At 45.2% G+C, this 143,832-nt stretch overlaps 3 protein-coding genes across 5 annotated transcripts; 2 read left to right on the top strand and 1 right to left on the bottom strand.

Annotated features, from left to right (window-relative positions):
• The first annotated feature begins 33,522 nt into the window (after positions 1-33,522).
• LOC138663426 (zinc finger protein 271-like) lies at positions 33,523-104,292 on the top strand. Of its 3 annotated transcripts, XR_011318186.1 has the most exons (8): positions 33,535-33,605; positions 36,803-36,997; positions 37,126-37,305; positions 37,389-37,512; positions 37,595-37,692; positions 66,678-66,768; positions 96,325-98,096; positions 104,252-104,292. XR_011318186.1 is itself a non-coding variant. In XM_069749632.1 (7 exons), the coding sequence occupies exons 2-7, from the start codon at positions 36,926-36,928 to the stop codon at positions 97,848-97,850; spliced, it is 2,088 nt and encodes a 695-aa protein (XP_069605733.1). In that variant the 5' UTR covers positions 33,523-33,605; positions 36,803-36,925; the 3' UTR covers positions 97,851-98,131. The 3 variants fall into 3 exon arrangements, 2 of the variants coding, with proteins under 2 accessions (XP_069605733.1, XP_069605732.1); XM_069749632.1 differs by lacking the exon at positions 104,252-104,292 and having other exon boundaries at positions 33,523-33,605; positions 96,328-98,131; XM_069749631.1 differs by lacking the exon at positions 104,252-104,292 and having other exon boundaries at positions 96,325-98,131.
• Positions 104,293-104,499: 207 nt separating this feature from the next.
• LOC138663431 (gastrula zinc finger protein XlCGF66.1-like) lies at positions 104,500-110,771 on the bottom strand. The gene is made up of 6 exons (XM_069749638.1): positions 110,703-110,771; positions 109,557-110,414; positions 109,248-109,427; positions 109,042-109,164; positions 108,862-108,959; positions 104,500-108,742 (listed from the first exon to the last, which is right to left on the bottom strand). Exons 2-6 carry the CDS (start codon positions 109,626-109,628, stop codon positions 108,733-108,735), a joined length of 483 nt encoding a protein of 160 aa, XP_069605739.1. The 5' UTR covers positions 109,629-110,414; positions 110,703-110,771; the 3' UTR covers positions 104,500-108,732.
• On the top strand, positions 104,941-119,031 carry LOC138663430 (uncharacterized). The gene is made up of 2 exons (XM_069749637.1): positions 104,941-105,095; positions 117,844-119,031. Exons 1-2 carry the CDS (start codon positions 105,089-105,091, stop codon positions 118,992-118,994), a joined length of 1,158 nt encoding a protein of 385 aa, XP_069605738.1. The 5' UTR covers positions 104,941-105,088; the 3' UTR covers positions 118,995-119,031.
• The last annotated feature ends 24,801 nt before the right edge of the window (positions 119,032-143,832 follow it).

Raw genomic sequence — 143,832 nt, 5'->3', positions numbered from 1 at the left:
TAGCCATTCAAACCCATTTATGTCAACCTATGTGCATGTTATCAGACCAAAATCACCAGGGTATGTGAACTTTTGATCAGGGTCATTTGGATGTTTTGGGTTGTCATTATGATTTAAAAAGAGAAAACACAGTAGTTTGACAATAAATGACTTCACCCTACCACTAACCATGAGTGGAGAAAAAGTATTGGTGTTATCATTCTTATTCTCTGAAAAAAGGCCAAGAAAATTCTGCCGGGGTATGTAAACTTTTGAGCACAACTGTATAAAAATGTATTTTTATGGTGCCTGTATACTGAGGTGAAGAAAAATATTTTTTTGTTTCTAGAAAAGTATTAAAAATAATAAGCAATTACAAAAAATGCTTTTTTTTCCCCTTTAGGCTCCCAGATCTTGAACCCATGGCCTCACCATAACTGACAGGTACTTTCAGCTGCTGAGCCACAAGCTCTGGTGAAGGCACTGGCAGAATTCTGTGTACTTGATCTATGTTCCAGGCTCTGACTACAGGCAGATTATACTGATAGAAATGCACGGCTGTGTACAATGGATGTCTGTGTGTCCAAGAGGAGAATAACAGATTTTTTCATCCTATAAAATTATTAAAAAATAGTACTGAAAACCACTTGATAATGAAAAAATAATGCCATTTATAATGCTTTTTTTTAATAATAAGCATCACAAACCAGTAAATAAAACTGACATATGTGTGTCAATATAATCATAACGACCCGCACAACACAGTGATCAGATTATTTACAGGAATCGGTAAATTATGGGGAAAAAAGGCGTAATTGATATTTTTCTCTATTAAACCGATAAAACACTGTAATAAAACTAATGCTGAGGCCGTGTTCACACATAGCGTAAATGTCGAGTTCTTTCTTCTGCTTTTTTTCCTGCATGTGTCCGCAACAGATTTTTTCCCCCCATATTTGATGCGTTTTTGGGGCAGACATTTAGCCGCGTTTAACACTTTTTAAACAGTACAGAAAAGCTTTGATTCTACGCTTAAAAATGTAACGGCGTTTTTCTTGTCTTACGTTTTTTTCAGAAGAAGCTTATAGAGAAAAAAATTCATCAAACCCCAGAGTTCAGCAGCGTCTTCAGCAGGGCCGGCAAGTGCCGGGGCCCTGAGCAGGCAGGGGGCCCACTGATCATCAGGGACACTGGCACGCTATAGTGCCGGCCCCCGCGAGTGGACCCCCCGCCTGCTCTGGGCCCCGGCACTTGCGATACTTACCTCTCCCGGTTCCAGCGCTGCAGCGTCTTCCATCCTCTGACTGTGACATTCAGGTTAGAGGGCGCGATGATGTCACCAGTGCGCGCCCTCTGCCTGAGCAGTCGCAGCACAGAGAGCAGGAAGATGCTGACGGTGAGGAGTCCAGAGCAGAGCAGCGGCAAGCAATGAAAGGTGAGTATTTTTTTATTTAATATTTGGAGCAATATATGGGGACCGTCAGAAGGGGCCCATGGAGCATTATATAGGGCTAATTCTATATGAAGTATCTTATGTGGCCAATAATATAGGGAGCATCTTATGAAGCCAATTCTATAGGGAGCATTATATGGGGCCAATTTAATATGGAGCATCTTATGGGGCCAATTCAATATGGACCAGTATATGGGGCCAATAATATATGAAGAATCTTATGGGACTAATTATATATGGAGCATTTTATATGGCCAATTATATATTGACCATTATATGGGGCTCATTATTCTATTTGGAGCAATATATGGGGCTCATTATTCTGTATAGAGGACTATACTGTCTGGTTTCTGTGCTAATGTAGAATGCACAATAGATATCACTCATGTAATGTAAGAAGTAAGTGAAATCTTTGGCATTGTACTATACCTATATTTATCTGCCGTATCCATGCATTATGAATTGTGGTATGTGTTAAAGGGGCCCACCGGGACTCTTTCGCCCAGGGCCCATGAAAACCTGGAGCTGGCCCTAGTCTTCAGGCCACAGGGAGCAGAGATTTCATGGAATCACGTCCACTCTGCTGTGAAATTTAGATCATGTTCACATGTAGAGTAAATGCTGCAGATTTTCTGCTGCGTTTTTTTCATAAAAATTCTGCTGTTTAACTGTCCAAGCAAAGTGGATGAGATTCCATGAGATCTGCGCGGCTATTAGGATCCAGCACTCAGTATCTCACATTATGTAACAGTCAGTATTTCTCTATATGTCGTCCCTCCGTCTGTTTCAGATGTTCTTCCTTCCCCTTTTCTTTCCTTGCCTTTCCCGTTCCTTTTCTTCTCCTCCGGCCTCTTAAATGTTTTATATATAAGGTCTTATACCTGTACTGTAACCCCTTTCCCTGCCCATCCTGTACAGACCAATCTTTTTTTTTTCTTTCTATCCCTTTCATTTTTCCCTTTTCCCCATTTTCCTTAATAAACCATATTTCCCTCCCCCTTCTCATCCTTAACCCTTTCCACCCTGCATTTTGCCTACATCTTTCATCCCTTTATATTTTACTTTTTTGCAGTTATTTGGTTCCTGTTTGTATCTGTATTACTGTGTATTTAAAATCCGTCTCCTCCTTTTTCTTTACCCAATTTATGTAAAAAATCCTTAAAAACTCCTTTCACATAGAAGGCGCCCACTGTGCCCCAAGGACGCAGCTGATCTGTGCGGTTTGGGGGCTTTTTTCTCTCGTCTATGTGGAGCCTAATAAAAACGCAGGTAAAAAACTGCAGAAACTTTATTAAGGGCAGAATCAAAGCTTTTCTGTACTATAAAAAGTGTATTAAAAAAGCGGCATCACATCTGCACCAAAAACGCATCAAATAAGGGGGAGAAGATTGTTATTCTGGAGTTTGATCCTGCAGAAAACAAAAAACACAGTATTTCTGCACCGTGTGAACACGGCCGTACAGACACAACAAAGCCGGATGTCGTATAGTGACGCTACGTAAAGATGAGAACGTTCTGGAGGCTCCGACTGTGAATGAAGGAACAAACAATAATCCCCAGGTCCCACACACGCTGCACCAGAGACCCCTGAATCCACCTCCTGCTCCTCTCTAGTCCCAACTGTCCCGGATCCAGCGGACAGTCCCAGATTTGGGTCTACACCCTGCAGTCTCAGGCGTTTCACTACCAGCGCCCCTCTGACAACTCCTCCTGCCGGGGAAAAAGAAATGGTAAATGGGTGTGGATTGGGGTATGGTAAAAATTTGCTGCTATGCGCGCAGCATGATATTGCCCAATTGATCCGTGTGTGTAGAAATTCAGAGATATTTGAGAGTTTTGCTGATAAGTTTGATTTAACTAATGAGGCGAAAAATCAGTTGTTTAACCCCTTTCTGGCATTGCATGTCCTATTCCGTCCATGTTAAGTAAATAAGGCAGCACACTGCAGCGCTAAAACATGTAAACTTGAAATATGAAATTTGAACTGCATTACTGCACTAGAAATATGAAAAATGAGAACTTTTAGCGCATAAAAATGGCCAATTTTATGTGTACCTGGTAGCCCCTTTACGGCATCTCTCTTATACCAGGTCCTAAACTTGCCTTACCTCGCTGAGAATAAACGTCTCCATCTGAATGGATACATGTGAAAACCTCTTCCTAGACTAAAATTCTCTCTCTCTGTGGAGGGGTACTGGACCTGCTGTAATTAAAACACCTGTGGGCTAGGAGGCAGAGTGCACGATCAGAAGGCTCAAGAATACATTTCAAAAACCTGACCGGCACATCCAAACATAGACTAAGTGTGAACAGGTGCTGAACCTAGAGTCGCCAACTCGTATATAGTTAAGTAAATAAGGCAGCACACTGCAGCGCTAAAACATGTAAACTTGAAATATGAACTGCATTACTGCACTAGAAATATGAAAAATGAGAGCTTTTAGTGCATAAAAATTGCCAATTTTATGTGTACCTGGTAGCCCCTTTACGGCATCTCTCTTATACCAGGTCCTAAACTTGCCTTACCTCGCTGAGAATAAACGTCTCCATCTGAATGGATACATGTGAAAACCTCTTCCTAGACTAAAATTCTCTCTCTCTGTGGAGGGGTACTGGACCTGCTGTAATTAAAACACCTGTGGGCTAGGAGGCGGAGTGCACGATCAGATGGAGACGTTTATTCTCAACGAGGTAAGGCAAGTTTAGGACCTGGTATAAGAGAGATGCCGTAAAGGGGCTACCAGTTACACATAAAATTGGCAATTTTTATGCGCTAAAAGCTCTCATTTTTTATATTTCTAGTGCAGTAATGCAGTTCAAATTTCATATTTCAAGTTTACATGTTTTAGCGCTGCAGTGTGCTGCCTTATTTACTTAACTATATACGAGTTGGCGACTCTAGGTTCAGCACCTGTTCACACTTAGTCTATGTTTGGATGTGCCGGTCAGGTTTTTGAAATGTATTCTTGAGCCTTCTGATCGTGCACTCCGCCTCCTAGCCCACAGGTGTTTTAATTACAGCAGGTCCAGTACCCCTCCACAGAGAGAGAGAATTTTAGTCTAGGAAGATGTTTTCACATGTATCCATTCAGATGGAGACGTTTATTCTCAGCGAGGTAAGGCAAGTTTAGGACCTGGTATAAGAGAGATCCCGTAAAGGGGCTACCAGGTACACATAAAATTGGCCATTTTTATGCGCTAAAAGCTCTCATTTTTCATATTTCTAGTGCAGTAATGCAGTTCAAATTTCATATTTCAAGTTTACATGTTTTAGCGCTGCAGTGTGCTGCCTTACTTACTTAACTATATACAAGTTGGCGACTCTAGGTTCAGCACCTGTTCACACTTAGTCTATGTTTGGATGTGCCAGTCAGGTTTTTGAAATCTATTCCGTCCATGTGACCTGGGACTTAATTCCCATGGACGGGATAGTACGTCATACGAGATCAGCCGCGCTCTCGGGGGGATCGCGGACGTGTGTCAGCTGATTATCACAGCTGACACCCGGGACTAAGTTCCAGGAGCAGTCACGGACCGCTCCCAAAACTTTAACCCCTGGAACACTGTGATCAAACAAGATTGCAGCGTTCCAGTGGCATAGAGAAGCTTCACGCAGGGAGGGGGCTTCCTGCGGTCTTCCCTGAGACACTCAGAACAACGAGATGTCATCTGAGGTTCTCCCTGCCTGCAGACCCCTGGATCCCAGATGGCTCTAGGGTCCTTGTGGGTCCTGCAGGGAGGTGGCTTGTCAGTGTCTGCTGAGAGCAGGACCTGAGAAGCCGACTTCACTGCCTGTCAGATCGCTGATCTGACACAGTGCTGTGCAAACTGTCAGATCAGCGATCTGACATTATACAGTGTAAAAAAGTTAAAAAATATTATAGTTTGTAAAAATATTTTAATAACATTCCTAAATAAAGAAAATAAATAAATATTGTTCTAATAAATACATTTCTTTATGTAAATAAAAAAACAATAAAAGTACACATATTTAGTATCGCCGCGTCCGTAATGAGCAGATCTATAAAACTGTCCCACTAGTTAACCCCTTCAGTGAACACCGTAAAAAAAAAAAAGAGTTAAAATACAATACCGCCGAACAAAAAGTGGAATAACACGCGATCAAAAAGATGGATATAAATAAACATGGCACTGCTGAAAACATCATCTTGTCTCGCAAAAAAAAGAGCCACCATACAGCATCATCAGCAAAAAAATAAAAAAAGTTATAGCCCTCACAATAAAGAGATGCAAAAATAATTATTTTTTATATAAAATAGTTTTTATTGTATAAAAGCACCAAAACATGAAAAAAATTAGGTATCATTGTAATCGTACTAATCTGAACAATAAAATTGCTTTATCAATTTTACCACACGCGGAACGGTATAAACACCCCACTCAAAAAAAATTCATGAATTGCTGGTTTTTGTTCATTCTGCTTCCCAAAAATTGTAATAAAAAGCGATCAAAAAATATCGTGTGCCCGAAAATGGTAACAATAAAAACTTCTACTCGTCCTGCAAAAAACAAGACCTCACGTGAGCCAAAATATGGAAAAATTATAGCTCTCAAAATGTGGTGATGCAAAAACTATTTTTTGCAATAAAAAGCATCTTTTAGTGTGTGACAGCAGCCAAACATAAAAACCCACTATAATTAGTAAATAAACCCCCCTTTATCACCCCCTTAGTTAGGGAATTTTTTTTTAAAAATATGTATTTATTTCCATTTTCCCATTAGGGTTAGGGCTAAAGTTAGGGTTGGGGCTAAAGTTAAGGTTGGAGTTAGGGTTTGGATTACGGGGTGTGTCAGGGTTAGGGGTGTAGTTAGGGTTATGGTTAGGGTGGGGATTAGGTTTAGGAGTGTGTTGGGGTTAGGGGTGTGGTTAGGGTTGAGATTAGGGTTAGGGTTGTGTTTGGGTTAGGGTTGGAGTTAGAATTGGGGGTTTTCCACTGTTTAGGCACATCAGGGGCTCTCCAAACGTGACATGGCGTTCAGTCTCAATTCCAGCCAATTCTGCATTGAAAAAGTAAAACTGTGCTCCTTCCCTTCCAAGCTCTGCCTTGCGCCCAAACAGTGGTTTATCCCCAGATATGGGGTATCAACATACTCAGGACAAATTGGACAACTTTTGCAGTCCAATTTCTTCTGTTACCCTTAGGAAAATAAAAATTTGAGGGCTATAAAATTTGTGGGAAAAAATGATTTTTTTATTTTCACTGCTCTGCGTTATAAACTTTAGTGAAACACTTGGGGGTTCAAAGTTCTCACAACACATCTAGATAAGTTCCTTGGGGGGGTCTACTTTCCAAAATGGGATCACATGTGGGGGGTTTCTACTGTTTAGGTACATCAGGGGCTCTGCAAACGCAACATGACACCAGCAGACCATTTTATCAAAGTCTGCATCCAAAACGGCACTCCTTCCCTTCTGAGCTCTGCCATGCATCCAAACAGTGGATTACCCGCACATATGGGATATCAGCGTACTCAGGACAAATTGCACAACAACTTTTGGGGTCCAATTTCTCCTGTTACCCTTGGGAAAATAAAAAATTGGGGAAGAAAAGATTTTTGTGAAAAAATTATTTTTATTTTTACGCCTCTACATTATAAACTTCTGCGAAGCACTTGGGGGTTCAAAGTGCTCATCACACATCTAGATAAGTTAGGGGGTTTACTTTCCAAAATGGTGTCACTTGTGGGGGCTTTCCACTATTTAGGAACATCAGGGGCTCTCCAATCACAACATGGTGTTCGATCTCAATTCCAGCCAATTTTGCACTGAAAAGTCAAACGGCACTCCTTCCCTTCCGAGCTCTGCCAAATAGTGGTTTACCCCCACATATGGGGTATCAGCGTACTCAGGACAAGTTATAAAACAACTTTTGGGGTCCAATTTCTCTTGTTACCCTTGGTAAAATAAAACAAATAGGATCTGAAGTAAATTTTTGGTGAAAAACAGTTAATTTTTTTTAAACATTCCAAAAATTGCTGTGAAGGACCTGAAGGGCTAATAAACTTCTTGAATGTGGTTTTGAGCACCTTGAGGGGTGCAGTTTTTAGAATGGTGTAACTTTTGGGTATTTTCTATCATATAGACCCCTCAAAGTTACTTCAAATGTGATGTGGTCCTTAAAAAAAGTGTTGTAAAAATGAGAAATCGCTGGTCACCTTTTAACCTTTATAACTTCCTAACAAAAAAACCTTTTGGTTCCAAAATTGTGCTGATGTAAAGTAGACATGTGGGAAATGTTACATATTAAGTAGTTTGTGTGACATATCTCTGTGATTTAAGGGCATGAAAATTCAAAGTTGGAAAATTGCTAAATTGTCTAAATTTTAGACATATCAAAGAAATTTTTACCACTAACATGAAGTAAAATATGTCATGAGAAGGTGGATAAGAGGGGAAAGGTTTTGGGGGCCTTAATCTGGAGGAAGTATTGGCTACACGTTTACGATTGGGGATAATGGCTAATATGCATCTTTGGAGGATATGTTAATGTAAGAGGGTGAGCTGTCTAAATGGGATGGGGAGTGGGGGGATAAGTTGGTGATGTTGGGGTTTGTTACGGTTAAAATCTAAAATGAAAGTATTATTGTACTATGAATACTGTGATATTATTCTTAATAAAAATCTATGAGTTAAAAAAAATTATTATTTCTTGATTTCGTTAATTGTGGATAAGTGTAATCACACATCAAAATGGTTTATCAAGAAAATCTACGTTTAGAGTCATTTTTTCCAAATGATAATTTTATGGTATGCAATGTTATTTTTAATTATTAGATAGAGATATACACATCTTCAGACAAATATATTATATATAGCTAATCTAGAATTTATACATATTATTTATGAAATAATTAATAATAATAATAACAATAATATTAATTATTAATTATTTTTCATCTAGGTTTTGATAAATTAATTATTTCATAAAATAATATTTTTTTGGTATTAAGGGGGAAATGTGTTTTTGATCCTGATTACATCACATTTCATCAATACCTCTTCTTCACACATTTTAATAAATAAAAATATAAATAAGGAACAATGGTATAACTATTGAGGATAATAAAATTAAGTGTTATAAAGTGTCATTTCTTTACACTAAGAAGGTTATTTATTACACGCAATGTTGCGTAATTTGAATATTTTGGTAATACAAGGTTATGACAAATATAAATTCATCCAGATAATGGAAACAATAAGGGTCTGTGTTACTGAAAACATAACTACTCTGCATTTGTCATCAACATATAAAGGCCTTATTTTTATTTTTAATTCTTGATTTTTATTTTTATCTCAATCAAGAAAAAAAACATAAATTTAATAAAGTAATTTCTAGTACAAGAATATTGCTTCATTAAATACAGTATATTGATAATATGGTTCCACTAAAAGGGAAAAAATGTTTCAATTCTGAGTAAATACAACAATTCTTTCATTCATTCAATCACTCATTCATATATTCATTTATTTTGGTTCCTGGCTATACATTTTTACGTTTTATTGGTCTAATACATATATTCAATTAATAAAGTTTGAATAATAAAGATGGAAACACTTGCTACATAAAAACACACTGACATCTATGGGTTGAAATGGTAATTACACCCATGACATAAAAATGTTCTATCACATGAAGAATATGGTTAACAATTTATTATCATTTATTATTGTTTTGTTATTTGAAACATGAACTCCATATTAATATTCTGATAATTACTGTATATGGATATTACTGATTGCTATGGTACACTGTGATATTATAGGTCAGGAAAATTACCAGATTTGGGATAAATTAGGAAATAAAGACGTCAACCAAATCCCTTGATATATGTTAATAAAGACTTTCATATTTCTAAATTCAAGAGATTGTCAAAATTGTAAGAAGAAAAAGCCGCTATCCAGAAGTTCCAGAAGGTAATAATGGACTGTGTCAATTACAATTAATTCCACCACTGACAACCACGACTGCAGTATCCATCACTGACAACCACGACTGCAGTATCTAAGCTAACAACCAAAACTGCAGAGGACGATGATCCTATGATGCTAAGATGAACTGTTTTATCACATTTTTATTACATTGGAGTGGTTTCCTGTCACCTATAAAGCTTAAATGAAAGATGGTGAACTATCAGGTAATTGTCAGGAAGCTTCAACCCTGACTTGTGTCCCGTGGATTAGGACTAAGGACTGGTTATGGTGCTATGTTTAACAAGGAAGAGTCATTTTAACCCTTGCTTTGCTGACGAAAGACATCACACCTGTTCTAAGACCAGTGCAGATGACATGAAGGATTCCAGAAATATCCAAGGCGATCCCAGTAAATCCTGGTCTGTCCTGGTCTGTCCAGGTGACACTGCACAGATATTACAGCTAAATTTCATCAATGACTTTATTTTCTTATCAACATTTGAATTTATGGACTTTGATTGACACATGGCCCCTACAATATCTACACGCTATCATTTATTTCAAAGGAATTATCATCTGTGTTTTAAAAGAACCAAGAAGACATCAAGATGAAGATGAAATCACATCAGATGATGATGATCGAACGTGTGTTGCTTCCATTTAGATTTAGGGAAGTATAATATATATTTTATATGATAATTGGTCATGGCTTAACATAACGTGAATTCACATCATTGTGTTATTGAGTACATATAACAACAATCTGATATTATTATTATTTTTATTATGGACATTAAATTATTTTGCCAAAGAGGAAGAAAAGAAAGAAGATCTGATTATCCTTAAGATGAACTTATCTACTCTGAGGGTCCCAATTAATGTCTGTCACTCTCAAAAGGGGGATTTGTTAATATTAATTATTGGTTATTGATCTATTTTTATTACACTCATTTCTGTACTGAGCCTCTTGGAAGGTTTCGCTGACATTACATCTGCTATTCCTGTAATATTTAGCTCAGGGTAAATGATGACACCATATAGAGAGAACACGTGCTCTGTGGGACACAAATAACACATGGCCCACAGGAAGGGAGGTCTCTTGGCTCTCCTCGGACACTTCGCTCACACTTCACACAGACATCAGATGGACAGCTGATATGTGAGTTAAACATGTGTTTCTTCAACCATGCTCCATTCAGGATCCTAGGAAAGATGGGGAACAAATTTTGATATGGACAAAGAGTAAGAGCATCTGGTAAAGAGTCCTGAATAAATAAATACACAAAATAAGTATTTTTAACATGACCGAAGGTAAACTTTATACCTCCGATCACAGTTGAGTGTTCACACTGTCTTTTGACAGTGTGGAAACCACGGCTCTATGACCAGCGGGGATAATTTCACCACTGATCAGAAGCAGTGTTTGCCACGCTGTCGTGTGCATGAAACCCGGTGTTTGTGAAGTCCGTGTTCGGTGTCCGTGCCCAAACAGTAGGTGTTCTGCATCGACACCAAATTTTACAGTTGGGGTTCGCCCATCTCTACTGATGATGGTTCTGGTGATGAATACAGCACCAGAACCATAATGATTACATGAATACCTCACCAGAACCATCAATAGTACAAGACTACAGCACCAGAACAACTATCACTACATGAAGAGGTCACCACAATCGCCGTCAGTACAGGAATATGAGACTAGAACCACTATCCATAGAGGAATATGGCACCAAATGGCCCCCATTACAGTTAAGTAATATTGGTTCCCATGACGGTCCTTGGGTTTGACACTTATTATGCAGGATGTCAGGGATAATTATTCCTATTTTTCCCTGTAAATGGTCAGCAAGCAATGAATGATATCATATCTATATAAACATACTCCCTATTGAGCCTCCCCCTCTAAAATACACCTCTTTTTTACTTTTGGGGCTATTTTTTGTGAAAAAGGTAACAATTCTAGCAGAAGTGGTCGCCAGAGCTTGTTACCTCACCCATTGGAGGGGGAAGGGAAGTGTTAGGGGTCCTGTTAATTTAGTCTCAGACCTATTTCTTTACATGAGGATGAGGGTTCATGTGGGTGGGGGCATCGGCTTCAACTGCTTAAGGCACCAAAATACCTTGTCCCAGCCTCATGTACAGTAGGATCATCATACGGTGCATGCGGAGAGTACTCTGTAGGGATTTACTGTTGGGGGTATCTTACTGTGTTTGGGGTAATTTAGTTGGCATCAAACTTTATAGGAGCAATTAAAGGGGAATCTAGGGCTTCAATAGGAGGAAAATTACTCTGTAAGTGCTGTAAAGTGAGATCTGCTCTTCTGTGCCCTATGATTTCTGTGTGCGCCCCTGATTATCATGTTTTCATATCTCTTTATTACTCACATGCTTTGTTACCTGCTGTGACCTTCTTTCCTTGTGATTGGTCATGTTTGATCATGTTTGTGACCAATTCACAATTGTATGTGCAATGAATAAAGACAGCAGTCGGAAACGTGTTTGCGTGTAACAGACGGTTACCGGACTTGTGACCTTCTAAATATTTTTTTTCAATAGTGTTTTATTCAAATTTGGATGCTGGAATTTCTATACCTACCTTTTTCCTCTGGCACCACACGTTTCCTCTTCATGGATCTTCCATATGTGGCTGAGCTGACCATTTTCTCCTTCTTTGTCGCTAGATTGGAGTTACTTCTGCGAGGATCTTCCGGAATCAACTCCAATCTAGACAGATGAGTACTGAGGTGACTAGAGTGTTGTTGGAAGCAGTGCCGCACCGCCAATGGTACAAACCTTGCAGCTGCTATGGGGTCTGTGAGGCAGAGGGACCCACCCAACATCATAGGTTCAATTGTATCTGCATCCTGGATGCCAATACAGTTGAAAGCAATGATGAAATAGGGAAACCGTCAGCTCCCTCCTCCATCAGTCTCCCTTTGTCGGTGCGTCATTTAATTGTGCCGAGAAGTGAAGAGTTCAGAGCGCAGACTATGGAGACTGGAGCAGCAGGAAAACCAGGAGAGTTGAGTATTATACTTTTTTAAATCAGTGAGTACATTGTGTGGCCCATTATATTGTATGAAGGAGTATGTGTGGACTATTATACTATATGGAAGGCAATGTGGGGGCCATTATACTATATGGTGGACTATGTGGGGCCATTATACTGTTTAAAGGGTTATGTGGGGGCCATTGTACTGTTTGCAAGGCCATTATACTTTTTTAAGCACTTTATGGGGGCCTTTATACTGTGTTCAGGGCTATGTAGAGCCCATTTACTGTTTGAAAGGCTATTATAATGAATGTGAGTAATTAAATTGTGAAGTTTTGTCTGGGGTCCATCATACTGTGTGGAGGGCTGGGTAGGAGCCTGTATGCTGTTTGGAAGGCTGTGTAGAGTGGATTATATTGTTTCAAGGGCTAACGGGGGCCATTACACAGTGTGGATGGTTGTGTTGGGGCCATTATACTGTCTGGGTGCCATTATAATGTATGTAGGGCTATGTGGGGGTCATATTTGGACAGTTGGGGTATCATACAGTGTTGGGGTCGCCACACTTTTCCAGGGGAGTTGAGGTGGGGGGTACAGGAGGGTCATCATACTACATATGTGGTGGAATTCAATGTGAGGGTATCATACCATGTTTGGGTGGCAAGGAATTTGTTAGCACTTAAAAGGGGCAATGGATTTCTATTCCAGATTACATATATATATATATATATATATATATATATATGTGTTCAAAGCTATTTAGTGAACCCCAGTGCAAACAAATAAGTGGAAACCACTCGCATGAACAGTAGAAACCAACCACCAGAGCTATAGACCTAATTTCAAGAAATTAGTGGCACGGATATACGTATTATAAAAATATTACTTTATTTGCAGTGGTAACAACATATTGTATGTGCACATGTTTGAAAGACATAAAAAACATATAATAAGTGACATAAATAAAATCACCAATATATATAAAAACCTAAATAGGTATAGGGTACACCATAAAAGGAAGGGTTAATCTCAGGACTCCTACTAACAGTCTTTAAAATTTAGTGTGTGCCACAGGTGCTAAAAAAAGGGGATGTAAAAATATAATGTGGACGGGTAAAACCAGAAAATATGGGGTTAAAATATATATAACCCGCGATGTAAGCAGTTATAATGGCTATACACCGTGCAAAAAAGTGCAATGTGCAAATCATGAAGCAAAGAAACAAAGTGCTAAGTGTAAAAATATTTTTATAAAAAGGGAAGGGAGTAGTGAGGGGATAATATTTGGGAGTTCCTGTACCTTAAAGGCGTCACCAGATCCAAACAATGCGCACCCCGACGCGCGTTTCGGATATAGAATCCTTCATCGATTCTATATCCGAAACGCGCTTCAGGAAATTGGGTCTATAGCTCTGGTGGTTGGTTTCTACATGTTTGGGCGGGCAGTTTTTGTTGGCATCATTCTTTATAGGTGCAATCAAAAGACAATCAATGTGCGTCAATAGGAGGAAAATTAATTTGTAAGCGCTGCAAAGTTGTGAGATATGCTCTTCTGTGACCGCACCAAATATTTTTTGGGGGATTCCAATTAGACACAAAATGAGAGGCACCTGTGCTAAAAGCCTTCTTAGAAGGACAGACTATGGGAGAAAACAAAAACTGCAAAAATGTATGTTGCACACCCAGTCAAACGTCTGCAAATTTACATAAGATACACTCAAAAAACCATAAATAAGTATATACCTTTTGTGCTATTATGTCCGTCCCAGGAACAGGTAGGATTCACAGCAAGTGTGCTAAATTGTAAAAAAACTTTATGTATACATCAACAGCACAATAGGTATATATGTAAATGAAAACCAATAAAAACTAAAGATATGTGTACTGTACACCGAATATCAAACTTTGTGGCAGTGGCAAACCAGGCTGCAAATAGGTGATTTATAAAAATTAAAGTATGGAGATCAGCCTAATCTGCCCACCCTGCCATCGTAGCGTATGTGCCAATATGCATTCAGCTACACACAGGGCCGCATTTGCCACTAGGCACTCGAGGGCACGTGCCTAGGGTGGCGACTATGCGGGAAGGGGGGGGCGGCACCAGAGCAAAGGTTGTTTTTTTTTTTTTTTTAAGGTCCGGTGAGGTCACCCTGTCCCTAATAATACCCCCCCACCCCCCCGTGGTCGCCCGGGGTCGCCCGCCCTTGCCCCAACATCATACAGTGTGGACTGGTCTGGTGAGTCATCATCATACATAGATACTCACCTAGCTAGCTCCAGTGATGCCTGGTCTGGTCTCAGCGTCGGCCGGCGGCAGTTCGTCCTGCGTGAGGTACGGTCAGGTGGTACCGCTGCTCATTAAGTTCATGAATAGGTGCATATTCATGAACTTAATGAGCGGTACCACCTGACCGCTCATGCAGGAGGACGAGGGTGCTGCGCCGCCGCCGGCGGCGGGACAGAGGTGGATTCCGCGCGGTGTGGAAAGGAGTCGGACGGACCGACGGTGACTCGGTGAGTATGAATGATGTCATGATGTGACAGCCAGGGTGGGAGGACGGCAGGGGGAGGACCGTGGACGGGGAGCGGAACAGCGAGCCGAGCCATGGTAGGCTGGGACTGGAGCGTGAAGCGGCGGGGTCGGGGAGCCTCAGCCGATGAACATGAGCCGCCCATGAATGATGGTGACGCTGATGCGGCACCCATGCATGGAGGATGGAGCCTGGGGGCGGCTGGCCAGGGGGGAGAGGAGGGCGGCGATGAGCCACGCGTACAGGAGGGAGGGGGGGATGGGAGATGAGCCAGAGCCACCCCTGCATACAGGGAGGCCTGGAAGGGGGACAAAACATGAGCCACGCATGGGGGGGATGGGAGATGAGCCAGAGCCACCCCTGCATACAGGGAGGTCTGGGAGGGGGACAAAACATGAGCCACGCATGGGGGGATGGGAGATGAGCCAGAGCCACCCTTGCATACAGGGAGGCCTGGGAGGGGGACAAAACATGAGCCACGCATGGGGGGGATGGGAGATGAGCCAGAGCCACCCCTGCATACAGGGAGGCCTGGGAGGGGGACAAAACATGAGCCACGCATGGGGGGGATGGGAGATGAGCCAGAGCCACCCCTGCATACAGGGAGGCCTGGGAGGGGGACAAAACATGAGCCACGCATGGGGGGATGGGAGATGAGCCAGAGCCACCCCTGCATACAGGGAGGCCTGGGAGGGGGATAAAACATGAGCCACGCATGGGGGGGATGGGAGATGAGCCAGAGCCACCCCTGCATACAGGGAGGCCTGGGAGGGGGACAAAACATGAGCCACGCATGGGGGGGATGGGAGATGAGCCAGAGCCACCCCTGCATACAGGGAGGCCTGGGAGGGGGACAAAACATGAGCCACGCATGGGGGGGATGGGAGATGAGCCAGAGCCACCCCTGCATACAGGGAGGCCTGGGAGGGGGACAAAACATGAGCCACGCATGGGGGGGATGGGAGATGAGCCAGAGCCACCCCTGCATACAGGGAGGCCTGGGAGGGGGACAAAACATGAGCCACGCATGGGGGGGATGGGAGATGAGCCAGAGAGCCACCCCTGCATACAGGGAGGCCTGGGAGGGGGACAACACATGAGCCACGCATGGGGGGGATGGGAGATGAGCCAGAGAGCCACCCCTGCATACAGGGAGGCCTGGGAGGGGGACAACACATGAGTCACGCATAGGGGGGATGGGAGATGAGCCAGAGCCACCCCTGCAAAAAGGGAGGGGGGGAGATGAGCCATGCATACAGGAGGGGGGGAAAGATGAGCCATGCATGATGGGAGCGGGAAGCCAATGAGCAATGCATGGAGGGGAGATGAGCCATGCATACAGGATGGGAGGGGGTGGGCCATTAAACATTATGCGTGGAGCATCATATGTGGCCATTATACAGTATGGAGCATCATGTAGAGCCATTATACAATATGGAGCATCATGTGTGGCCATTATACAGTATGGAGCATCATGTAGGGCCATTATACAGTATGGAGCACTGCATAGCCATTATACAGTATGGAGCATCATGTGTGGCCATTATACAGTATTGAGCATCATGTGTGGCCATTATACAGTATGGACTATGGAGCACTGTGTGGCCATATTTTTTGGGGGGTTATAATTATTGTATATGAAACAGTGTGATCAGCAGTGCTAAATGGGTGTGGTTGGGACTTGGATATAGGTGTGACTAGTTGTGAAATGGGTGTGGTCAGAGGCGTGACCTAAAATTTGCCGCAGCGCACATAGTGCACCGCAACCTTTAGGCCTCTTTCCCTTCTTCAAAAGTTGGGAGGTATGATACCGCATTTGCCAGATCACAGCAAGTGCCGCAAATCCCATAGGGAATGAATGAAGCCAAATACAGTGTTGCTGTAAGTGATCCGTTACGCGGCAGATGCGGAAAAACTGCCCGATCTGCTGCAAAAGGCGACTTTCACATCAGCGATTCTTGCCAAAGTCACTGCCGATAGTGTCATACTCACCAAAGGGGGAGGCAGCACTAAAAGTGCCTAGGGCAGCAGAAACTCTAAATACGGCCCTGGCTACACATTAAAAACCTCAACAAGCAGAGAAAATACTATACAGTAATGAAGTATGTTATTACCCCATTCCCTGCTGTGCAGTCCAGCAAAGTTCTTAGTTACACCCACTTGAAAGAAGAGCCACACTCGGCTATGTACGGAGGTCCAAAATAAAGAAGCAAGTAGAGCTGCAGTGTAGCAAACAGGCCGGCCTGGACGGAGGTGTGTCTGAACACAAAAACCATCTCAAAAACCAAAGCAATGCGGGCACAGGTACAGCAGCGTGCATCGTCACACGGTCCACAGAGTACAAAAGCCAGTGCGATACACCAGTCCTAGTCCTTACACGTTTCTGAAAACTTGATTTCCTTCTTTAGAGGGTTTAACGCCGGTGGGTTTGTACCTTGTTTCTCCAGCAATACTTTGCATGTCTCTGCTTTAACCCTTTGCTCCTCTCCCCCTAACTTGCAGGGATACTGTTGTATGTTACCTGTATGGATGCTGCTCAGTTCCCTGCTCCGCTGCATAGCTGTACATGTGTTGTGATGTCTTTTCTCTGCTGCATGACATCCACATATGCGGTCCCTAGCTGCTGCTGTGGAAGCTACCCGCGGGTTGCAAGGTCCTCTGCAGCTGGTGCATGACTTTCCACACATGTCCAGGCTTGCAGCCGCTGCCAGGTGCCCTAAGCCTCAGTTCCTGTGCCGACTGTGCTGTAATGGTTTCTGCTTGTGCTTAGGCCACACCTTCCCTGCTTTTATTAGGGTTAGTGTGTGCACCTGAGTTGCCTTCCCCAGCCTATTGCTGAGGGGCAGCTCCTATATAAACTCCCTCTTTCCTGTTGGGCGTTGCCAGAGCATCACATTAAGTTTCTGAGTCTTGCCATATGTGTTGGGTGTTCGGCTCCTGTTCTGCCTGCATTAAGTTCTTGGAAAGCTGATACCTGTTCTTCCGCTTGCTCTGGGGGCTGAGTAACCAGATCTGTTTCTGTTTGTGTCTTGTTTTTCCGCCTGCTCTGGAATCTGACTACCCAGATCCACTTTTCCTGGAGGTTGCAAATACAGGCACATTTCGGTTGTGTTTTGTTTCCCGCCTCCCTGAGGGCTGCAATCTCAGGTCCGAACCCTTGGTACTGTTTCCGTTCCTGTACCTGACCCTGTCTGAACTGTGTCCTCTGTGTTATGTTCCCGAAGTCCCTCTGTGTCTGGAACCCTGTAACCAGTGACTGTGAACTTGCCTGGGTTTGTCTTTTAAAGATGGAGTCCGGTGTTTTTGCTGAGCGTTTACTATGCTGTGCTCAGCCTGCTATGCGGTGCTAACTGTGTCCGGCCACGGAACAACCCTGCGGTGCTGGCCCCATCCCGCTTGAGTTCCTTCCTAGGTTCGATGCCCGGAGCCTGACGGCCATAGTTAGGAACCTGATGACTGCTTCCTGGTGCCTGGAGATGGTGTCTGATGTCCGGAGACTGGTGACCGCTGTATGGTTCCCAGAGCCTGACCACCGCTGTCTGGTTCTGTGCCATCCATGTCCCAGCCGATGGTCTAGGCCGCCACATCCATTTCCCAATGTCATGCCTGTGTTCCGATATCCTGCCTGTGTCCGATTTCCTGATGTCCAGCCTGTGTCCTGAAGTTCAGATGTCCAGCCTGTGTTCAGATGTCCTGATGTCCAGCCCGTGTCCAGATGTCCAGCCTGTGTCCAGATGTCCAGCTTGTGTCCAGATGTCCAGCCTGTGTCCTGATGTTCAGATGTCCAGCCTGTGTCCAGATGTCCTGATGTTCTGCCTGTGTCCCGATGTCACACAGGTACCCAGGGTCCACCCTGTGATGATGTCCTGGGTCAGTGTCTGATATTCTCCTGCTGAGCCTGTGCTATGCCTGAGGCCTGAGAGAGAGGCCGTCCTAGTATGCCAGTGCCAGATGACCCTGGACTACATCAACCTGTGATAACCCAAGCCATTATCTGAAGTCTGTTCGACGTCGGTTTCTGATGTTCTCCCGCTGAGCCTGTGCTACGCCTGAGACCTGCGAGAGAGGCTGTCCTAGTATGCCCGTGCTAGATAACCTTGGACTGCATCAACCCGTGATGTCCTCCTTCCTTCGTCTGTTTCCCTGAAATGTGTACCCTTTCTTGATGTGCAAAATCGGGAGCCTGGCATAGTTATGGTCTGTTTATGTGCTGTGATTTTGTTTGAGTAAACTTTATCTTTCTTCTTACCTGAAGTTGTGCGGTGTTATCTAGTTCTGCATGTCACCATCTTGTCCACAAGATCAGCTGTCACAGACCCTGCTCACTGCCCTTCCCTAGTCTGGGTAAGTCCAGGTTCCCTTCTGTGGTCCAGTGTGTCCACTTTCCATTACCACCTGGGACGCTCGCCCCACGTCGTCATGGCCTGGCAATGTGGAGGCGTCGGCTGGGCCGCGTCTGCAGTCGCAGCTGTAACAGAGGGGACTGGTAACAAGCTATACTGAGCAGCTTTTGAGTCCCTTTAATGCAGCAGATTAGTGAGATTATGGTTAAATAACAAGTATATAATGACAAAATAAAATGTACATAAACATACAGTATACAAACAATTTATTTACAAATGAAACTCTAGATTAAAAGCAAAAAAGATATATATTTAAAAATGCAAGTAAAATATACAAATTCTGGATATGCAAATACTGCCTGCACTTCAATAGATGAATATATAGATGTATACACACATCATAAGATATTAAATGCAAAATATTTGGGTGTCTACAAAGGACACACACGGCCATCTGCACATTCTGCCCGCAAGAGGGAAAAAGACGTATTTAAAAATGTATATACAGTATACACATCTCAAGTCAAAACTATCGATTCCACAGCCCAGCTCTATGGGGCTAAGGTCAGGCGAGTTTGCTGGAAAATCAAGCACAGTGATACTGTTGTTTGTAAACCAGGTATTGGTACTTTTGGCAGTGTGGAAAGGTGCCAAGTCCAGCTGGAGAATGAAATTTTAATCTCCAATAAGCTTGTTGATAGAGGGAAGCATGAAATGCTCTAAAATTTCCTGGTAGACGGCTGTGCTGACTTTGGTCTTGGTAAAGCACAGTGGATCTACACCAGCAGATGACATGACTCCTCAACAGTGTGTAAGTGACTGCCTTCTGGACATCTGTCAAGTCAGCAGTCTTCCCCATAATTGTGGAGCCACTGAAACAGACTAAGGGACCATTTTAAATGCTTAGGAAGCCTTTGCAGGTGTTTTTGTTAGTTATTAGTGATGAGCGAATATACTCGTTACTCGAGATTTCCCGAGCACGCTCGGGTGTCCTCCGAGTATTTTTTTAGTGCTCGGAGATAGTTTTAATCACCGCAGCTGAATGATTTACATCTGTTAGCCAGCTTGATTACATGTGGGGATTCCCTAGCAACCAGGCAGCCCCCACATGTACTTATGCTGGCTAACAGATGTAAATCATTCAGCTGCGGTGATGAAAACTAAATCTCCGAGCACTAAAATATACTCGGAGGTCACCTGAGCATGCTCGGGAAATCTCGAGGAACGAGTATATTCGCTCAAAACAATTAAAAACAAAGGCTAGAGCAACTAACTACCAATAACAATGTGCAGTTAGAACCGTAACTGGTTATACTTGTCCAATCTATCCATAATACCATAATGTCCTTTATTCTGAGGACCTATGAAATAATCTATGTCAGAACTTTTCCGGCTTATCAGAAACGAAAGGACAGAGAAATATAAGTGTAGCTCTCAACTCCCTACTGAATTACTTTCTAACAACAAAATACCATTTCCAAAAGAATGAGCACAGTGTGGGAATCAAAGCAGAACACCGAAAACCGGGTCGCATTTGCGTTTTACAAAAATACCGACATGTCGATGCGGTCATTCAGACCAGCAGGGCCAGTGGCTCTAGTTCGTATAATCCACTTCATTTCTTGTCTCAAAAGAATTTTTTGCAGATCACCACCCTGTGCTGGTAAATTAACTCTTTCAAGACCCACAAACGATAATACTTCTGGATTATCATGATGTTCCTCTCTTATATGCTCAATCAATCTAGGGACACCTTTCCCCGTCTCAATAGATTTAAAATGTTCCCGGAACCGTACATATAGTCTACGGATTGTCTTGCCATTGTAAAACCTCCTACAGGGGCAGAAGACCGCATACACTACGTATTGAGTCTTACATGAAATAAAGTGCCGAACTTGATGTATGATGGAACCAATGTTCACAACTGGGCCCTGAGTATGAAACTGACAATAGCGGCAGTGGCCACAGCGGTGGTTGCCCCAAAGTGCGGCACGTTCAAGCCATGTGGATCTTTCTTTCGTGATCCGATTACGTACCAAAGAATCTCTTATACGTGCACTTCGTCTGTTAGAGACTAGAGGACCTCCCGCAGTTCTCCCTGCCAAATCCCTGTCCCTCTCCAACACATGCCAATGTCTACGAATCGACGCTCTTATTTTTCTATCTAACGGGCCGTATTGAAAGCAAAAGGTAAACTGTTGTCCGGAGGCATTGGAGCGCCCACCCTTCCTATCAACTGATGTTGTCCCAACTCGTTCAACAGCGGACCTCAGAAGCTCCTCTGGGTAACCTCTCTCACAGAACCTCCCACAAAGCTCTTTAGACTGGCGTTCATATCCCTCTTGTGTGTTATTAACACACCGTGTTCTCAGAAGCTGGCTATATGGTAGAGATCTCCTAGTATGATGTGGATGGAAACTTTTAAAATGCAAGATAGAATTTATTGCGGTGGGTTTACGGAATATGGAGGTATGAACACTACCATCCACCACTTCTACCATCACATCTAAGAAATCAAGACGTGAACCCCCAAATCTATGAGTGAAAGACATCCCCATAGTATTGCTGCTATTCAGATAGCTAACAAAAGAATCAAACTCCGCTTCAGTGCCGTCCCATACCAAGAACAAATCATCGACATATCTTAAGAAAAGTTTGATATGTTTCAAAAATTGGTTATTAATAGAGTAAATGAAATCTTCTTTGAATACAGCCATGTACAGATTGGCAAAAGTACATGCAGCCGGGGTCCCCATGGCAGTCCCGGTGGTCTGTCTGTACCAGGTGTCCAGGAAAGTGAAAGCGTTGTGGGTTAGGATAAAATCCAAACCACCGTAAACAAATAATAATAATAATAATAATAATCTTTATTTATATAGCGCCAACATATTCTGCAGCGCTTTACAGTTTAACAGTTTCAAACACAAAAGTCATAAGTAACAACGTTAACAATACAATAATTAAAGCAAAATAAGACGACCCTGCTCGTGAGAGCTTACAATCTACAATGAGGTGGGGGAGATGCAAAGTACAGGTGTGTATTTACAATGATGTATTTACAATCATGGTCCAGCCATCTTCAGGGGTTGGGGAATAGATGGGGATAGTGAATGGGCTACACACACACACACAAACATAACATAACTTTGATTAGTGAACGTGATAGGCCGCTCTGAACAAATGTGTTTTGAGCGAGCGCCTAAAACTATGCAAATTATGGATGGTCCTAATATCTTGGGGTAGAGCATTCCAGAGGATTGGCGCAGCACGGGAGAAGTCTTGGAGTCGGGAGTGGGAGGTACGGATTACTGCAGAGGTTAATCGAAAGTCATTTGCTGAGCGCAGTGGTCTGTTAGGCTGATAGACAGAAATGAGGGAGGAGATGTAAGGGGGTGCCGCACTGTGGAGAGCTTTGTGGGTGAGAACAAGTACTTTGAATTGTATCCTGTAATGAATGGGTAGCCAGTGTAACGACTGGCGAAGAGCGGACGCGTCCGAGTAACGATTAGCCAGATGGACGACCCTGGCTGCTGCATTAAGGATGGCCTGGAGAGGGGAAAGTCGAGTGAGGGGGAGGCCAATTAATAGAGCGTTACAGTAGTCCAGGCGGGAGTGGATCAGGGCGACAGTGAGGGTTTTAGCTGTCTCCATGGTGAGAAAAGGGCGGATTCTAGAGATGTTCTTTAGGTGTAGGCGGCACGAGCGGGCAAGAGATTGTATATGGGAGGTGAAGGAGAGATCGGAGTCAAACATAACACCCAGACAGCGCGCCTGCTGCCGGGGTGTTATTATGGTGCCACCCACGGAGAGGGAAATGTCAGATTTAGGGAGGTTAGTAGATGGTGGGAGCAGAAGAAGTTCAGTTTTGGAGAGGTTGAGTTTCAGATAGAGAGCGGACATGATGTTGGAGACTGCGGACAGACAGTCAGTGGCGTTCTGTAGTACAGCGGGGGTAAGGTCAGGGGATGACGTATATAGTTGTGTGTCGTCGGCATAAAGATGGTACTGAAAGCCAAATCTGCTGATGGTCTGTCCAATTGGGGCCGTGTAGAGAGAGAACAGAAGGGGGCCAAGGACTGAGCCCTGAGGTACCCCAACAGTGAGAGGAAGAGGAGATGAAGTGGAGCCAGAGAACAGAACACTGAAGGAGCGATCGGTGTTGTGAGTTCTGTTTTTGGGCTCCCTCTGGTGGTTACTGATGGTACTGGGTGACTTGTCTTTCCTGGGTCTCTGGGTTCCACCTGTTCCATCAGGATATGGGAGTTTCCTATTTAACCTGGCTTTGCTGGCATTTCCTCGCCGGTTATCAATGTATCCAGTGTGTCTTGTTACCTCTGCTCCCTGCTCCTAGAACCTTCTGGTCAAGCTAAGTTTGGATTTTCCTGTTTTGGTGTTTTGCTTTATTTGGTTTTTAGTCCAGCCTGCTGATATGTGATTCTTGCTGCTGGTTGCTCTAGTGGGCTGAAATTGCTCCTCATGTACCATGAGTTGGCACATGAGTTCAAGTAATTTCAGGATGGTTTTTTGAAGGGTTTTTCGCTGACCGCGCAGTTCATTTTTGTATCCTCTGCTATCTAGCTTTAGCGGGCCTCATTTTGCTGAAACTGTTTTCATACTGCGTATGTGCTTTCCTCTCATTTCACCGTCATTATATGTGGGGGGCTGCTATTTCTGTGGGGGATTTCTCTGGAGGCAAGAGAGGTCTGTGTTTCTTCTAATAGGGGAAGTTAGATCTTCGGCTGGAGCGAGACGTCTAGGATCATCGTAGGCACGTTCCCCGGCTACTTTTATTTGTGTGTTAGGTTCAGGGTCGCGGTCAGCTCAGGTTCCATCGCCCTAGAGCTTGTTTGTATCTGTGCTTGTCCTTTAGTGATCCCCTGCCATTGGGATCATGACAGTATAACCGGCCCACAAAGTGTTAATTGTATTGGCTGAAGTAGGAGGATAAGTAGTCTGAGGAAGTTTTTTTTTTTTTTTTTTTTTTTCTTTCTCTTTCCCTCAGAGTTTGCTGCTTAGCCTTATTGCAGCCTGGCTACTTCCTCCTCCTCTTAATCTTTGAATGGCTCTGATCCCAGCTGTTTATCATGGATGTCCAGAGTTTGGCTTCCAGCCTGAATAATCTTGCCACTAAGGTTCAAAATATACAGGATTTTGTTGTACATGCTCCTATGTCTGAACCTAGAATTCCTGTCCCAGAGTTTTTTTCTGGAGATAGATCTCGTTTTCTGAATTTTAGGAACAATTGCAAGTTGTTTCTTTCTTTGAAATCTCGCTCCTCTGGAGACCCTGCTCAGCAAGTCAAGATAATTATATCTTTCCTGCGGGGTGACCCTCAGGATTGGGCATTTGCATTGGCACCAGGGGACCCTGCGTTGCTTAATGCGGATGCGTTTTTTCTGGCATTGGGTTTGCTCTATGAGGAACCTAACCAAGAGATTCAGGCTGAAAAAGCTTTGTTGGCCCTCTCTCAGGGGCAAGATGAAGCAGAAATTTATTGTCAAAAATTTCGGAAGTGGTCGGTGCTTACTCAGTGGAATGAGTGCGCTCTGGCTGCAAAGTTCAGAGATGGCCTTTCTGAGGCCATTAAAGATGTTATGGTGGGGTTCCCTGCGCCTGCTGGTCTGAATGAGTCTATGACTATGGCTGTTCAGATTGATCGGCGTTTACGGGAGCGTAAACCTGTGCATCATTTGGCGGTGTCGTCTGAACCGTCACCTGAGATAATGCAATGTGATAGAATTCAGTCCAGAAGTGAACGGCAAGAGTATAGGCGGAAAAAAGGGTTGTGCTTTTATTGTGGTGATTCAGCTCATGTTATATCAGCATGCTCTAAACGCACAAAAAAGGTTGATAAGTCTGTTGCCATTAGTACTTTACAGTCTAAGTTCATTCTGTCTGTGACTCTGATTTGTTCATTATCATCCATTTCCGTCGATGCCTATGTGGATTCAGGCGCTGCCCTGAGTCTTATGGATTGGTCATTTGCCAATCGCTGTGGGTTTAGTCTGGAGCCTCTGGAAGTCCCTATTCCTTTGAAGGGAATTGACTCTACACCTTTGGCTATGAATAAACCTCAGTACTGGACACAAGTGACCATGCGTATGACTCCCGTTCATCAGGAGGTGATTCGCTTCCTGGTACTGTATAATTTGCATGATGTTCTAGTACTTGGTCTGCCATGGTTACAAACTCATAATCCAGTCCTTGACTGGAAATCAATGTCTGTGTTAAGCTGGGGTTGTCAGGGGGTTCATGATGATGCACCTCCAATTTCTATCGCTTCATCTACTCCTTCTGAGATTCCTGTGTTTTTGTCTGACTATCGGGATGTTTTTGAGGAGCCTAAGCTCAGTTCGCTTCCTCCTCACAGGGATTGCGATTGTGCTATAAATTTAATTCCAGGCAGTAAATTTCCTAAAGGTCGTTTGTTCAATCTGTCAGTGCCAGAGCATACTGCTATGCGGGATTATGTTAAGGAGTCCTTGGAAAAGGGACATATCCGTCCATCTTTGTCCCCTTTGGGAGCAGGTTTTTTTTTCGTGGCCAAAAAAGATGGTTCCTTGAGGCCTTGTATAGATTATCGTCTTTTGAATAAGATTACCGTAAAATATCAGTATCCTTTGCCATTGTTGACTGATTTGTTTGCTCGCATTAAGGGGGCTAAATGGTTCACTAAGATTGATCTTCGGGGTGCGTATAATCTTATACGAATAAAGCAAGGTGATGAGTGGAAAACCGCATTTAATACGCCTGAGGGCCATTTTGAGTATTTGGTAATGCCTTTCGGACTTTCTAATGCTCCTTCAGTCTTCCAGTCCTTTATGCACGATATTTTCCGTGAATATCTGGATAAATTTATGATTGTGTATTTGGATGATATTTTGGTTTTTTCTGATGACTGGGAGTCTCATGTTCAGCAGGTCAGGAAGGTGTTTCAGGTCCTGCGGGCCAATTCCTTGTTTGTAAAAGGCTCAAAGTGTCTCTTTGGAGTCCAGAAGATTTCTTTCTTGGGGTATATTTTTTCCCCTTCTACTATTGAGATGGATCCCGTCAAGGTTCAGGCTATTTGTGACTGGACGCAGCCTACATCTCTTAAGAGCCTACAGAAGTTCTTGGGCTTTGCTAATTTCTATCGTCGTTTTATAACTAATTTTTCTAGTGTTGTTAAGCCTTTGACGGATTTGACTAAGAAGGGTGCTGATGTTGCTAATTGGTCTCCTGCGGCTGTGGAGGCCTTTCAGGAACTTAAGCGCCGGTTTTCTTCTGCTCCTGTGTTGCGTCAGCCAGATGTTTCGCTCCCTTTTCAGGTTGAGGTTGATGCTTCCGAGATTGGAGCGGGGGCGGTTTTGTCACAGAGAAGCTCCGATGGCTCAGTGATGAAGCCATGCGCGTTTTTTTCTAGAAAGTTTTCGCCGGCTGAGCGGAATTATGATGTTGGTAATAGGGAACTTTTGGCCATGAAGTGGGCATTTGAGGAGTGGCGTCATTGGCTAGAGGGTGCTAGACATCGTGTGGTGGTCTTGACTGATCACAAAAATTTGATTTACCTTGAGTCTGCCAGGCGTCTGAATCCTAGACAGGCTCGTTGGTCACTGTTTTTCTCTCGTTTCAATTTTGTGGTTTCATACCTGCCAGGTTCAAAGAATGTGAAGGCGGATGCTCTTTCTAGGAGTTTTGTGCCTGACTCCCTTGGAAATTCTGAGCCCTCTGGTATCCTTAGGGATGGGGTGATTTTGTCTGCTGTCTCCCCAGACTTGCGACGTGCTTTGCAGGAGTTTCAGGCGGGTAAACCTGATCGTTGTCCGCCTGAGAGACTGTTTGTTCCGGATAATTGGACCAGTAGAGTCATCTCCGAGGTCCATTCTTCTGCGTTGGCAGGTCATCCTGGAATATTTGGTACTAGAGACTTGGTGGCCAGGTCTTTTTGGTGGCCTTCCTTGTCGAGGGATGTGCGTTCTTTTGTGCAGTCTTGTGAGGTTTGTGCTCGGGCTAAGCCTTGCTGTTCTCGGGCCAGTGGATTGTTGTCACCTTTGCCTATCCCGAAGAGGCCTTGGACGCACATTTCCATGGACTTTATTTCGGATCTCCCTGTCTCTCAAAAAATGTCCGTCATCTGGGTTGTGTGTGATCGCTTTTCTAAAATGGTTCATCTGGTACCCTTGCCTAAGTTGCCTTCCTCCTCTGAGTTGGTCCCTCTGTTTTTTCAGAATGTGGTTCGTTTGCATGGGATTCCTGAGAACATCGTTTCTGACAGGGGATCCCAGTTTGTGTCTAGATTTTGGCGGACGTTCTGTGCTAAGATGGGCATTGATTTGTCCTTTTCGTCTGCATTCCATCCTCAGACGAATGGCCAGACTGAACGAACTAATCAGACCTTGGAAACTTATTTAAGGTGTTTTGTTTCTGCTGATCAGGATGACTGGGTTACCTTTTTGCCGCTGGCCGAGTTTGCCCTTAATAATCGGGCTAGTTCTGCTACCTTGGTTTCTCCTTTCTTTTGTAATTCGGGGTTTCATCCTCGTTTTTCCTCTGGTCAGGTGGAACCTTCTGATTGTCCTGGAGTGGACATGGTGGTGGATAGGTTGCATCGGATTTGGAGTCATGTGGTGGACAATTTGAAGTTGTCCCAGGAGAAGGCTCAGCAGTTTGCTAATCGCCGTCGCCGCGTGGGTCCTCGACTTCTTGTTGGTGACTTGGTGTGGTTGTCTTCTCGTTTTGTTCCTATGAAGGTCTCTTCTCCTAAGTTCAAGCCTCGGTTCATCGGTCCCTATAGGATCTTGGAAATTCTTAACCCTGTGTCGTTTCGTTTGGATCTCCCGGCATCGTTTGCTATTCATAATGTGTTCCATCGGTCGTTGTTGCGGAAGTATGAGGTACCTGTTGTTCCTTCGCTTGAGCCTCCTGCTCCAGTGCTGGTGGAGGGAGAATTGGAGTATGTTGTGGAGAAGATCTTGGATTCTCGTGTTTCCAGACGGAAACTCCAGTATTTGGTCAAGTGGAAGGGTTATGGTCAGGAGGATAATTCTTGGGTGGTTGCCTCGGATGTTCATGCTGATGATTTGGTTCGCGCTTTTCATAGGGCTCATCCTGGTCGCCCTGGTGGTTCTCGTGAGGGTTCGGTGACCCCTCCTCAAGGGGGGGGTACTGTTGTGAGTTCTGTTTTTGGGCTCCCTCTGGTGGTTACTGATGGTACTGGGTGACTTGTCTTTCCTGGGTCTCTGGGTTCCACCTGTTCCATCAGGATATGGGAGTTTCCTATTTAACCTGGCTTTGCTGGCATTTCCTCGCCGGTTATCAATGTATCCAGTGTGTCTTGTTACCTCTGCTCCCTGCTCCTAGAACCTTCTGGTCAAGCTAAGTTTGGATTTTCCTGTTTTGGTGTTTTGCTTTATTTGGTTTTTAGTCCAGCCTGCTGATATGTGATTCTTGCTGCTGGTTGCTCTAGTGGGCTGAAATTGCTCCTCATGTACCATGAGTTGGCACATGAGTTCAAGTAATTTCAGGATGGTTTTTTGAAGGGTTTTTCGCTGACCGCGCAGTTCATTTTTGTATCCTCTGCTATCTAGCTTTAGCGGGCCTCATTTTGCTGAAACTGTTTTCATACTGCGTATGTGCTTTCCTCTCATTTCACCGTCATTATATGTGGGGGGCTGCTATTTCTGTGGGGGATTTCTCTGGAGGCAAGAGAGGTCTGTGTTTCTTCTAATAGGGGAAGTTAGATCTTCGGCTGGAGCGAGACGTCTAGGATCATCGTAGGCACGTTCTCCGGCTACTTTTATTTGTGTGTTAGGTTCAGGGTCGCGGTCAGCTCAGGTTCCATCGCCCTAGAGCTTGTTTGTATCTGTGCTTGTCCTTTAGTGATCCCCTGCCATTGGGATCATGACAGGTCAGAAAGGTAGGAGGAGAACCAGGAGAGAGCAGTGTCCTTAATGCCTAGTGACTGGAGCCTAGAGAGAATGAGAGGGTGGTCAACAGTGTCAAAAGCTGCAGAAAGGTCGAGAAGAATGAGCAGAGTGGTCACCATTACGTTTTGCTGTCAGAAGGTCATTGGTCACTTTGATGAGTGCAGTTTCTGTCAAATGTAGGGGGCGGAAACCGGACTGTGAAGGGTCTAGGAGGGAGTGAGTGGAGAGGTAACGGGTAAGGCGGGAGTATATCAGGTGCTCCAAGAGTTTAGAGATGAAGGGTAGATTGGAGACCGGTCTGTAGTTGTTTGTGCAGGATGGGTCAAGGGTGGGTTTCTTTAGTAATGGAGTAATGATAGAGTGTTTGAAGGAGGAGGGGAAAATGCCAGAGGAGAGGGAGAGATTAAAGATTGTAGTTAGGTGACTTGTGACAACTGGAGAGAGAGAGACTGGAGGAGATGTGAGGGAATGGGGTCGGTAGTGCATGTAGTCGGACGAGAAGAGGAGAGGAGCTTGTAGACTTCTTCTTCTGTGATGGGATCGAATGTGGAGAGTGAGCCAGGGGCAATGAGGGGAGGGATGGGAGTCACTGAACTTAGTTGTTGGGAGCGGATTTCCTGACGGATATTGTCTATTTTCTCTATAAAGTGGGAGGCCAGGTCACCAGCACAAATATCTGTGATAGGGGCTTGTGCTTTTGGCCTGATGAGGGAGTGAAAGGTGTCAAAAAGTTTCTTGGGGTTGTTGGATAGTGAGGAGATCAGAGTGGTAAAGTAGGTCTGTTTAGCGAAGTGAAGGGCAAAGTTATAGGTCCTTAACATAAATTTGAAGTGTATGAAGTCTTCTGGTGTGCGTGTTTTCCTCCATAAGCGTTCAGCACACCTAGAGCATCGCTGGAGAAATCGGGTTTGCGATGTGAGCCAGGGCTGTTTTATTCTGTGTTTGGAGGTTCTGAGGGTGAGGGGAGCTACTTGGTCAAGGGTGCTTCTAAGAGTGTCATTGAAGTGATGTACAGCCAGATCAGGACAGGAAAAGGAAGAGATTGGGGACAATGATGAGCGTAGGGAGTCTGAAAGTGTAAGAGGGTTAATGGCTTGTAGATTTCTGACTGAATGGTGTGTAGGAGGGTGCTGGGGTGAGCGAGGATATGTGAGTGTGAAGGAGAGAATGTTGTGGTCAGAGAGGGGAAGCGGTGAGTTATCTAGGTAGGAGATTGAGCAGAGCCGGGCAAAAACCAGGTCCAGGATGTTACCGTCTTTGTGTGTTTCAGAGGTTGAGAGCTGTGAGAGGCCGAGAGAAGTGGTTAGTGACAGAAGCTGGGATGCAGATGTGGAAGTGGGGCTGTTAATAGGGATGTTGAAGTCTCCCAGGATAAGGGTTGGTAGTTCTGAGGACATGAAGTGCGGCAGCCAGGCAGAGAAATGGTCCAGGAAGCGGGTGGGTGAGCCTGGGGGCCGGTATATGACCGCTACTCTGAGGGAGAGGGGACGAAAGAGCCTGATTGTGTGGACCTCAAAAGAAGGGAATGAGAGTGATGGAACTGAGGGGATGAGCTGGAAAGTGCATTGTGGGGACAGGAGTATGCCAACTCCACCACCAGGTCTGTTTGTTGGTATCGGGGAATGGGAGAATTGTAAGCCACTATGGGTAATGGCAGCAGGAGAGACAGTGTCAGAATCCTTAATCCAGATTTCTGTGAGGGCCAGCAGATTCAGAGAGTTTTTCAGAAAGTAATTGTGTAGGAAAGGAAGCTTGTTACATACAGACCGTGGATTCCAAAGGGCACAATTAAAAGAAGGAGGAGATGAAGGAGTGCAATTAATATTAACAAAATTAATATACGCCTGACTTTTATCTGTTGTTTTCAGAATATGCTCAATGGTATCTACACCCATTTTCTGGGGAATCCGAGTGTACAGACTGACCACGTCGATCGACGCCAGGGAGAACCCCGGCTGCCATTCAAAACTTTGCACATGCCTAAGAAACGAATTCGTATCTTTGATATAGGACGGCACTTTCATAAGGAGAGGGCGTAACAACCAGTCAATATATTGGGATAGGGGCTCGGTGAGTGACCCCACCCCCGACACAATAGGTCTTCCAGGAGGAGCAGTGGAGGATTTGTGTACCTTCGGAAGGTAATACCAATGAGGTTTCAATGGAAAACTAGGAAGCAATTTTTCAGCTTTTCTCTGGGATATGACACCACTCTCCACTGCTCCCCTGAGAAATGTGCACAGGTCCCCCTTAAATTTCTGAGTGGGATCACCGCTTAATTGAACATAGGTGGTAATATCGGACAATTGTCGGTAAGCCTCTGCTAGATATGATTCCCTAGGCAACAGGACCGTCTTGCCCCCCTTATCAGCGGGGCGTATAATCACGTCGGTCCAACTAGCCATCTCCTTCAGAGCTTCAATCTCTCTCTGAGTGAGGTTGGTGATGGCCTTCTTATATGTTAACGCTTCCATGTCCTTTAAGACTAATGTTTGAAAAAGATCGATCATGTTGCCAGGGGAAACCGGAGGCATGAACGAAGAAGGAGTACCACCTATGAATGGAGCACTGTTACTGAGCTCAGAAAAAACTACATCTTGTTCTACATTGGCAAGACTTAACAATCGCATGGCGTCATCATGTACGTCCGCTAAAGTGTCTTCTTGAGCATTAGCCATAAAACCCAATGGTCCTACAATACAGGGACGTTCACCTTCTAACACTCTTGGTTCCATGGAATTAGACAGGAAATATTTATACAGATGTATTTTTCTTGTGGCCTTAAACAAATCAATTTGGAAAGACACAAAATCAAAATCCTCAGGTATACAGTAGTTAAGTCCTTTGGACAGGACAGAAAGTTGAGCAGAATCCAGGTTACGACCTGTCAAATTAATCACAGAATCTTCCAAGGAGGTCACTAATGTTGCTCCTGTCTCCACGAGACAAACGTCCTTTTGCGCCGCCACTCGGGGCCTGCGTTTACATTTGCCCCTCCGTGTTTTCCTCCTAAAGGGGCCGGAGCCGCTACGGGAATTGCTAAGGGCAAATCTTCCGAAGATCCCCCTAGGGGAGTAGGACCCTCACTCGGACTAGAGTCTGATTCAGTTGTTATATAGTCTCTATTATTTTGTTGGTAACGTCGCCTTCTCCTGGAATTATGTTTCCTCTGTCTAGATCTTCCACCTTGCGCATGAGAGGATAAGTTGTCTTTTAAGACTTTATTCCAGGTGAAGATATTGCCAGAATCATAATCGTTCTTGTCTCGCAGGAATTTGTCTCTCTTTCTTTGTTTTGTCTCCGCTTGTACAAAAACTAACCTGGAATCCAATTTCTTATTAAACGCCGTCCATTGGCTCTCTGTCAATCTATTTTGTAGCTCGGATTGTGTTTTCAACAATTCTGCATTCAAGGATTCAAGGACTCAACACTTGGTGTTTTGATGTTTTTTAAGCACTGTGCACTTTTGGTTGTCTCAGAGGGAGGTGGCGTGGGAGGAGCTGGTGGTTTCTTACCTGCTTATCTTGGCGTCATTTCCTCCTGGACACAGACCCGTGGAAGCGCTTGCTGTTAGCGCGAAATGGCCGTCGTCTCACCTGTCGCACTCCCATTCTCACTCCCTCCCTTGAGCCGTGAAGATTATCGCTGTATGTTCTAAATAGAGGACGTTTGAACTGCCGCAGATCGGTGAGTGCTACTGCGTTTTTTCTACCTCTTTTTTTGGTTTACATGGACTCTTGGCTTCATGCCAGCACCTCCGTTCACCTTATCGGACCGTCCATTGTGCTAAAACTTGCCACATTCAGCAGAGAATCTCTGGAATATTGAGCTGTGCCGCTTTCTTTTTTTCTTGTTGGTTCGGATGTTTATGGCATTACTGTGTATGGCGGGCAATCCCCGAGTGTTTATTGGCTGTCTAATAGGCGGTAAACATGTGAGTATAACACCCAAATACCCGGATACTCGATCAAGTACTGAGCACGCTCTCCCATCACCACACATCAACCTTCTTGATGCGTATCAAATTATAAGTCCCTCTAAGGTCAAGGATAGAAAACCAATTCCATATAGCCTCCAAAGGCTGATTATAATCACGGCTCCTCTCCGTACACCTCGTACACATGTGGTTCTGCTCCATACACACTCGGCTCCTCTCCGTACACCTCGTAAACACACAGTTACGCTCTGTACACCTAATACACACACGGCTCCGCTCCATACACCTCATACACACACGGCTCTGCTACATCCACACTGTAAACCCCTCCTGACCCCACACATAAACTTCCCCTCATCCAGCACCATGACAACCAGCAGCACAGCAGTCCTGCATACACTGAGGCCCCTGATCATGTGACCCCCTGACTCCTCCCCTCCTGTGACCTCATCACAGGTCCTGTGCGCACAGATCAGCCAGATCCGTGGAGTGCAGCTCTGCGAGTGGAGGGTCCACACCAGAACTGTAGCAGGTAAAGACCCCAATATCCACAGGTGTCCCTTCTAATTGGGGGAAACATCACCTCTAATAATCCTCAGACTGTTCTAACAAACATGGAAAAGTGCCCCTTTATGGAGGTGACAGAAAGTCTGTTTAGTCTCTTTAGCTTCATAGTTTCAGCTCTAATCCAATGGTGAGACAGCGATTTACCCTGAAGAGTCACAGATTGTGGGGTGTTATAAAATGTTATTGGAGCGCCCCTCAAGGGCGGTGGGGTACTCGGAGCCGGGCCCTTTGGTTCTCAAGGGGGATGTCACGGTGGCTGACCCGGTCCGTGGCCCTAGGGGCGTCCATTGTAAATTGGGGGAAAGATCTTTAAAGGGGAAATGTTTGTGACGCCACCTGTGGTGTTCGGTCAGGGTGACTGACGCTGCTTAGGGGTCCGCTGGGGTGATGTTATGGCAGCTAGATGGTATACCTTCCCACAGGTGAAGTATGTCCCCAGGGCTTCCCAGTGTGTAGATAGTGGATGGTGTGGGGCGCAGTGAAGAACGAGGACACAAGGTGCAGTCTCTACCATTACTGAAGGCTTCAGCGACCACAGCCCAGAGCACAGATCACAGGGCAGGCAGAGTCCGGCCAGTCTGAAGGCAAATCCAGAGTCCCCATATCCAGGTGGAAATCAGTAGCCTTCCTCTAGTGCCTGGGTGTTGCAGTCCCTTCCTGCTGAGCTTCTCGGTAAGGTCCTCACAACTATTGTAGATGTTATTTCTCTTTCTGTCCACCAGATGGATAGGAACAACCCGTATGACTGGTGGCTTGAGGCTTTTTACAGGGACTCTAGCACGCCCCGGCCTCCCATCGTTAATATGGAATTAGCTGTCCTGCCGGTCTCTGGAGCCAGGCCTGGAGACGTTGACTCCCTCGGTGTTTCGGCTACTAGATCCTGCGCCTCAGAAAGGAAGCAGCCTTTTACAGGGCAGAACTCCTTCTGGTTTCCTCTCCTTTTCCTATGACTTTGTTTCTCACTCTCTGCAACACAATTCTCCTTCAATGTCTCTTTCTTAGGATGCTGCCGCACGTCGGGCCGATGCAGCTCCGTGGCCTTCTGTCTAGGCTTCTGACAGGATCCCACCCCTGTCAGGGACCCAGTACTGGGTGAAGTCCAGCTTGCTTCTGACTAACTTCCTATCCATACCACCAGTTTTACCTAATTGTGAAGAGTGCCCTAGTAAATAGGAGCATAGCTCCCTCTGGTGGACTGGAGTGTGAAGTGTGTTTTGTGGTTTGTGATACCTGGTAAAAAGATCTCCTTTATTGCCTTCAGACGTAACATCACTCCCCCCTGATGGAAGAATGACATTACTGCAACGACCAGGACCCTGGGGCGCTGCACTATATTTAGGGGGTTTTGTGTTGTCTCCTTATAAGAATTACAATGGTTTTGTTCCTTTTACGCTGATAGATACAAACGACCCAACTATGAAAGACGGGAACCAAAGAAACATGTATTACTCTCATAGTACAGGGCCTCGACACAGTATTGTCGGGAAACCTTATAATAATAATAATAATAATAATAATTTTTATTTATATAGCGCCAACATATTCCGCAGCGCTTTACAAATTATATAGGGGACTTGTACATACAATAGACATTACAGCATAACAGAAATACAGTTCAAAACAGATACCAAGAGGAGTGAGGGCCCTGCTCGTAAGCTTACAAACTATGAGGAAAAGGGGAGACACGAGAGGTGGATGGTAACAATTGCTATAGTTATTCGGACCAGCCATAGTGTAAGGCTTGGGTGTTCATGTAAAGCTGCATGAACCAGTTAATTAATTTTTTTTTTTTTTTTAATATAGGCCACACAGGGATCGTTAGGTTAATGCATTGAGGCGGTAGGCCAGTCTGAACAAATGAGTTTTTCATATAGACCTTCATATAGACGGCCGGTGGTGATGGAGTCAGTGACGGACTCTGGACAAATCTGTTTCTAGAGCCGTAGTAGAAGATGAAGATGTCGTCCTCATCATGAAGTAGTTATTTCTCCTGTCACGTGTAATGAATATCTCCTGCAGTATTGCTAATGCCGATTCGAGTGTTGGTAAATGAGACGAGAATTAGCGTTATGGAAGATGAGTCTATGAGAAACGTATTCAGCTGCCAACTCCGAGGAAGAAACTGCTTGTTGTCTGTGGCCTAAATATATAGGTTTTATTACTGGATATAGGTTTTATTACTGGATGTAAAGAAGAAAACTGAATACTGTAAAATAACAAAAATACCATTGCTGCTTAGGTTCCCGCCAGTCTCTGTATTTTCTGCTCAGACCTAACGAACTTATGATTCTAAAGGTACCGTCACACTAAGCGATGCTGCAGCGATACCGACAATGATCCGGATCGCTGCAGCGTCGCTGTTTGGTCGCTGGAGAGCTGTCACACAGACAGCTCTCCAGCGACCAACGATGCCGGTAACCAGGGTAAACATCGGGTTACTAAGCGCAGGGCCGCGCTTAGTAACCCGATGTTTACCCTGGTTACCATCGTTAAAGTAAAAAAAACAACCACTACATACTTACCTTCCGTGTCTGTCCCCGGCGCTCTGCTTCTCTGCTCTGGCTGTGAGCACAGCGGCCGGAAAGCACAGCGGTGATGTCACCGCTGTGCTTTCCGGCTGCCCGGCGCTCACAGCCAGAGCAGAGAAGCAGAGCGCCGGGGACAGACAGCGGTAGGTAAGTATGTAGTGGTTGTTTTTTTTACTTTAACGATGGTAACCAGGGTAAACATCGGGTTACTAAGCGCGGCCCTGCGCTTAGTAACCCGATGTTTACCCTGGTTACCAGCGAAGACATCGCTGAATCGGCGTCACACACGCCGATTCAGCGATGTCAGCGGGACGTCCAGCGACGAAACAAAGTTCTGGACTTTCTGCCCCGACCAGCGATATCACAGCAGGGGCCTGATCGCTGCTGCCTGTCACACTGGACGATATCGCTAGCCAGGACGCTGCAACGTCACGGATCGCTAGCGATATCGTCTAGTGTGACGGTACCTTTACAGCCAATCAGTCGCCAAAGCTGTGAATAACATCGCCAGTGATTGGGAGCATGAAGGAGATGTCTTGTCAGCAATTCAGCTTATGTTCCAGTCCATACAAGACTAGAGAATACAACATCTACAAGTTCTATCTTCTTATATGTTTCCCCTTATTATCTACAGGAATTTTATGATCTTACATCGGCTCATCTTCTTCTCATTCAAGTCTCTAAAATATCCGACTCGATCCTCTGTGAAGGTCTTCTATAGAAGATAATTTTCCTGATTTACCCATCAAAGATAGATATGGACAGAGACAAGATGGCGGAGAGAATATTACACCTCACCCTAGAGATCCTCTTCCGGCTTACTGGAGAGGTGAGAGATTCTAATGAAGTCACATTACATCATTCTTATGTATGGGAATAACAGATGGCCAGAAATGGAGAGGTGAGGACTCTGGAAATGTCTGTAGTGAGATTTATTGATGTTCTCTCCATTACCAGGATTACACAGTAGTGAAAAAGACCTCTAGTGAGTACTGTCAAGACCCTGTGTCTAAGGGATGGGGAAGACCCCTGAGCCCAAACACGGGGCCTCCACCTCACCCCCTGGTACAAGAGGACATCAATGACCAGAAGATCCTAGAACTCACCTACAAGATGATTGAGCTGCTGACTGGAGAGGTGACACTGCTGGGAATGTTGGGACATTATACAGTAATGCTATGAAGGGATCGGGGGGATGACTGTATCATTGTATGTGTCAGGTTCCTATAAGGTGTCAGGATGTCACAGTCTATTTCTCCATGGAGGAGTGGGAGTTTTTAGAAGTACACAAAGATCTGTACAAGGACTTCATGATGAAGGTTCCCCAGCCCCTCAAATCACCAGGTATAGACACGACTAAATACAAATCGTCTATAATTATCTGTATGTAAAGAATGAATTCAGTCCCTGTATGTGTTTCCTCCAGATCTATCCAGTAAGGGAACAACACCAGAGACCTGTCCCCGTCCTCTTCTTCCACAGTACTGCAAACAAGAAGATCCCAATGTTCCTCAGGATCATCAGGTAGATGGAGAGATGGTGTCATGAGATCTCCCCTATGATGTGTAGACAACTGTGAAGGTTTTGTGCTCAGTCTTGTTTTATCCATTTGTATTATATATCTTTTTTATTATCGCTGACAGTACCCACTGAGAGAGGGGATCTGCCCCCAGGAACAGGAAACCTACAGATAAAAAGGGGCTATCCCCCTTGCCTCCTCAGTTGGTTTCCTCTTTTTGCAGGAACCTGCAGAGGAAACGTTACCTGGGCCTGTGCATGCCGCCAGTGCGGTATCTGGGGAACGGCAGGGGTTGTGGCACCAGAAGCAGCATCGGGAGAGCCCTGCCTGTCAGACTTCCACCTCGACTGATGGTGGATGATGTGAGGCCAGGATCCTGGAGAGGCCTTCCTGGTTCACGCTGAACGTGGTGCGGTAGGGACAGACCGGCACTCATCTTGTGGATCGGGATGCGTGCATCGGCTGCCCTGCTCTTCCATCGGGCAGTGCTTCCAGGTTTCAGCCCACGCATGTGCACTGCCCATTTAGCATTCTTGAACTGAAATTGCTTGGGTTCACTTCCGGGGGTCCGGGGAGGCTTGTTCTGGAGATGGACGGGCTGTAAGTATAAGATCCGGCGGCCTCCTGCTGCCAATGTGTCCCAAAGATGTCCTCTCCAGGAGAATCTGAGGTGCACCACAGGAGGTGGAAGTGCACCTGCACTGCAATCCCAAGAGCAGCAGTGGGCACTCCAGAGATGGTGACTCCACTGACAAGAGGGTACGGAGTTAGGGAGCTGAACCGTCTAGAACTCATGCTGTGTCTCCGATTCCAGAACCGGTACCACATCACAGTTTCACTGGGTGAGTGTCACATGACTCTGCCTACTAAGCTGATTCACCTTCTTTCTGTGTACCTTCCTTTCAGCCTAAGATAACTAAAAAAGCCAAGCACAAAGAATGTACTCACAACCCCTTCCTGACATCTATCTTAAAAGACTGTGTCAGAGTTGTATCAGCCAGACTTTAGAGGAGGAGTCCTCGGTTAGATCCGCTGATATACGATTAATGATAAGAGAGGAACTTCAGTCCTTAGGAAACATAAGTCCAAAGCAAGGAGTGTTACCCCTGTCTCCAGTTCTGCTTACAGTAGTGACCAGACTGGATCCTCTGGTGCTTCTGATTCATCGTCATCCGGTGAAGAAGGGCTATCTTGTTTTCCCATAGAGAGTATGGATAACCTGGTGAAATCAGTTAGAAAAACCATGGGGCTTTCAGTGGCGAAAGAGACTAGATCTACGCAGGAAATTCTGTTTGCAGGTCTCTCGCAGAAAAAGAGACATGCTTTTCCAGTTATTGGTGCGGTGAAGGATTTGGTCAGGAAGGAATGGAGCAAGCAGGGGCAGCACGAGGGTTCCTCTCTTCATCTTCCAGGAGGATGTTTCCCTTTGTCCCTTTGAAGTTGATGACCTGACAACTTGGTCCAAGGTTCCCAAGGTGGACTCTGCAGTGGCCTCGACTTCTAGGCATTCTGTCCTGCTTGTAGAAGATTCTGGGGTCTTATCTGATCCTCTAGACCGCAAAGCAGAGACATTACTTAAAAGATCATGGGAGTCTTGCACCAGAGCCTTTAGACCGGCTATATCCAGCACATGTACAGCAAGGTCAGTGCTTGTTTGGGTGGACCAGCTGGAGGAACAGATCAAGAAAGGATTGTCTAGAGAGAGGCTTTTGTCCTCTATTCCATTGATCAGGGGAACTACGGAATATCTAGGCGATGCTTCTGATGCTTCTATGGACCCCCTACGCCTGGTGGCAAGGTCAGCTGGTCTTGTTAATTCTGCTTGTCGTGCCCTATGGCTGAAGGGCTGGAAGGGGGATGCACAATCAAAGTCTAAATTGTGCGCAATTCCATGCCAGGGTGAGTTCCTGTTTGGCAGCATGCTCGATGATATTCTCACCAAGGCGGAAGAGAGAAATTATTATAATTATTATTATTATTATTTTATTATTATTTATTTATACAGCACCATTAATTCCATGGTGCTGTATATGAGAAGGGGTTACATCAAAATACAAATATCACTTACAGTAAACAAAACTAGCAATAAATGACTGGCACAGAGGGAAGAGGACCCTGCCCTTGCGGGCTTACATTCTACAGGATTATGGGGAAGGAGACAGTAGGTCGAGGGTTGCAGTATCTCCAATGGTCTTGAGGTGGCCGTGTGGTCTTTACAGGCTGTAAGCTTCCTTGAAGAGGTGGGTTTTCAGGTTTCTTTTGAAGGATCCAAAAGTAGTGGATAACCGGATGTGTTGGGGCACTGAATTCCAGAGGATGGGTGATATTCGGGAGAAGTCTTGGAGGCGATTGAGTGAGGAGCAAATAAACGTGGAGGAGAGGAGGAGGTCTTGGGAGGACCGGAGATTACGTGAGGGAAGATATTGAGAGATTAGTGTGGAAATATACGGAGGAGAAAGGTTATGGATGGCTTTGTAGGTCAGTGTTAGTAATTTAAACTGGATACGCTTGGAAATTGGGAGCCAGTGAAGGGATTTGCAAAGAGGTGAAGCAGAAGTGTAGCGAGGAGAGAGATGAATTAATCGGGCAGCAGAGTTAAGGACGGACTGGAGGGGTGCGAGAGTGTTAGAAGGTAGGCCACAGAGGAATATGTTGCAGTAGTCGAGGCGGGAGATGATTAGGGCATGCACGAGCATTTTGGTAGAGTGTGGGTGGAGGAAAGTACGGATTCTGGAAATATTTTTGAGATGGAGGCGACAGGAGGTGGCGAGAGCTTGGATGTGCGGTTTGAAGGACAGGGCAGAGTCAAGGGTTACTCCGAGGCAGCGGATTTTGGGCACAGGGGAAAGTGTGATTTCATTTATTTTGATAGATAGATCAGGTGGGGAAGATATGTGTGATGGAGGAAAGATAAGGAGTTCAGATTTGTCCACATTGAGCTTGAGGAAGCGAGAGAAGAAGAAGGAGGATATGGCTGATAGACACTCTGGGATTCTGGAGAGCGGTACCACATCACAGCTTCAATGGGTGAGTGTCACATGACTCTGCCTGCTAAGCTGATTCACCTTCTTTCTGTGTACCTCCCTTTCAGCCTAAGAAAACTAAAAAAGCCAAGCACAAAGAATGTGTCTTGTGCTCACAACCCCTTCCTGACATCTATCTTAAAAGACTGTGTCAGAGTTGTATCAGCCAGACTTTAGAGGAGGAGTCCTCAGTTAGATCCGCTGACATACGATTAATGATAAGGCTACGTTCACATTAACGTTGCGCACCGGTGCGTCGGCGACGCAACGCACGACGCACCAAAAAACGCACGCAAACGCACGCAAAAACGCTGCGTTTTGCGACGCGTGCGTCGTTTTTTGACGAAAATCGGACGCACAAAAAATGCAACTTGTTGCATTTTCTTGCGTCCGACGCTAGCGTCGAAAACGACGCACGTGTCGGAAAACGCAACAAAAAAAACGCACGCGTCCCCCATGTTAAACATAGGGGCGCGTCGCCGCTGCATCGCCGCTGCGTCGCCGACGCAACAGCGACGCACATTAGCGGAACGCTAATGTGAACGTAGCCTAAGAGAGGAACTTCAGTCCTTAGGAAACATAAGTCCAAAGCAAGGAGTGTTACCCTTATCTCCAGTTCTGCTTACGGTAGTGACCAGACTGGATCCTCTGGTGCTTCTGATTCATCGTCATCTGGTGAAGAAGGGCTATCTTGTTTTCCCATAGAGAGTATGGATAACCTGGTGAAATCAGTTAGAAATACCATGGGGCTTTCAGTGGCGAAAAAGGCTAGATCTACGCAGGAAATTATGTTTGCAGGTCTCTCACAAAAAAAGAGACGTGCGTTTCCAGTTATTGGTGCGGTGAAGGATTTGGTCAGGAAGAAATGGAGCAAGCAGGGGCAGCACGAGGGTTCCTCTCTTCATCTTCCAGGAGGATGTATCCCTTTGTCCCTTTGAAGTTGATGACCTGACAGCTTGTTCCAAGGTTCCCAAGGTGGACTCTGCAGTGGCCTCGACTTCTAGGCATTCTGTCCTGCTTGTAGAAGATTCTGGGGTCTTATCTGACCCTCTAGACCGCAAAGCAGAGACATTACTTAAAAGATCATGGGAGTCCTGCACCAGAGCCTTTAGACCGGCTATATCCAGCACATGTACAGCAAGGTCAGTGCTTGTTTGGGTGGACCAGCTGGAGGAACAGATCAAGAAAGGATTGTCTAGAGAGAGGCTTTTGTCCTCTATTCCATTGATCAGGGGAACTACAGCATATCTAGCCGATGCGTCTGATGCTTCTATGGACTCCCTACGCCTGGCGGCAAGGTCAGCTGGTCTTGTTAATTCTGCTTGTCGTGCCCTATGGCTGAAGGGCTGGAAGGGGGATGCGCAATCAAAGTCTAAATTGTGCGCAATTCCATGCCAGGGTAAGTTCCTGTTTGGCAGCATGCTCGATGATATTCTCACCAAGGCGGGAGAGAGAAATTATTATTATTATTGTTTTATTATTATTATTTATTTATATAGCACCATTAATTCCATGGTGCTGTACATGAGAAGGGGTTACATCAAAATACACATGTCACTTACAGTAAACAAAACTAACAATAACTGACTGGTACAGAGGGAAGAGGACCTTGCCCTTGCGGGTTTACATTCTACAGGATTATGGGGAAGGAGACAGTAGGTCAAGGGTTGCAGTAGCTCCAATGGTCTTGAGGTGGCCGTGTGGTCTTTACAGGCTGTAAGCTTCCTTGAAGAGGTGGGTTTTCAGGTTTCTTTTGAAGGATCCAAAAGTAGTGGATAACCGGATGTGTTGGGGCACTGAATTCCAGAGGAAGGGAATATTTTTATATTTGGGAGAAGTCTTGGAGGCGATTGGGTGAGGAGCGAATAAGCGTGGAGGAGGGGAGGAGATCTTGGGAGGACCGAAGATTACGTGAGGGAAGATATTGAGAGAATAGTGTGGAAATATACGGAGGAGAAAGGTTATGGATGGCTTTGTAGGTCAGTGTTAGTAATTTAAACTGGATACGCTTGGAAATTGGGAGCCAGTGAAGGGATTTGCAAAGAGGTGAAGCAGGAGTGTAGCAAGGAGAGAGATGAATTAGTCGGGCAGCAGAGTTAAGGACGGACTGGAGGGGTGCGAGAGTGTTAGAAGGTAGGCCACAGAGGAGTATGTTGCAGTAGTCGAGGCGGGAGATGATTAGGGCATGCACGAGCATTTTGGTAAAGTGTGGGTTGAGGAAAGTACAGATTCAGGAAATATTTTTGAGCTGGAGGCGACAGGAGGTGGACTTGTGGGGGCTTCCGGAAATAGACTTGTGTGCTACCAGGCACAACAGGGTTTGCCTCCCTGGACAGGGCAGATCAACCAGAGATGGTCGACTCCCTCCAGTTCCCTTGGCGGTTCAGTCTGGCCTATGTGTTTCCCCCAATGATGGTGCTTCCACTAGTCATCAGGAAGATCAGGGACAAGAGAGCAAGGGTAATTCTCATCGGTCCTTTCTGGCACAGAGACCATGGTTTTTATAGCTCAGAGCCATGTCCATATCCAACCCCTGGATCCTCCCATAAGATCCGGGCCTGCGCTCTCGGGGTCCATTCCGTCATCCTTGGGTGAGGAGTCTCCACTTGATGGAACTTGAGAGGCAGTTGTTGAAACTAAAAGGTTTTTCTGAAAACCTGATACTGCCAGTCTGAACAGTAGGAAAGAATCCACTACGAAGATATACAGTAGTGTGGAGGAAGTTCCTTAATTTTCATACTGGGCCCTTCTGTAGTGAGGTTCCAATTTCTGCAATTCTCGAGTTTTAGCAGAAGGGTCGGGAGCTGGGTCTTTCAGTTAACACATTAAAGGTTCAGATATCAGCTTTGGGAGCCCTATTTAGTCGTAATATTGAGGGAGATAGATGGTTTGTACTGTATTTCAGCATGTGAGCGTAGTTACCCTGTACACATTGCTCGCTTGCCTCCCTAGGACCTGAACCTGGTCCTTGATGCCCCGACAGGTCCTCCTTTTGAACCTTTTAGAGTCTGTCGCATTAAAGTACATATCATTAAAGACTGCTCTGTTAGTTGCTTTAACATCAGCTAGAAGAGTTAGTGACATACAGGCTCTATCTATAGACCGTCCTTTCCTGTTAGTATTTCCTGATAGGATACTGCTGAAACCAGATCCTTCCTACCTCCCTAAGGTTACCGCCAGGTTTCATAGAAGTCAGGGGATTTTCCTTTCCTCCTTTTTTTAATAACCCTTCTACTGCTGAGGAAGAGAGATTCCACACCTTTTTTAAATCAGATACATTTTTATTTAACCAAATTCAAGGTACAAAGCAATAAACCAAAAATCGCAATGAGAACAATATTAGCAATGGTCATTAGTTTCAGAAATTTCCTCCCTCCCCCCATTACATACAAGAGCAGCGAATAATGCATGGTATAACCTAAGTTCAGGGTCATCTTCTCTCCACCTTTAGGTGTTCATAGTGTCTCAAATGTTCTTATGCCTTTTATCTTAACATAAATGTTTTTTTCCATATTCACAATAGAGTCAGACTGAGAAATTCCCTCAACATCGGCGGATCTTCATTTATCCAGTATCTGGAGCTTAGTTGCCGCGCAATATATAATAATCTAGCTATTGCCACCTTATATTTATTATGTACCTGGACCTCCTCCACATATCCCAGAATACACACTACAGGATCCCTCTCAGTCCTACAACCATACGCTCCTCCTATGGCATTAAGCACCGCTGTCCAATATGGGTTCATATTTGGACACTGCCATAACATAAGGAGAATTCCAGCCCCCTATATTCGGCAGCGAGGACACTCAGAAGTCTGTCTCAGACCCGCTCTATAGAGCCGTTCAGGAGTCCTATATACTCTATGGAGTACATATATCTGCGAGAGTCTGCCCGGTTCACTCAGCGATAACTGGGGTATATATTCCATAATCACTTCCCATTTATCTTCCTCTTTCCTACCCAATTCCTCCTCCCATTTCCCCTGTGCTCTAATAGGATAATTATTCAAAAAAGCATGCATTAGATCCTTATACATGCCAGACACCACCCCTTTTGTTCCCCCCTCTGCGCAGACATAATCAATCAATATATCCTTGTGAATCTCCATATTCATCGTCTTGCTCTGCGTAACATAAGCATGCCGAAACTGCCCATATTGAAATCTGCAGACCTTCGGTAGCCCATAATTCTCCTGCAACTTTCCAAAGGGCACCAGAAACCACCGGAGACTAGACGGAGGTGGACATGACTTGGGGATGGGTGGACTGAGAACTCCTGCAGCCTTTGTTTGTATGGCAGTGTAGATTTTAAACAAGAGTGATGTTGCTTTAAGAGGAAGGAGTTTAGATGTTTGTGCCTGGTGTATTACTGTGAGGAGGGTGGGGCTTATATAGGGGAGGCAACTCTGGCTCTCCCTCTTTCTCTCACACGATGGACAGGAGGAAACATGTCTGCAGTCTCAGGGAGTATAATACTGTGGTTATCGCCTCACATTATAGCTGATAGGAGTACATTCACCTCACACATCATGTATTAGTGTAGTATCAGCTCTTACATCATATAGGGGATCAATTTTACCTCAGAAATTCATGTAGCCGCCATGTTCCCTCATGTGTACCTCCCTGCAGACATGGCTGATATACTACTCCACATTCATCATGTATTAGTGTAGTCTCAGCTCTTACATCTTATTTGGGAGCAATATTACCTCAGAGATTCATGTAGCTGCCATGTTCCTTCATGGGTCTGTTACAAGTTGCCTCACACACAGCAGAGACAGCTCCTGTGTGACCTGCTTACAGACATGGCTGTTGTGTCTTATTTCTGCTGTATTATGCAGAGTCTTCATGAGTTTTGGGTATCTGTGTGATGGGTCAGAGCATTGGCACATACAGTGTCTGCTATTGGTAGCGTGGAGCTGGGCAGTTGCAGGGACTAGTCACTGGTGAGAGGGAGCAGTAAAGGGATGGTATATATATATATATATATATATATATATATATATATATATACACCTTATATACATGAGGGTAAGATGCTGCACTTCTTGTCTGTGCATTGTATGCTGCTGTCTGCTGATTCCCCTCTTCCCATTTATGGAGTCTGGTGACCTGTATGTGACCTCATCTCTGCTACAGTGCAGTCTGATGATGCTGGGTGATAACCAGGTTACTCTCGCTATATATATGTGATATATGAGAAAAGGCTCCATCTCTGCGCAGCATGCTTATCATGTATACAGACTTTGAGTACATGTTAGATCACGGGTCTCCAGGTTATTTTCCTTGCTGCACATATAATCTGTGCATGACTTCCAAATCCGTGCTTTATTTCTGGAGATAAGGCAGCCTTTAGTCTCATTATGTTGCATGCTGTCCTGCCTGATATATCCACCCCTTTTTCTGTATATACTTATGGCTGCAGGCAGCTTATCACAAGCCTGAGTGGATTACCTGGAGCCTTACTATATATATTTTATCAGGTGTCAATAATTATTCGGGGAGTAATTCAGCACATGGTGGGGTGGTGAGTGGGCACTAATAACTCAGCACATGGCGGGCAGTGAGTGGGCACTAATAACTCAGCACATGGTGGGCAGTGAGTGGGCACTCCTAGTGTGATGCTGCACCTTGCTCTGGAGAACACATCATGGGCCCAGTTTTCAGCCCTGTCTCTCGTCTATTGTATGTAGGTAGTGTGACTGACTGGGGACACAGACCTTGCCATTTTCTGCACATACACTTATGGCTGCAGGCAGCTTATACTAGATCTACATATTATATTTTCTTATGATGTATGTGCAGCTGGTGATTAGAGAGCCTGTCTGTAACTGCTGTAGAGGAGCTGGCGGCTTCTTTATTGTTACAGCATATAACACAGCATTGCCCATCATCGAATGTATCTGACCTTATGATGGGACATTTTCCAGGATCAACCTGTAATATGCCTTGGTTGTAAACTTACATGGTGTTTTCATCTTAACTTATCCCACATCTTGTGCAGTTGGGGGGGAGGGGTCCTTGAAGTTGGTTATAAATTGGTCTGGGGGATCCATTGGGATATGGATTCCTCTTTTTGGAATTTAATTTGGTTCTTGATCTGGTGAATGGTAGAGGGGATTTTCAGCAAGGGTTTGTTGAATCCTCAGGAAGTTCAAGTGAACATTGGAACCCTGTGGTTGTGGTGCTCCCGAGCTAGTGGGGTAACGGCTGGGAGTAATTGTTGGTACATTTTATGTTCACTTTTTGTTTGGTAATCACCAGATCTTATGAGCTTCAAGGACTCCTCCCAGCATGTTAATGTTCTTTATGCTTTGATGTTTTATTGTATGCTGTTTTTAATTCTTATATTGTCCCCTTCATATATTTGCAGGAATGGTGTATATCCACTTAGTGCTAAATTTTATATTACCTAAGATGGTGGATAGTAGAGTTGAGCGACCTTGACCTTTTTAGAGTCGAGCCGGGTTTTGCGAAACCCGACTATGTCCAAAGTCGGGTCGAGTGAAATCGGCCGATTATGACGTAAAGTCGGGATCGACCGAAACACGAAACCCAATGCAAGTCAATGGGGCAGCATAGTCGGCAGTGAGTGGGGGCCAGGAAAACACCTAGAGTGGCCATTTTAATGTCAAAACCATCCATTCTTCTTAATGAAGCTTGTCAAGCGTAATTTACCTTATAATAATTGGAAGGCATTTGAAATTGGGGGTCATTTGGCTAAAGTTGTGGGGGGTAGGGCTGGTTCAAGTAATTAGTGGGCCCAGGAAATCTGGACCACGTCACGGCAGTGGAGCAGGGAGAGGTAAGTATTTCAACTTTGCAAGTGCTGTGAACCTGAGCAAGCAGGGGGGGCCCACTCGTTGGCATTGGCACTGGCACAGGGCCCCTCAAAGTACAGCGGTGTGTTTGCACGGCGGGGGCGCCTCCCACCGGCAGCAACACTTTTGCGTACTATGAGAGGCCCTGTGCCAGTGACGTCGCCAACTAGTATTCCTCCCCCCACCTGATGAAGGAACCTGCACTTTCATCTGCACCTTCCTCTTTGTCCCCGTGTAAGGTGGTATGGTATGCGGGAAGAGCAACCTGACTTTCAGCAGGGTCACAATGTTGTTGTGTAGCGTGCACGGGGAATGTTGCGTTATGGGTCAATGTACCAGCAGACTCATCTATCACTGGCTGGGCAATGGGCACGATGAAGTGGAAACACAGATATAGGCCCAAAGAAGAAAGTGGGCTAAATGCAGTTCAAAATTGGTAACACAGGAATAACCAGGGGGCATTGCAGTGGAGGACAACTGGAATGAGAGGCTGACACAGAGAGTAGGGCCAAATCAGTAAGTAGTCGAAATGCAGTTCAAAATTGGCAACCGTAGTAAACAGGCGGCACAGCTTTGTTCAGTGGAGGAGAACAGCAAGGAGTGGCAGACACCGATAGTAGGCCCCAAACCAACTAGTACGCCAAATGCAGTTGTTCCATTTAACCACAATTTAATGAGAGCCTGAAGATAGAAGCTCAGGAAAGGCAACCTGGGGAACACCTTGGAGTGTAACACACCATCTCTCTCCACCCCATACCCATTTTGTATGGCCTAATGCAGTGTACTTTTCTACAACTACTAAACGAGAGTCGGAAGACCGAAGCAATGGCAAGGAAACCTGGGGAACACCTTAGAGTGTAACACACCCTCTCTCTACACCCCATACCCAATTTGAAGGTCTAATGCAGTGTAGTTTCCAAGAACTACTAAACGAGAGCCGGAAGATCGAAGCTCAGGAAAGGCAACCTGGGGAACACCTTGGAGTGTAACACACCCTCTCGCTACACCCCATACCCAATTTGAAGGCCTAATGCAGCGTAGTTTCCAACAACTACTAAACGAGAGCCGGAAGATCGAAGCTCAGGAAAGGCAACCTGGGGAACACCTTGGAGTGTAACAAACCCTCTCTCTACACCCCATACCCAATTTGTAGGCCTAATGCAGCGTAGTTTCCGACAACTACTAAACGAGAGCATGAAGATCGAAGCTCAGGAAAGGCAACCTGGGGAACACCTTGGAGTGTAACACACCCTCTCTCTACACCCCATACCCAATTTGTAGGCCTAATGCAGCGTAGTTTCCGACAACTACTAAACGAGAGCCGGAATATCGAAGCTCAGGAAAGGCAACCTGGGGAACACCTTGGAGTGTAACACACCCTCTCTCTACACCCCATACCCAATTTGAAGGCCTAATGCAGTGTAGTTTCCAAGAACTACTAAACGAGAGCCGGAAGATCGAAGCTCAGGAAAGGCAACCTGGGGAACACCTTGGAGTGTAACACACCCTCTCGCTACACCCCATACCCAATTTGAAGGCCTAATGCAGCGTAGTTTCCAACAACTACTAAACGAGAGCCGGAAGATCGAAGCTCAGGAAAGGCAACCTGGGGAACACCTTGGAGTGTAACAAACCCTCTCTCTACACCCCATACCCAATTTGTAGGCCTAATGCAGCGTAGTTTCCGACAACTACTAAACGAGAGCATGAAGATCGAAGCTCAGGAAAGGCAACCTGGGGAACACCTTGGAGTGTAACACACCCTCTCTCTACACCCCATACCCAATTTGTAGGCCTAATGCAGCGTAGTTTCCGACAACTACTAAACGAGAGCCGGAATATCGAAGCTCAGGAAAGGCAACCTGGGGAACACCTTGGAGTGTAACACACCCTCTCTCTACGCCCCATACCCAATTTGTAGGCCTAATGCAGCGTAGTTTCCGACAACTACTAAACGAGAGCCGGAATATCGAAGCTCAGGAAAGGCAACCTGGGGAACACCTTGGAGTGTAACACACCCTCTCTCTACACCCCATACCCAATTTGAAGGCCTAATGCAGTGTAGTTTCCAAGAACTACTAAACGAGAGCCGGAAGATCGAAGCTCAGGAAAGGCAACCTGGGGAACACCTTGGAGTGTAACACACCCTCTCGCTACACCCCATACCCAATTTGAAGGCCTAATGCAGCGTAGTTTCCAACAACTACTAAACGAGAGCCGGAAGATCGAAGCTCAGGAAAGGCAACCTGGGGAACACCTTGGAGTGGAACACACCATCTCTCTACACCCCATACCCAATTTGAAGGCCTAATGCAGAGTAGTTTCCAAGAACTACTAAACGAGAGCCGGAAGATCGAAGCTCAGGAAAGGCAACCTGGGGAACACCTTGGAGTGTAACACAACGTCTCTCTACACGACGGAAGGGCTGATTCTTAGGAAGGAAGGCTGTTGGAAATAAGCATTGCGCGTCCGAGGGTGATTATATTCTTATTAGGTATATACTCACCCTCGGACGCGCCCTGCTTCTTTATTTGGAATGAATGTTTATTTGCAATGTGGTGTTGACTTTCTCTATTATTTTGGTAATTAATGATTTTATTATTTTCATTATTTTGCATCTTCTCGGCAATAATATAAAGAAGACGCGACAGGACAACACTCGGTGGATGCCATATGTGTGTTTTCAATTTAAAAAAACTTTCAGTTAACTACTTGCAGGAGAAAGTAATTGTAGCTGGTGGCCATTTTTAGTACTGTACCAGATTTTAGTTGTGTGTTTGTTTTTAATGTTAAAATGTCTGCATTTGATATCTCACCAGTATTTTCTTTTTTATAAGCAAAATACTTATTTTTATATTTTCTGATGTTGGTTCCAGGGGTACACGGCCAGCAGTGCCCTGGTCAGTGTAGTAGTAGTTGAAAGAATGGACCGCAGACAGGCATCGAAGGCCTAAAATAATAACACATGGCTGTAGGCAATTTTAAATTGGTTCCAGGGGTACACGGACAGCAGTGGTGTGGTCAGTGGAGGCCTAGTGGAAGGAGTGACCGCAGACAGGCATCGAAGGCCTAAAATAATAACACATGGCTGTAGGCAATTTTAAATTGGTTCCAGGGGTACACGGGCAGCAGTGACCTGGTCAGTGTAGTAGTAGTTGAAAGAATGGACCGCAGACAGGCATCGAAGGCCTAAAATAAAAAAATTGGGCTGGCTGTAGGCAATTTTAAATTGGTTCCAGGGGTACACGGGCAGCAGTGGTGTGGTCAGTGGAGGCCTAGTGGAAGGAGTGACCGCAGACAGGCATCGAAGGCCTAAAATAATAACACATGGCTGTAGGCAATTTTAAATTGGTTCCAGGGGTACACGGGCAGCAGTGACCTGGTCAGTGTAGTAGTAGTTGAAAAAATGGACCGCAGACAGGCATCGAATGCCTAAAATAATAACACATGGCTGTAGGCAATTTTAAATTGGTTCCAGGGGTACACGGGCAGCAGTGACCTGGTCAGTGTAGTAGTAGTTGAAAGAATGGACCGCAGACAGGCATCGAAGGCCTAAAATAAAAAAATTGGGCTGGCTGTAGGCAATTTTAAATTGGTTCCAGGGGTACACGGACAGCAGTGGTGTGGTCAGTGGAGGCCTAGTGGAAGGAGTGACCGCAGACAGGCATCGAAGGCCTAAAATAATAACACATGGCTGTAGGCAATTTTAAATTGGTTCCAGGGGTACACGGGCAGCAGTGACCTGGTCAGTGTAGTAGTAGTTGAAAGAATGGACCGCAGACAGGCATCGAAGGCCTAAAATAATAACACATGGCTGTAGGCAATTTTAAATTGGTTCCAGGGGTACACGGACAGCAGTGGTGTGGTCAGTGGAGGCCTAGTGGAAGGAGTGACCGCAGACAGGCATCGAAGGCCTAAAATAATAACACATGGCTGTAGGCAATTTTAAATTGGTTCCAGGGGTACACGGACAGCAGTGGTGTGGTCAGTGGAGGCCTAGTGGAAGGAGTGACCGCAGACAGGCATCGAAGGCCTAAAATAATAACACATGGCTGTAGGCAATTTTAAATTGGTTCCCGGGGTACACGGGCAGCAGTGACCTGGTCAGTGTAGTAGTAGTTGAAAAAATGGACCGCAGACAGGCATCGAATGCCTAAAATAATAACACATGGCTGTAGGCAATTTTAAATTGGTTCCAGGGGTACACGGGCAGCAGTGACCTGGTCAGTGTAGTAGTAGTTGAAAAAATGGACCGCAGACAGGCATCGAATGCCTAAAATAATAACACATGGCTGTAGGCAATTTTAAATTGGTTCCAGGGGTACACGGGCAGCAGTGACCTGGTCAGTGTAGTAGTAGTTGAAAGAATGGACCGCAGACAGGCATCGAAGGCCTAAAATAAAAAAATTGGGCTGGCTGTAGGCAATTTTAAATTGGTTCCAGGGGTACACGGACAGCAGTGGTGTGGTCAGTGGAGGCCTAGTGGAAGGAGTGACCGCAGACAGGCATCGAAGGCCTAAAATAATAACACATGGCTGTAGGCAATTTTAAATTGGTTCCAGGGGTACACGGGCAGCAGTGACCTGGTCAGTGTAGTAGTAGTTGAAAGAATGGACCGCAGACAGGCATCGAAGGCCTAAAATAATAACACATGGCTGTAGGCAATTTTAAATTGGTTCCAGGGGTACACGGACAGCAGTGGTGTGGTCAGTGGAGGCCTAGTGGAAGGAGTGACCGCAGACAGGCATCGAAGGCCTAAAATAATAACACATGGCTGTAGGCAATTTTAAATTGGTTCCAGGGGTACACGGACAGCAGTGGTGTGGTCAGTGGAGGCCTAGTGGAAGGAGTGACCGCAGACAGGCATCGAAGGCCTAAAATAATAACACATGGCTGTAGGCAATTTTAAATTGGTTCCCGGGGTACACGGGCAGCAGTGACCTGGTCAGTGTAGTAGTAGTTGAAAAAATGGACCGCAGACAGGCATCGAATGCCTAAAATAATAACACATGGCTGTAGGCAATTTTAAATTGGTTCCAGGGGTACACGGGCAGCAGTGACCTGGTCAGTGTAGTAGTAGTTGAAAGAATGGACCGCAGACAGGCATCGAAGGCCTAAAATAAAAAAATTGGGCTGGCTGTAGGCAATTTTAAATTGGTTCCAGGGGTACACGGACAGCAGTGGTGTGGTCAGTGGAGGCCTAGTGGAAGGAGTGACCGCAGACAGGCATCGAAGGCCTAAAATAATAACACATGGCTGTAGGCAATTTTAAATTGGTTCCAGGGGTACACGGACAGCAGTGACCTGGTCAGTGTAGTAGTAGTTGAAAGAATGGACCGCAGACAGGCATCGAAGGCCTAAAATAAAAAAATTGGGCTGGCTGTAGGCAATTTTAAATTGGTTCCAGGGGTACACGGGCAGCAGTGACCTGGTCAGTGTAGTAGTAGTTGAAAGAATGGACCGCAGACAGGCTTAGAAGGCCTAACATAACAAACTTGGGCTGGCTGTAGGCACTTTTAAATTGGTTCCAGGGGTACACGGGCAGCAGTGGTCTGGTCAGTGGAAGTCTAGTGGAAGGAGTGACCGCAGACAGGCTTCCAAGGCCTAACATAACAAACTTGGGCTGGCTGTAGGCACTTTTAAATTGGTTCCAGGGGTACACGGGCAGCAGTGGTCTGGTCAGTGGAAGTCTAGTGGAAGGAGTGACCGCAGACAGGCTTCCAAGGCCTAACATAACAAACTTGGGCTGGCTGTAGGCACTTTTAAATTGGTTCCAGGGGTACACGGGCAGCAGTGGTCTGGTCAGTGGAAGTCTAGTGGAAGGAGTGACCGCAGACAGGCTTCGAAGGCCTAACATAACAAAATTGGGCTGGCTGTAGGCACTTTAAATTGGTTCCAGGGGTACATGGGCAGCAGTGTATGGTCAGTGGAAGTCTAGTGGAAGGAGTGACGGCAGACAGTCTTCGAAGGCCTAACATAACAAAATTGGGCTGACTGTAGGCACTTTTAAATTGGTTCCAGGGTAACACGGCCAGCAGTGGCCTGGTCAGTGTAGTAGTTGTAGAAAGAAGGGACCGCAGACAGGCTTCGAAGGCCTAACATAACAAAAATGTCAAAACAATGGTATTGTCAGTGCCAGGCATTGAAGGATGTCAGCGGCTAGACTACACATTGGTGAAGCTGTGAGAGATAATTTTGCTAGTGGTAGAGCACTGTTTGAGCTGGGGGGGGGAACTGTCTTGTGGCCGGCGGTACAGGCACAGGGCCCCTCATATTACAACGGTGTGTCTGACGTTGGGTGCGCACCACCACCGCCAGAGACACTTTATTGTACTATGAGGGACCCAGTGGCAGTGCCGTCGACCAAAAGCGGCCACACCCACCTCTTCAGACAAACAGCACTCTCAAGGGTCCAAGAGCAAAGTGGCGATAGCACGGCCCCGTGTGGGGAGTTTGGCCATTTCGTGAGGTGGAAACATGTCGTATGCTGGACAATCAGGTGAAGAAAATTACGAGATTGGAAAAGTCATTCAGAATAGTCCACAGGCAAGACCTTTTCATAGGAAAGCTAGGTGTCAGCCGGGCAGGGTGGGGCAAAAGATTTTGAAATCCAGTTGTGGTTCATTTTAATGAAGGTTAGATCATCTACATTTTGGGTAGCCAGACGAGTCCTTTTTTCTGTTAGTATTGAACCTGCAGCACTGAATACTCTTTCTGATAGGACACTAGCTGCCGGGCAAGCAAGCTCCTGCAATGCATATTCTGCCAATTCTGGCCAGGTGTCTAATTTGGATGCCCAGTAATCAAATGGGAATGACGGTTGAGGGAGAACGTCGATAAGGGATGAAAAATAGTTTGTAACCATACTGGACAAATGTTGTCTCCTGTCACTTTGAATTGATGCTGCAGTACCTGTCCTGTCTGCGGTCATAGAAAAATCACTCCACAACCTGGTCAGAAAACCCCTCTGTCCAACGCCACTTCTGATTTCTGCCCCTCTAACACCTCTGGTCTGCTGGCCCCTGGAGCTCGTGTGAGAACGATCACGGGCGCTGTGTGCAGGGAATGCCAGAAGCAAACGGTCAACAAGAGTTGATTGTTTTGTTGCTAATATTAGTTCCAAGTTCTCATGTGGCATAATATTTTGCAATTTGCCTTTATAGCGAGGATCAAGGAGGCAGGCCAACCAGTAATCGTCATCGTTCATCATTTTTGTAATGCGTGTGTCCCTTTTGAGGATACGCAAGGCATAATCCGCCATGTGGGCCAAAGTTCCCGTTGTCAAATCTGCGGTTGTGCTTGGTTGAGGGGCAGTTGCAGGCAAATCTACGTCACTTGTGTCCCTCAAAAAACCAGAACCCGGCCTTGCCACGCCACCAATTTCCCGTGCCCCCAGGAAAGCTTCCTCATTAAAAATATACTCATCCCCATCATCCTCCTCATCCTCCACCTCCTCTTCGCCCGGTACCTCGTCATGTACACTGCCCTGACCAGACAATCGCTGACTGTCATCAAGGCTTTCCTCTTCCTCTGGTGCAGACGCCTGATCCTTTATGTGCGTCAAACTTTGCATCAGCAGACGCATTAGGGGGATGCTCATGCTTATTATGGCGTTGTCTGCACTAACCAGCCGTGTGCATTCCTCAAAACACTGAAGGACTTGACACATGTCTTGAATCTTCGACCACTGCACACCTGACAACTCCATGTCTGCCATCCTACTGCCTGCCCGTGTATGTGTATCCTCCCACAAAAACATAACAGCCCGCCTCTGTTCGCACAGTCTCTGAAGCATGTGCAGTGTTGAGTTCCACCTTGTTGCAACGTCTATGATTAGGCGATGCTGGGGAAGGTTCAAAGAACGCTGATAGGTCTGCATACGGCTGGAGTGTACAGGCGAACGGCGGATATGTGCGCAAAGTCCACGCACTTTGAGGAGCAGGTCGGATAACCCCGGATAACTTTTCAGGAAGCACTGCACCACCAGGTTTAAGGTGTGAGCCAGGCAAGGAATGTGTTTCAGTTGGGAAAGGGAGATGGCAGCCATGAAATTCCTTCCGTTATCACTCACTACCTTGCCTGCCTCAAGATCTACAGTGCCCAGCCACGACTGCGTTTCTTGCTGCAAGAACTCGGACAGAACTTCCGCGGTGTGTCTATTGTCGCCCAAACACTTCATAGCCAATACAGCCTGCTGACGTATGCCAGTAGCTGCCCCATAATGGGAGACCTGGTGTGCAACAGTGGCAGGTGCGGATGGAGTGTTTGTGCGACTGCGGTCTGTGGACGAGCTCTTGCTTCTGCAGGAGGACGAGGAGGAGGAGGAGGAGGGGGTGCGAACGGCTACAGACAACTGTTTACTAGACCGTGGGCTAGGCAGAACTGTCCCAAACTTGCTGTCCCCTGTGGACCCTGAATCCACCACATTTACCCAGTGTGCCGTGATGGACACGTAACGTCCCTGGCCATGCCTACTGGTCCATGCATCTGTTGTCAGGTGCACCTTTGTGCTCACAGATTGCCTGAGTGCATGGACGATGCGCTCTTTAACATGCTGGTGGAGGGCTGGGATGGCTTTTCTGGAAAAAAAGTGTCGACTGGGTAGCTCGTAGCGTGGTACAGCGTAGTCCATCAGGTCTTTGAAAGCTTCGCTTTCAACTAACCGGTAGGGCATCATCTCTAACGAGATTAGTCTAGCTATGTGGGCGTTCAAACCCTGTGTACGCGGATGCGAGGCTAAGTATTTCCTTTTTCTAACCATAGTCTCATGTAGGGTGAGCTGGACTGGAGAGCTGGAGATCGTGGAACTAGCGGGGGTGCCGGTGGACATGGCAGACTGAGAGACGGTGGGAGATGGTATTGTTGCCGCCGGTGCCCTAGATGCAGTGTTTCCTACTACGAAACTGGTGATTCCCTGACCCTGACTGCTTTGGCCTGGCAAAGATACCTGCACAGATACAGCAGGTGGTGCGCTAAATGGTGGTCCTACACTGCCGGAAGGGATGTTGCGTTGATGACTAGCTTCATTGGCCGAGGGTGCAACAACCTTAAGGGACGTTTGGTAGTTAGTCCAAGCTTTCAAATGCATGGTGGTTAAATGTCTATGCATGCAACTAGTATTGAGACTTTTCAGATTCTGACCTCTGCTTAAGGAAGTAGAACATTTTTGACAGATGACTTTGCGCTGATCAATTGGATGTTGTTTAAAAAAATGCCAGACTGCACTCTTTCTAGCATCGGATACCTTTTCAGGCATTGCAGACTGAGCTTTAACCGGATGGCCACGCTGTCCTCCACCAGGTTTTGGCTTTGCCACGCGTTTTGGGCAAGATACGGGCCCGGCAGATGGAACCTGTGGCGATGTTGATGCCTGCTGCGGCCCCTCCTCCTCCTCTGCTTCAGAACTGCTGCCGCCTGCACCCTGTTCCCCCAATGGCTGCCAATCGGGGTCAAGAACTGGGTCATCTAATAACTCTTCTTGTACCTCCTGCGCAACTTCGTCTGTGTCACCGTGTCGTTCGGTGGTATAGCGTTCGTGATGGGGCAACATAGTCTCATCAGGGTCTGATTCTTGATCAGCACCCTGCGAGGGCAATGTTGTGGTCTGAGTCAAAGGACCAGCATAGTAGTCTGGCTGTGGCTGTGCGTCAGTGCACTCCATGTCAGATTCAATTTGTAATGGGCATGGACTGTTAACTGCTTCACTTTCTAAGCCAGGGACGGTATGTGTAAAGAGCTCCATGGAGTAACCCGTTGTGTCGCCTGCTGCATTCTTCTCTGTTGTTGTTTTTGCTGAAGAGGACAAGGAAGTGACTTGTCCCTGACCGTGAACATCCACTAACGACGCGCTGCTTTTACTTTTACCAGTTTCACGAGATGAGGCAAAAGAGCTAGAGGCTGAGTCAGCAAGATAAGCCAAAACTTGCTCTTGCTGCTCCGGCTTTAAAAGCGGTTTTCCTAATCCCAGAAAAGGGAGCGTTCGAGGCCTTGTGTAGCCGGACGACGAACCTGGCTCCACAGCTCCAGACTTAGGTGCAATATTTTTTCCCCCACGACCACCTGATGCTCCACCACTACCACTACCCTCATTACCAGCTGACAATGAACGCCCCCGGCCACGACCTCTTCCACTAGACTTCCTCATTGTTTTAAAAACGTAACCAAACTAACGTTATTTGTTGCAGTCACACAACTTACACGGTGAGCTATAACTTCAGTATGATTTAGCTACCCCTTTACAGGTTGGTGAGACCACAGCGAAAATCAGGCCCAATGTTACACACTCTTTTTTTGGTGGCTGCAAATTAGAGAGATGCCCCACACGCAGGACTGTCACTGAAGCACAAATGTTAATATTAATGTCACACTATTATTTTTTTTTTATTTTTATTTTTTTCAGGAACACTTTAGAAACCCCCCAAAAAAAAAAAAATAGATTTTTGCAGGGAGAATTTAGAAAACAAATGTAACAAACTATATGCTTTCTATGGGCCACTGAGTGAGAGATGACGCACACAGGAATCAGGAGTGGCACACAAGCCCAGAGGCCAATATTTTTCTACCAATGATTGATGGAGTTATTTTCTCTGGTAGATTTTGGAACCCAAATCAAGGAAAAAAAATGTAGGCTTTCTATGGACCACAATTGGAGAGAGAGAGAGAGAGAGATGGCACACCCAGGAGTCAAGACTGGCACACAAGCAGAAAGGCCAATATTAATCTCCCACTGTTTTTTTTTTTTTTTTTTTTTTTTCAGGGAGACTTTAGAAAAAAAAATAATAAAAAAAATATGATTTTATCAGGAAGAATTTAGAAACCAAATAAAATAAAATGATTTTTTCAGGGAGAATTTATAAAACAAATAAAAACAAAAATAGGCGTTCTATGGCCCACTGACTGAGAGATGACGCACACAGGAGTCAGGAGTGGCACACAAACCCAGAGGCCAATATTTTTCTACCAATGATTGATGTAGTTATTTTCTCTGGTAGATTTTAGAACCCAAATCAAGGAAAAAAAATATAGGCTTTCTATGGACCACAATTGGAGAGAGAGAGAGAGAGAGAGAGAGAGATGGCACACCCAGGAGTCAAGACTGGCACACAAGCAGAAAGGCCAATATTAATCTCCCACTGTTTTTTTTGGTTGTTTTTTTTTTTTTTTTTTTCAGGGAGACTTTAGAAAAAAAAATAATAAAAAAAATATGATTTTATCAGGAAGAATTTAGAAACCAAATAAAATAAAATGATTTTTTCAGGGAGAATTTATAAAACAAATAAAACCAAAAATAGGCGTTCTATGGCCCACTGACTGAGAGATGACGCACCCAGGAGTCAAGACTGGCACACAAGCAGAAAGGCCAATATTAATCTCCCACTGTTTTTTTTTTTTTTTTTCAGGGAGACTTTAGAAAAAAAAATAATAAAAAAAATATGATTTTATCAGGAAGAATTTAGAAACCAAATAAAATAAAATGATTTTTTCAGGGAGAATTTAGAAAACAAATAAAACCAAAAATAGGCGTTCTATGGCCCACTGACTGAGAGATGACGCACACAGGAGTCAGGAGTGGCACACAAACCCAGAGGCCAATATTTTTCTACCAATGATTGATGTAGTTATTTTCTCTGGTAGATTTTAGAACCCAAATCAAGGAAAAAAAATATAGGCTTTCTATGGACCACAATTGGAGAGAGAGAGAGAGAGAGAGAGAGAGAGAGAGAGATGGCACACCCAGGAGTCAAGACTGGCACACAAGCAGAAAGGCCAATATTAATCTCCCACTGTTTTTTTGGTTGTTTTTTTTTTTTTTTTTTCAGGGAGACTTTAGAAATAAAAATAATAAAAAAAATATGATTTTATCAGGAAGAATTTAGAAACCAAATAAAATAAAATGATTTTTTCAGGGAGAATTTAGAAAACAAATAAAACCAAAAATAGGCGTTCTATGGCCCACTGACTGAGAGAGAGAGAGAGATGGAACGCTTAGTACTGGCACACAAGCCCAAAGGGCAATATTAATCTCCCTTTTTTTTTCCAGGGAGAATTTCTAAAACCCCAAAAAAAAATAAAATAGGCTTTCTATGGCCCACTATTTGTGAGAGAGATGGGACGCTCAGGACTGGCACAGATGGCACGCTCAGGACTGGCACAGAAGCCCAGAGGCCAATATTAATCTCCCTTTTTTTCTGGGAGAATTTATAAAACCAAAAAAATATTTAAATAGGCTTTCTATGGCCCACTATTTGTGAGAGAGATGGCACGCTCAGGACTGGCACAGATGGCACGCTCACAACTGGCACACAAGCCCAGAGGCCAATATTAATCTCCCTTTTTTCAGGGAAAATTTATAAAACAAAAAAAAAAATTAAATAGGCTTTCTATGGCCCACTATTTGTGAGAGAGATGGCACGCTCAGGGCTGGCACAGATGGCACGCTCAGGACTGGCACACAAGCCCAGAGGCCAATATTAATCTCCCTTTTTTTCAGGGAGAATTTATAAAACCCCCAAAAAAAATAAAATAGGCTTTCTATGGCCCACTATTTGTGAGAGAGATGGGACGCTCAGGACTGGCACAGATGGCACGCTCAGGACTGGCACAGAAGCCCAGAGGCCAATATTAATCTCCCTTTTTTTCTGGGAGAATTTATAAAACCAAAAAAATATTTAAATAGGCTTTCTATGGCCCACTATTTGTGAGAGAGATGGCACGCTCAGGACTGGCACAGATGGCACGCTCACAACTGGCACACAAGCCCAGAGGCCAATATTAATCTCCCTTTTTTCAGGGAGAATTTCTAAAACCCAAAAAAAAAATAAAATAGGCTTTCTATGGCCCACTATTTGTGAGAGAGATGGGACGCTCAGGACTGGCACAGATGGCACGCTCAGGACTGGCACAGAAGCCCAGAGGCCAATATTAATCTCCCTTTTTTTCTGGGAGAATTTATAAAACCAAAAAAATATTTAAATAGGCTTTCTATGGCCCACTATTTGTGAGAGAGATGGCACGCTCAGGACTGGCACAGATGGCACGCTCACAACTGGCACACAAGCCCAGAGGCCAATATTAATCTCCCTTTTTTCAGGGAGAATTTCTAAAACCCAAAAAAAAAATAAAATAGGCTTTCTATGGCCCACTATTTGTGAGAGAGATGGGACGCTCAGGACTGGCACAGATGGCACGCTCAGGACTGGCACAGAAGCCCAGAGGCCAATATTAATCTCCCTTTTTTTCTGGGAGAATTTATAAAACCAAAAAAATATTTAAATAGGCTTTCTATGGCCCACTATTTGTGAGAGAGATGGCACGCTCAGGACTGGCACAGATGGCACGCTCACAACTGGCACACAAGCCCAGAGGCCAATATTAATCTCCCTTTTTTCAGGGAAAATTTATAAAACAAAAAAAAAAATTAAATAGGCTTTCTATGGCCCACTATTTGTGAGAGAGATGGCACGCTCAGGGCTGGCACAGATGGCACGCTCAGGACTGGCACACAAGCCCAGAGGCCAATATTAATCTCCCTTTTTTTCAGGGAGAATTTATAAAACCCCCCAAAAAAATAAAATAGGCTTTCTATGGCCCACTATTTGTGAGAGAGATGGGACGCTCAGGACTGGCACAGATGGCACGCTCAGGACTGGCACAGAAGCCCAGAGGCCAATATTAATCTCCCTTTTTTTCTGGGAGAATTTATAAAACCAAAAAAATATTTAAATAGGCTTTCTATGGCCCACTATTTGTGAGAGAGATGGCACGCTCAGGACTGGCACAGATGGCACGCTCACAACTGGCACACAAGCCCAGAGGCCAATATTAATCTCCCTTTTTTCAGGGAGAATTTCTAAAACCCAAAAAAAAAATAAAATAGGCTTTCTATGGCCCACTATTTGTGAGAGAGATGGGACGCTCAGGACTGGCACAGATGGCACGCTCAGGACTGGCACAGAAGCCCAGAGGCCAATATTAATCTCCCTTTTTTTCTGGGAGAATTTATAAAACCAAAAAAATATTTAAATAGGCTTTCTATGGCCCACTATTTGTGAGAGAGATGGCACGCTCAGGACTGGCACAGATGGCACGCTCACAACTGGCACACAAGCCCAGAGGCCAATATTAATCTCCCTTTTTTCAGGGAAAATTTATAAAACAAAAAAAAAAATTAAATAGGCTTTCTATGGCCCACTATTTGTGAGAGAGATGGCACGCTCAGGGCTGGCACAGATGGCACGCTCAGGACTGGCACACAAGCCCAGAGGCCAATATTAATCTCCCTTTTTTTCAGGGAGAATTTATAAAACCAAAAAAAAAAATAAATAGGCTTTCTATGGCCCACTATTTGTGAGAGAGATGGCACGCCTAGGGCTGGCACAGATGGCACGCTCAGGACTGGCACACAAGCCCAGAGGCCAATATTAATCTCCCTTTTTTTCAGGGAGAATTTATAAAACCCCAAAAAAAATAAAATAGGCTTTCTATGGCCCACTATTTGTGAGAGAGATGGCACACTCAGGACTGGCACACAAGCCCAAAGGCCAATATTAATCTCCCACTGTATTTTTATCAGGGAGAATTTATACACCCCACAAAAAAAAATACAGAAAAATGAAAAGGCTTTCTATGGCCCACTATGTGAGAGAGATGGCACACACAGGGATGGCACTCTAGCAGAAATGCCAAATTGCCAATCTTAATCTCCCACCAAAAAAAAAAAAAAAAAAAAAAACAGGGAATGTCCTACAATTACTATCTCCCTGCCTGCAGTAATCTCAGCCAGGTATGGCAGGCAGCTACTATCTCCCTGCCTGCAGTAATCTCAGCCAGGTATGGCAGGCAGCAATAAGGAGTGGACTGATGCACAAATGAAATAAAAAGTGTGGACAAACAAAAAAGATAGCTGTGCAGAAAGGAAGGAACAAGAGGATTTGTGCTTTGAAAAAAGCAGTTGGTTTGCACAGCGGCGTACACACAGCAATGCAGCTATCAGGGAGCCTTCTAGGGCAGCCCAATGAGCTACAGCGCTGAGGGGAAAAAAAAAAAAAAAAAAACTTCCACTGTCCCTGCACACCGAGGGTGGTGTTGGACAGTGCAAATCGCTGCAGCACAAGCGGTTTTGTGGTTAATGGACCCTGCCTAACGCTATCCCTGCTTCTGACAAAGCGGCAGCAACCTCTCCCTAAGCTCAGATCAGCAGCAGTAAGATGGCGGTCGGCGGGAACGCCTCTTTATAGCCCCTGTGACGTCGCAGACAGCAAGCCAATCACTGCAATGCCCTTCTCTAAGATGGTGGGGACCAGGACCTATGTCATCACGCTGCCCACACTCTGCGTTTACCTTCATTGGCTGAGAAATGGCGCTTTTCGCGTCATTGAAACGCGACTTTGGCGCGAAAGTCGCGTACCGCATGGCCGACCCCGCACAGGGGTCGGATCGGGTTTCATGAAACCCCGACTTAGCCAAAAGTCGGCGACTTTTGAAAATGTTCGACCCGTTTCGCTCAACCCTAGTGGATAGCACAGACTGAGTGGATTACCTGGAGCCGGGCAGTTGGGGGGTTCCTTGAAGTTGGTTACAAATTGGTCTGGGGGATCCATTGGGATATGGATTCTTCCTTTTGGTATTAAATATGGTTCTGATCTGGTGAAATGTGGAGGGGAGTTTCGGCAAAGGTTTGTCGGATCCTCAGGAAGTTCAAGTGAACATTGGAACCCTGTGGTTATGGTGCTCCCGAGCTAGTGGGGTAACGGCTGGGAGTAATTGTTGGTACATTTTATGTTCACTTTATGCTTGGTAATCTCCAGATCTTATGAGCTTCAAGGACTCCTCCCAGCTAGCTAAGGTTATTTATGCTTTGTTGGGTTATTGTATGTTTGTATTAATAAAGGTGTGTATTTAGAAAAAAAAAAAAAAAAGGGCTTATTTGTTTCTTTTTTTTAGTGGGTCCTTGAAGCTAATTATAATTTGGTCAGTAGGGGTAACCATCTCAGGTATGGACCCTCTGTTTAGGGGGGGTGTTCATCATAGTATCACCCCTTGTGTGGAGGAGTAAACATCTCGGGTGTGGCCCCTGGATGGAGGGGTGTACATCATAGTATGACCCCCTGGAATGGAGATGTAACCATCTTTGGTATGGCCCCCTGGTGTGGAGGAGTGACCATCACGGTATGGCCCCCTGGTCTCCAGAAGCATTTATATCTTACAAGACCCTGTTAGGGTAAAGTCCCTGTGGTCCTGGCAATCATATTCTACATGCATACAAATTGGGTTTTGGACGAGGTCCTGAATAGTACCTGGACAGGTCATATGCCTGGGGTGTTGGACGAGGTCCTGAATAGTACCTGGACAGGTCATATGCCTGGGGTGTTGGACGGGGTCCTGAATAACACCTGGACAGGTCATATGCCTGGGGTGTTGGACTATGTTCTGAATAGCACCTGGACAGGTTATATGCCTGGGGTATTGGACTGATGTCCTGAATAGCACCTGGACAGGTCATATGCCTGGGATGTTAGACTGATGTCCTGAATAGCACCTGGACAGGTTATATGCCTGGGGTGTTGGACTGACGTCCTGAATAGCACCTGGACAGGTCATATGCCTGGGGTGTTGGACGAGGTCCTGAATAGTACCTGTGACTTGAGAATGCTGAGGCACAGATTTTGACTGTTTATATTGACCAACTCCTATTTCTTTCAAGGTTGTTGTCTGGACGATGCAGTAATCTGGGGCATTAAACTGAAGCGCAATGTACCTAATATGGGTGCCCTGGAGTCAGTGGGAGTGACTAAGAGAAAAGTAATAAAGTGCATCCCGATGCCCTTGAGCCAGTGGGAGCGGCTCGGGGTGAAGACATCAAGTGCATTAACATGAAGGGCAATGTGCCTATTCCCAATGCCTTTGTCCCAGTTGGAGAAGGTTAATGGTATATGTTATTAAGTGCCTGTAAAGCAATTAACAATGGCGTGGCAAGGTTATTAATAATGTCTTTGTAGACTTTTCTGCTATAGGCTTATTTCATTTACCATGTCCAAATATTGCAGAAATTATTTAAATTAGTTAATGATCGGTTATAATGTCGATATTATATTGTGTATGGCTTTTAATTACTCTTTGTTTATAGTATCTTTCTCTTTACATACACTCATCACTTTTTGGGTAGTAATAGTAAGTGGGTTTAAGAATTGGTTACTGCACAGCCCAGCTACTGTATGTAATGGTGGTTTCTTGAACTGAAATCGGTGAATTAGTGAGTTATTAGAGCTGGCTACAATACATGCAGTATAATAGTTTTTGAGGCATCACAGATGTCATTATACAGATAGTCAGACTGTGGCTACCCCTTTGTTATGGTTTAGTTTCTGCATTCCCTATGATAGGATCCACATTGCAGGATGTTTAGCGGCTGGTATTTTGCTGTAGTTACCATATTATCGATCATAATTTGGTAGTGTTGCATTGTTAAAATTAATCTGTTGCAGTCCTGAAATTTTGTTCCTTATATGCACAGTCTTTCCATAGCATGCAGATCTGGTTGATGACTTTATTAGGCATGGGTGATGGGGGTCGAGTCCATTCAAGGTGTCAAATGGCCTCGCTGGTGGCGGTTTAGGAGTCAGGTGGAAGTTGCAGACAAGTTAAGGTGGACTCATTTTAACTAATAGAGGATGTAAAACCTCATGGTGGTGAGCAGGCTCGGCTTTGGTGGCCAGCCTCAAGGACGTTGTAATGGTAACATCAATCAGGGGCGGGCACAGTGGTTAAGCACAGGAGTGAGGATAATAGGGTCATTGGTGCCCTGAAAGTTTACTGGCTCTGCTTGAATGGCAAGCCAGTGCGTGCCGCCCCTTTATGGCTGTCTGTCCTGGTGCTGTATGTCAGACAGCTGGGGATATCGCAGTACTTGTGAATCCCAATGTACTAGCTCTCCACCTGACTCCTACCGTGATTATTTAATCCTGTGATTTGAATAAAAGCTGTGGCCATTTTGACAACCAAAATAATGTGTTTTGTGTATTTATTTTAGTACCTAGGTTTACAGTAGTTATGGTGGTTTTAAGAAGGAGTGGGGTCCATCCCATATCCAAAAGTCAAGTCCCTGCGCATCCTGCACCTGAACAATGTACTCTATCCCCAGTCTCATCCAATTTTTAAATTCTCCCATTTTAACAAATTCCGGTAGAGTCTCGTTTTGCCATATCGGGGAAAAATTTGTCCAGTGCTTCAAACCCCTAATCTTTTTAATTGCCTCCCAGACTTTATGTATCAGTGCTAAAGTAGGATACACCAAACCCATCTTCCTGAAACTTCCTGCCTCCAACCCCTGAACCAAGGGATCCCTCCCCATCACCTCGACCAAGAGATTCCACACCTTAAATGTGAGGAGAGCAGTCCTACATTATATAGACAGAACTCATCCCTGGAGGCAGAGTAGGGCCCTGTTTGTGTCTTTTCAGGGCCACAGGAAGCGTTTTAGACTCACAAGGATCACTTTATCACATTGGATCAGAGATGCAATCTGTCTGGCCTACTCAGCAAAGGGTGAAGGTCCTCCGGATAGAATAAGGGCAAATTCGACACAGGCTATGGCATCCTCCTGGGCTGAGAAGGCGGACGTCTTGATTCATCTGATATGTAATGCTGCAACATGGTCTTCACCATCTACCTTTCACAACCACTAGAGACTCGATTTGTCATCATCTTCGGACTTAGTTTTCAGGAGATCTGTCCTCAATACGGTGGTCTCTCCCATATGATGATTCTCTGAAAGTCTCTCAGTGGGTGCTGTCGTGGCGAGATTAAAAAAAACGGATTACTTACCGGTAATTGTATTTTATGGAGTCCATGACAGGACCCACTCACTTCCCTCTGTTAGTAGCACATACTAGAGATGTGTATGTAATTCACTCCGGGTGATGGTAGTATAAATTGAGGTATATGTTTGTACATATTGAGTGGTTTTTATGAAGATGTTCTAATGTTTTCTTGGCGGTTCCTCTTGTACTCCATAAAATACAATCACCGGTAAGTAAGTAATCCGGTTTATACTTGTGTAATGAGAACGGTGGAGATGGTAGGATTAGAGCTGATCATAGATGTGACTTTCTCCATCTGTCTGTGACTTTTACAATATTTGTTTCAGGGTGAAGATCTGACCCATATTAATACTACAGAGTCATATGTGAAGAATGATGAGCGGTGTAAAGAGAAGACTCCTACATATGACTACCCAGGTGAGTAGTAACCACTAAATGCAGAGAAGTCACAGATTCTTCTCAGTCACCTTTTGTGGCTGCTTTATCGGTGGTTTAGTCTGGCTGTATCACAATCATGTGATCACCATTTTTCCTCTAGACCACAACATTCTCCTCCATCCAAAACTCTTCAAATGACTTTGGGCATTAAAGGCCCTTTGCTATAGAACATAGAGTTTGGAGGACCCACCTATACCCTGAAATTAGGAGACGCTGATCGTGACCTGCCCAGATCTGTAAACTATAAAGCCAAATGACAGCATATGTAGAATGTGCTGACAAGTTAGAAAAACTTGAAGAAAAATATTTTGATGGGCCTGTAAGAGAAAGCGGAGGGTAATGATGCTGTTAACTTCCTATAGCCCTGATATCTTATTGGATCTACCTTCTCTTCCTTCTGTGCTGCTGAATGTGCTCATATGGTCCCTACAAGACCAGGTCCAGTCTTTCTGGTCAAACTTCACTTTTATTATCGCTAAGATTAAATGTGCAGTGAGGGCCAAGTGTGAATTTCTGTACTGTAACAACAGAATTTCCCTTTATACTGAATTTTCAATTTCTTTTAAAACCGAATAACTTCAAGGAGGATTGTGATAAACTTCTTAAAACACATTACACCTGTGCCATGATATATCTCTAAGCTGTGCATGGCTGATGACTGTAATATACAGTACAGACCAAAAGTTTGGACACACCTTCACATTTAACCCCTTTACCCCCAAGGGTGGTTTGCACGTCAATGACCAGGCCAATTTTTACAATTCTGACCACTGTCCCTTTAAATTTTGCAGTTTTCCAACTTTGAATTTTTATGCAATTAAATCACAGAGATATGTCACGCAAAATACTTAATAAGTAACATTTCCCACATGTCTCCTTTACATCAGCACAATTTTGGAACCAAAATTTTTTTTTGTTAGGGAGTTATAAGGGTTAAAAGTTGACCAGCAATTTCTCATTTTTACAACACCATTTTTTTTTAGGGACCACATCTCATTTGAAGTCATTTTGAGGGGTCTATATGATAGAAAATACTCAAGTGTGACACCATTCTAAAAACTGCACCCCTCAAGGTGCTCAAAACCACATTCAAGAAGTTTATTAACCCTTTAGGTATTTCACAGGAATTTTTGGAATGTTTAAATAAAAATGAACATTTAACTTTTTTCACACAAAATTTATTTCAGCTCCAATTTGTTTTATTTTACCAAGGGTAACAGGAGAAAATAGACCCCAAAAGTTGTTGTACAATTTGTCCTGAGTACGCCGATACCCCATATGTGGCGGTAAACCATTGTTTGGGTGCATGGGAGAGCTTGGAAGGGAAGGAGCGCCATTTGACTTTTCAATGCAAAATTGACAGGAATTGAGATGGGACGCCATGTTGCGTTTGGAGAGCCACTGATGTGCCTAAACATTGAAACCCCCCACAAGTGACACCATTTTGGAAAGTAGACCCCCTAAGGAACTTATCTAGAGGTGTGGTGAGCACTTTGACCCACCAAGTGCTTCACAGAAGTTTATAATGCAGAACCGTAAAAATAAAAAATCATATTTTTTCACAAAAATTATCTTTTCGCCCCCAATTTTTTATTTTCCTAAGGGTAAGAGAAGAAATTGTACCCCAAAAGTTGTTGTACAATTTGTCCTGAGTACGCTGATACCCCATATGTGGCGGTAAACCACTGTTTGGGCACATAGTAGAGCTCGGAAGGGAAGGAGCGCCGTTTGACTTATCAATGCAAAATTGACAGGAATTGAGATGGGACGCCATGTTGCATTTGGAGAGCCACTGATATGCCTAAACATTGAAACCCCCCACAAGTGACACCATTTTGGAAAGTAGACCCCCTAAGGAACTTATCTGGATGTGTGGTGAGCACTTTGACCCACCAAGGGCTTCACAGAAGTGTATAATGCAGAGCCATAAAAATAAAACAAAATTTTTTCCCACAGAAATTATTTTCTAGCCCCCAGTTTTGTATTTTCCCGAGGGTCACAGGAGAAATTGGACCCCAAAAGTTGTTGTCCAATTTGTCCTGAGTACGCTGATACCCCATATGTGGGGGGGAACCACCGTTTGGGCGCATAGGAGGGCTCGGAAGGGAAGGAGCGCCATTTGGAATGCAGACTTAGATGGAATGGTCTGCAGGCGTCACATTGCGTTTGCAGAGCCCCTAATGTACCTAAACAGTAGAAACCCCCCACAAGTGACACCATTTTGGAAAGTAGACCCCCTAACGAACTCATCTAGATGTGTTGTGAGAGCTTTGAACCCCCAAGTGTTTCACTACAGTTTATAACGCAGAGCCGTGAAAATAAAAAATCCTTTTTTTTCCTACAAAAATTATTTTTTAGCCCCTAGTTTTGTATTTTCCCAAGGGTAACAGGAGAAATTGGACCCCAAAATTTGTTGTCCAATTTGTCCTGAGTACGCTGATACCCGATATGTTGGGGTAAACCCCTGTTTGGGCACACGGGAGAGCTTGGAACGGATGGAGCACTGTTTTACTTTTTCAACGCAGGAAATTGAGATCGGACACCATGTCGCGTTTGGAGAGCCCCTGATGTGCCTAAACAGTGGAAACCCCCCAATTATAATTGAAACCCTAATGCAAACACACCCCTAACCCTAATCCCAACGGTAACCCTAACCACACCTCTAACCCAGACACACTCCTAACCCTAATCCCAACCCTATTCCCAACCGTAAATGTAATCCTAACCCTAACTTTAGCCCCAACCCTAACTTTAGCCCCAACCCTAACTGTAGCCTTAACCCTAGCCCTAACCCTAGCCCTAACCCTTTCCCTAGCCCTAACCCTAGCCCTAACCCTTTCCCTAGCCCTAACCCTAGCCCTAACCCTAGCCCTAACCCTAGCCCTAACCCTAATGGGAAAATGGAAATAAATACATTTTTTTAATTTTTCCCTAACTAAGGGGGTGATGAAGGGGGGTTTGATTTACTTTTTATAGTTGTTTTTTAGCGGATTTGTATGATTGGCAGCCGTCACACACTGAAAGACGCTTTTTATTGCAAAAAATATTTTTTGTGTTACCACATTTTGAGAGCTATAATTTTTCCATATTTGAGTCCACAGAGTCATGTGAGGTCTTGTTATTTGTGGGACGAGTTGACGTTTTTATTGGTAACATTTTCGGGCACGTGACATTTTTTGATTGCTTTTTATTCTGATTTTTGTGAGGCAGAATGACCGAAAACCAGCTATTCATGAATTTCTTTTGGGGGAGGCGTTTATACCGTTCCGCGTTTGGTAAAATTGATAAAGCAGTTTTATTCTGCGGGTCAGTACGATTACAGCGATACCTCATTTATATTTTTTTTTATGTTTTGGCGCTTTTATACGATAAAAACTATTTTATAGAAAAAATAATTATTTTGGCATCGCTTTATTCTGAGGACTATAACTTTTTTATTTTTTCGCTGATCATGCTGTATGGCAGCTCGTTTTTTGCGGGACAAGATGACGTTTTCAGCGGTACCATGGTTATTTATATCTGTCTTTTTGATCGCGTGTTACTCCATTTTTTGTTCGGCGGTATGATAATAAAGCATTGTTTTTTGCCTCGTTTTTTTTTTTTTTCTTATGTTGTTTACTGAAGGGGTTAACTAGTGGGACAGTTTTATAGGTCGGGTCGTTACGGACGCGGCGATAGTGAATATGTGTACTTTTATTGTTTTTTTTTTTTTATTTAGATAAAGAAATGTATTTATGGGAATAATATATATATATTTTTTTCATTATTTAGGAATATTTTTTTTTTTTACACATTTGGAAAATTTTTTTTAACTTTTTTACTTTGCCCCAGGGGGGGACATCACAGATCGATGATCTGACAGTTTGCACAGCACTCTATCAGATCACCGAGCTGACTTGCAGTGCTGCAGGCTTCACAGTGCCTGCTCTGAGCAGGCTCTGTGAAGCCACCTCCCTCCCTGCAGGACCCGGATGCCGCGGCCATCTTGGATCCGGGCCTGGAGCAAGGAGGGAGGTGAGGAGACCCTCGCAGCAACGCGATCACATCACGTTGCTGCGAGGGGCTCAGGGAAGCCCGCAGGGAGCCCCCTCCCTGCGCGACGCTTCCCTATACCGCCGGCACATCGCGATCATGTTTGATCGCGGTGTGCCGGGGGTTAATGTGCCGGGGGCGGTCCGTGACCGCTCCTGGCACATAGTGCCGGATGTCAGCTGCGATAGGCAGCTGACACCCGGCCGCGATCGGCCGCGCTCCCCCCTGGAGCGCAGCCGATCGCTATGACGTACTATCCCGTCGAGGGTCAGATAGGCCCAGGGCACCTCGACGGGATAGTACGTCTAAGGTCAGAGAGGGGTTAAAGATTTTTCTGTATTTTCATGATTATGAAAATTGTGCATTCACACTGAAGGCATCAAAACTATGAATGAACACATGTGGAATTATATACTTAACAAAAAAGTGTGAAACAACTGAAAAATAAGTTCTTCAAAGTAGCCACCTTTTGCTTTGATGACTGCTTTGCACAGTCTTGGCATTCTCTTGATGAGCTTGAAGAGGTAGTCACCGGAAATGGTCTTCCAACAATCTTGAACGAGTTCCCAGAGAATGCTTAGCACTTGTTGGCCCTTTTGCCTTCACTCTGCCTTCTAGCTCACCCCAAACCATCACGATTGGGTTCAGGTCTGGTGACTGTGGAGGCCAGGTCATCTGGCGTAGCACTCCATCACTCTCCTTCTTGGTCAAATTGCCCTTACAGAGCCTGGAGGTGTGTTTGGGGTCATTGTCCTGTTGAAAAATACATGATGGTCCAACTAAAGGCAAACCGGATGGAATAGCATGCCGCTGCAAGATGCTGTGGTAGCCATGCTGGTTCAGTATGCCTTCAATTTTTACGAAATCCCCAACAGTGTCACCAGCAAAGCACCCCCACACCATCACACCTCCTCCTCCATGCTTTATGGTGGGAACCAGGCATGTAGAGTCCATCCGTTCACCTTTTCTGCATCGCACAAAGACATGGTGGTTGGAACCAAAGATCTCAAATTTGGACTCATCAGACCAAATCACAGATTTCCACTGGTCTAATGTCCATTCCTTGTGTTCTTTAGCCCAAACAAGTCTCTTCTGCTTGTTGCCTGTCCTTAGCAGTGGTTTCCTAGCAGCTATTTTACCATGAAGGCCTGCTGCACAAAGTCTCCTCTTAACAGTTGTTGTAGAGATTTGTCTGCTGCTAGAACTCTGTGTGGCATTGACCTGATCTCTAATCTGAGCTGATGTTAACCTGTGATTTCTGAGGCTGGTGACTCGAATAAACTTATCCTCAGAAGCAGAGGTGACTCTTGGTCTTCCTTTCCTGGGGCGGTCCCCATGTGAGCCAGTTTCTTTGTAGTGCTTGATTGTTTTTGCAACTGCACTTGGGGACACTTTCAAAGTTTTCCCAATTTTTCAGAATGACTGACCTTCATTTCTTAAAGTAATGATGGCCACTCGTTTTTCTTTACTTAGCTGCTTTTTTCTTGCCATAATACAAATTCTAGCAGTCTATTCAGTAGGACTATCAGCTGTGTATCCACCAGACTTCTGCACAACACAACTGATGGTCCCAACCCCATTTATAAGGCAAGAAATCCCACTTATTAAACCTAACAGGGCACACCTGTGAAGTGAAAACCATTTCCGGTGACTACCTCTTGAAGCTCATCAAGAGAATACCAAGAGTGTGCAAAGCAGTCATCAAAGCAAAAGGTGGCTACTTTGAAGAACCTAGAATGTAAGACATATTTTCAGTTGTTTCACACTTTTTTGTTAAATATATAATTCCACATGTGTTAATTCATAGTTTTGATGCCTTCAGTGTGAATTTACAATTTTCATAGTCATGAAAATACAGAAAAATCTTTAAATGAGGTGTGTCCAAACTTTTGGTCTGTACTGTACATTTATTCACGCTTGCAGGAGATGTGTTGGCATGGCTCGAGCCCTGGTTTCATGGATTCACTCCACGTCATAAATTACATTATTTTTTCAATCCTAAGGAATGCAGATTACTGTACAATCTGTCCTGAAATGGGTGCGCTAATAATTTCTCTACTCTTCTGAACAGGACTCATAGTAGCTCCAATGGTCCACCATAAATGAGTGCAACTCTGGTTTAGTGTATGAGCTCTCCCCTCATACATACGCTGTTGTTGGGGACGTATCATAGTTTTTTTTAATTCTATTTCTTTTTTTTACCTGTTCATCTGTATGATAGTTTGATTGTGGTGGGATCGCCCTACCTCAGTTATCTGAGTCTGTACTACGAGTTAGTTGAGTGCCGGGTCATACTATATTTATCACTAACGGTTTGGGAAACCTACCCGGGCACCGCATGGTCGCAGTGCACACGTTTTTTCATTATTTGTAACTACGAGTTAGTCCTTAGCCCCTTTCCTACATCGGTCATAAATGTACGCCGATGTGTGCTCCAGCGGTTAGCGCACATCTTTCCCGGCACAAGTCAGCTGTTTTGAACAGCTCACATGTGCAAGGAACAGCCGCGTGTGAATTCGCGATCCACCCTCAGCTATTAACCCGCTAAATGCCGCTGCCAAACGCTAACATGCGCTTCTGGCAATCGTGCCACAAATCTGCCCATCGGTGACCCCCATCACGTGATCACGGGTCCCCAATGGGTTGGCATGACAACCAGAGGTCTCCTGTATTCCTCCATGGTTGTCACTGCCGGCTTGCTGTGAGCGCCGCCACGTGGTGGGCGCTCATATCAAGTGAGTAATTCTGCTACATCCAGGTGATCTGATCATCGCTGGTATGTAGCTGAGGCGATTGCGTTATGGCAGCTTCTAGTCTTCCATGGAGGCTATTGAAGAATGTGTTAGGGTTGGCGGAACGCACCGAATATATATATTTATTAGTAGTAGGTACGTTCACAACCCGGGATCCACCGTGCAGGAATGAACCTGCTGCTAAGTATTGCGGTACAGTATAGTACTATAAACAAACTCTGTTACTTCACAGAGTCTGTTAGCAAAGAGAACGCTGTGCCCTGTTTAGCTCACAAAGGAACAAAGCTACTTAGTAGAGCAGTTAGAGGTCATGCAGTCAAATGCAAACATGCAGCTCCTCTCCGGTGGAGCCGGAATACTAATGGCTATACGCCAGCCCTGAATCCACTCACATAAAACTCCTCGCCGGAGGTGCCAGTATTCTAGGGGCTTATTTCAGCCGGGTCCCTGAATACACACACACACGACCACACTGGCGCTCAGCACATACATAAATTGACACTAGCGCATGGCCGTGCGGTCATTTGAACCTTTTATAGCTGCAGCATGTACAGGACCTTCCAAAAAGGACCAATGGAAGGCTGCCACAGAACTTGATCAGGTACAGGGCCTTCCTGGAGGACCAATGGAAGTCACTGCAGTACCTGAGCATGTGACCCTAGACCTCCACTGAGAGATCTTACCCTGGGCATGCTCAGTGTGTGCAAAGCAGGACTTAGTCCCAGAAAAGCCTACTCACCACAGACCAGTGCAGGGTACAATAGCAGAGCCTGGAGAGGCAGCAGTAACCCTTTGCACAGTATCAGATCCAATGAGACGCTGGGACCGACGTCTCCGCTGAGCAGGCTCCACTGCGGCTGATGCAGAATGGGAGACCGCAGCAAACACTGCTCGAGATTTCCCCTGTGCAGCGGCGGGAACTCGACTCATAACATTACACCCCCCCTCCTAGGCCCCCCCCCTCCTTGAGCCTCGCTACGCTCAAAAGCTGCAATGAGCAGTGGAGCCCGAATGTGCTCCACAGGTTCCCAGGTTCTGTCCTCTGGGCCGTGACCCTTCCAGTCCACCAGATAAAATTTCTTGCCACGTACCACCTTGCACCCTACGATAGCATTCACCTCAAACTCATCCGTGGATGAACCCGACGTCCTGCAGATGACTCAGAAAACCGGGACAAATGGACGGGCTTTAGTAGAGAGACGTGGAAGGTGTCGGTGATGCCAAGGCGCAGAGGAATGGCCAAACGGTAGACCACAGGGTTGACCTGTTCCAGAACCTTGAAGGGGCCAAGGTAGCGAGGCGCAAACTTAGTGGACTCAACTCGCAGCCTGATGTTACGGGCGGAGAGCCACACTAAGTCGCCAGGAGCAAAGGTCGAAGCGGGGCGCTGGTTTGTATCAGCAGAAACCCTCATTCTCTCCTTGGAGACCCGGATGGCATCCTGTGTGCGATCCCAAATGTCACGTGCCTCCACCGCCCAGTCTGCCACCCTAGAATTGGTGGATGACACAGGCATGGGCACATGGACACTCGGATGCTGGCCGTAATTAAGGAGAAAAGGAGTCGGCCCAGTGAAATCGGCTACGGCGTTGTTCAAGGCAAATTCCGCCCAAGGTAGCAAAGATGCCCAGTCATCCTGCCTAGCAGAGACAAAATGTCGCAAGTATGTCACCAGAGTCTGGTTGGTCCTCTCTACCAACCCATTCGTCTCGGGATGATATGCAGAGAAGAGATTCAACTCTATGCTGAGTAAATGACAGAGCTCTCTCCAAAACAGAGACTCGAACTGGGGATCCCGGTCGCTGACAATTTTATCAGGCATTCCATGTAAGCGGAAAATATGCTTTATGAATAACGCCGCCAAGGCCCGTGCAGAAGGTAACTGTGGAAGCGGCACCACGTGCACCATCTGGGAGAAATGATCGGTGACAACCCAGATAACGGTGCAGCTACGAGACTTGGGTAAGCCCACCACGAAGTCCATCCCGACCATCTCCCAGGGCCTGTCTGCCACCGGCAGGGGATAAAGCAACCCAGCAGGCCGTTGCCGAGGAGACCGATTCTGGGCGCAGGAAACGCTCGCCCGAATATAGTCCCTGACGTAACGGGCCATATGCGGCCACCAGTACGTCCTCGCCAAAAGTTCAGACGTCCTTTTGGTCCCGAAATGCCCACCCACTCTGGATGAGTGAGCCCAAGAGAGAACCTCTGGTCGCAAATTCGCTGGCACAACTCCTGCTCTAACACACACTTCTCCAACTTGGCGTAGAGAGAGTTTCCCCATAAGAGGTCGAAGACTTAGCGAACATCTCTCCGATGGGAGTCAATATCTGGAGAGTAGAGTCCAAACAGACTAGAGTCCAAATGGACTCTATTTGGAGAGTCCAAATAGACTACGACCGAGGTGGTGAGCATATCCCGGAAGATGTGAAAACATATCGGAACCAATAAGACATACAAAACAGTCCCAAAAACCCCTAATACGGGGGAACAGGGATCCTCTCCAGAATATAGTCTTTAATACATAGAGAAAAGCGAGTTTGTGATCCAAACCAAAAATATATAATTCCAAGTCAAGGTTGCTCAAAGAATCCACACCTTGCAGCTTTGTAAAGTTACAAACTGATTTTTATTAAACACAATACTTTACAACCATGAACAATTATCAATATACAAATATAGTCACATCAAAAAATGTAAAAAAAGGGGGAGCAAGCGGGCAACAATATTGAACCATGGAAAGCGATGGGCAGTCCAAGAAGCGCATATAAACATCCAGATAAGAGAAAGAAAATCCTCAATTATCTAAAAAAGTGCATAGTGCATAGTAAGCAGCAATTTAAGCCACCTGAATGCCAAAATACGCCACAAACAACATGGGCATGAAGGAGAGGAGACTGGATTATAATCAGCAATAGTCAGATAGTGGCCACCCAAACACCGGTAAGGTGTAATGTGTTACAAACATCATTTACATAAAGAGTATCTCCAGACGCACTTAGCCATGCTGCAGACCGCCCAGTGCGCTGATGCCCCGATGCGCGTTTCGCTGTTGCTTCTTCGGGGAGCAGTGCATAATGTGCCGCTAACGCTATCTTTAAAGCCCCAGCATGTCCCAACCCAGCCAATCAGCGTTCCGGAACGAAGACGAGCCCCCATCTGCCGTGCGGCCTGGGCGTGCATAGGCGGAGCCAGGTCAGACATACCACGTCACATCCGGCATCACGAAGTCGGTAAGTAATGAAAACAAAACGTTTCCAGCCGGCATAGTTACCAATCGCCGCGTGGAGATGCCATTAGCGACGGGGTCTGATCAGGAGCCGCTCGCGCACCCCAAACACAGCAAACAGGGGGCGGAGTGCTGCACCCTATATTGTGTAATAGCCCCAGATATTCCTAAGGGGGGGGGGGAAACAAAGTGAAGTGCAGCACAAAAATAAAAATACTGCAATATACAGAGTTCAGTGAAAACAGTCATCTCAATGAAAAGGGACCGATGCAAAATAAAGCATAGTAAGTGTACAGTATGCATACATACATAACCGCATCTTGTTATACATGGGACATATCAGCAGACATCTCAATTGCAGAGGGCCAATACGAAACAAAGCATGATAAGTATACAATGTGCATGCATAAATATATAACCGCACTATGCTGTACATGATACGTCATTCCATTTACACAAATTGTACACAGGATAACACAAATTCTTCCGCTCCCTCAGCTAACAGATTGTCACATGTATGGCCACAAATGATGGCTGAATCCATATTGAGAGGTTCGGCTCCATCCGGTAAACTTGAAAATAGCATCACGATAAGATACGTGGGACCAAAAATGGCGTTACAGTTGGAAAAGCATCCACTAATGAGGAAATAAAACACAAGACACACAAAATCAAAAAAAGGTGCTGATTAAAATACAACTATTCCGAAGATAAACGGATGACCTCATCATCCAAGCAGATGAAGAATATTATAAAAAAGAAGAGAAACTTAATTTTTCATTAAGGCCCAATGGGGACATGGTGTTCAATCTAATAATCCATTTACACTCAAGCTGCGCCAGCCTGCGCCTCAGATCACCCCCTCTGATACCACCGTGTATCCGGTCAATACCATGTATTTTGAGGAGATCTGGATTACAGGCATGGCGCAGCTTGAAGTGACGTGGAAGAGTCACCGGTGAACGCCCTTTTACATGCTACATCAGCCCACACTCCGTCTACTGTGCACGGTTATGTTCCACTGAAGAACTCTTTGAGGGGCAGGCCCTGGATCTTTGGGATCGTTTTTATGCACGTGGTTACAGTAAACGTAGCGTTAAACGTGGCTATCAGCCAAGACATCAAACCGTGGCCAGCTTCTGTCCTGCTCGAGGAGAGTGACGGAGGAGCCCCATCAAATTAGGTCCATATCCACGTACAACAATAGATGGGGTACAATCCGTGATATTTTAAACAAGCACTGGTCAGTGTTAAAGACAGAACCAACTATAGGGGGATTACTTCCTGAAAAGCCACTTATGACGGCAAGGAGGAGTAGCAGCCTTAAGGATCTCTTGGTTAAGAGTCATTATGTTGCAAAGTCCACTTCGTTTTTTTCAACGGGAAAACCACGCCAGGGTTGTTTCCCTTGTGGATCCTGCCTGGCATGTCGTAATGTGGAACGTGCATGTGACTTTCATTCCTCTGATGGTAAACAAGCCTTTAAAATCAGGGAATATATTTCATGCAGCAGTGACTTTGTGGTGTATTACGCCACATGCCCCTGTGATCTCATATATATAGGGCTGACATCCCGTGAATTACGGATCAGAACCAGGGAGCATGTTAGAGACATCAAGGCGGCCCAAACCACTGCTGACTTTGCGTCCTTGAAAACTCTTCCACGTCACTTCAGGCTGCGCCATGCCTGTAATCCAGATCTCCTCAAAATACGGTACGTGGTATTGACCGGATACACAGTGGTATCAGAGGGGGTGATCTGAGGCGCAGGCTGGCGCAGCTTGAGTGTAAATGGATTATTAGATTGAACACCATGTCCCCATTGGGCCTCAATGAAAAATTAAGTTTCTCTTCTTTTTTATAATATTCTTCATCTGCTTGGATGATGAGGTCATCCGTTTATCTTCGGAATAGTTGTATTTTAATGAGCACCTTTTTTTTATTTTAATTTGTGTGTTTTGTGTTTTATTTCCTCATTAGTGGATGCTTTTCCAACTGTAACGCCTTTTTTGGTCCCACGTATCTTACCGTGATGCTATTTTCAAGTTTACCAGATGGAGCCGAACATCTCAATATGGATTCAGCCATCATTTGTGGCCATACATGTGACAATCCGTTAGCTGAGGGAGCGGAAAAATTCGTGTTATCCTGTGTACAATTTGTGTAAATGGAATGACGTATCATGTACAGCATAGTGCGGTTATATATTTATGCATGCACATTGTATACTTATCATGCTTTGTTTCGTATTGGCCCTCTGCAATTGAGATGTCTCCTGATATGTCCCATGTATAACAAGATGCGGTTATGTATGTATGCATACTGTACACTTACTATGCTTTATTTTGCATCGGTCCCTTTTCATTGAGATGACTGTTTTCACTGAACTCTGTATATTGCGGCATTTTTATTTTTGTGCTGCACTTCACTTTGTTCCCCCCCCCCCTTAGGAATATCTGGGGCTATTACACAATATAGGGTGCAGCACTCCGCCCCGTTTGCTGTGTTTGGGGTGCGCGGGTGGCTCCTCATCAGACCCCTTCGCTAATGGCATCTCCACTTGGCGATTGGTAATTATGCCGGCTGGAAACGTTTTGTTTTCATTACTTACCGCCTTCGTGATGCCGGATGTGACGTGGTATGTCTGACCTGGCTCCGCCTATGCACGTCCAGGCCGCACGGCAGATGGGGGCTCGTCCTCATTCCGGAACGCTGATTGGCTAGGTTGGGTCATGCTGGGGCTTTAAAGATGGCGTTAGCGGCACATTATGCACTGCTCCCCGAAGAAGCAACAGCGAAACGCGCGTCAGGGCATCAGCACACTGGGCGGTCTGCAGCATGGGTAAGTGGGTCTGGAGATACTCTTTATGTAAATGATGCTTGTAACACATTACACCTTACCGGTGTTTGGGTGGCCACTATCTGACTATTGCTGATTATAATCCAGTCTCCTCTCCTTCATGCCCATGTTGTTTGTGGCGTATTTTGGCATTCAGGTGGCTTAAATTGCTGCTTACTATGCACTTTTTTAGATAATTGAGGGTTTTCTTTCTCTTATCTGGATGTTTATATGCGCTTCTTGGACTGCCCATCGCTTTCCATGGTTCGATATTGTTGCCCGCTTGCTCCCCCTTTTTTTACATTTTTTGATGTGACTATATTTGTATATTGATAATTGTTCATGGTTGTAAAGTATTGTGTTTAATATAAATCAGTTTGTAACTTTACAAAGCTGCAAGGTGTGGATTCTTTGAGCAACCTTGACTTGGAATTATATATTTTTGGTTTGGATCACAAACTCTCTTTTCTCTATGTATTAAAGACTATATCCCGGAAGATGTCATTCACAAAGTCTTGGAAAATGGCTGGGGCATTACAGAGCCCGAACGGCATCACTCGATATTCATAGTGCCCATCCCTGGTGTTAAAAGCCATCTTCCATTCGTCCCCCTCACGGATGCAAATCAGGTTGTAAGCACACCGCAGATCTAATTTAGTAAATACCCTTGCTCCCCGTAGCCTATCAAAAAGTTCTTAACGGTGATGGCGTTAAGACCCCTGTAGTCTATGCATGGACGTAGTTCCCTGTTCTTCTTCTGCACGAAGAAGAACCCAGCCCCTGCAGGTGACACTGACTTCCTAATGAATCCTCTTGCCAGATTCTCTTGGATGTACTGAGACATTGCCTCCGTCTCCGGGAGAGATAACAGATATACTCGACCCCGGGGAGGCTCAGCACCAGGCAATAGGTCAATAGGACAGTCATAGGGGTTGTGAGGCAGAAGGGTCTCTGCAGCCTTTTTGGAGAACACGTCCACATAGGGCCAATAGTGCTTGGGGAGAGAGGAAAGATCTGCGGGTACCTCTGTTGTAGCAACCTGAACGCACTCCCTCTGACATCTACCCTCACAGGATTTACTCGATCCCAAAATTCTCCCTGAGGACCACTCTATATGAGGAGAATGATAGCGTAGCCATGGTATCCCCAACAGGACCTCATCAATTCCCTCAGGAATGACTAATAGAGAGATAATCTCCTGATGTGAAGGAGACACAGAAAGAGTGAAAGGAATGGTTTAGTGTGTAATCTGTGAGGGTAGTGTCAACCCATTTACCACTCAAACGGTTACTGGTTTGGCGAGCATCACCAGGGGTATTGCGTGTCTCTGGGCGAAAGCGGATGACATAAAATTACCCTCTGCCCCAGAGTCCACGCATAGCTCTACCATAAGAGTGGATGGGCCTATGGTAATTGTCCCCTTGAAGGACAACTTAGAGGCAAACGTCTCCGTGTCTAGTGTACCTCCTCCAACTGCCACTAGACGATGACGTTTCCCCGACCGCTGAGGACACTTGGAGGCAAGATGTCCTGACTGCCGGCAAACATGACAGATTTTAAGTGCACGAGCGGACCGGGACTTGGACCCCGCTCGTGACACCTCTATGGCCTCATGTGACTCGGCCACCTGGACCGGAGATTCCAAAGGTCTGGCGAAGGTGGGAGCCAGCCAAAACCTCTGCCTACACTGGGCTCGCTCCAACCTTCGCTCCTGAAAACGAAGGTCTATGCGAGTTGATACAGCTATAAGCTCTGTTGTGAATTCTGTTCTCAAGCTCCCTCCTGTGGTCATGAATGGTACTTCGGCTGGTTCTTTGAATGGGCTTCCTCTGGTGGTTGTGAGTGGGGCTGCAGCTTCTGAGTTTCCTTCCTCAGGTGACGAGGTTAATTCGTTAGCTGGCTGCTCTATTTAACTCCACTTAGATCTTTGCTCCATGCCTCCAGTCAATGTTCCAGTATTGGTCTTGTTCTCTCCTGGATCGTTCTTGTTACCTGTCTACCCTGCATAAGCTAAGTTCCTGCTTGTGTTTCTTTGTTTGCTATTTTTGTCCAGCTTGCTATTTTGATTGTTGTCTTGCTTGCTGGAAGCTCTGGGACGCAGAGGGAGCGCCTCCGCACCGTGAGTCGGTGCGGAGGGTCTTTTTGCGCCCTCTGCGTGGTCTTTTTGTAGTATTTTATGCTGATCGCAAAGTTATCTTTCCTATCCTCAGTCTGTTCAGTAAGTCGGGCCTCACTTTGCTTAATCTATTTCATCTCTGAGTTTGTAATTTTCATCTTTACTCACAGTCATTATATGTGGGGGGCTGCCTTTACCTTTGGGGAATTTCTCTGAGGCAAGGTAGGCTTTTATTTCTATCTTTAGGGCTAGCTAGTTTCTGAGGCTGTGACGAGTTGCATAGGGAGCGTTAGGAGCAATCCACGGCTGCTTCTAGTGTGTGTGATAGGATTAGGGATTGCAGTCAGCAGAGTTCCCACGTCTCAGAGCTCGTCTTATATTTTTGGTAACTATCAGGTCATTTTGTGTGCTCTTAACCACCAGGTCCATTATAGACCTAACCACCAGGTCATAACAGTACTGGAGGCCCAAAGTACTAATGCTTCTCAATAGAGGGATAAGGGAAGCTCTGAGACCATTTTTCTTTCTTTGCACTGTGTTTTGTCTTTCTCATCCCCTAGACCTTTGGGTGGTTCAGGACACAGGTGTAGTGATGGACATTCAAGGTCTGTCCTCTTGTGTGGATCATCTCACTGCAAGAGTACAAAACATTCAAGATTTTGTGGTTCAGAATCCTATGTTAGAGCCTAGAATTCCTATTCCTGATTTATTTTCTGGAGATAGAGCTAAGTTTCTGAATTTCAAAAATAATTGTAAACTGTTTCTAGCTTTGAAACCCCGCTCCTTTAGTGACCCCGTTCAACAAGTAAAAATCATTATTTCCTTGTTGCGTGGTGACCCTCAAGACTGGGCATTTTCCCTTGCGCCAGGAGATCCTGCATTGCGTGATGTTGATGCGTTTTTTCTGGCGCTTGGATTGCTTTATGATGAACCAAATTCAGTGGATCAGGCAGAGAAAATCTTGCTGGCTTTGTGTCAGGGTCAATATGAAGCGGAGGTGTACTGTCAGAAGTTTAGGAAGTGGTCTGTACTTAGTGGAATGAATGTGCCCTGGCAGCAATTTTCAGAAAGGGTCTCTCTGAAGCCCTTAAGGATGTTATGGTGGGATTTCCCATGCCTGTTGGTCTGAATGAGTCTATGTCTTTGGCCATTCAGATCGATCGACGCTTACATGAGCGTAAAGCTGTGCACCATTTGGCGGTATTATCTGAGCATAGACCAGAGCCTATGCAATGTGATAGGACTTTGACCAGAGCTGAACGGCAAGAACACAGACGTCGGAATGGGCTGTGTTTTTACTGTGGTGACTCCACTCATGCTATCTCCGATTGTCCTAAGCGCACTAAGCGTTTCGCTAGGTCTGCCACCATTGGTACGGTACAGTCGAAATTTCTTTTGTCAGTTACTTTGATCTGCTCTTTGTCATCCTATTCTGTTATGGCATTTGTGGATTCAGGCGCTGCCCTGAATTTGATGGACTTGGAGTTTGCTAGGCGCTGTGGTTTTTTCTTGGAGCCTTTGCAGTATCCTATTCCATTGAGAGGAATTGATGCTACGCCTTTGGCCAAGAATAAACCTCAGTACTGGACCCAATTGACCATGTGCATGGCTCCTGCACATCAGGAGGATATTCGCTTTTTGGTGTTGCATAATCTGCATGATGTGGTCGTTTTGGGGTTGCCATGGCTACAGGTCCATAACCCAGTATTGGATTGGAAATCTATGTCAGTGTCCAGCTGGGGTTGTCAGGGGGTACATGGTGATGTTCCATTCCTGTCTATTTCGTCATCCACCCCTTCTGAAGTTCCAGAGTTCTTGTCGGATTACCGGGATGTATTTGATGAGCCCAAATCCAGTGCCCTACCTCTTCATAGGGATTGTGATTGTGCTATTGATTTGATTCCTGGTAGTAAGTTTCCTAAGGGCCGACTGTTCAATTTATCTGTGCCAGAGACGCTGCTATGCGGAGTTATGTTAAGGAATCCTTGGAGAAGGGTCATATTCGCCCGTCGTCATCACCATTGGGTGCAGGGTTCTTTTTTGTGGCCAAGAAGGATGGTTCTTTGAGACCGTGTATTGATTACCGCCTTCTTAATAAAATCACAGTCAAATTTCAGTACCCCTTGCCGCTGCTGTCTGATTTATTTGCTCGGATTAAGGGGGCTAGTTGGTTCACCAAGATAGATCTTCGTGGTGCGTATAATCCTGTGCGTATTAAACAGGGCAATGAATGGAAAACAGCATTTAATACGCCCGAGGGTCATTTTGAGTACCTGGTTATGCCATTCGGGCTTTCCAATGCTCCATCAGTATCTCAGTCCTTTATGCATGACATCTTCCGAGAGTACCTGGATAAATTCCTGATTGTATATTTGGATGATATTTTGGTCTTCTCGGATGATTGGGAGTCTCACGTGAAGCAGGTCAGAATGGTGTTCCAGGTCCTTCGTGCGAATTCTTTGTTTGTGAAGGGGTCAAAGTGTCTCTTTGGAGTTCAGAAGGTTTCATTTTTGGGTTTCATTTTTTCCCCTTCTACTATCGAGATGGACCCTGTTAAAGTCCAGGCCATTTATGATTGGACTCAGCCGCCATCTCTGAAGAGTCTGCAAAAGTTCCTGGGCTTTGCTAATTTTTATCGTCGCTTCATCAGTAATTTTTCTAGTGTTGCTAAACCGTTGACTGATTTAACCAAGAAGGGTGCTGATGTGGTCAATTGGTCTTCTGCTGCTGTGGAGGCTTTTCAGGAGTTGAAGCGTCGTTTTTCTTCTGCCCCTGTGTTGTGCCAGCCAGATGTTTCGCTCCCGTTACAGGTCGAGGTTGATGCTTCCGAGATTGGAGCAGGGGCTGTTTTGTCGCAAAGAAGTTCTGATGGCTCGGTGATGAAACCATGTGCCTTCTTTTCTAGAAAGTTTTCGCCTGCTGAGCGTAATTATGATGTTGGCAATCGAGAGTTGTTGGCCATGAAGTGGGCATTCGAGGAGTGGCGTCATTGGCTTGAAGGAGCCAAGCATCGCGTGGTGGTCTTGACTGATCACAAGAATTTGACTTATCTCGAGTCTGCCAAACGGTTGAATCCTAGACAGGCTCGTTGGTTGCTATTTTTCTCCCGTTTTGACTTTGTGGTTTCGTACCTTCCAGGCTCTAAGAATGTGAAGGCTGATGCCCTGTCTAGGAGTTTTGTGCCCGACTCTCCGGGTGTTCCTGAGCCGGCGGGTATTCTCAAAGAGGGGGTAATTTTGTCTGCCATCTCCCCTGATTTGCGGTGGGTGCTGCAAAAATTTCAGGCTAATAGACCTGACCGTTGCCCAGCGGAGAAACTGTTTGTCCCTGATAAATGGACTAGTAGAGTTATCTCTGAGGTTCATTGTTCGGTGTTGGCTGGTCATCCTGGAATCTTTGGTACCAGAGATTTGGTGGCTAGATCCTTTTGGTGGCCTTCTTTGTCGCGGGATGTGCGTTCTTTTGTGCAGTCCTGTGGGACTTGTGCTCGGGCTAAGCCCTGCTGTTCTCGTGCCAGTGGGTTGCTTTTGCCCTTGCCGGTCCCGAAGAGGCCCTGGACGCATATCTCTATGGATTTTATTTTGGATCTCCCTGTCTCTCAAAAGATGTCGTTCATTTGGGTGGTTTGTGATCGCTTCTCTAAGATGGTCCATTTGGTACCCTTGTCTAAATTGCCTTCCTCCTCTGATTTGGTGCCATTGTTTTTGCAGCATGTGGTTCATTTACATGGCATTCCGGAGAACATCGTTTCGGACAGAGGTTCCCAGTTTGTTTCGAGGTTTTGGCGAGCCTTTTGTGCTAGGATGGGCTTTGATTTGTCTTTTTCCTCGGCTTTCCATCCTCAGACAAATGGCCAAACCGAACGAACCAATCAGACTTTGGAAACATATCTGAGATGCTTTGTTTCTGCTGATCAGGATGATTGGGTGTCCTTTTTGCCTTTGGCTGAGTTCGCCCTTAATAATCGGGCCAGCTCGGCCACTTTGGTTTCGCCGTTTTTCTGCAATTCTGGTTTCCACCCTCGTTTCTCTTCAGGGCAGGTTGAGTCTTCGGACTGTCCTGGTGTAGATACTGTGGTGGATAGGTTGCAGCAGATTTGGACTCATGTGGTGGACAATTTGACATTGTCCCAGGAGAAGGCTCAACGTTTCGCTAACCGCCGGCGCTGTGTGGGTCCCCGACTTCGTGTTGGGGATTTGGTTTGGTTGTCGTCTCGTTATATTCCTATGAAGGTTTCCTCTCCTAAGTTTAAGCCTCGTTTCATTGGTCCGTATAAGATTTCTGAGGTTCTTAATCCTGTGTCATTTCGTTTGACCCTTCCAGCTTCTTTTGCCATCCATAATGTATTCCATAGGTCATTGTTGCGGAGATACGTGGCACCTGTGGTTCCATCCGTTGATCCTCCTGCCCCGGTGTTGGTTGAGGGGGAGTTGGAGTATGTGGTGGAGAAGATTTTGGATTCTCGTATTTCGAGACGGAAACTCCATTACCTGGTCAAGTGGAAGGGTTATGGTCAGGAAGATAATTCCTGGGTCTTTGCCTCCGATGTTCATGCTGCCGATCTGGTTCGTGCCTTTCATTTGGCTCGTCCTGGTCGGCCTGGGGGCTCTGGTGAGGGTTCGGTGACCCCTCCTCAAGGGGGGGGGGGGGGGGTACTGTTGTGAATTCTGTTCTCAAGCTCCCTCCTGTGGTCATGAATGGTACTTCGGCTGGTTCTTTCCATGGGCTTCCTCTGGTGGTTGTGAGTGGGGCTGCGGCTTCTGAGTTTCCTTCCTCAGGTGACGAGGTTAATTCGTTAGCTGGCTGCTCTATTTAACTCCACTTAGATCTTTGCTCCATGCCTCCAGTCAATGTTCCAGTATTGGTCTTGTTCTCTCCTGGATCGTTCTTGTTACCTGTCTACCCTGCATAAGCTAAGTTCCTGCTTGTGTTTCTTTGTTTGCTATTTTTGTCCAGCTTGCTATTTTGATTGTTGTCTTGCTTGCTGGAAGCTCTGGGACGCAGAGGGAGCGCCTCTGCACCGTGAGTCGGTGTGGAGGGTCTTTTTGCGCCCTCTGCGTGGTCTTTTTGTAGTATTTTATGCTGATCGCAAAGTTATCTTTCCTATCCTCAGTCTGTTCAGTAAGTCGGGCCTCACTTTGCTTAATCTATTTCATCTCTGAGTTTGTAATTTTCATCTTTACTCACAGTCATTATATGTGGGGGGCTGCCTTTACCTTTGGGGAATTTCTCTGAGCCAAGGTAGGCTTTTATTTCTATCTTTAGGGCTAGCTAGTTTCTGAGGCTGTGACGAGTTGCATAGGGAGCGTTAGGAGCAATCCACGGCTGCTTCTAGTGTGTGTGATAGGATTAGGGATTGCGGTCAGCAGAGTTCCCACGTCTCAGAGCTCGTCTTATATTTTTGGTAACTATCAGGTCATTTTGTGTGCTCTTAACCACCAGGTCCATTATAGACCTAACCACCAGGTCATAACAAAGCTCCTCCAGTGTGGCGGGAATCTCCCTAGTGGCCAAAGCGTCCTTCACATGGTCAGCCAGCCCCCTCCAAAATACTGGGATGAGGGTTTTATCCGACCACTCCAGCTCAGACGCTAATGTCCGAAGTGGACGGCAAAATGGCTGACCATGGCGAACCCTGAGTCAATGCCAGTAGTTGGAGCACCATATCATGGGTGACTTGGGGTCCCAAAAAGACCTGTTTCAGAGTGCCCAGAAACCGAGGAACACTCTGCACCACATGATCATTGCGCTCCCACAGCGGCGTAGCCCACTCCAAAGCTCTGTCCGACAGGAGAGAGATTATGAATCCCACCTTATCCCACTCTGTGGGAAAACGTGAAGCCAGGAGCTCGAGATGTATACCACACTGGCTCACGAAACCCCTACAGGACTTTCTGTTCCCAGAGTATTTTTCAGGCAACGGGAGGTGAGATAAGGTCGGAACAGAGGTGGCAGTGGGTAAAGCTGCTGCAGCCACGCTAGCAGCCTGAACAGCTATTGCAGTAACATCCACCGCCGATGTTGCACACTCGAGAGATGCCAACCTGCCCTCCAGCAACTGGATGTAACCTTGCAATCGCTGTTCATCCGCCATAACCTAGCCAGATCCTGGCGCTAGTGTACTGTTAGGGTTGGCAGAACGCACCGAATATATATATTTATTAGTAGTAGGTACGTTCGCAACCCAGGATCCACCGTGCAGGAAAGAACCTGCTGCTAAGTATGGCGGTACAGTATAGTACTATAAACAAACTCTGTTACTTCACAGAGTCTGTTAGCAAAGAGAACGCTGTGCCCTGTTTAGCTCACAGAGGAACACAGCTACTTAGTAGAGCAGTTAGTGGTCATGCAGTCAAATGCAAACACGCAGCTCCTCTCCGGTGGAGCTGGAATACTAATGGCTATACGCCAGCCCTGAATCCACTCACATGAAACTCCTCGCCGCAGGTGCCAGCATTCTAGGGGCTTATTTCAGCCAGGTCCCTGAATACACACACACGAAACTCCTCGCAGGAGGTGCCAGCATTCTAGGGGCTTATTTCAACCGGGTCCCTGACTGCACACACACGACCACACTGGCGCTGAGCACATACATAAATTGACACTAGCGCATGGCCGTGCGGTCATGCGAACCTTTTATAGCTGCAGCATGTACAGGACCTTCCAAGAAGGACCAATGGAAGGCTGCCACAGAACTTGATCAGGCACAGGGTCTTCCTGGAGGACCAATGGAAGTCGCTGCAGTACCTGAGCATGTAGCCCTAGACTTCCACTGAGAGATCTTACCCTGGGCATGCTCAGTGTGTGCAAAGCAGGACTTAGTCCCAGAAAAGCTTGCTCGCCGCAGACCAGCGCAGGGTACAATAACAGCGCCTGGAGAGGAAGCAGTAACCCTTTGCACAGTATCAGATCCAATGAGACCCTGGGACCGATGTCTCCGCTAAGCAGGATCCACTGCGGCTGATGCAGAATGAGAGACCGCAGCAGACACGGCTCGAGATTCCCCCTGTGCAGCGGTGGGAACTCGACTCCTAACAGCATGCCAAAAGTTAAAAAAAAAAAGTTTTTAAAAATATAAAAAAAATAAAAGTTCAAATCACCCCCCGTTTGCCCTATTTAAAATAAAACAATAAAAAAACTCAAACATACACATATTTGGTATCGCAACGTTCAGAATCACCCGATATATCAATATTAAAAAAGAATTAACATGATCGCTAAACAGCGTAGCCAGAAAATAAGTAGAAACGCCAGAAATAAGTTTTTTTGCTCGCCACGACATTGCATTAAAAGATCAAAAGATCGTATCTGAACCAAAATGGTATAATTAAAAATGTCAGCTCAGTGTGCAAAAAATCAACCCTCACCCAATCCATGATCATGAAAAATGGAGACGCTACCGGTATCGGAAAATGCCGCAATTTATTTTTTTTAGCAAAGTTTGGAATTTTTTTTCGCCACTTAGATAAAACAGAACCTAGACATGTTTGGTGTCTATTAATTCATAATAACCTGGAGAATCATAATGGTCAGTCAGTTTTAGTATTTAGTGAACATAGTAAAAAAGCCAAACAATAAACTGTGGGATTGCACTTTTTTGCAATTTCACCGCACTTGGAATTTTTTTCCCATTTTCCAGTACAGGATACATTAAAATTAAGCTCTCGTTCAAAAATACAACTAAACCCACAAAAAAAAAATCCCTCACATGGCAATATTTACGAAAAAAATAGAAATCAGTAAATTTCTGTCCGCATTTGCAGTGTTTTATTTTCTGCAGCATGTCAATTCTTTTTGCGTTTCTGCAGTATTTTCGACTCATTGACTTCAATTGAGTCAGTCAAATCTGCTGCAAAAACGCAGGTGTAAAAAGGTTTGCGGATTTGCTGCCAAAAACGCAGCAAATTGTCAAAGGGAAATAATGTCAGAAGGAGGAAGAGTGTGTGGGGGAGAATATGTGCGCGTGTCTCTGTGTGTGGGCGGAGAATATCTGTGTGTGTGTGGGTGGAGAATATGTGCGTGTGTGTCTGTGTGTGTGTACTCATGCGACATGTATACCCAGGCGTCATCTGATGAGACTACTACTGCCATCCGGCAACGTCTTTTGACAGGAGGTAATCACTCCCGCAGTGTATCACTGAGCCGCCATGATAGTTCACTGGAGTTAATCAGCTGATCAGCTCCAGTGCTCTCACTTAAGGCATCGCTGCGTGGGAAAGTTCTCAAACAGCCATAGTGCCGTAAGTGAGAGCATTGGAGCTGAAGAACTCCAGTGAAGTCTCACGGCAGCGGAGTGATACACTGTATCGCCAGCAGTCACATCACCTGATGTGACTGTTCTACACGTGAGATCACCATGTGACACTCAGTATTAAATGGACTACGGTGGACAGGATAGTATTATATGTTGGTTTATTATTTTTGATTGTTTGCAGGAGACAAGGGAGTTGGAGATTAGGCGTTCAGTAAGTATGGTAAATTTTGATTCAATAAAGGAGTCTGTGATTATTTCAAATAAAGGACGTTATTCTGGGTGTCTTTGCTTTATAAAATATCACTATGGTTAGTAATGGATAGGTGTCTTATAGATGCCTCTCCATTACTAACCTGTGCGCTTGATGTCACCTGACAATACAAAGGTGACATCAACCCCACAAATGTTAACCCCACTTGCCACCACTACAGGGCAAGTGGGAAGAGCGAGGCTAAGTGTCAGAATTGGCGCATCTATAAGATGCAACATTTCTGGGGTGGCTGAGAGCTGTTGTTTCAATCTTGGGGGATGCCAATATCCATGGCCCCTTCCCAGGCTATTAATATCAGCCCACAGCTGTCTGCCTAGCCTTTGCTGGTTCGATTGTATAGGGGGAGCCCATGTAAATTTTTTTCTGGTGTTTCCCTGTAAACTAGCCAGTAAAGGCTAAGCAAACAGCTGTGAGCTGATATTAATACTCGTAGCCTGCAAACCTTTGGCTATTGGCTCCTTGCCAGAATATTAATATCAGCTGTCGGCTTTTCCTCTGCTGGTTATGAAAATTATGTGGGAGCCCATGCAATTTTTTTTTAAATATTTTGAAATATAAACAGATATTGCATTTCACGCAGATTTCTGATAATTGATTTTTTTGTTACAGCATATGTAGGTTAATTATGTTACTGCTCCTACGTAGGCTGGTGTGTGTGTCTTTATTTAACCCCTTAAGCCCCAAGGGTGGTTTGCACGTTAATGACCGGGCCAATTTTTACAATTCTGACCACTGTCCCTTTATGAGGTTATAACTCTGGAACGCTTCAACGGATCCCAGTGATTCTGACACTGTTTTCTCGTGACATATTGTACTTCATGATAGTGGTAAAATTTCTTTGATATTACCTGCGTTTATTTGTGAAAAAAACGGAAATTTGGCGAAAATTTTGAAAATTTCGCAATTTTTCAACTTTGAATTTTTATGCAATTAAATCACAGAGATATGTCACACAAAATACTTAATAAGTAACATTTCCCACATGTCTACTTTACATCAGCACAATTTTGGAACCAACATTTTTTTTTGTTAGGGAGTTATAAGGGTTAAAAGTTGACCAGCAATTTCTCATTTTTACAACACCATTTTTTTTAGCGACCACATCTCATTTGAAGTCATTTTGAGGGGTCTATATGATAGAAAATACCCAAGTGTGACACCATTCTAAAAACTGCACCCCTCAAGGTGCTCAAAACCATATTCAAGAAGTTTATTAACCCTTCAGGTGCTTCACAGGAATTTTTGGAATGTTTAAATAAAAATGAACATTTAACTTTTTTTCACAAAAAATTTACTTCAGCTCCAATTTGTTTTATTTTACCAAGGGTAACAGGAGAAAATGGACCCCAAACGTTGTTGTACAATTTGTCCTGAGTACGCCGATACCCCATATGTGGGGGTAAACCACTGTTTGGGCGCATGACAGAGCTCGGAAGCGAAGGAGCGCCATTTGACTTTTCAATGCAAAATTGACTGGAATTGAGATGGGACGCCATGTTGCGTTTGGGGAGCCCCTGATGTGCCTAAACATTGAAACCCCCCACAAGTGACACCATTTTGGAAAGTAGACCCCCTAAGGAACTTATCTAGAGGTGTGGTGAGCACTTTCACCCACCAAGTGCTTCACAGAAGTTTATAATGCAGAACCGTAAAAATAAAAAATCATATTTTTTCACAAAAATTATCTTTTCGCCCCCAATTTTTTATTTTCCCAATGGTAAGAGAAGAAATTGGACCCCAAAAGTTGTTGTCCAATTTGTCCTGAGTGCGCTGATACCCCATATGTGGGGGGAACCATCGTTTGGATGCATGGGAGGGCTCGAAAGGGAAGGAGCACCATTTGGAAAGCAGACTTAGATGGAATGGTCTGCAGGCGTCACATTGCGTTTGCAGAGCCTCTAATGTACCTTAACAGTAGAAGCCCCCCACAAGTGACCCCATTTTGGAAACTAGACCACCCAAGGAACTTATCTAGATGTGTTGTAAGAACTTTGAACCCCCAAGTGTTTCACTACAGTTTATAACGCAGAGCCGTGAAAATAAAAAATCCTTTTTTTTTTCCCACAAAAATTATTTTTTAGCCCCCAGTTTTGTATTTTCCCAAGGGTAACAGGAGAAATTGGATCCCAAAGGTTGTTGTCCTATTTGTCCTGAGTACGCTGATACCCCATATGTTGGGGTAAACCCCTGTTTGGGCACACGGGAGAGCTCGGAAGGGAAGGAGCACTGTTTTACTTTTTCAACGCAGAATTGGCTGGAATTGAGATCGGACGCCATGTCGCGTTTGGAGAGCCCCTGTTGTGCCTAAACAGTGGAAACCCCCCAATTATAACTGAAACCCTATTCCAAACACACCCCTAACCCTAATCCCAACAGTAACCCTAACCACACCTCTAACCCTGACACACCCCTAACCCCAATCCCAACCCTATTCCCAACCGTAAATGTAATCTAAACCCTAACCGTAACTTTAGCCCCAACCCTAACCCTAGGTTTAGCCCCAACCCTAACTGTAGCCTTAACCCTAGCCCCAACCCTAGCCCTAACCCTAGCCCCAACCCTAACCCTAATGGGAAAATGGAAATAAATACATTTTTTTATTTTTCCCTAACTAAGGGGGTGATGAAGGGGAGTTTGATTTACTTTTATAGCGGGTTTTTTAGCGGATTTTTATGATTGGCAGCCGTCACACACTGAAAGATGCTTTTTATTGCAAAAATATTTTTTGCGTTGCCACATTTTGAGAGCTATAAATTTTCCATATTTTGGTCCACAGAGTCATGTGAGGTCTTGTTTTTTGCGGGACGAGTTGACGTTTTTATTGGTAACATTTTTGGGCACATCACATTTTTTGATCGCTTTTTATTCCGATTTTTGTGAGGCAGAATGACCAAAAACCAGCTATTCATGAATTTCTTTTGGGGGAGGCGTTTATACCGTTCCGCGTTTGGTAAAATTGATAAAGCAGTTTTATTCTTCGGGTCAGTACGATTACAGCGATACCTCATTTATATTATTATTTTTTTATGTTTTGGCGCTTTTATACGATAAAACTATTTTATAGAAAAAATAATTATTTTTGCATCGCTTTATTCTGAGGACTATAACTTTTTTATTTTTTTGCTGATCATGCTGTATTGCGGCTTGTTTTTTGCGGGACAAGATGACGGTTTCAGCGGTACCATGGTTATTTATATCTGTCTTTTTGATCGCGTGTTATTCCACTTTTTGTTCGGCAGTATGATAATTAAGCGTTGTTTTTTGCATCGTTTTTTTTTTTTTTCTTACGGTGTTTACTGAAGGGGTTAACTAGTGGGCCAGTTTTATAGGTCGAGTCGTTACGGGCGCGGCGATACTAAATATGTGTACTTTTATTGTAAATGTATTTATGGGAATAATATATATATATTTTTTTCATTATTTTGGAATATTTTTTTTTTTTTTTTTTTTACACATTTGGAAAATTTTTTTTTTACTTTGCCCCAGGGGGGAACATCACAGATCGATGATCTGACAGTTTGCACAGCACTCTGTCAGATCACCGATCTGAGAGAAGTGCAGGCTGCTTCACAGTGCCTGCTCTGAGCAGGCTTCTGTGAAGCCACCTCCCTCCCTGCAGGACCCGGATCCGCGGCCATCTTGGATCCGGGCCTGGAGCGAGCAGGGAGGGAGGTAAGACCCTCGCAGCAACGCGATCACATCGCATTGCTGCGGGGGGCTCAGGGAAGCCCGCAGGGAGCTCCCTCCCTGCGGGAAGCTTCCCTATACCGCCGGCACATCGCGATCATGTTTGATCGTGGTGTGCCAGGGGTTAATGTGCCGGGAGCGGTCCGTGACCGCTCCTGGCACATAGTGCCGGATGTCAGCTGCGATAGGCAGCTGACACCCGGCCGCGATCGGCCGCGCTTCCCCCGTGAGCGCGGCCAATCGCATATGACGTACTATCCCGTCACTGGGAATTAAGTCTCAGGGCACCTCGACGGGATAGTATGTCATATGGGATTAAGGGGTTAATATTAATGAGGGTATCTGGCTGAAGAGGTTGAACAACAAAATTGCATCACAACTATTATTATTTTTTTAAAATATTTCTTTATTTAGCTCTTTGGATTCACAAAAATGCGTAAAAATCGTGCGTATTGTAAGATGCATTTTTCTGTCAAGGGATGCAGAAACCTTGCAGAAATTTCTGCAAGAAAATACGCAACGTTCGCACACAGCCTTATAAATAGTGCTATTTAAAAGTATATTTCTTGTTGAAATTAATGTGATAGAAAATATTGGCCTTTATGATAGTTTATATTGCTAAGAGCCACTGAGTCCCATACTCTAATTACCCCGAAGAGGTTTTGCCGTTAGATACTCATTTGTTTTATACTTAAAAAGACTGTTCAGCTTGATTATTTCAGTAGGTGTGTTATATAGTCGCAGTTTTGCTAATCATCCTTTAAAGGGACTCTGTCACCTGAATTTGGCGGGACTGGTTTTGGGTCATATGGGCGGAGTTTTCGGGTGTTTGATTCACCCTTTCCTTACCCGCTGGCTGCATGCTGGCTGCAATATTGGATTGAAGTTCACTCTCTGTCCTCCGTAGTACATGCCTGCACAAGGCAATCTTGCTTTGCGCAGGCATGTACTATGGAGGACAGAGAATGAACTTCAATCCAATATTGCAGCCAGCATGCAGCCAGCGGGTAAGGAAAGGGTGAATCAAACACCTGAAAACTCCGCCCATATGACCCAAAACCAGTCCCGCCAAATTCAGGTGACAGAGTCCCTTTAACTTCTTTAACCCCTTTACATATGGACTTACACACAGATACTTGCTTTTCAGTAGTATAAGATGGCAAGAAGAATAGTCAGGTAGTCTGGCTACAACCGTGAGGGAAGATAAAATACTAAATCAAAAGACACAAGAGTAGTCAGTAAACAGGCCGGGGTCACAACAGGAAACAAATACACGAGCTGGGAGTGGAGTACAGAGGACTGAACCAGGGAATAATAAACCTGTATCTCGCAGCTTTCAGCAATATGCTTCAAGCTTTAGTAGGGTGCGGTGCTTTCCAGTTGGCTGAAGTAGGGTGCAGACTACTCTAGCTGAACACCGTGCACACTGAAACTGCCAGAACGGATGGTACCCCTGCCCGAATGGATGGTATCACAGGTTGCAGGCATCTTAAACTTGGTGGCTCAACAGTATGCGCCCCCCAGAGCTTCTGGTTCTGTTGTCTCCTCCATTACCAGCGCCACCTACAGAATGAAGCAGACGTCATAGGAGCTGATTCCAGAGATGGGACACAGCATTTGTAGAAGCCCTAATATGACAAAATGTCAGAAAACGAGAGCAGTAGAAATCCCCATAAATTGACCTCATTTTGGACAGTATAACTCTCTGTGAATTAATCTATAGGAGTAGTGACAATTTTGACTCCACAGCCACTTTCCGGTAATTAGCGCGGAGTGGATGTTGGAGAGTAAAAATTGAAAATATACCATTTTATTACCCAACACATAGTGTCCATATTGTGCTCCAGAAGACGCACGCACCATAAATTAAGTGGGTTCTTTTCGCTATAGTAATGCCAAGTACATGGATGCTAAATGTTGTTTGGGAACACTGCAAGGCTCCGAAGCGAGGGAGAGATTTAACTTTGGAAGAGTGGATTTTGCTAGATTGGTTTATGGAAGCCATGTTGCTTTTCAAGCCACTAATAATGTAGAAACCTCTGTTTTTCCATTGACAGATGATGGACCTGAGTGGGGACTTGTTTTTTGTAAGATGAGTAGAACTTTTCATTGGTATTATTTTGTCTACATAACATTGTTTGGTGGCTTTTTATTCCATATTTGGGAGGCAGAATGAACAAACAGTTGAACACCATGCTCCACTGGTTCATGAGATGAGGTTTTCTGTTAGACTGTTAACTGTCATTTTGTTGGTGAATAATTCAAATATTTTACATAAGTTGCCATTTTTAATTATAGTAGAAAATAAATTTGAGGATATTTCATTGAAAAATAATAATTGATTTTATTCTTAGCAGATTACTGTACCAGGAAACCAGAAGGACAGCTGACATCTTCAATTTTTAAATCAGATGATCTTGAGATCACACAGGATACATTTGAAGTGAATGTTTTTACGCCAGATGTACCATCATCCCTTCACAGCAAAGATCTGTCATCTGATCTTTTGAAACAGGTCCTGTCTTCTGATTCATTACCAACTACTAAGGAAATTCGAAGTCACAAAATAAGCATTAAAAAACGAACTGTTCCTAAATCAAATAAGCCATTTTCATCTTCCGAATATGGAAATAGCTTTCCCCTTGAAAAGTCTTTTCTTAAACATCAAACAATTCACACAGCAGAAAACAGATTTTCTTGTTCAAAATGTGGGAAATATTTTAACCAAAAATCAGATTTTGTTATACACCAAAGAACCCATACAGGGGAGAAGCCTTTTTCCTGTTCAGAATGTGGGAAATGTTTTAAAAAGAAATCATATCTTGTTATACACCAACGAACTCACACAGGGGAGAAGCCTTTTTCCTGTTCAGAATGTGGGAAATGTTTTAACCAGAAATCACATCTTGTTAAGCACCAAATAACTCACACAGGGGAGAAGCCTTTTTCCTGTTCAGAATGTGGGAAATGTTTTAACCAGAAATCTAATTTGCTTAAGCACCAGAGAATTCACACAGGGGAGACTTTTTCATGTTCAGAATGTGGGAAATGTTTTAACCATAAATGTGATTTGCTTAGGCACCAAAGAACTCACACAGGGGAGAAGCCTTTTTCCTGTTCAGAATGTGGGAAAAGTTTTAACCAGAAATCTAATTTGCTTAAGCACCAGAGAATTCACACTGGGGAGAAGACTTTTTCCTGTTCAGAATGTGGGAAATGTTTTAAAAAGAAATCATATCTTGTTATGCACCAACGCACTCACACAGGGGACAAGCCTTTTTCCTGTTCAGAATGTGGGAAATATTTTAACTATAAATCTAATTTGCTTAAGCACCAGAGAATTCACACAGGGGAGGAGCCTTTTTCATGTTCAGAATTTGGGAAATGTTTTAACCATAAATCTGATTTGCTTAAGCACCAAAAACCTGACACAGGGGAGAAAACTTTTTCCTGTTCAGAATGTGGGAAATGTTTTAAAAAGAAATCATATCTTGTTATGCACCAACGAACTCACACAGGGGAGAAGCCTTTTTCCTGTTCTGAATGTGGGAAATGTTTTAACCAGAAATCACATCTTGTTGTGCACCAAAGAACTCACACAGGGGAGAAGCCTTTTTCCTGTTCAGAATGTGGGAAATGTTTTAGCCAGAAAACAGATTTGCTTAAGCACCAGAGAATTCACACAGGGGAGAAGCCTTTTTCATGTAAACAATGTGGGAAATGTTTTAAACAGAAAACAAATTTTGTTATACACCAGAGAAATCACACAGGGGAGAAACCTTTTTCCTGTTCACAATGTGGGAAATATTTTAACCAGAAAGTGCATCTTTATAACCACCAGAGAATCCACACAGGGGAGAAGCCTTTTTCATGTTCTTAATGTGAGAAATGTTTTAAACGGAAATGGTATTTTCTTAAAGGAGTTATCATCATGTTTGGCCTTGTTAAAATAAAAAAAAAATCATTCACCTTCCGTGCTGGTGCTTCTCTTTGACTTCCTCTTATTGTTCGATTTGTCTGAAGGTGAGAACAGTGAAAGGGAATGTCACCCTAAAAATCGTATATGAGGCGCCAGGCCTGGACCGCAACACCCATTGGACCCGAACCTCACCGAGACTGCCCCTGGGTGAGTATAATCTAACCTGTTTTTCTTATGTTTCAGGATACATCGGGGGCTTATCTACAGCATTACAGAATGCTGTATATAAGCCCCTGATGCCGGTGGCCTTAGCTCATGTACGATTTTTGGGGTGACAGATTCCCTTGAAGCCACAGCTAATTGGATGCAGGGCTCATATAACATAAAAACCTGAGTCCCCGAAATGCAAGTGCTGACAATGCTGTAACTGCGCCAGCATGGGAGGTTTATAGAAGTGTTTATAGCTAAGCCCACCGGCATCAGAGGCTTATCTACAGCATTCTGTAATGCTGTAGATAAGCACCCGATGTATCCTGAAAGATGAGAAAAAGAGGTTAGATTATACTCACGCAGGCGGTAAGAACCGATGGGCATCGTGGTCCAATCCGGGGCCTCCCATCTTCATAGGATGACGTCCTCTTCTTGTCTTCACGCTGCGGCGCAGGCGTACTTTGTCTGCCCTGTTGAGGGCAGAGCAAAGTACTGCAGTGCGCAGGGCCTCTCTGACCTTTCCCGGCGCCTGCGCACTGCAGTACTTTGTCTGCCTTCAACAGGGCAGACAAAGTACGCCTGCGCTGGAGCATGAAGACAAGAAGAGGACGTCATCGCAAGAAGATGGGAGGCCCCGGACCAGACCACGATGCCCATCGGACCGTACCGCAGCAGGACCGCTCCTGGGTGAGTATAATCTAACCTCTTTTTCTCATCTTTCAAGATACCTCGGGGGCTTATCTAGAGCATTATGCCGGTGGGCTTAGCTCACCTTCGATTTTGGAGGTGACAGGTTCCCTTTAACAGGACTAAACATGAGGAATGAGAAGTCAAAATCCCACACAGAGGAGAAGACATTATTATACCTAGAGTGTGAAAAATGAATTACTGGAAAACAGTATTTTGTTGACCATCAAAAATAACTCTATACTTTATACTCTATACTAAACTATATACGTTATTGACAAATTGTACAAAAACATATAACAGACAGACGTATAATTGAATGAGAGAGGGAAATTACTTTAGAACTTACTATATTTCTTGGACTATAAGACACACTTTTTTATTAATTTTATTAAGAAAATTACACAATAGTTTTTAGAAAGAGACACCTGTAGAACAAAGATATTTTCAATGCTACATGGTATCATTATATGTTATTGTTGTACATAAAATACAATAAAGTTGTCATCTTCTTCCAAGGATTCGATTTTATTTTTCATTCAAACTAATACAACTCCCCCTTCCCGATAACACTCCAGATAAATCTGTATTCATACTATTATTTTTTGATAATATGTATACATTAGAATATTTGCCATTCAGTTATCATAATTAGTTTGCATGTGTCCTGGCCCTACTTATATCATGTAACCTGGAAGGATGATACTACAAGTGTTCATGAAGCCAGAAATTTCCATATGTTATCTCTCAGGAGTACTCCAGATGGAAGGCCTGGAACATTCAACCAGGATCCCCAGATGTTGTCAAATTTCCAACCAAATAATATTGTTTTGCTTATTTATTAACTCATTAACTGTCGGTGGTTCAGTGTCTGGACAATGTTGTGTAATAAGTTTGCGAGCTTGATACAATGTTCACGAAAGACCTACAGCCATTGGGGATTCAAAACGTCCATAATCAGCCTCACATCTGCTTCCTATTTTAATGTAGCTGTCAGGGGATGGTCTCCCATGTGAGACTGTGAGAGTTTCAACAGGATAACTCCCAGCAGTTGACTGGAATCCATCTTACATGTGTAGTAATTATCCTAAACTAGATGGTGGCCCGATTCTAACGCATCAGGTATTCTAGAATATGTATGTATGTATGTATGTATATAGTTTCAACAGGATAACTCCCAGCAGTTGACTGGAAGCCATCTTACAGGTGTAGTAATTATACTAAATAGCTCTGAACATCAAGCTGAGGGCATTTAGTATGGTGCGCCGCTGGGTGCTGCATCGCTCACACAACCAGGAAGCAGATGATTGTGCCGAGGGTCTGGGGCAGTAAGCTGGCGTCCCAGCATGGAGGGGGAAAGGGACACCATGCAGGGGTGCTGGTAGTAGCGCTACAAACACAATACGCCGTCATGGATTAAAATGTTTCAGGGCATGCAAGGTCCTGATCCTCACGCCATCACATGTCAAGGCCCGTTAGAAGTAAATCAATATCCATCTGGATGATCCAGAGGAGGCATGGGAGAAAGTCATGTGGTCAGATGAGACAAAAAAGAACTTTTTGATATCAACTCCTCTCGCCACATTTGGAGGAAGGATGACTGCAACTCTAAGAACACTGTTCCAACCATGAAGCATGGTGGGGGAACATCATACTTTGGGGGTGTGGAGCGCCCTGCTAGGGCCGTAGGGTACTCGGCACCGGGTCCAGTGTCCCTTAAAGGGGATGTCACGGTGGCTGTGACCCGGTCCGTGGCCCTGGGCACCAAATAAAAGGGGAACGGTCTTTAAAGGGATATTGTAAATGCCTCTGTCGTGATGCCACCTGTGGTGTTCGGTCAATAGGGGGACTGACGCTGCTTTAAAGGGGTCCTCTGGGGGATGTTGTTGAAACAAAGATGGTAATGCTTTCCACAGGTGAAGCGAAGTTCCCAGGGGTCCTATAGTGTATGGCGATGATGGTGTATGCCAGGCAATGAGTAAAGGACACAAGTTGTGGTTTACTGTAGTTGGCAGGCCACAGTCCAGGGTACCAGGCCCGGATGGTGATGCTGCCCGGTTGGCTCAGAGGCAATGGGAGGATCCCTTTTCCAGTTGAGGTCCGTGAGCCTTTCCAACTAGCACTGTTCTATGTGAGGTCCCTGCTGACTGAAGCTTACTGGCAAAGTCCTCTTTTCCCCTGTCCTGGGACAGGTACCTGCATGACGGGCAGCTTGAGCCGTTTTTCTGTTCCTTTCCTCTAAAGCTCGACCACATACAACCCTTTGGTTCTTTCACCTTCCACAGGCTGCAGCTCCCACGTGGCTGCTGGGCCTCTCTGTCTGCTCTCTCAGACTTCATTCTCCTTTTGTGTCTCTCCCAGACTCGCTAACTCCTCCTCCAGACCAGGACATATATCCATATTTGAGGGAAGCTCCCCTGAATCCAGGTCCTGAGCTCACCCTACTGGTCTGGATTTGAAATATGTTGCATGTGAGTGCCTTACCTGATAATGGGAATTCCATTGCCTCTGAGCATGATATCACCCTTCCCGAAAGGAAGGCAACATCACTGCAACAACCGGTTACCTGGGGTGTTGCAGGTGCTTTTCTGCAAAGCAGCAACTTCACTGTTTTGAATGAAGGATGAATGGGTCATGGATCGCAAGATTTTGGCCAACAACCTCCTTCTTTCAGTAGGTGCATTGAAGATGGGTCGTAGCTGGGTCTTCCAGCATGCCAATGACCCAAAATAAAGGAGTGGCCCTGTAAGAAGTATTTCAAGGTCCTGGAATGGCTTAGCCAGTCTCTAGACCTATAACCAACAGAAAATCTTTGGAGGGAGCTGAATATCAAGGACTACAGGAAATGTCTGACTTCTGTAATTTCAAACATAGGTTTCTGTACCAAATATTAAAGTTATCCACTACCGTAATTAATTTCATTTTTTATTCATTAATCTATTATGTGCCAGTAAATGCATCCATACTCTTATTATAGATATATATCTTTATAATGCAGATAGCATCACTTGGTGTCTGCCAGATGCAACTCTGATGTTTATCAATGACTTTTTGTCCCCAGGCGTACTGTGTTCTAATACTACAAGCTCCATCATGCGTTGCAGTGGCCTGTGAGCCAGCACTTGGCACATCTCCATTTTCCCCACAAACTACTCCCTACACACACATTTCCTATTCTTTTGTATATTTGTCACACATGTCAGATCACCAAACAAAAGTAAATATTAGACAAAGATAACACAAAATACAGTTTTTACATTAAGGTCTTTTTTATTACAGGAAAAAGAAATTCAAACGTACTGGGCCCTGTGTGAAAAGTGATTGCCCCCTAAACCTAATAACTGGTTGGGCTGCCCTTAGCAGCAACAACTGCAATCAAGTGTTTGCGATAACTGGCAATGAGTTTCTGGAGTTATTTTGGCCACTCATCTTTGTAGAATTTCCGAGCATGAACCGCCTTTTTAAGCTCATGACGCAGCTTCTCAATCGCATAGCTCCCAACCGTCCCGGATTCAGCTGGACTGTCCTGTCACATCTCAGCTGTTCTCCCAACTTCTGTACTCACCTCTCCACGTTTTCATTGCTTCCATAGGTCCTCCTCCTCGGAGGGTGGGGCTGCTTCTCTCTGCTGAGTGCATAAATTAAATGTAATATTCACTTCCTCTCCCTCCAGTGATTGGTCTCCCCAGGACTATGAACTTCCATCTCAGTGTCTGCAGGCTGTTGCTTTATTATTATTATACATTTATTATTATACATGGCTTTACCAGTGAGCCAAGGCTCACAATGCTGGAGATGGGAGAATTTGGTCATATTGACCACTATATTGCCGGCAATGCACTCAGAAGCAAAGTATAAACATCCATAGCAATACATTGTGTATACAGTTGTGTTCAAAAGTTTACCTACCCCTGCAGAATTTTTGCTTTCCTGGTCTTTTATCAGAGAATATGAATGATAACACCAAAACCTTTTCTCCACTCATGGTTAGTGGTTGGGTGAAGCTATTTATTGTCAAACTACTGTGTTTTCTCTTTTTAAATCATAAAGACAACCCAAAACATCCAAATGACCCTGATAAAATGTTTACACACCCTGGTGATTTTGGCCTGATAACATGTACAGAAGTTGACACAAATGGGTTTGAATGGCTATTAAACGTAACATCCTCACCTGTGACAAATGCCAGGAAAATTGTTCAGGATGCAAAAAAAAAACCCCACAAATAACATCAGCTGAAATACTGGACTCTCTGAAAACTAGCGGTGTGGCTGTTTCAAGATGCACAATAAGAAGGCACTTGAAGAAAAATGAGCTGTATGGTTTGGCCGAGTCACCAGATGAAAGCCATTACTGCGCAAATGCCACAAAGTATCTCGCCTACAATATGCAAAACAGCCCAGAGACAAGCCTGAAAACTTCTGGAACAAGGTAACTCGGAGTGATGAGACCAAAATTGAACTTTTTGGGCAAACCATAAACATTACATTTGGAGAGAGGTCAACAAGACCTATGATGAAAGGAACACCATTCGTACAGTAAAGCACAGAGGTGGATCGCTAATATTTTGGGGATGTGTGAGCTACAAAGACACAGGAAATTTGGTTAAAGTTGAAGGAAAGCTGAATGAAGCATGTTATCAGCAAATACTGTCAGTCTCCTGACCTCAATATCATTGAGCCACTCTGGGGAGATCTCAAGCAGTTCATGCTACACAGATCAGGAATTTACAGGAACTGGAGGCTTTTTGCCAAGAAGAGTGGGCAGCTTTACCATCTGAGGAAATAAAGAACCTCATCCACAACTACAACAAAAGACTTCAAGCTATCATTGATGTTAGAGGGGGCAATACACGGTATAAAAGAATGGAGTATGTGAACTTTTGATCAGGGTCATTTGGCTTTCTTCTGGTGACTTGACCATGCAGCCCATTTTTCTTTAAACGCCTCCTTATTGTGCATCTTGAAACAACCACACCGCTTGTTTTCAGAGAGTCCTGTATTTCAGCAAATGTTATTTGTGGGTATTTCTTTGTATCCCAAACAATTTTCCCTGCATTTGTCACAGGTGAGGATGTTACCTTTAGTAGCCATTCAAACCCATTTGTGTCAACTACTGTGCATGTTATCAGGCCAAAATCACCAGGGTATGTGAACTTTTGATCAGGGTAATTTGGATGTTTTGGGTTGTCAATAAGATTTAAAAAGAGAAAACACAGTAGTTTGACAATAAATGGCTTCACCCAACCACTAACCATGAGTGGAGAAAAGGTTTTGGTGTTATCATTCTTATTCTCTGAAAAAAGGCCAAGAAAATTCTGCCGGGGTATGTAAACTTTTGAGCACAACTGTATATAAATGTATTTTTATGGTGCCTGTGTACTGAGGTGAAGAAAAATAATGTTTTGTTTCTTGAAAAGTAATAAAAATAATAAGCAATTACAAAAAAGCTTTTTTTTCTTTTAGGCTCCCAGATCTTGAACCCGTGGCCTCAACATTACTGACAGGTACTTTCAGCTGCTTAGCCACAAGTTCTGGTGAAGGCTCTGACAGAATTCTGTGTACTTGATCTATATTCCAGGCTCTGACTACAGGCAGATTATACTGATAGAAATACACTGCTGTGTACAATGGATGTTTCTGTGTCGTAGAGGAGAATAACAGATTTTTTCATCCTATAAAATTATTAAAAAATAGTAATGAAAACCACTTGATAATGAAAAAATGTCATTTATAATATTTTTTACGATAATAAGCATCACAAACCAGTAAATAACCCGGACATATTTGTGTCAATATAATCGTAATGACCCGCACAACACAGCGATCAGATTATTTACAGGAATCGGTAAATTATGGGGCAAAAAGGCGTAATTGATATTTTTCTCTATTAAACCCATAAAATACTGTAATAAAACTGTAATGCTGAGGCCGTGTTCACACATAGCGTAAATGCCGAGATCTTTCTTCTGCTTTTTTTCTGCATGTGCCTGCAACAGATTTTTTTCCCCCATATTTGATGCATTTTTGGGGCAGACATTTAGCCGCGTTTAACACTTTTTTAACAGTACAGAAAAGCTTTGATTCTGCGCTTAAAAATGTAATGGCGTTTTTTCTCTTCTTACGTTTTTTTCAGAAGAAGCTTATAGAGAAAATAATGCATCAAACCCCAGAGTTCAGCAGCGTCTTCAGGTCAGAGGGTGCGATGACGTCACCAGCGCGCGCCCTCTGCCTGAGCAGTCGCAGCACAGAGAGCAGGAAGACGCCGACGGTGAGGAGTCCAGAGCAGAGCAGTGACAAGCAATGAGAGGTGAGTATTTAATTTTTTTTATTTAATATTTGGAGCAATATATGTGGACCGTCAGAAGGGGCCCATGGAGCATTATATAGGGCTAATTCTATATGAAGTATCTTATGTGGCCAATAATATAGGAAGCATCTTATGAAGCCAATTCTATAGGGAACATTATATGGGGCCAATTCAATATGAAGCAGTATATGGGGCCAATAATATATCAAGCATCTTATGGGACTAATTATATATGGAGCATTTTATATGGGCAATTATATATGGACCATTATATGGGACCCATTATACATGGAGCATCTTATGGGGCCAATTATTTTTGGAGCATTATATGGGACCCATTCTGTAAGGAGTATTATATGGAGCCCATTCTGTATGGAGCAATATATGGGACTCAGTATACTGTAAGGGGCAGATCATATACTGTATGGAGCATTATATGAGGCCCATTATATATGGAGCAATAGATGGGGCCCATCATATACTGTATGGAGAATTATATGTGGCTCACTATACTGTATGGAGCATTATATGGGGTCAATTCCGTATGGAGCAATATATGCGGTTCATTCTGTATGGAGTACTCTGTGGTGCACATTATACTGTATGGAGCATTATATGAGGCTCATTATTCTGTATGGAGCATAATATTGGGCTCATTATTCTGTTTGGAGCAATATATGGGGCTCATTATTCTGTATAGAGGACAATGTGGTGCCAGTTACAATGTTTGGAGCACTGTATGGGGCCATTATACTGTATGGGACAATATATGGGGCTCATTATTCTATTTGGAGCAATATATGGGGCTTGTTATTCTGTATAGAGGACTATACTGTCTGGTTTCTGTGCTAATGTAGAATGCACAATAGATATCACTCATGTAATGTAAGAAGTTAGTGAAATCTTTGGCATTGTACTATACCTATATTTCTCTGTCGTATCCGTGCATTATGAATTGTGGTATGTGTTAAAGAGGCCCACAGGGACTCTTTCGCCCAGGGCCCATGAAAACCTGGAGCTGGCCCTAGTCTTCAGGCCACAGAGAGCGGAGATTTCATGGAATCCCGTCCACTCTGCTGTGAAATTTAGATCATGTTCACATGTAGAGTAAATGCTGAAGATTTTCTGCTGCTTTTTTTTCATAAAAATTCTGCTGTTTAACTGTCCAAGCAAAGTGGATGAGATTCCATGAGAACTGCGCCGCTATTAGGATCCAGCACTCAGTATATGTGGACCGTCAGAAGGGGCCCATGGAGCATTATATAGGGCTAATTCTATATGAAGTATCTTATGTGGCCAATAATATAGGAAGCATCTTATGAAGCCAATTCTATAGGGAACATTATATGGGGCCAATTCAATATGAAGCAGTATATGGGGCCAATAATATATTAAGCATCTTATGGGACTAATTATATATGGAGCATTTTATATGGCCAATTATATATGGACCATTATATGGGACCCATTATACATGGAGCATCTTATGGGGCCAATTATTTTTGGAGCATTATATGGGACCCATTCTGTAAGGAGTATTATATGGGGCCCATTCTGTATGGAGCAATATATGGGACTCAGTATACTGTAAGGGGCAGATCATATACTGTATGGAGCATTATATGAGGCCCATTATATATGGAGCAATAGATGGGGCCCATCATATACTGTATGGAGAATTATATGTGGCTCACTATACTGTATGGAGCATTATATGGGGTCAATTCCGTATGGAGCAATATATGCGGTTCATTCTGTATGGAGTACTCTGTGGTGCACATTATACTGTATGGAGCATTATATGAGGCTCATTATTCTGTATGGAGCATAATATTGGGCTCATTATTCTGTTTGGAGCAATATATGGGGCTCATTATTCTGTATAGAGGACAATGTGGTGCCAGTTACAATGTTTGGAGCACTGTATGGGGCCATTATACTGTATGGGACAATATATGGGGCTCATTATTCTATTTGGAGCAATATATGGGGCTTGTTATTCTGTATAGAGGACTATACTGTCTGGTTTCTGTGCTAATGTAGAATGCACAATAGATATCACTCATGTAATGTAAGAAGTTAGTGAAATCTTTGGCATTGTACTATACCTATATTTCTCTGCCGTATCCGTGCATTATGAATTGTGGTATGTGTTAAAGGGGCCCACCGGGACTCTTTCGCCCAGGGCCCATGAAAACCTGGAGCTGGCCCTAGTCTTCAGGCCACAGAGAGCGGAGATTTCATGGAATCCCGTCCACTCTGCTGTGAAATTTAGATCATGTTCACATGTAGAGTAAATGCTGAAGATTTTCTGCTGCTTTTTTTTCATAAAAATTCTGCTGTTTAACTGTCCAAGCAAAGTGGATGAGATTCCATGAGAACTGCGCCGCTATTAGGATCCAGCACTCAGTATATGGGGACCGTCAGAAGGGGCCCATGGAGCATTATATAGGGCTAATTCTATATGAAGTATCTTATGGGGCCAATAATATAGGGAGCATCTTGTGAAGCCAATTCTATAGGGAGCATTATATTGGGCCAATTTAATATGGAGCAATATATGCGGCTCATTCTGTATGGAGTATTCTGTGGTGCCCATTATACTGTATGGAGCATTATATGAGGCTCATTATTCTGTATGGAGCATAATATTAGGCTCATTATTCTGTTTGGAGCAATATATGGGGCTCATTCTGTATAGAGGACAATGTGGTGCCAATTATGTTTGGAGCACTATATGGGGCCATTATACTGTATGGGGCAATATATGGGACTCATTATTCTGTTTGGAGCAATATATGGGGCTCATTATTCTGTATAGAGGACTATACTGTCCGGTTTCTGTGCTAATGTAGAATGTACAATAGATATCACTCATGTAATGTAAGAAGTAAGTGAAATCTTTGGCATTGTACTATACCTATATTTCTCTGCCGTATCCGTGCATTATGAATTGTGGTATGTGTTAAAGGGGCTCACCGGGACTCTTTCGCCCAGGGCCCATGAAAACCTGGAGCCGGCCCTGGAGTCACCATCTCTGGAGCGCCCACTGCTGCTCTTGGGATTGCAGTGCAGCTGCACTTCCACCTCCTGTGGTGCACCTCAGATTCTCCTGGAGAGGACATCTTTGGGACACATTGGCAGCAGGAGGCCGCTGGATCTTATACTTACAGCCCGTCCATCTCCAGAACAAGCCACCCCGGACCCCCGGAAGTGAACCCAAGCAATTTCAGTTCAGGAATGCTAAATGGGAATTGCACATGCGTGGGCCGAAACCTGGAAGCACTACCCGATGGAAGAGCAGGGCAGCCGATGCACGAATTCCGCTCCACAAGATGAGTGTCGGTCTTTTCCTACCGCACCACCTTTAGCTTGAACCCGGAAGGCCTCTCTCGGATCCTGGCCTCACATCATCCACCATCAGACGAGGGGGAAGTCTGACAGGCAGGGCTCTCCCGATGCTGCTTCTGGTGCCACAGCCCCTGCCGTTCCCCAGATACCGCACAGGCGGCATGCACAGGCCCAGGTAACGTTTCCTCTGCAGGTTCCCACAGGAACAGGAAACCAACTGAGGAGGCAAGGGGGACAGCCCCTTTTTATCTGTAGGATTCCTGTTCCTGGGGGCGGATCCTCTCTCTCAGTGGGTGCTGTCAGCAATAATAAAAAAAACATATAATACAAGTGGATAAAACAAGACTGAGCACAAGACCTTCACAGTTGTCTACACATCATAGGGGAGATCTCATGACACCATCTCTCCATCTACCTGATGATCCTGAGGAACATTGGGATCTTCTTGTTCATAGTCCTTTGGAAGAAGAGGACGGGGACATCTCTCTGGTGTTGTCCTCTTACTGAATAGATCTGGAGTAAACACATACAGGGACTGAATTCATTCTTTACATACAGATAATTATAGACCATGTGTATTTAGTCCTGTCTATACCTGTGATTTGAGGGGCTGGGGAACTTCCATCATGACGTCCTTGTACAGATCTTTGTGTCCTTCTAAATACTCCCACTCCTCCATGGAGAAATAGACTGTGACATCCTGACACCTTATAGGAACCTGACACATACAATGATATCATTATCCCCCCGATCCCTTCATAGCATTACTGTATAATGTCCCAGCATTCCCAGCAGTGTCACCTCTCCAGTCAGCAGCTCAATCATCTTGTAGGTGAGTTCTAGGATCTTCTGGTCATTGATGTCCTCTTGTATCAGGGGGTGAGGTGGAGGCCCCATGATTGGGCTCAGGGGTCTTCCCCATCCCTTAGACACAGGGTCTTGACAGTACTCACTAGAGGTCTTTTTCACTACTGTGTAATCCTGGTAATGGAGAGACACATTAATAAATCTCACTTCAGACATTTCCAGATTCCTCACCTCTCCAGTTCTGTCCATCTGTTATTCCCATAGATAAGAATGATGTAATGTGACTTCATCAGAATCTCTCACCTCTCCAGTAAGCCAGAAGAGGATCTCTAGGGTGAGGTGTAATATCCTCTCCGTCATCTTGTCTCTGTCCATATCTATCTTTGATGGGTAAATCAGGAAATTTATCTTCTATAGAAGATCTTCACTGAGAGGATTCGATATTGTAGAGACCTGAATAAGAAGATGAGCCGATGTAACATCATAAAAATCCTGTAGATAATAAGGGGAAACATATAAAAAGATAGAACTTGTAGATGTTGTATTCTCTAGTCTTGTATGGACTGGAACATAAGATGAATTGCTGACAAGACATCTCCTTCATGCTCCCAATCACTGACGACGTTATTCACAGCTTTGGCGACTGATTGGCTGTAAGAATCATAAGTTCGTTAGGTCTGAGCAGAAAATACAGAGACTGGCGGGAACCCAAGCAGCAATGGTATTTTTGTTATTTTACAGTATTCAGTTTTCTTCTTTACATCCAGTAATAAAACCTATATCCAGTAATAAAACCTATATATTTAGGCCACAGACAACAAGCAGTTTCTTCCTCGGAGTCGGCAGCTGAATACGTTTCTCATAGACTCATCTTCCATAACGATAATTCTCGTCTCATTTACCGACCCTGGAATCGGCATTAGCAATACTGCAGGAGATATTAATTACACATGACAGGAGAAATAACTACTTCATGATGAGGACGACATCTTCATCTTCTACTACGGCTCTAGAAACATATTTGTCCAGAGTCCGTCACTGACTCCATCACCACCGGCCGTCTATATGAAGGTTTCCCGACAGTACTGTGTAGAGGCCCCGTACTATGAGAGTAATACAGGTTTCCTTGGTTCCCGTCTTTCATAGTTGGGTTGTTTGTATCTATCAGCGGAAAAGGAACAAAACCATTGTAATTCTTATAAGGAGACAACACAAAACCCCCTAAATATAACATTTTATAACAACCCCACTATCTGTGACTCTTCAGGGTAAATCGCTCTCTCCCCATTGGATTAGAGCTGATACTATGAAGCTAAAGGGACTAAACAGACTTTCTGTCACCTCCATAAAGGGGCACTTTACTGTGTTTGTCAGAACAGTATGAGGATTATTAGAGGAGATAGTTTCCCCCCAATTAGAAGGGACACCTGTGGATATTGGGGTCTTTACCTGCTACAGTCCTGGTGTGGACCCTCCACCTGCAGAGCTGCACTCCACAAATGGCTGCTCTGCGCGCACAGGACCTGTGATGAGGTCACAGGAGGGGAGGAGTCAGGGGTCACATGATCAGGGGCCTCAGTGTATGCAGGACTCTGCTGTGCTGGTTGTCATGGTGCTGGATGAGGGGAAGTTTATGTGTGAGGTCAGGAGGGGTTTACAGTGTGGATGTAGCAGAGCCGTGTGTATGAGGTGTACGGAGAGGAGCCGTGTGTGTATGTAGCAGAACCACATGTGTACGAGGTGTACGGAGCGGAGCCATGATTATAATCAGCCTTTGGAGGCTATATGGAAGTGGTTTTCTATCCTTGACCTTAGAGGGGCTTATAATTTGATACGCATCAAGAAGGTTGGTGTGTGGTGATGGGAGAGCGTGCTCAGTACTTGATCGGGTATTTGGGTGTCATAGTCACGTGTTTACCGCCTATTAGACAGCCAGTAAACACTCGGGGATTGCCCGCCATACACAGTAATGCCATAAACATGTTAGCTATTGGCATTACTCTGACTGCCTGCCACATAGTACCATCAAGTCTGTATAAGACCTGGTGACGCCATGTTTGGAGCATTGTACACGGACATAGTGTAGGGAGTAGGGTTGAGCGAAACGGATCGTTCATTTTCATAAGTCGCTGACTTTTGGCAAAGTCGGGTTTCATGAAACCCGACCCGATCCCTGTGTGGGTCGGCCATGCGGTACGCGACTTTCGCGCCAAAGTCGCGTTTCAATGATGCGAAAAGCGCCATTTCTCAGCCAATGAAGGTGGACGCAGAGTGTGGGCAGCGTGATGACATAGGTCTCAGTCCCCACCATCTTAGAGAAGGGCATTGCAGTGATTGGCTTGCTTTCTGTGGCGTCACAGGGGCTATAAAGGGGTGTGCACGACGACCGCCATCTTACTGCTGCTGATCTGAGTATAGGGAGAGGTTGCTGCCGCTTCGTCAGAAGCAGGGATAGCGTTAGGCAGGGTACATTAACCCCCAAACCGCTTGTGCTGTAGCGATTTCCACTGTCCAACATCACCTTTTGTTTGCAGGGACAGTGGAAGCTAAATTTTTTTTTCCTCAGTGCTGTAGCTCATTGGGCTGCCCTAGAAGGCTCCCTGATAGCTGCATTGCTGTGTGTACGCCGCTGTGCAAACCAAGTGCTTTTTTCAAAGCACAAATCCTGTTGCTCCTTCCTTTCTGCACAGCTATCTTGTTTGTTTGTCCACACTTTTGACTTTTTTTGTGCAGCAGTCCACTCCTTGTTATTGCTGCCTGCCATACTTTGCTGAGATTACTGCAGGGAGATAGTAATTGTAGGACAGTCCCTTTTTTTTTTTTTTTTTTTTTCGTTATATCTCTTCAAGCCACTTTCTACCACAGAAAATATACTCTAATACAGTGGCCCAGATTTATTCACTAGTCTCCCTGAAGAAGAAAAAAATAAAGGGTGCAGATTAAAATTGACAAATCTGCCTCAGTGGCAGTCCTGTGTATGGCATCTGTGTCTCATTTTCTGGCACAGAAAACATACAGTCTAACAGTGGGCCTGATTTCTTGCCAATTCTCACATAAATAAAAAAAACTTAGTGGGAGATTAAGATTGGCATTTCTGCTTCGGTGCTAGTGCTGTGTGTGGCATCTGTCTCTAATTTTGTGCCACAGAAACCCTAGTATGTAATACTGGGCCAGATTTTTTTTAAATTCTCCCAGGCAAAAAAAAATAGTGGGAGATAAAGATTTTCATTTCTGCTTCGGTGCCAGTCCTGTGTGTGCCACCTGTCTCAAATTTTGTGCCACATTAAACCTAGTGTGTAACACTGGGCCAGATTTCTTTTAAATTCTCCCTGAAAAAAAAAATAGTGGGAGATTAAGATTGGCATTTCTGCTTCGGTGCCAGACCTGTGTGTGCCACCTGTCTCTAATTTTGTGCCACATTAAACCTAGTGTGTAACACTGGGCCAGATTTTTTCTAAATTCTCCCTGAAAAAAAAATAGTGGGCGATTAAGATTGGCAATTTTGCCTCAGTGCCAGTGCTGTGTGTGCCACCTGTCTCTAATTTTGTGCCACAGAAACCCTAGTGTGTAATACTAGGCCAGATTTTTTTTTAAATTCTCCCTGAAAAAAAAGAATTGTGGGAGACTAAGATTGCCATTTCTGCTTCGGTGCCAGTCCTGTGTGTGCCACCTGTCTCTAATTTTGTGCCACATTAAACCTAGTGTGTAACACTGGGCCAGATTTCTTTTAAATTCTCCCTGAAAAAAAAAATAGCGGGAGATTAAGATTGGCATTTCTGCTTCGGTGCCGTTCCTGTGTGTGCCACCTGTCTCTAATTTTGTGCCACATTAAACCTAGTGTGTAACACTGGGCCAGATTTCTTTTAAATTCTCCCGGAAAAAAAACAAATAGTGGGAGATTAAGATTGGCATTTCTGCTTCGATGCCAGTCCTGTGTGTGCCACCTGTCTCTAATTTTGTGCCACAGAAACCCTAGTGTGTAATACTGGGCCAGATTTTTTTTAAATTCTCCCTAAAAAAAAAAAACAGTGGGAGATTAAGATTGGCATTTCTGCTTCGGTGCCAGTCCTGTGTGTGCCACCTGTCTCTAATTTTGTGCCACATTAAACCTAGTGTGTAACACTGGGCCAGATTTTTTCAAATTCTCCCTGGGAAAAAAAAAATAGTGGAAGATTAAGATTGGCATTACTGCTTCGGTGCCATTCCTGTGTGTGCCACCTGTCTCTAATTTTGTGCCACATTAAACCTAGTGTGTGGGGGCGTGTCCTAGCTGGCCATGTGAGCGGACGCAGGGAAGAGCGTTCCCGCTGCTAGAAGGACTAATAATCCTGATTTAACCCCGATTTTCGGGGATACTTACAATCCTCCGGCTGGCTGAAGGTTTGGAGAGGGCAGCGGTGTGGAGCGGCGGGTCCGGAGTCGGCGGCGATGACAAGAAGGCGGCAGAAAGACGCTGGTAACGGCGATGCAGGAGCCAGCCAAGATGGCGCCGATGCTAGGGAGGACGCCAAGAAGGAGAACGCCGCATGTCAGTGGCGCATGGAGGTGGCCGCAAAGCTGCAGCAGTATGCCAGAGTGGAGGCTGCTGAGGAGGCAGAACCAGGATCCGAAGCTGGAGCTGACCAGGAGGTGGAGGAAGCAGGCATAGCTGAGCAGCACGAGGTACAGAAGGGGACAGAAGGAGGCAGTATGGCGGGGGCTAGTGGGGGACCTGAAGCCATATCACAGGGAGAGGAGCCTACTCTTAGGGATGTTATTACCCTGATCTCCTCATGCCAGCAATCCCTAAATTCCCTAGCCCAGCAGATGCAGGAAGTTAAAGGGGACACGGCCCAGATTAATGCGGCCCTGCAGAAAATGGACAAACGTATAAGAGCGATGGAGGAGAGGGTGAGCACAGCAGAAGATCACATAGTTAAACTACAAAAAGCTGAAAAGAAGTTCGCCCAAGCAATAGCCGAGCTCGCTGCCAAAAATGAGGATCTGGAAAATAGATCCAGAACGAATAATATACGTATAGTGGGGCTGCCTGAAAAGACTGAGGGGAGAAATTCCACTGAGTTTGTTGAGAACTGGCTGCTGGAGAAGATTGTGAGCACAGTGTTGACAAAGTCTTTGCTGTTGAACGGGCTCATAGGGTCCCGCCGCAGCCCCCTGCCCCAGGAGCGAATCCCCGTACCATGCTTGCTAAAATACTCAATTACAGGGACAGAGACATTATCCTCAGGAAGGCTAGGGAGATGGAGGATCTGACGGCTGGATGTCAGAAAATCGCCATTTATCCGGATTATTCCGCTGCGGTTCAGAAGCAGCGGATGAAGTTTACTGGAGTCAAGCGGCGACTGAGGGAGCTGGGAGTGCAGTGCTCAGTTATGTTTCCCGCCAAGCTGAGACTGGTGGCTTTTAATAAGACCCACTTTTTCCTGACACCGGAGGACGCTACCCAGTGGCTTGACACCAATGAGAAAAAGCTGAAAGGAATGGGCGACTGACATGTCGGCGAGATTTGGCTGGAAATTGATTTCTCTGTTGTTGGCGGAGGGTTTTGCGCTTGTTAGCGTTGGTTAAAAAGTTGAGCAACTGCTGAGGGTTTTACTGGGCCATGTGGAGGACTGGCCAGGAAGGGACAGTACCGTCTACTAAATGTGGGGGAGGAGGGCTATGACGGGTACTGTAAATTGGTTTGCTACTTTTCTTATATGTTCATATAAGTGCAATGTTAAGATATAATAAAGTGAAAAGTTGGGGGAAATTATGTCTGTTATGGCAGCAGGACGCGAATGGAGAGGGTTAAGTAAGGGAGAGTGTTCGCAGTGGGCAGTGGAGCCCCACTGTTGCTGAGAGGAAGAATGCGTTACACTGGGGGTGTTAGGGGGGCAAGTTGGGAGGGGGTAGGGGGGATGGGAAGGGTGGGGCAGCTCATACTTGGGAAATTGGATACTATGAGAAATGATGAGCCACATGAGGGGAGAGTATATTAAAATATTGAGTTGGAATGTGAGAGGACTGGTGGATAAAACACGGCGGGCGACAAGTCTAAAGTATGTTCGAGAGCAGAAGGTCTCAATGATATGTCTGTTGGAGACACATTTAGTGAGGGAGAGGGTGAACGTATTGAATAGGCGCTGGATACAGAGGGCGTATCATTCTACTTTCTCGACGTACTCTAGGGGTGTGTCTGTGTTGATTCCTGCGGGGGTGCAGTATGAGGAAGTAGCGGTAAAGGAAGATGTGGATGGTTAGTATGTGGTGGTGAAATGTAAAATGAATGGAGTATTGATGTGTATAGCGGCAATGTATATTCTGCCCCCATACTCAAGCAAGAAGATAAGAGAGGTGCTGGAGAGGGTAGAGCGTTGGGGACCGTTACCATTACTAATTATTGGCGACCTCAATAATATATGTGATGACTTTTGGGATAAGAACAAAAAAAACCAGAATAGGACAGAGGGACATAGCACTACGTTTGAGACCTATGTCGGGGAAGTGGGCATGATTGATTTATGGAGAGTTAGGCATATCGGGGAGAGGGGGTACTCATGCTACTCGCCAGCTCATGGTACTTTGTCTAGGATTGATCTGGCACTGGGTAACCGGTTACTGGATATGATGGTAAGGGACGTGAGATATTTGCCTAGGGCTCTCTCAGACCATAGTCCAGTTGAAGTGGAATTTCGGCCGGTGGAGACACGGACCGGGAGCAGGAGGGAGTGGAAAATTCACCCTAATTGGCTACACAGTATAGACTTGGAGAAGATTAAGAAGGAGTTGGTGGAATTTTTTGAGATAAATGAGGGAAGTGTAGGCGTGCTTACTGTGTGGGAAGCCATGAAAGTGTACTTGAGAGGGCTGTTGTTCAGGGATATTAGTAGGTGTAAGCGGAAATCGAGAGAGGCAGAGACGTTGGCGATTGATGGGCTGAGGGTGGTGGAGGATGAGATGGTAATAACGGGTACTCTGGAGGCTGGGAGGAGGTTAAAGGCAGCTCAGAGTCAGTTAGAGGCGGTTTTGCTGAGTAAGGCTGAAAGGAAGAGGGAATTCATGAATCTGGCCTATTACTAGGAGGGTGAATCGGTGGGTCATTTGCTATCGCTGGTGGCGTCTGCCCAGAGAAATACTTCCTTTGTTCGTTCTCTGGTGTCTGGGAGCGGTATTGCTGTCTCTGAGACTTCAGAGATTTTGGAGATTTTTGCAGATTTTTATGCAGACTTATACTCCTCTCGGGTAGATGGGTCGATGGAGGACACGGTGGCGTTCCTTGAGGAGTTGGAGCTCCCAAGGCTGAGTGACATGGATAGGGAGGATTTGGAGGCTCCCATTACGGAGGAGGAATTGGGACGGGCATTGCAGTCGATGGTTAATGGGAAGGCGCCTGGTGTGGATGGATTTCCTGCCGAGATTTATAAAAACTTGGGGGAAGTGTTGATCCCTAAATTGAAGGCGGTCCTGGAGGAGGCTAGGAATGGTGGAAGGCTACCGGCATCTATGCAGGAGGCCACAATAGTGGTGATTCCTAAAGAGGGGAAGGACCCGACACAGCCGGACTCATATCGGCCAATTTCTTTGCTTACTATAGACGTTAAACTCCTGGCTAAGGTGTTGGCGATGAGGTTGACAAGTGTTATTTCTGGCCTGGTACACTCAGATCAATCTGGCTTTATGCCTGATAGATCAACTGCGATCAACTTACGAAGGCTGTATATGAACTTGCAACTCAGATCCGATAACTTTGGCCAGAGAGTTATTGCATCTTTAGACGCTCACAAGGCGTTTGATAGTGTGGAGTGGGGGTATCTCTGGCAGGTGTTGCGAAGAATGGGGTTTGGACCGCAGTTCATATCCTGGATTCAACTAATGTACTCGATGCCGATGGCCAGGGTTAGGGTGAACGGGGAGCTGTCACGGACCATACAATTGGCTAGAGGGACGAGACAGGGGTGTCCGCTCTCCCCCCTTTTGTTTGCTCTGGCTGTGGAACCACTGGCTGCTACGCTTCGACGGTCTGATGAGTTGATGGGGTTTAAATATGGGATGATTGAAGAAAGGGTGGCGCTGTATGCGGATGACATTTTGTTATTTCTGGCTGATCCAGTTGCATCCTTGGAGGGAGACATTGGGATTATTGAACGATTCGGATCAGTGTCGGGGCTTAGGATAAATTGGAGTAAGTCTATCTTGTTTAAGGTGGACGACATGGGTGGGGAACCACTGGAGGATGGGCGACTGGAGGTGACGAGTTAATTTAAGTACCTTGGAATATGGGTATCTATGCCGGTCACTGATTATATACATAAGAATCTGACTCCAATCTTAGGTGTCCTTAGGGCAAAAGCGGATGCTTGGCTTAAGCTGCATTTATCTGTGGTAGGTAGGGTGAATCTTATCAAAATGATTCTGATGCCGAAAATACTGTATATTCTCCACAATGCGCCAGTTTGGATACCACGCGGGAAATTTGGACAGATCAACTCTCTGTTTAGGAATTTGATATGGGGGAGACAGCATCCGCGTATCAGACTGGAGACACTTCAGCGACCCAAGGATGATGGAGGCCTGGCATTGCCTAACCCTGAATTGTATTTTCTTGCAGCCCAGAGTCAACATTTAAAGGGCTGGGCGCATGAAGGGTCATCTGGAGCGGTACAGCGGTTGATGGAAGTGGTGACAAAAAGAAAGCCAGTGGTACAATGTTTGGAGGATGGATCCCTGGAGATTCTGGGGAAGTTACATCCGACTGTGCTGTTGATACGCAAGCTGTGGAGTAGATTGAGGCATATACGTGGGATCACGGACTTGACTAAATACTCGCCGCTGTGGCATAACAACAATCTGAAGGAATTTGAGGCACTGGGGGTACTGATAGAGTGGCTGGGCAAAGGGATTCAGTATGTGTATCAAATAATTGAGCAAGGTGAACTGAAATCATTTTCCCAATTGCAGGCGGAATTTGGTCTTGGGACTGCAGGGGAGTATCAGTATTTGCAGATGAGACATGCCTTTGGAGCTCAGAGTAGGGACGGAGGTATTAGGACTCAAAGGGATATAGTACTGGAGTATGTGTGTAATGACGGGACGACTGGAGGGGTCATACCCACTCTGTATAAAGATTTGTTGCACACTATCCTATTGGGGTTTCCAATAATGGCGAGAGCTAAATGGGAAAGGGATCTGGGTCAAATGGATAACGAGACTTGGGAGTTGGTGTTAGAATGGGTCCCAAGGCTGTCGCTGAGTGAACCGTATAGAATGTCACAGCTTTATGTGATACACAGAGTTTATAAGTCTCCGATGGTGCTATATAAGGCAGGATTGCTTAATGACTCTGAATGTCCGAGGTGTAAATCTACGGATGCTGATATTTTTCATATGATGTGGACATGTCCAAGGTTGGCTGCCTTCTGGGTGGTAGTTTTGAGTCGTATGGAAGGTGCGTATGGATGTAAGGTGCCAAGGGAACCAGTTGTGTGCTTGTTGGGATGTGTGGATGAGATTGGAGTGGATAACAACCTAAAGATAGCTATTGCCAGATTGTTATACATGGCTAGGAAGGTAATAGCTCGAAACTGGATTAGGGAAGAGCCGCCGTCAAGAGGAGAGTTCCTCCAGTATGTGAAACAGGGCCTGACACTGGAAAAGGGGATTTATAAGAAGAGAGGGAAAATTGAAACGTTCAATAAATTATGGTCTTCATGGATTGCTAGTAATGTAAAGTGTGGCTTATATGATCGGTTGAGGGATTGAATATTCTATTGTTTTAATGATGGAAGTTACTAGCAAGGTGAGCTGCTTTGTTGGGTGGGGGCGGGGGGTCTTGGAATTGAAGGGGGTTGCTTGAAGGGGGAGGGGGGGAAAACTTTGTATTGAAAATGTGAATGTAACATGTTAATTGTCTTGTTATTCTTAATAAAAATCTATTTGAACAAAAAAAAAAACTAGTGTGTAATACTGGGCCAGATTTTTTTCAAATTCTCCCTGGAAAAAAAAAATAGTGGGAGATTAAGATTGCCATTACTGCTTCAGTGCCATTCCTGTGTGTGCCCCCTGTCTCTAATTTTGTGCCACATTAAACCTAGTGTGTAATACTGGGCCAGATTTCTTTTAAATTCTCCCTGAAAGAAAAAAAAATAGTGGGAGATTAAGATTGGCATTTCTGCTTCGGTGCCAGTCCTGTGTGTGCCACCTGTCTCTAATTTTGTGCCACAGAAAACCTAGTGTGTAACACTGGGCCAGATTTCTTTTAAATTCTCCCTGGAAAAAAAACAAATAGTGGGAGATTAACCCCTTTATGACCCAGCCTATTTTGACCTTAAAGACCTTGCCGTTTTTTGCAATTCTGACCAGTGTCCCTTCATGAGGTAATAACTCAGGAACGCTTCAATGGATCCTAGCGGTTCTGAGATTGTTTTTTCGTGACATATTGGGCTTCATGTTAGTGGTAAATTTAGGTCAATAAATTCTGTGTTTATTTGTGATAAAAACGGAAATTTGGCGAAAATTTTGAAAATTTCGCAATTTTCACATTTTGAATTTTTATTCTGTTAAACCAGAGAGTTATGTGACACAAAATAGTTAATAAATAACATTTCCCACACGTCTACTTTACATCAGCACAATTTTGGAAACAAAATTTTTTTTTGCTAGGAAGTTATAAGGGTTAAAATTTGACCAGCGATTTCTCATTTTTACAACGAAATTTACAAAACCATTTTTTTTAGGGACCACCTCACATTTGAAGTCAGTTTGAGGGGTCTATATGGCTGAAAATACCCAAAAGTGACACCATTCTAAAAACTGCACCCCTCAAGGTGCACAAAACCACATTCAAGAAGTTTATTAACCCTTCAGGTGCTTCACAGCAGCAGAAGCAACATGGAAGGAAAAAATGAACATTTAACTTTTTAGTCACAAAAATGATTTTTCAGCAACAATTTTTTTATTTTCCCAATGGTAAAAGGAGAAACTGAACCACGTACGTTGTTGTCCAATTTGTCCTGAGTACGCTGAAACCTCATATGTGGGGGTAAACCACTGTTTGGGCGCACGGCAGGGCTTGGAAGGGAAGGAGCGCCATTTGACTTTTTGAATGAAAAATTGGCTGCACTCTTTAGCGGACACCATGTCACATTTGGAGAGCCCCCGTGTGCCTAAAAATTGGAGCTCCCCCACAAGTGACCCCATTTTGGAAACTAGACGCCCCAAGGAACTTATCTAGATGCATAGTGAGCCCTTTAAACCCCCAGGTGCTTCACAAATTGATCCGTAAAAATGAAAAAGTACTTTTTTTTCACAAAAAAATTCTTTTAGCTTCAATTTTTTCATTTTCACATGGACAACAGGATAAAATGGATCCTAAAATTTGTTTGGCAATTTCTCCTGAGTACACCGATACTTCACATGTGGGGGTAAACCACTGTTTGGGCACATGGTAAGGCTCGGAAGGGAAGGAGCGCCATTTGACTTTTTGAATGAAAAATTATCTCCATCGTTAGCGGACACCATGTCGCGTTTGGAGAGACCCTGTGTGCTTAAACATTGGAGCTCCCCCACAAGTGACCCCATTTTGGAAACTGGACCCCCCAAGGAACTTATCTAGATGCCTAGTGAGCACTTTAAACCCTCAGGTGCTTCACAAATTGATCCGTAAAAATGAAAAAGTACTTTTTTTTCACAAAAAATTTATTTTCGCCTCAATTTTTTCATTTTCACATGGGCAATAGGATAAAATGGATCCTAAAATTTGTTGAGCAATTTCTCCCGAGTACGCCGATACCTCATATGTGGGGGTAAACCACTGTTTGGGCACACGGCAGGGCTCGGAAGGGAAGGCGCGCCTTTTAACTTTTTGAATGGAAAATTAGCTCCAATTGTTAGCGGACACCATGTCGCATTTGGAGAGCCCCTGTGTGCCTATGCAATGGAGCTCCCCCACAAGTGACCCCATTTTGGAAACTAGACCCCCCAAGGAACTTATCTAGATGCATACTGAGCACTTTAAACCCCCAGGTGCTTCACAGAAGTTTATAATGCAGAGCCATGAAAATAAAAAATAATTTTTCTTTTCTCAAAAATGATTTTTTAGCCTGGAATTTCCTATTTTGCCAATGGTAATAGGAGAAATTGGACCACAAATGTTGTTGTCCAGTTTGTCCTGAGTATGCAGATACCCCATATGTGGGGGTAAACCACTGTTTGGGCGCACGGCAGGGCTCAGAAGAGAAGGCACGCCATTTGGCTTTTTAAATGGAAAATTATCTCCAATCATTAGCGGACACCATGTCGCGTTTGGAGAGCCCCTGTGTGCCTAAACATTGGAGATCCCCCACAAATTACCCCATTTTGGAAACTAGACCCCCAAAGGAACTAATCTAGATGTGTAGTGAGCACTTTGAACCCTCAAGTGCTTCACAGAAGTTTATAACGCAGAGCCATGAAAATAAAAAAAAAAAATTATTTTCTCAAAAATGAATTTTAGCCCGCAATTTTTTATTTTCCCAAGGGTAACAGGAGAAATTTGACCCCAAAAGTTGTTGTCCAGTTTCTCCTGAGTACGCAGATACCCCATATGTGGGGGTAAACCACTGTTTAGGCACATGCTGGGGCTCGGAAGTGAAGTAGTGACGTTTTGAAATGCAGACTTTGATGGAATTCTCTGTGGGCGTCACGTTGCGTTTGGAGAGCCCCTGATGTGGCTAAACAGTAGAAACCCCCCACAAGTGACCCCATTTTGGAAACTAGACCCCGAAAGAAACTTATCTAGATGTGAGGTGAGCACTTTGAACCCCCAAGTGCTTCACAGAAGTTCATAACACAGAGCAGTGAAAATAATAAATACGTTTTCTTTCCTCAAAAATAATTTTTTAGCCCAGAATTTTTTATTTTCCCAAGGGTTACAGGAGAAATTGGACCACAAAAGTTGTTGTCCAGTTTCTCCTGAGTACGCTGATACCCCATGTGTGGGGGTAAACCACTGTTTGGGCACACGTGGGGGCTCAGAAGGGAAGTAGTGACTTTTGAAATGCAGACTTTGATGGAATGGTCTGCGGGCGTCACGTTGCGTTTGCAGAGCCCCTGGTGTGCCTAAACAGTAGAAACCCCCCACAAGTGACCCCATTTTGGAAACTAGACCCCCCAAGGAACTTATCTAGATATGTGGTGAGCACTTTGAACCCCCAAGTGCTTCACAGACGTTTACAACGCAGAGCCGTGAAAATAAAAAATCATTTTTCTTTCCTCAAAAATGATGTTTTAGCAAGCAATTTTTTATTTTCTCAAGGGTAACAGGAGAAATTGGACCCCAGTAATTGTTGCGCAGTTTGTCCTGAGTATGCTGGTACCCCATATGTGGGGGTAAACCACTGTTTGGGCACACGTCGGGGTTCGGAAGTGAGGGAGCACCATTTGAATTTTTGAATACAAGATTGGCTGGAATCAATGGTGGCGCCATGTTGCGTTTGGAGACCCCCTGAAGTGCCTAAACAGTGGAAACCCCTCAATTCTACCTCCAACACACCCCTGACTCTTATCCCAACTGTAGCCGTAACCCTAATCACAACCCTAACCCCAACACACCCCTAACCACAACCCAGCCCCAACACACCCCTAACCCTAACCACAACCCTAATTCCAACCCAACTCTAAGGCTATGTGCCAACGTTGCGGATTTGTATGAGATTTTTCAGCATCATTTTTGAAAAATCCGCGGGTAAAAGGCACTGCGTTTTACCTGTGGATTTACCGTGGATTTCCAGTGTTTTTTGTGCGGATTTCACCTGTGGATTCCTATTGAGGAACAGGTGTAAAACGCTGCGGAATCCGCACAAAGAATTGGCATGCTGCGGAAAATACAACGCAGCGTTCCCACGCGGTATTTTCTGCACCATGGGCACAGCGGATTTGGTTTTCCATATGTTTACATGGTACTGTAAACCTGATGGAACACTGCTGCGGATCCGCAGCGGCCAATCCGCACCGTGTGCACATAGCCTAATTCTAAAGGTATGTGCACACGCTGCGGAAAACGCTGCAGATCCGCAGCAGTTTCCCATGAGTTTACAGTTCAATGTGAACCTATGGGAACCAAAAATCGCTGTACACATGCTGCGGAAAAACTGCACGGAAACGCAGCGGTTTACATTCCGCAGCATGTCACTTCTTTCTGCGGATTCCGCAGCGGTTTTACAACTGCTCCAATAGAAAATCGCAGTTGTAAAACCGCAGTGAAATGCGCAGAAAAACCGCGGTAAATCCACGATAAATCGGCAGCGGTTTAGCACTGTGGATTTTTCAAATCCGCTGCGGAAAAATCCGCATAGGACCAGAATACGTGTGCACATACCGAAACCCTAACCCTAGCCCTAACCCTACACCTAACCCTAACCCTACCCCTAACCCTAACCCTACCCCTAACCCTACCCCTAACCCTACCCCTAACCCTAACCCTAGTTCTTACCCCAACCTTAGTGAAAAAAAAAAAATTCTTTATTTTTTTTATTGTCCCTATCTATGGGGGTGACAAAGGGGGGGGGTCATTTACTATTTTTTTATTTTGATCACTGAGATAGGTTATATCTCAGTGATCAAAATTCACTCTGGAACGAATCTGCCGGCCGGCAGATTCGGCGGGCGCACTGCACATGCGCCCGCCATTTTGGAAGATGGCGGCGCCCAGGAAAGAAGACGGACGGACCTCGGGCGGCCAGGTAAGTATAAGGGGGGGGAGATCAGGGCACGGGGGGGGGGGCGTCGGAGCACGGGGGTGGATCGGATCATGGGGGGGGGGTGGATCGGAACACGGGAGGGAGGATTGGAGCACGGGGAAGGATTGGAGCACGGGGTGAGGGATCGCTGTGCGGGGGGGTGGATCGGAGCACGGGGGGGTCGCTGTGTGCGGGGGGGGGATCGGAGTGCGGGGGGGTTTGATTGGAGCGCGGGGGGTGTGATTGGTGCACGGGGAAGCGGACAGGAGGACGGGGGAGCGGAGCACAGGACGGAGGGGAGCGGACCACAGATCGGGGGGCTGGGGGGGCGATCGGAGGAGTGGGGTGGGGGCACATTAGTATTTCCAGCCATGGCCGATGATATTGCAGCATCGGCCATGGCTGGATTGTAATATTTCACCAGTTTTTTAGGTGAAATATTACAAATCGCTCTGATTGGCAGTTTCACTTTCAACAGCCAATCAGAGCGATCGTAGCCACGAGGGGGTGAAGCCACCCCCCCTGGGCTAAACTACCACTCCCCCTGTCCCTGCAGATCGGGTGAAATGGGAGTTAACCCTTTCACCCGGCCTGCAGGGACGCGATCTTTCCATGACGCATATGCTGCGTCATGGGTCGGAATGGCACCGACTTTCATGACGCAGCGTATGCGTCAAAGGTCGGGAAGGGGTTAAGATTGGCAATTCTGCCTCAGTGCCAGTGCTGTGTGTGGCATCTGTCTCTAATTTTGTGCCACAGAACATATACTGTATAAGAGTGGGCCACATTTCTTCAATATTCTCCCAGAAAAAATAAAAAGGGGGAGATTTTAATTGTTCGTGTCTGCATCAGCGTCAGTCCTGTTAGTGGCATATCTGTCTGCCACTGAAGCTGTGTACTGTTATACATTGGGCCTGATTTTCCCTGCAGTCTCACCCACCTATAAAGGGATATATAAATCCAACAGAAGTTTGAGTTCACCTTGTAACTCGTTTTATAGTAACAAATACCGTTACTTTGGTTACGTTTTTCAAACAATGAGGAAGTCTGGTGGAAGAGGTCGTGGCCGTGGGCGTCATTGCCAGCTGGTAATGATGGTAGTGGTGGTGGAGCATCAGGTGGTCGTGGGAAAAGCAATATAGCACCTAAGTCTCGAGTTGTTGAGCCAGGTTCGTCATCTGGCTACACAAGGCCTCGAACGCTCCCTTTTCTGGGAGTAGGAAAACTGCTTTTAAAGCCGGAGCAGCAAGAACAAGTTTTGGCTTTCCTTGCTGACTCAGCCTCTAGCTCTTTCGCCTCCTTTTCTGAAATTGCTAAATGTAAAAGCAGCGCGTCGTTAATGGATGTTCACGGTCAGGGACAAGTCGCTTCCTTGTCTTCTTCACCAAGAACAACAGAGAAGGATGCGTCAGGCGACACAACAGGTTACTCCATGGAGCTCTTTACACATACCGTTCCTGGGTTAGAAAGTGAAACAGTTAACAGGCCATGCCCATTACAAGTTGAATCGGACATGGAGTGCACAGATGCACAGCCACAGCCAGATTACTATGCTGTTCCTTTGACTCAGACCAGAACATTGCCATCGCAGTGTACTGATCCAGAATCAGACCCTGATGAGACTATGGTGCACCGTCACGAACGCTATACCACCGGCTTACACGGTGACACAGACGAAGTTGCACACGAGATAGAAGAGGAGGTCATAGATGACCCAGTTGTTGACCCCGATTGGCAGCCATTGGGGAAACAGGGTGCAGGCGGCAGTAGCTCTGAAGCGGAGGAGGAGGAGCCGCAGCAGGCATCAACATCGCAACAGGTTCCATCTGCTGGGCCCGTATCTGGCCAAAAACGCATGGCAAAACCAGTTGTAGGACAGTGTGGCCATCCGGTTAAAGAAGCTCAGTCTGCAATGCCTGAAAAGGTATCCGATAGTAGAAAGAGTGCAGTCTGGCATTTTTTTAAACAACATCCAAATGATCAGCGCAAAGTCATCTGTCAAAAATGTTCAACTACCTTAAGCAGAGGTCAGAATCTTAAAAGTCTAAATACAAGTTGCATGCGTAGACATTTAACCACCATGCATTTGCAAGCCTGGACTAACTACCAAACGTCCCTTAAGGTTGTAGCACCCTCGGCCAATGAAGCTAGTCAGCAACACTACATCTTTTCCCTCACTGTTAGCCCAGCATTTACCGCACCACCTGCAGTAAATGTGCAGGTTTCGTCGCCAGGCCAAAGCAGCCAGGGAATCACCAGGTTCGTGGTAGGAAACACTGCATGTAGGGCACCAGCAAGAATACCATCTCCAACCCTCTCTCAGTCTGCCATGTCCACCGGCACCCCCGCTAGTTCCACCATCTGCAGCTCTCCCGTCCAGCTCACCCTACATGAGACTCTCGTTAGGAAAAGGAAGTACTCATCCTCGCATCCGCGTACACAGGGTTTGAACGCCCACATAGCTAGACTAATCTCGTTAGAGATGATGCCCTACCGGTTAGTTGAAAGCGAAGCTTTCAAAGCCCTGATGGACTACGCTGTACCATGCTACGAGCTACCCAGTCGACACTTCTTTTCGAGAAAAGCCATCCCAGCCCTCCACCAGCATGTAAAAGACCGCATTGTCCATGCACTCAGGCAATCTGTGAGTACAAAGGTGCACCTGACAACAGATGCATGGACCAGTAGGCATGGCCAGGGACGTTACGTGTCCATCACGGCACACTGGGTTAATGTGGATGCAGGGCCCACAGGGGACAGCAATATTGGGACAGTTCTGCCTAGCCCACGGTCTAGGAAACAGTTGGCTGTAGGCGTTCGCCCCCCTCCTCCTCCTCCTTGTCCTCCTGCAGAAGCGAGAGCTCGTCCACAGACCGCAGTCGCACGACCACTCCATCCGCAGCTGCCACTGTTGCACACGAGGTGTCCCATTATGAGACAGCTAGTGGCAAGCGTCAGCAGGCTGTATTGGCAATGAAGTGTTTGGGCGACAACAGACACACCGCGGAAGTTCTGTCCGAGTTCTTGCAGAAAGAAACTCAGTCATGGCTGGGCACTGTACATCTTGAGGCAGGCAAGGTAGTGAGTGATAACGGAAGGACTTTTATGGCTGCCATAGCCCTTTCACAACTGAAACACATTACTTGCCTGGCTCACACCTTAAACCTGGTGGTGCAGTGTTTCCTGAAAAGTTATCCGGGGTTACCCGACCTGCTCCTCAAAGTGCGCAGATTTTGCGCGCATATCCGCCGTTTGCCCGTACACTCCAGCCGTATGCAGAACCATCAGTGGTCTTTGAACCTTCCCCAGCATCGCATAATCATCGACGTTGCAATAAGGTGGAACTCCCCACTGCACATGCTTCAGAGACTGTGCGAACAGAGGCGTGCTGTTATGTATTTGTGGGAGGATACACATACACGGGCAGGCAGTTGGATGGCAGACATGGAGTTGTCAGGTGTGCAGTGGTCGAAGGTACAAGACCTGTGTCAAGTCCTTCAGTGTTTTGAGGAATGCAAATGGCTGGTTAGTGCAGACAACGCCATAATAAGCATGCGCATCCCCCTAATGCGTCTGCTGATGCAAAGTTTGACGCACATAAAGGAGCAGGCGTCTGCAGCCGAGGAAGAGGAAATCCTTGATGACAGTCAGCCATTGTCTGGTCAGGGCAGTCTACAGGACGAGATAGCGGGCGAAGAGGAGGAGGACGAGGAGGATGATGGGGATGAGTATTTTTTGAATGAGGAAGCTTCTCAGGGGCCAATAGAAACTGTTGGCGTTGCAAGGCCGGGTTCAGGTTTTTTGAGGGAGACAAGTGACGTAGATTTGCCTGAAACTGCCCCTCAACCCAGCACAACCGCAGATTTCACAACTGGAACTTTGGCCCACATGGCAGATTATGCCTTACGTATCCTCAAAAAGGACCCACGCATTATTAAAATGATGACCGATGACGATTACTGGTTGGCCTGCCTCCTTGATCCTCGCTATAAAGGCAAATTGCAAAATATCATGCCACATGAGAACCTCGAACAAATATTAGCAACCAAACAAGCAACTCTGGTAGACCGTTTGATTCAGGCATTCCCAGCACACAGCGCCGGTGATGGTTCTCACACGAGGTGCAGGGGGCAACAGGGCAGAGGTGTTAGAGATGCACAAATCAGAAGTGGCGTTGGACAGAGGGGTTTTCTGACCAGGTTGTGGAGTGATTTCGCAATGACCGCAGACAGGACAGGTACTGCAGCATCAATTCAAAGTGACAGGAGACAACATTTGTCCATTATGGTTACTAACTATTTTTCATACCACTTTCCATACCACTGCATATCCACTTTCTAAGCCATTGCTGCTATATCCCAATTTATTCCCTGATGAGCCCCCATACTGGGAAGGGACGAAACGCGTAGGGATGGCGATATGGGATGCATCACGTCACATATTCAGATAAGTTTTCTTTTTTGTTGTCATGGCAGACTAAACACAGTATTTAAGAATGCCTAAATGTGCGATCGGATAGTAATGAGGGATTGGCCTCATGTGTTTGGGCTCCTATATACACTGGTCAATTCCAAGTAAGACTCACTATAGGTGATACCTGATATAACAGACATTTTTTTATTTGATCTTTATTATTTTTTTCTTTGTTTCTTTGAGTATTTTGTTTATTTTTTATCTCAGACACCTGAAGCTCTCTATGTGTGGTGATCTGTACGGTCTTCAGGGTATAAATAATAAATCACCCATATAAGTGAGTTCTCATAAGAGATACATTGGACCTGGTACCTGATAATAACGAAGGATTGGCCTCAGAAGTACCCATTGTACTGACTGTGTATGAGACACATTTTATGTATATCCATGTGAAATATAAGGGTCATTTGCCAGCAGTGCTATATATAGATGACCATCCATTGAGTAGCCCTTATATCTGCTATTTTCGATTGGAGATACACCGCACTAGGTATCCAACAGGGACAAATTTTTGTTCATTTTTTTGAGTTTTTTCATTTTTTTCTAGTATTTTGCTTATTTTTTATAAGTCCTATACATAGGTCTGCCTTGATCACCCTTAGGTCATTACGTATTTTCTGATGACAGTGACAAATACTTACATTGGAGGTATCTGCTTTCTTGACCTCGTTTTTTTTGAGCATAGGACATCTGTGCTCTAGTGTACCCCTGGGTCATCTATTTGATCATTAGTTTTTTCTATAACTACAACCTATGTTATAGACTATACTAGTAACTATCTATCTATTGTTACTTATATTTGATATTACCCGTGGGGTACATGTATTTTTGTGGACATTTATGCAGCACTACCTTGCTGTTTTGTTTTTAGTCGTTTTTTGTACACTGTTTTTTTTTTGTTTTTTTTTTTCACTTTTTCACATTTTTTTCACCTGTTAGTGTGACCTAGGTCAATTTGTGTGTATGATGTTGGGGCCTGGGCGTGGGTAGTTGGTAGGGCCCAGTAGGGTAAGAAGGGACAATCTACGTGGAGCGGGGAGCGCCACATCGAATTTTAGGGTGCCAACCTCCGCTGTTAGGTAGGTGTGAGCCATTTTAGGGCCACTAACAGGGACTGTGTCAGGAATACATTGGCCAGTATTGCCTGCTGAATATATCTATTTTTTTTCTACCCTACTCAGGACTCAGGTGTTCTTTGATGTTGGTAGTCATACATTTCAGGATCTATGAGATTTTTAAATACTATTAATAAAATATATTTTTTTAGGATATTGTGTTTTTTTTTGGTTGTTTAATTTATTATATCCTTACACTATCTTAGCTGGTTGTTTATAACTATTTTTCATCCCTTATCGATGTTCTCCCTCAACCGTCATTCCCATTTGATTACTGGGCATCCAAAATAGACACCTGGCCTGAATTGGCAGAATATGCATTGCAGGAGCTTGCTTGCCCAGCAGCTAGTGTCCTATCAGAAAGAGTATTCAGTGCTGCTGGTTCAATATTGACCGAAAAAAGGACTCGTCTGGCTACCCAAAATGTTGATGATCTAACCTTCATTAAAATGAACCACTCATGGATTTCTAATTATTTTGCCCCACCTTTCCCGGCTGACACCTAGCTTTCCTATAAAAAGGTCTTGCTTGTGGACTGGTCTTACTGACTGTTCCAATCTCTTAATCTGCAGCAGCTGTTTGTCCAGCATACGACATGTTTACACCTCCCTAAATGCACTAACTCCCCCCCACGGGGCCGTGGTCTCGCCACTTGGCGCAAGCACCCGTGAGAGTGCCGTTTGTCTGAAGAGGTGGGTGTGCCTGCTTTTGGCCGACGGCACTGCCACTGGGTCCCTCATAGTACAATAAAGTGTCTCTGGCGGTGGTGGCGCGCAACCAACGTCAGACACACCGTTGTAACATGAAGGGCCCTGGGCCTGTACCGCCGGCCACAAGAGAGTTCCCCCCCAGCTCAAACAGTGCTCTACCACTTGCAAAATTATCTCTCACAGCTCCACCAATGTTTAGTCTATGCGCTGACATCCTTCAATGCCTGGCACTGACAATACAAATTTGTTGACATGTATGATGCTAGTTAAAATAGTCAGGGTCAGTGTCCTATATTGACACCAGTAAATACTTAGCGGCGCCAAATTACTATGTCTGAAACTCAGCAGAGGAACCCACCGCTGTACCTAATGTACCTAAATATGCCACGCTTTTATTTTTTGGTTTAGTTGTTTTGAGAGACATTAACATCTATTTATTTTTGGGGAGTACTAACTGTGTCAGACACTCCTTCCAATCGTCCTCCGCTGAACAAACCAATGCTGCCTGTGTACCCCTGCAAGATAATTCGAACTGCATTGAGCCTAATTTTTTTTATTTTAGGACTACTAAGTCTGTCTGCGGTCCCTCCTTCCAATAGCCCTCAGCTGACCACACCAATGCTGCCTGTGTACCCCTGGAACCTATTTAAAAGTGCATAGAGCCTACTTTCTTTATTGTAGGCCTACTAAGTCTGTCTGCGGTCCATCCTTCCATTTGTCCTCCGCTGAGCACACCAATGCCAACCGTGTACCCATGTACCTTTTATTTCAACCTGCAGTGAGCCAACTTTGTGGTGTAAGGCCTACTAGCAGTGTCTGTCTGCGCCACTTAATACAGCTGTTCTCCTCTTAAAAAAAAAAAAATGGCTGGTTTTCAGCCTGTCAGAATTATAAAACTGCATTGGGGCCACAAGTTTCGTTGTGGTCTACAAACTGATTCTTCCGCTCCAAGGTGTTCTCCTTGTTGCCTTTCCCGAGCTTCAATCTTCAGGCTCTCGTTAAATAGTTTTTTAATCGAACAACTGCAGTGGGGCTACTAGTTGGGTGGGGGCCTACTACCAGTGCCTGCCACACCAAGGTGTTCTCCTGGTTGCCTTTCCTGAGCTTCAATCTTCAGGCTCTTGTTAAATAGTTTTTCAATGGAACAACTGCAGTGGGGCTACTAGTTGGGTTGGGGCCTACTACCAGTGTCTGCCACTCCAAGGTGTTCTCCAGGTTGCCTTTCCTGAGCTTCAATCTTCAGGCTCTTGTTAAATAGTTGTTAAATGGAACAACTGCATTTGGCCTACTAGTTGGGTTGGGGCCTACTAACGGTGTATGCCGCTCCAAGGTGTTCTCCAGGTTGCCTTTCCTGAGCTTCAATCTTCAGGCTCTTGTTAAATAGTTTTTTAATCGAACAACTGCAGTGGGGCTACTAGTTGGGGCCTACTACCAGTGTCTGCCGCTCCAAGGTGTTCTCCTGGTTGCCTTTCCTGAGCTTCAATCTTCAGGCTCTTGTTAAATAGTTTTTTAATGGAACAACTGCAGTGGGGCTACTAGTTGGGTTGGGGGCTACTAACAGTGTCTGCCGCTCCAAGGTGTTCTCCAGGTTGCCTTTCCTGAGCTTCAATCTTCAGGCTCTCGTTAAATAGTTGTTGAAACAACACTGCATTAGGCCTACAAGTTGGGTCTGGGTTCTACAAACGGTGTCTTCCGCTCCAAGGTGTTCTCCAGGTTGCCTTTCCCTAGCTTCTATCTTCAGGCTCTTGTTAAATTGTTTTTAATATAACACTGCATTTGGCCTACTTGTTTTGTTGGCCCTACCAATGGTGTCTGCTGCTCCTTGATGTTCTCCTACACTGAACAAACCAGTGCCACCTGTTTACTACTGTTACCAATTTTGAACTGCATTTAGCCTACTTACTGATTTGGGCCTACTCACTGTGTCAGCCTCTCATTACAGTTGTACTCCACTGAACAAAGCAATGCCCCCTGGTTAGTCCTGTTACCAATTTTGAACTGCATTTAGCCCACTTTATTCTTTGGGCCTATATCTTTGTTTCCTCCTCATCCTGCCCATTGCCCAGCCAGTGATAGATGAGTCTGCTGGTACATTGACCCAGAACGTTACATTCCCCATGCACGCTACACAGCAAGAATGTGACCCTGCTGAAAGTCAAGTTCCCCTTCCCGCATAACATAACACCTTACATAGGGACAAAGAGGAAGGTGCAGATGAAAGTGCAGGTTCCTTCATCAGGTGGGGGGGGGGAATACTCGTTGGTGACGTCACTGGCACAGGGCCCCTCATAGTACACAAAAAGTGTCGCTGCCGGTGGGAGGCGCCCCCACCGTGCAAACACACCGCCGTACTTTGAGGGGCCCTGTGCCAGTGCCAATGCCAACGAGTGGGCCCCCCCTGCTTGCTCAGGATCACAGCACTTGCAAAGTTTAAATACTTACCTCTCCCTGCTCCACTGCCCTGAGGTGGTCCAGATTACCTGGGCCCACTAAATACTTGAACCAGCCCTACCCCCCACAACTTTAGCCAAATGACCCCCAATTTCCAATGCCTTACTATTATTATAAGGTAAATTAAGATTGACAAGCTTCAGTAACAAGAATGGATGTTTTTGCCATTAAAATGGGCACTGTAGGTGTTTTCCTGGCCTCCACTCACTGCCGACTATGCTTCCCCATTGACTTGCATTGGGTTTCGTGTTTCGGTCGATCCCCGACTTTTCGCGATAATCGGCCGATTCCACTCGACTCGACTTTTGAGATAGTCGGGTTTCGCGAAACCCGACTCGACCCTAAAAAACTAAAAGTCGCTCAACCCTAGTAGAGAGTGTTGCTGCTGATGTTACGGTAAACATTGAGTAAAAGCTCACAGACACAAAAAGAGGACTTAAAAATCCTCCAAAAAATTGAAAAAGTCACAGAGAAAAAAGCAGAGATGATTACCTGCTGAAGCCTCCAAACAAATGCACTATCAGGGTGCAACAGACCCGATTAATGATGGCAAAAACACAGGTGCAAAAAATACAGATGAAACAACCACTTTCATTCCAGTGTTGGCTGTTTGGCATTAGTGCACAAAAAGATAAGAGATAATAGTCTGTGTGTGGCATTGTTCACACAGGCAATGCAAAGCATCTGGTTTACAACCTATTACTGACACACATATATGCGGGCCGCCCAGTGCCACAAAGTGCATGCTATGTGAATAGAGGCCTACAGTTTACAAAGCCATCTTGGTCCGACTGCACCCTGCTAGATAAAGTGCAAAAAAAACAACAACATATCAATGTATGCAAGGTATTGGTTAATAATAATAATACTTTTTATTTATATAGCGCCAACATATTCCGCAGCACTTTACAATTAAGCGGGGACATGTACAAACAATAAATTCGGTACGAGTAAAGACAATTTAAACTGTGACATTAGGGGTGAGGTCCCTCTCGCAAGCTTACAATCTTCAAGGAAAGGGGTACACAATAGGTGAAAAGTGCTTGTTATTTCAGGTCTGGCAATTATGATAAATAGGGATTTTCATACAAAGCTGCATGATCCGGTCATCAGCCCATGTGTTTAAGTGCAATAGTCAAGTATCAAGTGCAGTTATCGTGTGTATGGAGGGTGTGGAGACAGATGAATAGTAGGGTGCAGATTCAGAGTAATATTTGGAAGGAGGGAACAGGGCAAAGTTAGTTTACTGAGTAGTTGATGTGGTAGGCTTGTTTGAAGAGATGGGTTTTCAAAGCGCGCTTGAATAGGTCGGGACTAGGTATCAGTCTGATTGTCTGGGGAAGTGCATTCCAGAGAGCTGGTGCAGCACGAGAGAAGTCTTGGAGACGGAGGTGCGAGGTTCGGATTACAGGGGATGTTAGTCTTAGGTCATTTGTAGAACGGAGGGCACGTGTAGGGCGATAGACAGAGATGAGAGAGGAGATATAAGGCGATGCAGAACTGTGGAGAGCTTTGTGGGTGAGAGAGATGAGTTTATACTGGACCCTGTAGCGAATGGGTAGCCAGTGTAATGACTGGCACAAGATGGAGGCATCAGTGAAGCGGCTGGACAGAAATATGACTCTGGCTGCAGCATTCAAGATGGATTGGAGAGGAAAAAGTTTGGTAAGAGGGAGACCAATCAGAAGAGAGTTGCAGTAGTCCAGATGAAAATGAATGAGAGCAACAGTAAGAGTCTTAGCAGTTTCAATGGTGAGAAAAGGTCGGATTCTGGAGATGTTTTTAAGATGCAGGTGACAAGAGCGAGTGAGTGAGCGGATATAGGGAGTAAAGGAAAGTTCGTTGTCGAATATGACCCCAAGACAGCGGGCATGCTGCTTGGGAGTTATGGTTGAACCCTCCAGGGTAATTTTGATGTTGGGTAGAGTGAGGTTAGTAGAAGGGAGAAACACAAGAAGTTCCGTTTTGGAGAGATTAAGCTTCAGGTAGAAGGAGGACATTATGTTAGAGACAGCAGACAGACAATCCTTGGTATTTTGAATTAGGGTAGGGGTGATGCCGGGGGAAGTGTATAATTGGGTGTCATCAGCATAGAGATGATACTGGAACCCAAATCTGCTGATTGTCCAATAGGGGCCGTGTAAAGAGAGAAGAGGAGGGGGCTTAGGACTGAGCCTTGCGGAACCCCGATATTAAGGGGACGAGGAGAGGAAGAGGAGCCGGCAAAAGATACAGTGAATGAGCGGTCAGAGAGGTAGGAGGAGAACCAGGAGAGGGCTGTGTCCTTGAGGCCTATAGAGCGAAGCATAGTGAGGAGGAGCTGGTGATCCACAGTGTCAAACGGCTGATATAAAGATTTTGGCTAAAGCTCTGGCAAACAGGCTGACCCAAGTGATTGATAAACTGACTCATCCAGACCAGTCAGGCTTTATGCCCAATAAATCAACGGCACTCAATGTAAGAATGTTATGTTTAAGTATGCAAATTCCTTCTGATAATGCTGGTAAGAGGGCAGTGGTGTCTTTAGATGCCCATAAAGCCTTTGACTGTGTAGAGTGGAATTACTTGTGGTCAGTGCTGGAATGGCTGGGATTTGGTCCCAAATTCATTTCTTGGGTGAGGTTACTGTACTCCAATCCAACGGCAAAAATTAGAGTTAACAATAATCTGTCGGAGAGTTTCTCTTTGTTTAGAGGTACTAGGCAGGGGTGTCCGCTGTCCCCGTTGCTTTTCGCTCTAGCTGTTGAACCGTTGGCTGCTAAAATAAGAGGTGCACAAGAGGTGAGAGGCTTTATGTATGGTTTAAAAGAGGATAAAGTGGCCTTGTATGCCGATGATATTTTGCTATTCCTGAAAGACTCGGAGGGGACCCTAGAGAATGCGGTGGCTATTATTGAGGAATTTGGGAGGTATTCAGGACTCATGATTAATTGGGACAATGTTATGACCTGGTGGTTACGACAATAATGGACCTGGTGGTTAAGAGCACACGGAATGACCTGATAGTTACTAATAATACAGGACAAGCTCTGGGACGTGGGAACTCTGCTGACCGCAACCCCTAATCCTATCACACACACTAGACATAGCCGTGGATTGCTCCTAACGCTCCCTAAGCAACTCGTCACAGCCTAAGGAACTAGCTAGCCCTAAAGATAGAAAAATTAAGCCTACCTTGCCTCAGAGAAATTCCCCAAAGGAAAAGGCAGCCCCCCACATATAATGATTGTGAGTTAAGATGAAAATTACAAACACAGAGATGAAATAGATTTAGCAAAGAGAGGCCCGACTTACTGAACAGACAGAGGATAGGAAAGGTAACTTTGCGGTCAGCACAAAAACTACAAAAAGACCACGCAGAGGGCGCAAAAAGACCCTCCGCACCGACTCACGGTGCGGAGGCGCCCCTCTGCATCACAGAGCTTCCAGCAAGCAAGACAAAAATCAAAATAGCAAGCTGGACAGAAAAATAGCAAACAAGAGAAAAACAAGCAGGAACTTAGCTACTGCTGGGAAGACAGGTCACAAGAACGATCCAGGAGCGAACTAGACCAATACTGGAACATTGACAGGTGGCATGGAGCAATGATCTAAGTGGAGTTAAATGGAGCAGCCAGCTAACGAATTAACCTCGTCACCTGTGGAAGGAAACTCAGAAGCCGCAGCCCCACTCACAACCACCAGAGGAAGCCCATGGACAGAACCAGCCGAAGTACCATTCATGACCACAGGAGGGAGCTTGAGAACAGAATTCACAACAGTACCTTCTCCTTGAGGAGGGGTCACCGAACCCTCACCAGAGCCCCCAGGCCGACCAGGACGAGCCAAATGAAAGGCACGATCCAGATCGGCAGCATGAACATCAGAGGCAAAGACCCAGGAATTATCTTCCTGACCATAACCCTTCCACTTGACCAGGTACTGGAGTTTCCGTCTCGAAATACGAGAATCCAAAATCTTCTCCACCACATACTCCAACTCCCACTCAACCAACACCGGGGCAGAAGGATCAACGGATGGAACCACAGGCGCCACGTATCTCCTCAACAACGACCTATGGAATACATTATGGATGGCAAAAGATGCTGGAAGGGTCAAACGAAATGACACAGGATTGAGAACCTCAGAAATCTTATACGGACCAATGAAACGAGGCTTAAACTTAGGAGAGGAAACCTTCATAGTAACATAACGAGACGACAACCAAACCAAATCCCCAACACGAAGTCGGGGACCCACACAGCGCCGGCAGTTAGCGAAACGTTGAGCCTTCTCCTGGGACAATGTCAAATTGTCCACCACATGAGTCCAAATCTGCTGCAACCTATCCACCATAGTATCTACACCAGGGCAGTCCGAAGACTCAACCTGCCGTGAAGAGAAACGAGGATGGAAACCAGAATTGCAGAAAAACGGCGAAACCAAAGTAGCCGAGCTGGCCCGATTATTAAGGGCGAACTCAGCCAAAGGCAAAAAGGACACCCAATCATCCTGATCAGCAGAAACAAAGCATCTCAGATATGTTTCCAAAGTCTGATTAGTTCGTTCGGTTTGGCCATTTGTCTGAGGATGGAAAGCCGAGGAAAAAGACAAATCAATGCCCATCCTAGCACAAAAGGATCGCCAAAACCTCGAAACAAACTGGGAACCTCTGTCCGAAACGATGTTCTCCGGAATGCCATGTAAACGAACCACATGCTGGAAAAACAATGGCACCAAATCAGAGGAGGAAGGCAATTTAGACAAGGGTACCAAATGGACCATCTTAGAGAAGCGATCACAAACCACCCAAATGACCGACATCTTTTGAGAGACAGGGAGATCCGAAATAAAATCCATAGAAATATGCGTCCAGGGCCTCTTCGGGAGCGGCAAGGGCAAAAGCAACCCACTGGCACGAGAACAGCAGGGCTTAGCCCGAGCACAAGTCCCACAGGACTGCACAAAAGAACGCACATCTCGTGACAAAGACGGCCACCAAAAGGATTTAGCCACCAAATCTCTGGTACCAAAGATTCCGGGATGACCAGCCAACACCGAACAATGAACCTCAGAGATAACTCTACTAGTCCATTTATCAGGGACAAACAGTTTCTTCGCTGGGCAACGGTCAGGTCTATCAGCCTGAAATTTTTGCAGCACCCGCCGCAAATCAGGGGAGATGGCAGACAAAATTACCCCCTCTCTGAGAATACCCACCGGCTCAGGAACACCCGGAGAGTCGGGCACAAAACTCCTTGACAGGGCATCAGCCTTCACATTCTTAGAGAACGGAAGGTACGAAACCACAAAATCAAAACGGGAGAAAAATAGCGACCAACGAGCATGTCTAGGATTCAACCGTTTGGCAGACTCGAGATAAGTCAAATTCTTGTGATCCGTCAAGACCACCACGCGATGCTTGGCTCCTTCAAGCCAATGACGCCACTCCTCGAATGCCCACTTCATGGCCAACAACTCTCGATTGCCAACATCATAATTGCGCTCAGCAGGCGAAAACTTTCTAGAAAAGAAGGCACATGGTTTCATCACCGAGCCATCAGAACTTCTTTGCGACAAAACAGCCCCTGCTCCAATCTCAGAAGCATCAACCTCGACCTGAAACGGGAGCGAAACATCTGGCTGGCACAACACAGGGGCAGAAGAAAAACAACGCTTCAACTCCTGAAAAGCTTCCACAGCTGCAGAAGACCAATTGACCACATCAGCACCCTTCTTGGTCAAATCAGTCAACGGTTTAGCAACACTAGAAAAATTACTGATGAAGCGACGATAAAAATTAGCAAAGCCCAGGAACTTTTGCAGACTCTTCACAGATGTCGGCTGAGTCCAATCATAAATGGCCTGGACTTTAACAGAGTCCATCTCGATAGTAGAAGGGGAAAAAATGAAACCCAAAAATTAAACCTTCTGAACTCCAAAGAGACACTTTGACCCCTTCACAAACAAAGAATTAGCACGAAGGACCTGGAACACCATTCTGACCTGCTTCACGTGAGACTCCCAATCATCCGAGAAGACCAAAATATCATCCAAATATACAATCAGGAATTTATCCAGGTACTCTCGGAAGATGTCATGCATAAAGGACTGAAATACTGATGGAGCATTGGAAAGCCCGAATGGCATAACCAGGTACTCAAAATGGCCCTCGGGCGTATTAAATGCTGTTTTCCATTCATCGCCCTGTTTAATACGCACAAGATTATACGCACCACGAAGATCTATCTTGGTGAACCAACTAGCCCCCTTAATCCGAGCAAATAAATCAGACAGCAGCGGCAAAGGGTACTGAAATTTGACTGTGTGTTATGAAAGGTAATTCAGTACCACAATGGACATAGAGGTCAGCGCACATACAGTGACCTGGCAATAACCCAAAAAACAAGAACGAGCTCTGAGACGTGGGAACTCTGTTGACCGCAATCCCTAATCCTCTCCAACCACACTAGAGGCAGCCGTGGATTGCGCCTAACGCTGCCTATGCAACTCGGCACGGCCTGAGAAACTAGCTAGCCTGAAGATAGAAAATAAGCCTACCTTGCCTCAGAGAAATACCCCAAAGGAAAAGGCAGCCCCCACATATAATGACTGTGAGTTAAGATGAAAAGACAAACGTAGAGATGAAATAGATTTAGCAAAGTGAGGCCCAACTTTCTGAACAGAGCGAGGATAGGAAAGGTAACTTTGCGGTCAACACAAAACCCTACAAAAACCACGCAAAGGAGGCAAAAAGACCCTCCGTACCGAACTAACGGCACGGAGGTACACCCTCTGCGTCCCAGAGCTTCCAGCAAGCAGTAAAAAACAAATTGACAAGCTGGACAGAAAAAAACAGCAAACAAATAGCAAAGAGGAACTTAGCTATGCAGAGCAGCAGGCCACAGGAACGATCCAGGAGGAAACAGGTCCAATACTAGAACATTGACTGGAAGCCAGGATCAAAGCACTAGGTGGAGTTAAATAGAGAAGCACCTAACGACTTCACCACATACCTGAGGAAGGAAACTCAGAAGCCACAGTACCACTTTCCTCCACCAACGGAAGCTCACAGAGAGAACCAGCCGAAGTACCACTTGTGACCACAGAAGGGAGCTCTGCCACAGAATTCACAACAGTACCCCCCCCTTGAGGAGGGGTCACCGAACCCTCACCAGAGCTCCCAGGACGACCAGGATGAGCCATATGAAAGGCACGAACAAGATCGGGAGCATGGACATCAGAGGCAAAGACCCAGGAATTATCTTCCTGAGCATAACCCTTCCACTTAACCAGATACTGGAGTTTCCGCCTTGAAACACGAGAATCCAAAATCTTCTCCACAATATACTCCAACTCCCCCTCCACCAAAACCGGGGCAGGAGGATGAACAGATGGAACCATAGGTGCCACGTATCTCCGCAACAATGACCTATGGAATACGTTATGTATGGAAAATGAATCTGGAAGGGTCAGACGAAAAGACACAGGATTAAGAACCTCAGAAATCCTATACGGACCAATAAAACGAGGTTTAAACTTAGGAGAGGAAACCTTCATAGGAATATGACGAGAAGACAACCAAACTAAGTCCCCAACCCGAAGTCGGGGACCCACACAGCGTCTGCGATTAGCGAAACGTTGAGCCTTCTCCTGGGACAAAGTCAAATTGTCCACTACATGAGTCCAAATCTGCTGCAACCTGTCCACCACAGTATCCACACCAGGACAGTCCGAAGACTCAACCTGCCCTGAAGAGAAACGAGCACAAATCCCACAGGACTGCACAAAAGTACGCACATCCCGCGACAGAGATGGCCACCAAAAGGATCTAGCCACTAACTCTCTGGTACCAAAGATTCCAGGATGACCAGCCAACACCGAACAATGAACCTCAGAGATAACTTTATTCTTCCACCTATCAGGGACAAACAGTTTCTCCGCTGGGCAACGATCAGGTTTATTAGCCTGAAATTTTTGCAGCACCCGCCGCAAATCAGGGGAGATGGCAGACACAATTACTCCCTCTTTGAGGATACCCGCCGGCTCAGATACACCCGGAGAGTCGGGCACAAAACTCCTAGACAGAGCATCCGCCTTCACATTTTTAGAGCCCGGAAGGTATGAAATCACAAAGTCAAAACGGGCAAAAAACAACGACCAATGAGCTTGTCTAGGATTCAACCGCTTGGCGGACTCGAGATAAGTCAAGTTCTTATGATCAGTCAAGACCACCACGCGATGCTTAGCTCCTTCAAGCCAATGACGCCACTCCTCGAATGCCCACTTCATGGCCAGCAACTCTCGATTGCCCACATCATAATTACACTCAGCAGGCGAAAACTTCCTGGAAAAGAAGGCGCATGGTTTCATCACCGAGCAATCAGAACTTCTCTGCGACAAAACAGCCCCTGCTTCAATCTCAGAAGCATCAACCTCGACCTGGAACGGAAGCGAAACATCTGGTTGACACAACACAGGGGCAGAAGAAAAACGACGCTTCAACTCTTGAAAAGCTTCCACCGCAGCAGAAGACCAATTGACCAAATCAGCACCTTTCTTGGTCAAATCGGTCAATGGTTTAGCAATACTAGAAAAATTGCAGATGAAGCGACGATAAAAATTAGCAAAGCCCAGGAACTTTTGCAGACTTTTCAGAGATGTCGGCTGAGTCCAATTATGGATGGCTTGGACCTTAACAGGATCCATCTCGATAGTAGAAGGGGAAAAGATGAACCCCAAAAATGAAACCTTCTGAACACCAAAGAGACACTTTGATCCCTTCACAAACAAAGAATTAGCACGCAGGACCTGAAACACCGTTCTGACCTGCTTCACATGAGACTCCCAATCATCCGAGAAGATCAAAATGTCATCTAAGTACACAATCAGGAATTTATCCAGGTACTCTCGGAAGATGTCATGCATAAAGGACTGAAACACTGATGGAGCATTGGCAAGTCCGAATGGCATTACTAGATACTCAAAATGGCCCTCGGGCGTATTAAATGCAGTTTTCCACTCATCGCCTCGCTTAATACGCACAAGATTATACGCACCACGAAGATCTATCTTGGTGAACCAACTAGCCCCCTTAATCCGAGCAAACAAATCAGATAACAGCGGCAAGGGGTACTGAAATTTAACCGTGATCTTATTTAGAAGGCGGTAATCTATACAAGGTCTCAGCGAACCATCCTTCTTGGCTACAAAAAAGAACCCTGCTCCCAATGGCGACGATGACGGGCGAATATGCCCCTTCTCCAAAGACTCCTTCACATAACTCCGCATAGCGGCGTGCTCAGGCACAGATAAATTAAACAGTTGACCTTTTGGGAATTTACTACCAGGAATCAAATCGATAGCACAATCACAATCCCTATGCGGAGGTAGGGTATCGGACTTGGGCTCATCAAATAAATCCCGGTAATCAGACAAGAACTCAGGAACCTCAGAAGGGGTGGATGACGAAATAGTCAGAAATGGGACATCACCATGTACCCCCTGACAACCCCAGCTGGACACAGACATGGATTTCCAATCTAAAACTGGATTATGGACTTGTAGCCATGGCAACCCCAACACGACCACATCATGCAGATTATGCAACACCAGAAAGCGAATACCCTCCTGATGTGCAGGAGCCATGCACATGGTCAGCTGGGTCCAGTACTGAGGCTTATTCTTGGCCAAAGGCATAGCATCAATTACTCTCAATGGAATAGGACACTGCAAGGGCTCCAAGAAAAACCCACAATGCCTAGCATACTCCAAGTCCATCAAATTCAGAGCAGCGCCTGAGTCCACAAATGCCATGACAGAATACGATGACAAAGAGCAGATCAAGGTAACAGACAGAAGAAATTTTGACTGTACCGTACCAATGGTGGCAGACCTAGCGAACCGCTTAGTGCGCTTAGGACAATCAGAGATAGCATGAGTGGAATCACCACAGTAGAAACACAGCCCATTCAGACGTCTGTGTTCTTGCCGTTCAACTCTGGTCAAAGTCCTATCGCACTGCATAGGCTCAGGTTTAAGCTCAGGTAATACCGCCAAATGGTGCACAGATTTACGCTCGCGCAAGCGTCGACCGATCTGAATGGCCAAAGACATAGACTCATTCAGACCAGCAGGCATAGGAAATCCCACCATGACATCCTTAAGGGCTTCAGAGAGACCTTTTCTGAAAATAGCTGCGAGCGCACCTTCATTCCACTGAGTGAGTACGGACCACTTTCTAAATTTCTGACAATATACCTCTATTTCATCCTGACCCTGACACAGAGCCAGCAAATTCTTCTCTGCCTGATCCACAGAATTAGGCTCATCGTACAGCAATCCGAGCGCCAGGAAAAATGCATCGATATTACTTAATGCAGGATCCCCTGGCGCAAGGGAAAATGCCCAGTCCTGAGGATCGCCACGCAAAAAAGAAATAACGATCCTAACTTGTTGAACTAGGTCACCAGAGGAGCGAGGTTTCAAAGCCAGAAATAGTTTACAATTATTTTTGAAACTCAGAAATTTAGTTCTATCTCCAAAAAACAAATCAGGAATAGGAATTCTCGGTTCTAACATAGAATTCTGAACCACAAAGTCTTGAATACTTTGTACTCTTGCCGTGAGCTGATCCACACATGAAGACAGACCTTTAATGTCCATTGCTACACCTGTGTCCTGAACCACCCAAATGTCTAGGGGAAAAAAAAGGCAAAACACAGTGCAAAGAAAAAAAAATGGTCTCAGAACTTCTTTTTTCCCTCTATTGAGAATCATTAGTACTTTGGGCTTCCAGTACTGTTATGAAAGGTAATTCAGTACCACAATGGACATAGAGGTCAGCGCACATACAGTGACCTGGCAATAACCCAAAAAACAAGAACGAGCTCTGAGACGTGGGAACTCTGTTGACCGCAATCCCTAATCCTCTCCAACCACACTAGAGGCAGCCGTGGATTGCGCCTAACGCTGCCTATGCAACTCGGCACAGCCTGAGAAACTAGCTAGCCTGAAGATAGAAAATAAGCCTACCTTGCCTCAGAGAAATACCCCAAAGGAAAAGGCAGCCCCCACATATAATGACTGTGAGTTAAGATGAAAAGACAAACATAGAGATGAAATAGATTTAGCAAAGTGAGGCCCAACTTTCTGA

Source organism: Ranitomeya imitator, chromosome 2 (assembly GCF_032444005.1).
Source record: "Ranitomeya imitator isolate aRanImi1 chromosome 2, aRanImi1.pri, whole genome shotgun sequence".
NCBI lineage: Eukaryota > Metazoa > Chordata > Amphibia > Anura > Dendrobatidae > Ranitomeya > Ranitomeya imitator.
Note: the sequence above shows the minus strand (reverse complement) of the source record. Positions and strands in the feature narration are given on the sequence as shown.

Coding starts and splice junctions, on each gene's coding strand:
- LOC138663426 (XM_069749631.1), top strand. CDS start 36,926: ATGGACAGAGACAAGATGGCGGAGAGAATATTACACCTCACCCTAGAG. Junction 36,998..37,125: donor TCTTCCGGCTTACTGGAGAG/GTGAGAGATTCT, acceptor CTCCATTACCAG/GATTACACAGTAGTGAAAAA. Junction 37,513..37,594: donor CCAGCCCCTCAAATCACCAG/GTATAGACACGA, acceptor TGTTTCCTCCAG/ATCTATCCAGTAAGGGAACA.
- LOC138663431 (XM_069749638.1), bottom strand. CDS start 109,628: ATGGACAGAGACAAGATGACGGAGAGGATATTACACCTCACCCTAGAG. Junction 109,428..109,556: donor TCTTCTGGCTTACTGGAGAG/GTGAGAGATTCT, acceptor CTCCATTACCAG/GATTACACAGTAGTGAAAAA. Junction 108,960..109,041: donor CCCAGCCCCTCAAATCACAG/GTATAGACAGGA, acceptor TGTTTACTCCAG/ATCTATTCAGTAAGAGGACA.